The sequence below is a fragment of the Manihot esculenta genome, chromosome 12 (genome assembly GCF_001659605.2).
Source record: "Manihot esculenta cultivar AM560-2 chromosome 12, M.esculenta_v8, whole genome shotgun sequence".
NCBI classification, from domain to species: Eukaryota; Viridiplantae; Streptophyta; class Magnoliopsida; order Malpighiales; family Euphorbiaceae; genus Manihot; species Manihot esculenta.
Genome location: NC_035172.2, coordinates 21,320,140 through 21,464,318, shown reverse-complemented (window position 1 = coordinate 21,464,318; position 144,179 = coordinate 21,320,140). Strand labels below are relative to the sequence as shown.

Sequence of the window (144,179 nt, the reverse complement as noted above, 5' to 3'; positions counted from 1 at the left end):
CTAGACTTGACAGATTTTGATGTCATTCTAGGGATGGATTGGCTATCTGCATATAGTGCTACGTTGGACTGTCGAGAGAAGTTAGTGAGTCTCAGAGACCAGGATGGGTCAGAGTGTGTCTTCAGAGGAGACAGGAGAGGTACACCCAGAGGTATGATTTCAGCCCTTCAGGCTCGTCGTTTGCTTAGGAGGGGTTGTCAGGGGTTTCTAGCTCATGTGAGAGAGCTAGACAGTCAGGTGAGGGAACCAGCCACAGTACCAGTAGTCCGAGAGTTTCTCGATGTGTTCCCAGACGATTTGCCAGGACTACCACCTGATAGGGAGATAGGGTTTGAAATTGAATTATTGCCAGGTACCAGACCTATCTCTATACCTCCCTACAGGATGGCGCCAGCTGAGTTAATAGAGTTGAAAGCACAGTTACAGGACTTGGTAGATAAGGGTTTCATCCGCCCTAGTACCTCACCTTGGGGTGCTCCAGTACTCTTTGTTAGAAAGAAGGATGGATCCCTCAGACTTTGTATCGACTACAGACAGTTGAACAAGGTCACTATCAAGAATAGGTAGCCCTTACCACGGATTGATGATCTATTTGACCAGCTAGCTGGAGCAGGTTGTTTCTCGAAAATAGATCTGAGATCTGGGTATCATCAGTTGAGAGTCAGAGAGGCAGATGTGCCTAAGACAGCTTTTCGGACCAGATATGGGCATTATGAGTTCTTAGTGATGCCGTTCGGGTTGACTAACGCCCCTGCAGCATTTATGGATCTCATGAACAGGGTATTCAGTGAGTTTCTGGATCACTTTGTCATTGTGTTTATCGATGATATTTTAGTGTATTCCAGAGATGCAGAGGAGCATGCCCAGCATCTGAGGATCGTTTTGCAGACACTGAGAGAGCATGGTTTATATGCCAAGTTCTCGAAGTGTGAGTTTTGGTTACGGAGCATTGCCTTCTTGGGACATGTGGTATCAGCAGAGGGTATTGAGGTCGATCCCAAGAAGATAGAGGCTGTAGCTAACTGGCCCAGACCCACGACAGTGACTGAGATTAAAAGCTTTCTGGGACTGGCAGGTTACTACAGGAGGTTCGTTCAGAACTTCTCAAAGATAGCAGCTCCTATGACCAAATTGACTCAGAAGAACCAGAAATTTATCTGGTCAGACCAGTGTGAGGAGAGCTTTGAGGAGCTCAAGAGGAGATTGACAACAGCACCAGTGTTAGCTCTGCCTGTCAGTAATGAAACGTTACAGTGTTCTGTGATGCCTCTCGAGTGGGCTTGGGTTGTGTATTGATGCAGAGTGATAGAGTCATAGCTTATGCTTCTAGACAGTTGAAGAAGCACGAGTTGAATTACCCTACCCATGACCTAGAGATGGCAGCAGTTATCTTTGCACTTAAGATGTGGCGGCATTACCTCTACGGAGTTAAATGCGAGATCTTCACTGATCACAAGAGTTTACAGTACATCTTAAGTCAGAGAGAGCTGAATTTGAGGCAGAGAAGGTGGGTCGAATTGCTCAGTGATTATGATTGTAAAATCCAGTATCATCCGGGTAAGGCGAATGTTGTCGCAGACGCCTTAAGCCGGAAGTCACTAGGCAGTTTATCCCATATAGCAGCAGAGCGGAGACCGGTTGTGATGGAGCTTTATAAGCTCTTTGACGAGGGATTACAGTTAGAATTGTCTGGTACAGGTGCGTTGATAGCACAGATGAGAGTGACACCTGTGTTTCTGGAGCAGATAGCTCAGAGACAGCATGAGGACCCTGAGTTGATGAAAATTGCCAGGACTGTTCAGTCAGGCAATAGTGTAGAGTTCCGATTTGACAGCAAAGGGATCCTTCGCTATGGGAGTCGACTTTGTGTACCAGATAGGGGCAGTGTGAAGGAAGACATTATGAGGGAAGCTCATAATGCGAGGTATAGTGTTCACCCAGGAGCTACCAAGATGTATCAGGATCTGAAAAGGATCTATTGGTGGCCAGCCATGAAGAAAGAAGTGGCGCAGTTCGTGACAGCCTGTGAGGTTTGTCAGAGGGTGAAATTAGAGCATCAGAAACCAGCCGGAATGCTTAACCCATTACCGATTCCAGAATGGAAATGGGAGAACATAGCCATGGATTTTGTAGTGGGTTTACCAGTAGCGTCCAACAGAATAGACTCGATATGGGTGATTGTGGACAGACTCATGAAATCTGCTCATTTTCTTCCAGTACGGAATAACTATTCTGTGGATAAGTTGGCACAGGTCTATCTGGATGAGATAGTGAGATTACATGGAGTTCCAGTATCTATAGTTTCAGACAGAGGACCTCAGTTTACTTCCCGCTTTTGGCGGAGTCTGCAAAGTGCGATGGGCACGAGGTTAGATTTTAGTACTGCTTTCCACCCACAGTCTGATGGACAGTCAGAAAGGACCATCCAGACCATAGAGGATATGCTTCGCCTATGTGTGTTAGACTTTGGCGGTTCTTGGAGGCAGCATCTACCTTTAGTGGAATTTGCCTACAATAACAGTCATCATGCTAGCATTGGGATGGCTCCGTATGAAGCTTTGTATGGGAGGAAGTGCAGATCTCCTGTTTGCTGGGAAGAGGTAGGAGAGAAGGCTCTTGCAGGGCCAGAGTTAGTAGACATTACCAGTAGAATGGTGCCCATGATCAGAGAGAGAATCAGAACAGCTCAGAGTAGACAAAAAAGTTATGCAGACGTGCGCAGAAAGCAATTAGAGTTTCAAGAAGGTAATTGGGTATTGCTGAAAGTGTCTCCAATGAAAGGAGTGGTTCGTTTTGGGAAGAAAGGTAAATTAGCTCCACGGTACATTGGACCCTTTGAGGTGTTGCAGAGGATCGGAAATGTGTCGTATAAGCTGGATTTACCTGCTTCTATGGAGAGGATTCACCTGGTATTTCATGTTTCTATGCTACGACAGTTTGTGTCAGATCCGAATCAGGTTCTGAGTGAGCCTGAGGTGGAGATTCATACGGATCTCACCTATATAGAGCAGCCAGTGCGGATTCTGGACACGCAGATCAGACAGCTAAGGAACAAGGGGATTCCAATGGTGAAAGTCCTATGGAACCACCATAACCTAGAAGAGTGCACATGGGAGACGCGGGAGTCTATGCTCCAGCAGTATCCATATTTGTTTTGAGGTTAGTTTCCTCCTTGTGTTTTGTTTTTGTATGTTTTCGGAACATCCGAGGACGAATGTTCTTAAGGAGGGGAGAATGTAATACCCGGCTAGAATCCGGCACCGGAATTCCTGTTGTTTGGTGGACTCCGGGGTGTTGGGATTCTATATAAGGGTAGGAGTTATGGTTTCTATGTGTTAGGAGGTGTTTTATGGTTTTACAGTTCTTTAGTTTTGAGTTTTGAGTTGCAATGACCTAAGGCAGGTGAGCCAAGTTCGGCCGCCGAAAGTAAGTTCGGCCGCCGAAAGTGTTTGGCTTCCGAAGGGAAGTTCGGCCCCCGAACGTTGCATGGTCTCGCATGTGATTGGGCAGCCGACGATGAGTTGGCCAGCCAGCTGAGTCATGTTTGTTTTGACAAGTGTTGGCCTCAGATTCTTGCCATGGGATAACCACGTCTCTTATGACTCATCTGTACATATTTTTGGTTGTTCTCACAGCAGTTTGAGGTGCTTGCAAAGGAATTGAGAGTTGAGAGAAACAAAAGTGTGTTTGAGAGAGTTTGAGAGTGTGAGAAGAGGTGATCCGTTTTCCCTTGTTTAGCGTGTGTAGCTTCTTACTACAGGAGGTAAGTGATGTTCTTGAATATGTTTTCTGAAGGTTTTAGGGGGATTTGTGGAAGGAGATGCATGTTTAGGTTCTTAATGATAGTTTTGATGAGTTATGCATGTATACATGTGTATATGTTATGTTTGTTTTGTTGTTTGGAGTTATTAGCTCGTTTTGGACCCCTGTGATCATATACATGAGTATATGTATGTTGAGGAGGTGAAGTTGCATGGTTTGAGAAGTTGAAGGGAAGAAGGAGATGGTTTGCCGTTGAAGCTGAGTTCTGGATGAACTCAGGTTCGGCAGCCGAAAGTTCATTCGGCCGCCGAACCTCGTGCATGGTGGCTTAATTGCCACAGCTTGCCCCCGAGTGTTTTTGCATGTTCGGTTCTGTTTGGGGGATTCGGCCGCCGAAGGTGCCGCCGAACGTGCTTGAGTTTCGTCTCTGGAGAGGACATTCGACCGCCGAACCTGCCGCCGAAAGTTTCCTGTCCAGCTTTCTTTTCCATGCTTTGCATGGCTAGTTGAGTGAGTTTAAGGGGATTCTTGGGGAGTTTAATAGAGGTATTGATAAGTTAGTTTGGTCCCTCATTTGAGTCCATCTGTATAGGTACAGACCAGAGGAACCAGAGAGAGCAGCAGTGAGTACTGCTCCAGAGGTTCAGAGCCTGCAGAGTCAGTCAGTCCAGATAGCCAGAGGTGAGTGGAACTAAACTTATGACTTTTAATTGAATCACAAACTGCTTTTAGCATATCTCATGCATCATGTTTATGCCATAGGTTGATTGCATTAGTATTCACGAATATGTTGCATTGCATTCTTATTTGATGATGTGAGTAAATGCTGAATGATCCAATAGTCTCAGACAGGAAGACCAGGAGCCTTTGACTACGCCCTGGCAAGTATAGCAAAGACCAGGAGCCTTTGACTACGCCCTGGCAAGTATAGCAAAGACCAGGAGCCTTTGACTACGCCCTGGCAGGTATATAGCAAAGTCCAGGAGCCTTTGACTACGCCCTGGCAATGGTAAGTTCACAGGTGTTATATACACATATACATATATGACAGGAAGACCAGGTGCTCGATTCTACGCCCTGGCACAGAGTTACTGGGACTATGTGGTGACAGGTTTACTCTTGATGTGGCTTGTCTGTGATATGGTGCATTCCATGAGATCATATTTTACTGAGATGTTTTACTGTTCTACTCACTGGGCTATAGAGCTCATCCCACTCCCTTAACCCCAGTTTTGCAGGTTCAGTGTACAGTGTACAGGGACAGTCCAGCAGAGTACAGGAAGAGTAAAGAGATCTGTAATAGCTTAGAGTGGACATGTAATATTAAAAAGATGTAATAGTTGTTGCTTGACCTAGTGATGGATGTATTGTACATGATCTGTATATGTATATATGTTTTCCTGTATGTGAAAACCAGGCTTAACAGGTATGAACCCATCTAGAGCAAGCTCTAGTCAGGGATACAGAGTACAGAGTACATGAGTACAGAGTACAGAGATAGTGCATGCACAGGTTAAGCCTTGGTTCAGCAAAGAGTTTTATTTTCACAGAAAATGTATGATCATGTATGAGGTTTACAGGTACACAGAGAGTATAGCAGGCTTGCTACGGGTTCTGGCGGCCTTAAGCCGACCTGAATCCTAGCGCCGGTGACGGTCCATTTTGGGGTCGTTACAGAGGACCTCAGTTTACCTCCATATTTTGGCGAAGTCTGCAGAGTACGATGGGCACGAGGTTGGATTTTAGCACTGCTTTCCATCCACAGACTGATGGACAGTCAGAGAGGACCATCCAGACCATAGAGGATATGCTTCGATTATGTGTGTTAGACTTTGGCGGTTCTTGGCGGCAGCATCTACCTTTGGTGGAGTTTGCCTACAATAACAGCCATCATGCTAGCATAGGGATGGCTCCTTATGAAGCTTTGTATGGGAGGAAGTGCAGATCCCCTGTTTGCTGGGAAGAGATAGGAGAGAAAGCTCTTGCAGGGCCAGAGTTAGTAGAGATTACCAGTAGAGTGGTGCCCATGATCAGAGAGAGAATCAGAACAGCTCAGAGCAGATAGAAAAGTTATGCAGACGTTCGCAGAAAGCAGTTAGAGTTCCAGGAGGGTAATTGGGTATTGCTAAAAGTGTCTCCAATGAAAGGAGTGGTTCGGTTTGGAAAGAAGGGTAAGTTAGCTCCACGATACATTGGATCCTTTGAGATTTTGTAGAGGATTGGAAATGTGTCGTATAAGCTGGATTTACCTGCTTCTATGGAGAAAATTCACCCGGTCTTTCATGTTTCTATGCTACGGCAGTTTGTGTCAGATCCGAATCAGGTTCTGAGTGAGCCTGAAGTGGAGATTCATACAGATCTCACCTATATAGAGCAGCCAGTGCGGATTCTGGACACACAGATCAGACAGCTAAGGAACAAAGAGATCCCAATGGTGAAAGTTCTGTGGAACCACCATAATCTAGAAGAGTGCACCTGGGAGACGCGGGAGTCTATGCTCCAACAGTATCCCTATTTGTTTTGAGGTTAGTTTCCTCCTTTTTATGTGTTCATTGTTTGGTTTAGGAACATTCGAGGACGAATGTTCTTAAGGGGGGGAGAATGTAATACCCGGCTAGAGTCCGGCATCGGAATTATACTTTCCGATGGAGTTTCGGATGTCGGAAGGCTCTAGAAGGGTGAGAGTGATGTTTTTCGAACATGTTTTGGTATGTTTTATAGTTTTAACACATAAGGAAATGAGTTTTTTGAATGAAATGAACCAAGGCAGAAAAGCCAGGTTCGGCCGCCGAAGTTGAGGTTCGGCCGCCGAACATGCATGGCTTTCGGTTTCACGTGTGGCCGCCGAAGGTGGTCTGACCAGCCACCTATAAATGGCCCTCAGTCGGTTGAAGCGGTAAGAGCACCATTTCTTTTGTCTTCTGAGGTGAGACCCTGTCCTTAGTAGCGTTTTCTTCATGTTTTCATTAAATCATGCAAAGATTTGATTAGTTTTTATGGTATTGTGAAGGTTTTAAGCTAAAAACTCAAAGTTGTGAAGTTCGGAGAGTTTGAAGGAGAGTTGCTCCAAAACTCCACGTTAGGATCATTCATCTACTTGTTTTCAAACGGTAAGTGAAGATCCTGAACTTGTTTTTATGATTTTTGATGTTTTTATGGGGTTTATGGAGAGAGTTGCATGAATAGGTTAAAAAGAGAGTTTTTGATAATTTTGTGAGTAAAGCTTGTTTCTGTGTTGTTTTTGTTGTGTGTTTGGGGTTTTAAGGTAGTTTCTGACCCCTTTGAGCATGTACTTGGGTATATGCAAGGTGAGGAATTGAGGTGGTTGAGATTGAGAAGGTTTTGGTGCTTTTGGCGAGAGGCAGAGCAAGTTTCTACCTTGCGGATGAACTCAGGTTCGGCCGCCGAAGGTACATTCGGCCGCCGAACCCATGAGGAGGTGGCTTCGGCTGCCCAAGCTTGCCCCCGAGCTTTTGGACTTTCGGCTCTGGAGAGAAGTTCGGCAGCCGAAGGTGCCACCGAAGGTCAGAGACTTTCGTCTCTGGAATGCCTTTTGGCCTCTGAAACTTGCCCCCGAAAGGGTTCGGCTGCCGAAAGTAGAGATTCGGCCGCCGAAGGTGCTTGAGTTTCGTCTCTGGAGAGGACTTTCGGCCGCCGAACCTGCCGCCGAAAGTGTTCTGTCCAGCTTTCCTTTGCATGCTTTGCATGGATGTTAGAGTGAGTTTAAGGGGATTCTTGGGGAGTTTCATAGAGTTGTTCATAAGCTAGTTTGGTCCCTCATTTGAATCCATCTGTATAGGTACAGACCAGAGGAACCAGAGAGAGCAGCAGTGAGTTTTGCTCCAGAGTTTTCAGAGCCTGCAGAGTCAGTCCAGTTAGCCAGAGGTGAGTGGAACTAAACGTAAAGCTTTTAATTGAAATGAGAAATAAACAGCTTTGAGCATACTTCATGCATCATGAGTATACAGTAGGTTGTTTGCATTAGCAGTCACGAATATGTTGCATTGCATAGTTATTTGTTGTTGTGGGTGAATGCTGAATGATCCAATAGTCTCTGAGAGAAGTCCAGGAGCCTTTGACTACGCCCTGGCAGGTACAGAGAAGTCCAGGAGCCTTTGACTACGCCCTAGCAGGTATATAGTAAAGTCCAGGAGCCTTTGACTACGCCCTGGCAATGGTAAGTACAGAGGTGTTATATACACATATATATATATATGACAGGAAGACCAGGTGCTCGATTCTACGCCCTGGCACGGCAGAGTTACGGGGACTATGTGGTGACAGGTTGACCCTTGATGTGGATTGTCTGTGATATGGTGCATTCCATGAGATCATATTTTACTGAGATGTTTTACTGTTCTACTCACTGGGCTATAGAGCTCATCCCACTCCCTTAACCCCAGTTTTGCAGGTTCAGTGTACAGTATACAGAGGAGATCCACAGAGTACAGAAAGAGTAAAGAGATTTGTAATAGCTTAGAGTGGACATGTAATATTAAAGAGATGTAATAGTTGTGTATAAAGTTAGAAATGTGCATGACTTAGTGATGTTGTTCATAACATGATCTGTATATGTATATCTATTTTACTGTATGTGAAACACCAGGCTTAACAGGTATGAGTTAACCCATCTAGAGCAAGCTCTAGTCAGGGGTACAGAGTACAGAATACAAAGTACAGAGTACAGAGTACAAAGATAGTGCATGCACAGGTTAAGCCTTGGTTCAGAAAAGAGTTTTTATTTTCACAGAAAATGTATGATCATGTATGAGTTTTACAGGTACACAGAGAGTATAGCAGGCTTGCTACGGGTTCTGGAGGCCTTAAGCCGACCTGAATCCTAGCGCCGATGACGGTCCATTTTGGGGTCGTTACAGGGTAGCCGCAATTTGGTACTGAATTCGGGCAAAACAAATTCTAGCTTATCCGGTGGTTTGGGCAGGCATTGATCCGCATGCTCCTTTGGTTTGGGCGATTGGACTTTTACTTTCTCCTTTTTCGCATGGTCTGTCTGCTAACTAAGCTGAAGAGGTGCGGGTGGATCTTTGTCTTCCTGCGTTTGGTCGCAGTCCACCTGCTGAATGCTGCAGATTTTAGCTTTCAGTTTTGGCTCTTTTTGGCTTTCTTCATCTTTTTGGCTAGCCTCCTTGCAAAAATCATTGTTTAGCATATCATCTTGATTTATATAAAAAAAATCATGACTAAAAAATCAATGATATCTAAACTATCAACAGGTTCTGTTTGACCAGTTTGTTTTTACAAACAGTTTTCTGGCTGTTTTCTTCAACTACTTGTTCTTGTACTTGCGAACTTTCATCATCAGCCTCGACATCTTGAAGCTTTTCCTCTCTTCTTAATATGATTATGATTATTGAATCATATTGTAATACCCAGCTAGACCCCGACACCGAAATTCCTGCCTTCCAGTGGAATTACAGATCCGGAAACCGGACCGCTACCGGCGCTAAGATCCAGATCAACTTAAGGTCGACGAGACCCATCGCAAGCCTACTATACATCAGGTATGACAGGATGTATAGTAGGCTTGCTACGGGTCCCGGTGACCTTAAGTCGATCTGAATCCTAGCGCCGGTAGCGGTCCGGTTTTCGGGTCGTTACACATATCAACATATACATAATCATCTCATGATTATCAATCAATAATCATACTAGTTATATTTTATTATTATCAACATAATAATAAGTAACCAGGGATGATAATCATTATTATGTAACATGCAAACAAATAATGATAATAAAAACCTCTTTTATTAATAACCAAACGACATACAAAAAGGTCCAAGATAATGGCCTAGGGCAAATACACTAACAGTTGGGTAGTCATAATATCTTGCTAGAGGCCACTTATGACTTATGGGCCTTGTGGGACTGGGTCTATTGCCAATTAATGTGAGCCTATTGGGTCACACACAAAAGAACGTTGTTGATGTGCTATGTCATATTAATGGGCTAAAATAATAGGCTAAAAGCCCAAAGCCCATTAATATAATTAATAATAATAAAGTGTTATTATTATTAATATTAATCATTAATATAATTAATAATAATAAAGTGTTATTATTATTAATATTAATTATTAATATAATTAATAATAATGAAGTGTTATTATTATTAATCATTTATTATTATGAGATAATAATATTTAAAAGATCTGCAGTTTATCTGTAACCGTTACAGATAAAGGACTCTACCACATAAGATATTTGAGTATCTGTGAGATTGTAATAGTGGATTATGAACACAACTCCTTTTAGGAAAAGGAGTTGTAGGAAAAACACAACTCCTTTTAGCAAAAGGAGTTGTGGGAAAAACAAAAGACTGAAACATATAAATAGCCCTTTTACGAATTGTGGAAGGCACATTTTTTGAGAAAAATTCAGTCTAACTATTGCAGATTGTGGAGCACATAATCTATCCATCTTTGAGAGAGTTAGCACTCTAGAAGGATAGAAGGCGTTCGTGTGGATACCATAGAGGGTGTTCGTTTGAAAAAGCAGCACCATCAGTCCGCTACTGTATCTTTTGGACGAGATTAACAGGTTAGTCTCATATCTTTCTTGTGAATTAAATGAAGCACTCGGATTCTGGAAAAAGAAAATCAGAGAAATTTTATTTTTCCGCTGCACCTTTGGGTTGCAATTAATCTCGGGATTTTCCAACAAGTGACACCATCTCTTATTCTTCCTTTCTTTATTTTTGGTTTTTGTTTCAGCCATGAGTGGCTGAAACCTTTTATTCTAGTTGAAGATTGGTTGAAACTTAAGTTGTTTTATGGATTGTGAGATATGAACATAAACTGTTTGTCTTTGGTTTGTTCAATATTCATACAATTTCATGCTTGATTCTATTATTGCTTTGTTGTTTTCATCAAATTGGCCACTTGATTCTTGATTGCAAGGTAATATATTGTTAGTTTGGATAATTTTAAGTCTATAATTGCTTGGGTTGTTCAAACATAAGAACACTTGGTGTAAAAACTAAGGAAATTGTATGATCTAGCAACATCTCATGCGTTTGAGTAGCTAGGATTGGATCTCTCTATCTCTTCATGCAATTAATAATTGTTTGATGTCTAAGGTCCAAGAACGTTCCTTGGCAATTTGTTAATTAGTAATTAATTAGAGGACGTTCCCTAATTAGTTTAATCATAAGGAGAGACATGGTGGTGAGAAGCGTTTTCCATCTCCATAACTAATCTATTGAATCAATCAAAAGAACATAAGTTTCAATGATCAATCCAAACAACTGAAGTGGATCGAACTTTTCAACTAGACCTTTCTCATTATTGATTTCCCTTTTATTTTATTATTAGCTTATTTAATTACTTTCAGTAGTTGTTTAATTAAATCAATCTCAAACCCCCCCATTTTACTTTCAGTTTAGTTGGCTTCAGTTTTATCTCGTTTCAATTTATTTTGCTTTCAGTTTCCCTTTTGGCTAATTCTCTTGGTCTTGCTAAGAAAGATAGATAAGTTTTAAATTCTCTGTGGATTCGATTCTTTACCACTATCTGCAGTAGTAATATTGTTGATAACCGGAAAGGTTATTTTTGACCGGCTTAAACCACCGCGAGTCAATGTGATGACTCTTTAAACTTAAGTGAATCAATTGCAGTGAGTTGTATTCATTTTTGGGAATCTCCTTTTGAATTGAATCTTTAAGCTTGCCATGGTGAAAAATATATACTACTCATTAGAGAGAATGAATTGAAAGATGTGAGAATGAACTTCACATGACTTGTTTTAGCAATTGGTGATGGTTTGCCCAAATCCATTGAGATAGAAAATTGGGAAAAGGCAAAGACTTCATGAGCACAAATTGAAAATTGTTCCAATGGTCAAAAGACTATGAACAAAGCTAGTAGCCACTTGGACAGGTGACCAACTGAAAATACATACTTTCACATCAAAAGGTTGGTGACTTTTTCAAGTAAGATTAAATTGCAAAAGGCTGAATAAAGTACTTCAAGGTAAGGGCCAATCACTCTGAAACGTAGAAAGAGTCTTAATTGAACAAATAATATGTGCATGTGTAATCTCTCTCTTGAGGAAAACAAATACTAGCCATGGTAGGTGAAGGGAAACAAGGAAAGAAGGTGAGTAACCTTGATGCATACATTTTTCACTGCAATGCTTCAAAGTAGGTGTCTAGAGTAAAAACTTAAGTGGAAATAAAGGATCAAGTAGCAAAGAGAGCTTGTTTGAGTAAGTCTATCTGCTTGAGGACAAGCAAAAGGCTAGGTGTGGGGGGTATTTGATCAGTCCAAATTTAAACCACTTTATCTTGATGTTCTTGATGTTAATTTACACTTTTTCTGCCTAATTTTGTGATTTTGATCTTATTTTGCAGAAAATGGTGTAAAGAGGTAATTTGGAGAAAATGCCCTTAAAACTGCCTAAAATGGAACAAAGGAGAGGAAGCATGCAAAGTTGCAACTGAAGAGGATACAAATAAGGAAAGTAATTTGAAATTCAAATTTCAAATCTCCAAGAGTATTCAAAATCCAAGATTCAAAAGAGAGGCTCCACCTCATCAATGCAAGGATATGGGCGGCAAGGAGAGAGACTAGGGCAAGGCTTGGGCAGCAACTTGGGCAGCAACTAGGGCAACACTCAAAGGCTATATAAGCCTCTCTTCAAAGGCACCGGATAGGTAGCTCTTCCTCCTCTCTTCTCTCCATTCGGCCGGCGCACAAGCTCTCTCTCTAAGGGCTTCGGTTCCTTCTCTTCTTCTACCTTTCTCCTTTACTTTTGGTTTTGTTTCAGCCATGAGTGGCTGAAACCTTGTATTCTAGTTAAAGATTAGGTGAAACTTTGGTTGTTTTATGGATTGGGAGACTTGATCATACATTGTTCATCTTTTGGTTATTCAATATTTATGCAATTTCATGCTTGATTCCATTATTGCTTTGTTGTTTAGATCTATGTTGATTCTTGATTGCAAAGTAATAATATATTAGTTTGAGTAGTTTAAGTTCGTAATTGCTTGGATTATTCAAACATAAGAACACTTGGTGTAAAAACTAAGGAGATTGCATAATCTAGCAATATCACCATGCGTTTGGATAGCTAGAATTAGGTCTCTCTATCTCTTAATGTAATTGATAGTTGTTTTGATGCCAAAGGCCCAAGGACCTTTCTTGGCAACTTGTTGATTAGTGATTAATTAGAGGACATTTCCTAATTGATTTATGCCTAAGGAGAGATATGGTGGTGAGAAGCGTCTTCCATCTCCATAACTAATTTATTGAATCAAACAAAGGAACCTAAGTGTCAATGATCAATTCCAACAACTGAAGTGGATCCAATTCTTCAACTAGAGCTTTCTTATTATTGATTTCCCTTTACTTTTATTATTCGCTTACTTTATTGCTTTCTTTATTAGTTCAATTGAATCAATCTCAAAACCCCCTCTTTTACTTTTATTGTTAGTTTATTTCGTTTTCAGTTTATTTCTCTTTCAATCAATTCGCTTTCAGTTTGTTCTCCTGGTCTTGATAAGAAAGATAGGTAAGTATCAATTCCCTGTGGATTCGATCCTTTCACCACTATCTACAGTTGTAAGATTGTTGATAACCAGAAAGGTTATTTTTTATCGGCTTCGACAATCGCACAGTCACCCCACATTGCCTATCTTGCATGAAATAGCAAACATTCCTCTATCTTTGCATTTGGCTGGAAGTTTTCTTTATATGACAGCTGAGACACACTCCCACACACTTACTTTTTCATGTTCAGCAGGTTTCCTACGGTTGGTGCATAGCTCTTTGAGGAATTTGACATACCTCAGTATTTGTTTGACAGCATCAAGTAGAGGTATATTGATTTCTACCTTGTGAAATATCTCAAGTATTTCTCTTTCCTCTTTTTCTTTTTGAGATCTTGCAAATCTTTTGGGAAAGGGGGGAGGTACCTTAAATTTTTCTCCGGTTGCTAGTCTATCTTGGTCTATTTTGTTCTAGATTTTGCTTGGATTGTTGATTTGGGCAAATTGACTTCTGCCTTCTCTGGAGATTTGGGCAAATTGCCTCTGCTGGGCAGCTTAGTCTGTCTATCGATTGGGTCCTTGATTTGGGCAAATTGATGCCCTAGATCATCTTCTAGCAGTTTATCCTCAGCAACCTGTTTCTGTATTTCGGCAAATCCCTACTCAGACCTGCTGTCTTGAAGCTCTTTCCCACTTCTTAATATGATGGCACTAGTATTTTGCCTTCGATTAATCTCAGTTTGGGAAGGTAGCTTTCCTTTTGGTTCAAGCTTACTCACGAACGTGGCTATTTGATCCACTTGTTGTTCAAGGTTTTGCACCGTGTTTACTAAAGACTTCACGATCTCTTCAAGGGGCATATTAGATTTCAGAGGCGCTGCTTGAACTGGATTTCTTTGCTAATAGATTGGATATTGGTTAGCCTTTGCATAACTTGTTAGTGTATTTGTCCTAGGCCATTATCTTGGACCTTTTTGTATGTCATTTTGGTTATTAATAAAAGAGGTTTTATTATCATTATTATCTGTTTGCATGTTACATAATAATGATTAACATCCCTAGTTACTTATTATTATGTTGATAATACTAAAATATAACTAGTATGATTATTGATTGATAATCATGAGATGATTATGTATATGTTGATATAATTCAATAATCATAAATACTTGTTAGAGAACAAAGTATTGGATGGACCCGCATTGAGATCATTACATGGGTTATTGTCATAAGTGAATCTCAAAGTAGTTATGTCTTAATCCTTTGACTTGAGATTGTCATAGTTTTCAACATAAGGACTGTTATGTTTTGACATAACCAAACATTGTCTTTAATCAGATAATCATAAAGGTTATGATTGAGTATAATAGAAATTATGTAAAAGATATTGAACAATCAAGATAGAATTTGTCCCTCTCTTTGAGAGAGATATTTTTTGGGCCTCTTGATAAGTGAGACTGAGAAATGCATGGTCATGCTCAAATTAATTGATAGTGTGATCAATATCATTTGATTTTATCAGTCTACTTAGAGATCGAGAAATCATAAGTTTGAACATTATAAGTTTGACATTGACCATGACTTATGTTCAAACTAGATATCATGTGACAAAAAGATTAATACATGTTCTATTTACTAGGCTTTGTCGGACTATCGATCCTCATATTAGTTGGTTAGTCATAATATCTTGCTAGAGGTCGCTTATGATTTATGGGACTTGTGGGACTGGGCCTATTGCCAATTAATATTAGTCTATTGGGTCACACACAAAAGAACGTTGTTGATGTGATACGTCATATTAATGGACTAAAAACTCATTAGTATAATTAATAATAATAAAGATGTTATTATTATTAATATTAATTATTATTATAAGATAATAATATTTAAAAAGATCTGCAGTCTATCTGTAACTATTACAGATAAAAGATTCTTCAGTTTTCCTTATCAAAATAAACTATCACATAAGATATGAAAATAAACTATCACGTAAGATATTTGAATATCTACGAGATTGTGATAGTTGGTTATGAACACAACTCTTTTACGAAAAAAAGTGTGGGAAAACAAAAAGACTTAAAATGTATAAAAACCCCTTCTGTGAATTGTGGGAGTAACTTTTTTGGAGAAATCATTTTGAGATGCAGATTGGGGAGCACATAGTTTATCCATCTTGAGAGAGCTAGCACTCTAGAAGGATAAAAGATATTCATGTGGATACCATTGAGGGTGTTTGTTTCAAAAGCAGCACCATCAGTCCGGAATAGTATCTTCTCATCAAGTCTAACAGGTTAGTCTGTTATCCTTCCTTTCGAAATAAATGAAGCACTCGGATCCTGTGAAGGAAACTAGAGATTTTTTTTTTCGCTATGTGTTTTGGGTTGCAGTAATCTCTAGGTTTCCTAACAGTGGTATCAGAGCCATCCTGTGCTTTTCGTTTAAGTCGAATATGCCATGATTGATGTGCTATATGTGATATATGTCTATTCGAATGGCATGATAATTAAACTGTATAGTTCGTTTTACATATGATGTTAAAAATGATAGATTCATATATGATATAAATCCATGATATCTGTAGGTTTTATGTAAAAATCATTTTCACAAAGTATACACACACATATGCATTACTGTTGTTTGTTAATATGATTAATAAACGATGGTATCGTTTTCTGTATAGTCAATGATTGTTTGATATGATCAAACGATTACTAATAAGATCAGTAAAATCAATCTGACTGATATGCAAAATAAGAGAATTTAGGTAGATTACTATTAATGCGATTAATGGTTCTATTTAGCTTCAAAGGGCACTGCCCCTCAACCCCGTCCAGGGGCGTTGCTCCTTCGGAACCCCGCCAGCTGACCAGGCAACGGGACCCGCACCCGCCAACCAACTAGCTGGACCGCCATGTGCGTAGTGCCTTAGATATCGTCCTCGCAACAAATAAACTTTAAGGTAATAAGTTTATAACATGTTTGTATGAAATATGTTGTGATTATGTGATGTCTTGGCATGATGTATAGCATGGCCTTATTACCCTATGAGATTGGTTTTTATAGGATGTAACTTTTTTTAAATACAGCCTACATGTTGTTTATTTTAATATAATAGTATAGGCTTTCTGATGCTACTAATGCTGTTAAGAACAAGCATAAGAAGCATATGGATGATTCTAATGACGTTGGATGTCTTATGTTGGCAACTATGTGCCCAAAATTTCAGAAGGATCTGGAGCACCTTGAGGCTTATGAGATGAGTGTGCATCTCAAACAAACTTTCCAACAGCAAACCAGGCAAGATAGGTATGAAACCACCATTGCATTATATGATTGCAAAATGGATGAAGGTGAATCAGTTAGTGCTCATGTTTTGAGGATGAAAGGCTACATTGATCACCTTACTAGGCTTGGCTATCCTCTGAGTTTAGAACTCTCCACGGATTTGATCCTACATTTTTTACCTAGCAGTTTTTCTCAGTTTGTCATGAACTATAACATGAACAACATGGAGAAATCCATTCCTGAGCTGCATGGGATGCTAAAGACAGCTGAGGTGAATGTCAATAAAAGGCCTACCCAAATTTTGAATATCAATAAGGGTAAGCCCATGAAAAATAAAGGGAAGCCCAAGTCTAAAGGTGTAACAGCCCGGAAATCCGGACCGCTACCGGCGCTAGGATCCAGATCGGCATAAGGCCGCCGGGAACCGTAGCAAGCCTGACATAACCTGTAATCCTGTTTAATCCCATACATGATCAACAATACTCATAAACCTGTAAACATTCTCATATAACAACCAAGCCCAACCTGAACATAAACATAAACATAACATAAACCTCCACTGGAGCCCTCATCAAAATGCTCCAATGGGGTATCTCATCATACATAAGCTTGGCTGAAACATAACCTCATATCTCATATCATAAAGACCATGTACATACAAGTGGGATTAACAATCTGCATTGGTCAAGCACAACTCTATCCTCAATATTCAAATTACATAACATAACTAAAAAAACTTTTACATTATATCATAATACAATTGTCATGTCCACAGTCTAACTATTACATAAACATACTTCAAATCTCTGGCTAACCTCCTGAGCTACCCTGTACCTGCACATCTGGGGTTAGGGGAGAGGGGTGAGCTATAAAGCCCAGTGAGCAGAATAGAGAAAACATATATTAAAATATTTCATGCTTCCATGAAATGCAACACATCACAAACATATCACATAAGGATGGTATTGTCACCTATAGTCCTCATCATAGTCCAATCATGCCAGGGGCGTAGAATGGGCCTCACTGGTCTTTCTCTTACATACATAACATAACATAACATTCCAATATGCCAGGGGCATAGAATGGGCCTCACTGGTCTTTCTCTTAACATAGTCCAGGGGCGTAGAATGGGCCTCACTGGCAATCCATACCGTATCATCATCATATCATACCATAGGAGGACTAGAGGATCATCCAATAGCCAATCCGCATCCACATCATATTATGCAATGCAACATATTCGTGAATACTAATGCAAACAACCTAAAATATCACATGGCATATATGATGCATGAACATGCTCCAAAAAGTTATATTTCATTTATTTAAAAACTTAAGGTTCATTCCACTCACCTCTGGCTGAAGCTCTACAGACTCTGGAGCAGCTATCTCACTGCTGAGGTCCTCGGTTCCTCGGGTCTGAACCTACACAGGTGGACTCCAATGAGGGACCAATCACACATAAACATAACTCTAATAAACTCCCCAAAAACCCCCTAAAACATCAGGAAAACATCACATAGAAATATGCATGAAATGGCTGAACAGGGCACTTTCGGCGGCACCTTCGGCGGCCGAAAGTCCTGGACAGATCCGAAAGTCGGGCACTTTCGGCGGCACCTTCGGCGGCCGAAAGTCCCAGACAGAGACGAAAGTCTCTTTTCGGGGGCAACTTCGGCAGCCGAATGCTGCCTCCACAAAGGGGGTTCGGCGGCCGAAAGTCACTTCGACGGCCGAACCTGAGCTTCTCCCGAAGGGCAGAAACTCAGCTCCTCTATGCACATTTTGCCTCCCAAGATCAAATCATGCAAAAGCTAGTTCTAAAACATGCATACACATCATACATCACACCTAGGGGTCTCAAACTAGCATATACCCCAACTACAACACTTCAAACACACAAAAACCAACATACATTGTTCAAAATCATAACATAAACCCAAATATTCAAATAACCCGAACATGCATTTCTACCCCATAAATCTACTTAAAACTTGTTAGAAACATACATTGAGCTCAAGATCGGCTCTTACCTCTTGAAGATCGAGAGAGAGACGACCTAAACTCGGATCCAAGCAAATGGGCTCCTGAGTCTCCCAAGCTCCAAAACTTGTTTTAAAAGCTCAAAACCTTCAATGCAAGCTCAAAACTTAAGAAAAATGATGGGGATTTGGAGGAAGAACAAAAGATTTGAGAGAGGGAGGTTGGAAGCTAGCTGTGGCCGAAAATGGGAGAAAACTCCCCCATTTCGGCTAAGTCCCCTTTTTATAGGTGGCTGGCCAGGCCATGTTCGGGGGCCGAATGTGCCTCCGAATCCATGCAATGTTCGGCGGCCGAACTTGACTTTCGGCGGCCGAACCTGGACTTCCCTCACTCATGCTTTCGGGGGCCTAAAGCACTCCCGAAGCGCATGCAAGTTCGGCGGCCGAACCTGACTTTCGGCGGCCGAACCTGAGTTTTCCTCCAAAGACTTTTCATGCAAAACTCTTTTAAAATCATATTTAAAATCATCAAAACATGAAAACATTTCATGAAAACATGCTTTTACCCTTCTAGAGGTTTCCGACATCCGAGATTCCACCGGACGGTAGGAATTCCGATACCGGAGTCTAGCCGGGTATTACATTCTCCCCCCCTTAAGAACATTCGTCCCCGAATGTTCCTCAACTAACACATGCATAGCATACATCATAACATACATACAACACACAAGCACATAGAGATCTAACCTTAAAAGAGATGAGGGTACTGCTGGAGCATGGACTCCCGTGTCTCCTAAGTGCATTCTACCATATTGTGGTGGTTCCAAAGGACTTTCACCATTGGGATTTCCTTGTTTCTCAACTTTCTGATCTGGGTGTCTAGGATCCGTACTGGCTGTTCAACATAGGTGAGATCCTCTTGAATCTCAACATCAGGCTCACTAAGAACCTTGCTCGGATCTGACACGAACTTCCTCAACATGGAAACATGGAAAACCGGATGGATTCTTTCCATTGAAGCAGGCAAGTCCAGCTTGTACGACACATTCCCAATCCTTTGCAGGACTTCAAAGGGTCCGATGTACCGTGGAGCCAGCTTACCTTTCTTCCCGAACCGAACCACTCCTTTCATAGGAGACACCTTAAGCAATACCAGATCTCCCTCCTGAAACTCTACCTGTCTCCTGCGAATGTCTGCATAACTCTTCTGCCTACTCATAGCAGTCTTGATCCTTTCTCTGATAATGGGTACCACCCTGCTGGTGATCTCAACAAGCTCAGGCCCTGCTAAGGACCTCTCTCCAACTTCTTCCCAACAGACAGGTGATCTGCACTTCCTCCCATACAAAGCTTCATATGGAGCCATCCCTATGCTAGCATGATGACTGTTATTGTAGGCAAACTCCACTAAGGGTAAATGTTGCCTCCAAGAACCGCCAAAATCTAGCACACACATTCTGAGCATATCTTCTATAGTCTGGATGGTCCTTTCTGACTGTCCATCAGTCTGGGGATGGAAGGCAGTACTGAAATCTAACCTGGTACCCATAGCATTCTGCAGACTTCGCCAAAACCTGGAGGTGAACTGGGGCCCTCTATCAGACACTATTGAAACAGGAACCCCATGCAACCTGACCACTTCATCCACATAGATATGCGCTAACTTATCCACAGAGTAGTTGCTCCTAACAAGGATGAAGTGAGCAGATTTAGTGAGTCTGTCCACAATCACCCATATGGAGTCTAGTCTGTTGGACGTTGCCGGTAACCCCACTACAAAATCCATGGTGATATTCTCCCATTTCCACTCTGGAATCGGTAGTGGGTTAAGCATTCCAGCCGGCTTCTGATGTTCCAGCTTCACCCTTTGACATACTTCGCAGGCTGACACAAACTGTGCCACTTCTCTCTTCATAGCTGGCCACCAATACACTCTCTTCAGATCCTGATACATCTTGGTGGCTCCTGGGTGAATACTGTACCTTACACTATGAGCTTCTCTCATAATGTCTCCTTTCAATCCCACGTCATCTGGTACACATAGTCTGTTTCCATAGCGGAGGATCCCCTTATCATCAAACCTAAACTCTTCATTCTTGCCTGACTGAACAGTCCTGGCAATCTTCTCTAACTCTGGGTCCTCATGCTGTTTCTGAGCCACCTGCTCCAGAAACACAGGTGTCACTCTCATCTGGGCTATCAAAGCACCTGTACCAGACAACTCTAACTGTAGACCTTCATCAATGAGCTTGTAAAACTCCTTCACCACTGGTCTCCTCTCTGCCATGATGTGGGATAAACTGCCAAGTGATTTCCGGCTCAAGGCGTCCGCTACTACATTAGCCTTGCCCGGATGATACTGGATCTTGCAATCATAGTCACTGAGCAGTTCTACCCATCTTCTCTGTCTCAAATTCAAATCTCTCTGACTCAAAATGTGCTGCAGGCTCTTATGATCTGTGAAGATCTCACATTTTACCCCATAGAGGTAATGCCTCCACATCTTGAGTGCAAAGATGACTGCTGCCATTTCAAGATCGTGTGTGGGGTAATTCAACTCATGCCTCTTCAGTTGTCTAGAGGCATAAGCGATCACTCTGCCATTCTGCATCAACACACAACCCAAGCCTACTCTGGATGCATCACAAAAGACTGTGAAGTCCTCATTACTAGATGGCAGAGCTAACACTGGTGCTGAAGTCAACCTCTTCTTAAGCTCTTCAAAACTTTCTTCACACTGATCGGTCCATACGAACCTCTGGTTCTTTCTGGTCAATCTGGTTAGAGGAGCTGCAATCTTTGAGAAGTCCTGAACGAACCTCCTGTAATAACCAGCCAAACCCAAGAAACTTCTGATCTCTGTCACTGAGGTGGGTCTAGGCCAGTTAGTCACAGCCTCTATCTTCTTGGGGTCTACTTCAATTCCGTTCTCTGACACTACATGCCCCAAGAACGAGATGCTCCTCAACCAGAACTCACACTTGGAGAACTTGGCATACAAGCCATGTTCCCTCAAGGTCTGCAGAACTATCCTCAGATGATGGGCATGCTCCTCTGCATTCCTGGAATACACTAAGATATCATCTATAAAGACAATAACAAAGTGGTCCAGGTACTGTTTAAACACTCTGTTCATGAGGTCCATGAATGCTGCAGGGGCGTTGGTCAGCCCGAACGGCATCACAAGGAACTCATAGTGCCCATATCTGGTCCTGAAAGCTGTCTTTGGCACGTCTTCTTCTCTTATCCTCAGCTGATGGTACCCTGATCTCAGATCTATCTTGGAGAAACAACCCGCTCCTGCTAGCTGGTCGAATAGATCATCGATCCTTGGCAATGGGTACTTGTTCTTTATAGTGACTTTGTTCAACTGCCTGTAGTCGATACAAAGTCTAAGGGATCCATCCTTCTTTCTCACAAACAGTACTGGAGCACCCCAGGGTGAGGTACTCGGTCGGATGAAGCCCTTGTCTACCAACTCCTGCAACTGTTCTTTCAATTCTTTCAACTCAGCTGGTGCCATCCTGTAGGGAGGGATAGAGATCGGTCTAGTTCCAGGCATCAGTTCAATCTCGAACTCTATCTCCCTAACAGGTGGTAAACCTGGCAACTCGTCTGGGAACACATCTAAAAACTCATTGACCACTGGCACTGCGGCGGGCTCTCTAATCTGACTGTCTAGCTCTCTCACATGAGCCAAATACCCCTGACATCCCCTCCTAAGCAACCTACGAGCCTGAAGAGATGAGATCAAACCTCTAGGTGTACCCCTCCTGTCTCCTCTGAAGACGACCTCTGATCCATCCTGACCTCTGAACCTGACTACCTTGTCCCTGCAGTCCAAGGTAGCGCCATGGGTAGATAACCAGTCCATCCCTAGAATGACGTCAAAATCAGTCAACTCTAGAACCACAAGGTCGGCGGACATGCATCTCCCCTCAACAAAAACTGGACTACACTGACAGGCTGACTCTGCCACTGATGGATCACACTTGGGTCCACTGACCCAGAGAGGACACTCTAACCCAGAGACCATTAATCCCAACCTCTCTACGGCCCTCGGAGCAATAAAAGAATGAGATGCACCAGGGTCCATTAATGCATACACATTAGAACAGCCAATGACTAGATTACCTGCCACCACGGTGTTAGATGCATCTGCCTCCTACTGTGTCATGGTGAAGATCCTTGCTGGAGCTGACGGACCCTCACCTCTGAACCCTGCTGAAGAAGAGGCTGACCCTCTCCCTCTGCCTCTACCACTGGCCTGTGTCATGGCTGGAGCTACTGGCTGTGCCACACTACCAGAAGCTGTCTGCTGAGACTGTGTCACAAAAGCTGCTCTAGGACACTCTCGTGCCATGTGTCCGTCCTGCCCACATCTGAAGCAGGCTGACGTCCCAACCAGACATACTCCTCTGTGCGGTCTCCCACATTTCTTACATACTGCATTATCTGCACCTGAGCTCGAGCCACTTCCTAATCCCAGACCTGACTTGATCTTGTTCTAGAACTTGTTCTTCTTAAACTTCTTGGTGATACTGCCCCACCTCTTGCTACCTGAGCTTAAGGAAGAAGGATCCACTTTTCCCTTTCCTGGGGTTCTGAAACCAGAAGGCTGTGCTGCTGACTGTTTGACTTTTCCCTTGATGATAGCACTAGCCTCCATCCTCCTAGCCATATCCACTATGGCATGAAAACTCTCTCTATCTGCTGACTGTATCAAGGAGGAATACCTGGAATGGAGCTTCATGATATACCTCCTTGACTTCTTCTGATCTGTATCAAGGTTCTGCCCAGCAAATGGCAGCAACTCCATAAATCTGTCAGTATATTCATCTATACTCATGTCATCAGTTTGCCTCAACTGCTCGAATTCTATCATCTTCAATTCCCTTGAACTATCAGGGAAAGCCCACCCTGCGAATTCATTAGCAAACTCCTCCCATGATAGACTATCCACCCTCGGTTTCACATAGCTCTTGAACCACTCATGGGCCTTCTTGCATTTTAGAGTGAACCCAACCATCTGAATGGCTCTACTGTCATCCGCCCCTATCTCATTTGTTATCGCCTTGACCCTCTCAAGGTACACAAACGGGTCATCACCGGTTTCAAATTGGGGAGCACCCAACTTCATATAATCGGTCATTCTGACCTTGCTCCCTCCAGATGAGCTAGGTTGAGGTATTTGGGTTCCTGGGACAGTAGGTGCTGCTGGTGGTGGAGGAGGTGCAACATTTTCTGTAGTAGGGTTTGCTGGATTTGGATGGTAGGGTGGTGGTGGATACATAGGATACTGTGGGTATGGTGGGTAATATGGTGGGTATGGCATCTGTGTGGGGTAAGGGCTCAAACTAGGGTAATCCGATGTACCTCCCATCGAATACCCGGGATTCTATGAGAAAGGTGGGTAATGAGGTGGCTGAACAAAACCCGAGGCCTGAGTGCCTCCTTGGGACTCTCCCATACCTTCCTCTGACACACTCATCCCCAAACTGCCATCCCTCCTCTGGTCCACATCCATGTCATCTCCCACATCTTCTGACATACCACCTTGAACTGTTCCTCGTACTGATCTGCTTCTTCCCAGATCTAAAGACCTTCTAGGGTCTCTCGCTGCTCGGTCCCTGTTGGACCTACTTGACATTGCCCTAGGCAATGCTGGAGGACGGGCGCTCATGCCCTCATCCTCAGGTGGCATTCCAGTCAATCGCGCGGATCGACGGGTTCCTCTCATCCTGTTTTCTGAAAACAGCACATAACACATAGAACATCAGCATCATATGGTTCATGTGGGCACACATGAACCCTCATCACAAACGTCACATAGCATATCATTAATGCACATGCATAAAGTCATGGCATTTCACATTATCATGCAAGACAGAACTCCACATCCTATCCTAGTGGACATGACCTTCCTATTGTGCTTGACCTTCTATGACATCTATGAGCCCGACACTCTAGGTCCGACCATATGAACCTAGGGCTTTGATACCACTCTGTAACAGTCCGAAAATCTGGACCGCTACCGGCGCTAGGATCCAGATCGGCATAAGGCCGCCGGGAACCGTAGCAAGCCTGACATAACCTGTAATCCTGTTTAATCCCATACATGATCAACAATACTCATAAACCTGTAAACATTCTCATATAACAACCAAGCCCAACCTGAACATAAACATAAACATAACATAAACCTCCACTGGAGCCCTCATCAAAATGCTCCAATGGGGTATCTCATCATACATAAGCTTGGCTGAAACATAACCTCATATCTCATATCATAAAGACCATGTACATACAAGTGGGATTAACAATCTGCATTGGTCAAACACAACTCTATCCTCAATATTCAAATTACATAACATAACTAAAAAACACTTTTACATTATATCATAATACAATTGTCATGTCCACAGTCTAACTATTACATAAACATACTTCAAATCTCTGGCTAACCTCCTGAGCTACCCTGTACCTGCACATCTGGGGTTAGGGGAGAGGGGTGAGCTATAAAGCCCAGTGAGCAGAATAGAGAAAACATATATTAAAATATTTCATGCTTCCATGAAATGCAACACATCACAAACATATCACATAAGGATGGTATTGTCACCTATAGTCCTCATTATAGTCCAATCATGCCAGGGGCGTAGAATGGGCCTCACTGGTCTTTCTCTTACATACATAACATAACATAACATTCCAATATGCCAGGGGCGTAGAATGGGCCTCACTGGCAATCCATACCGTATCATCATCATATCATACCATAGGAGGACTAGAGGATCATCCAATAGCCAATCCGCATCCACATCATATTATGCAATGCAACATATTCGTGAATACTAATGCAAACAACCTAAAATATCACATGGCATATATGATGCATGAACATGCTCCAAAAAGTTATATTTCATTTATTTAAAAACTTAAGGTTCATTCCACTCACCTTTGGCTGAAGCTCTACAGACTCTGGAGCAGCTATCTCACTGCTGAGGTCCTCGGTTCCTCGGGTCCGAACCTACACAGGTGGACTCCAATGAGGGACCAATCACACATAAACATAACTCTAATAAACTCCCCAAAAACCCCCAAAAACATCAGGAAAACATCACATAGAAATATGCATGAAATGGATGAACAGGGCACTTTCGGCGGCACCTTCGGCGGCCGAAAGTCCTGGACAGATCCGAAAGTCGGGCATTTTCGGCGGCACCTTCGGCGCCCGAAAGTCCCAGACAGAGACGAAAGTCTCTTTTCGGGGGCAACTTCAGCAGCCGAATGCTGCCTCCACAAAGGGGGTTCGGCGGCCGAAAGTCACTTCTGCGGCCGAACCTGAGCTTCTCCCGAAGGGCGGAAACTCAGCTCCTTTATGCACATTTTGCCTCCCAAGCTCAAATCATGCAAAAGCTAGTTCTAAAACATGCATACACATCATACATCACACCTAGGGGTCTCAAACTAGCATATACCCCAACTACAACACTTCAAACACACAAAAACCAACATACATTGTTCAAAATCATAACATAAACCCAAATATTCAAATAACCCGAACATGCATTTCTACCCCATAAATCTACTTAAAACTTGTTAGAAACATACATTGAGCTCAAGATCGGCTCTTACCTCTTGAAGATCGAGAGAGAGACGACCTAAACTCGGAGATCCAAGCAAATGGGCTCCTGAGTCTCCCAAGCTCCAAAACTTGTTTTAAAAGCTCAAAACCTTCAATGCAAGCTCAAAACTTAAGAAAAATGATGGGGATTTGGAGGAAGAACAAAAGATTTGAGAGAGGGAGGTTGGAAGCTAGCTATGGCCGAAAATGGGAGAAAACTCCCCCATTTCAGCTAAGTCCCCTTTTTATAGGTGGCTGGCCAGGCCACGTTCGGGGGCCGAATGTGCCTCCGAATCCATGCAATGTTCGGCGGCCGAACTTGACTTTCGGCGGCCGAACCTGGACTTCCCTCACTCATGCTTTCGGGGGCCTAAAGCACTCCCGAAGCGCATGCAAGTTCGGCGGCCGAACCTGACTTTCGGCGGCCGAACCTGAGTTTTCCTCCAAAGACTTTTCATGCAAAACTCTTTTAAAATCATATTTAAAATCATCAAAACATGAAAACATTTCATGAAAACATGCTTTTACCCTTCTAGAGGTTTCCGACATCCGAGATTCCACCGGACGGTAGGAATTCCGATACCGGAGTCTAGCCGGGTATTACAAAAGGTGGTAATGGGCCTAAAGGACAAGGCAAGCCTAAACGGCAAGCCAAGAAAAAAGTTCCTAAGGAAATAGTTCGTAAGGAAGGAATATGCTTCCATTACAAGGAACCAAGGATTTGGAAGAGAAATTGCAAGCTCTATTTGGATGAGTGCAAGAAGAAGAAGAATAGTGAGACTATGACTTCAGGTATTTATGTTATAGATATTAATTTATCTATTTCTATTTCATGGGTATTAGATACCTGATGTGGTTCTCACATTTGTACAAATGTGTAGGGTCTCAAAAGGAGTAGAAAACTGAAAAAGGGTGATGTAGACCTACGTGTCCGTAATGGAGCAAAAGTTGCTGCCTTAGTTGTAGGGACTTATGAACTTGTTTTGCCCAATGGGCTTTTGTTAATTTTGAACAATTGCTTTTATGTTCCTACTTTGAGTAGGAATATTATTTCAGTTTCTGTTTTGGACGATGAAGGGTTTTCATTTCTCATTAAGAATAAGAAATGCTCCATTTATAATGAAGATTTGCTTTATTGTATTACAAATTCATATGATGGCCTTTATGTCCTTAATCTAGATGATTCTATAGACAATAATATTTATAACATAACTTCTAAGAAAACTAAGCCAAATGAGTTAAACCCAACATATTCATGGCATTGTCGTCTTAGCCATATAAATGAGAATCGCATATATAAGCTCCATAAGGATGGTTTATTAGATTCATTTGATTTTGAATCATTTGAAAATTGTGAATCTTGTTTGCTTGGTAAGATGACAAAGGACCCTTTTACTGGACAAGGTCAAAGGGCTTCAGACTTATTGGGCTTAGTATATACATATTTATGTGGCCCACTAAGCATTAGTGCCAAGGGAGGTTATCAGTACTTCATTACATTCACTGATGATTTCAGTAGGTATGACTATGTCTACCTTATGAAACATAAACATCAATCATTTGAAATGTTTAGAACTTTTCAAAATGAAGTACAAAATCAACTTGGTAGAACTATTAAAATGCTTTGATCTGATCGAGGTGGTGAATAGTTGAGCTAAGAGTTTGATGAACATCTTAGAAATTGTGGAATTGTTTCAGAATTAACTCCTCTAGGAACTCCACAATGAAATGGTGTTTTTGAAAGGAGAAATTAAACTTTATTAGATATGGTTTGATCTATAATGAGTCAAACAAATCTCCCTTTATAGTTTTGGGGTTATGCCTTGGAGACAGCTGCATTCATTTTAAACCGAGTAACATCGAAAGCGGTTGAAAAGACATCATATAAGTTATGGACTGGCAAAATGCCCAGTTTGTCTTTTCTTAAGATTTGGGATTGTGAGGCTTATGTGAAACGCCTAATTTCATATAAGCTATCTCCAAAATCTATCAAGTACAATTTTGTGGGGTATCCTAAGGAAACCAAAGGATATTATTTCTATATTCCCTCATAGAACAAAGTGTTTGTTGCTTGAAACGGTACCTTTTTAGAAAAAGAATTTATCTCTCAGAGATTCAATGGGAGTACAGTGTGATTTGAGGAAACTCAAGCACCACAAGGGAGCATTGAATCGCTGGTAGAACCACTTCTAGAACCACAAACAGTTGTGTAAATTGAAAGGGTGCCACAAGTCCCACACATATCTGATAGGACAAGTCATCAGCTTGAGAGATATGGACTTCTCTTGACTGATAGTCTTGAAGTTTTGCTCATTGATCAAGATGAGCCAATGATAGAGCATAATTTACACCATTTTATCATGATGATATTCATGGTAATTTACACTTTTTATGCCTAATTTGTGATTTTAATCTTATTCTGCAGAAAATAGTGTAAAGAGACAATTTGGTGAAAATGCCCCTAAAATTGCTTAAAATGGAGCAAAGGAGAGCAAGCATGCCAAGTGCACCTTGAAAGGAGCCAAATAAGGAAAGCAATTTGAAATTCAAATTTCAAATCCTTAAGAGAATTCAAAATCCAAAATCAAGATTCAGCTCATTAAGGAAAGTGCTAAATAAGAAAAGTTGCAAACAAGGAAAGTGCAGAGCAGTTTGAAATTTAAATCTTCAAGAATCCCTTTTCCTTATATAAGAAGCCAAATCTTCAGAAGATGCACATTCAAATTTGAAATTCAAATTCAGCTTGTCAAAGAAGCCAAAGAAGACACACATGCCACCTCAAGTCTTGCACATTCAAAATTCAAAATTCAAAAGGAGGCTTCACCTCATTAATGCAAGGATATGGGCGGCATGGGCAGCTCTTGGTGACTCGCGATTGTCGAAGCCGATCAAAAATAACCTTTTCGATTATCAACAATATTACTACTGCAGATAGTGGTAAAGGATCGAATCCATAGAGAATTGAAAACTAATCTATTTTTCTTAACAAGACCAAGAGAATTAACTGAACGAGAAACTGAAAGCAAGCAACTGAAAGCAGAATAAAAATTGCAGTAAAAGTAAAATGGGGGGTTTGAGATTGATTTGATTAACAAACTACTTAAAGCAATTAAATGAGCCAATAATTAAAATAAAAGAGAAATCAATATGAGAAAGGTCTAGTTGAAGAGATGGATCCACTTCGGTTGTTTGGATTGATCATTGAAACTTATGTTCTTTAGATTAACTTAACACATCAGTTATGGAGATGGAAAACACTTCTCACCACCATGTCTCTCCTTATGATTAAATCAATTAGGGAACATCCTCTAATTAATTACTAATTAACAAATTGCCAAGGAACGTCCTTGGGCCTTAGACATCAAAACAATTGTCAATTGCATGAAGAAAAAGAGAGATTCAATCCTAGCTACTCAAACGCATGAGATGTTGCTAGATCACACAATTTCTTAGTTGTTACACCAAATGTTCTTATGTCTGCACAATTCAAGCAATTACGGACTTAAAATTATCCAAACTAACAATTAATTACCTTGCAATCAAGAATCAAATGGCCAATTTGATCAAAACAACAAAGTAATAATAGATTCAAGCACCAAATTGTATGAATGTTAAACAAACTAAAGACAAACAGTTTATGTTCAGATCTCACAATCCATTAAAACAACCTTAGTTTCAACCAATCTTCAACTAGATAAAAGGTTTCAGCCACTCATGGCTGAAACAAAAAAAAAAGAAAATAAAAGAAAGGAAGAAGAAGAGATGGTGTCACTTGCAATCCCATAGGTGTGTCCAAGGCGGTCTTGAAAAAACATGAGGAGGCTTCTTATGTGTCTTTTTATAGTTGAAAGTGCTGCCTTAGAGGTACTTGCTGCCCAAATTGTGTCTGAAAAGGAAAGATTCGCGTTGCAAAATTATTTGGAAGGAAAGACGCGCGCTAAATGCACTGCAGAAGGAAGGTGGCGTGCGACAAGGCTTCAAAGGGCAAGAGTGTGCTGTCCAAGATTTTACTTGTTGTCCAAGTGTCTTCAAGATGCTGCCCAAAGTCTTAATTGCTGCCCAAGTTGTGACTGAAAAGGAAGGAATCGCGTTGCAAATTATTCAGAAGGAAAGAGGCACGCACGGATGCTCTGCAAAAGAGGAAAGATATATGTCAAGTCTTTCCTTTTTAGGTGGAGCCTTCGTTTGAATTTTGAATGTTGAATGCTGAAGAGGCAAGTGCGTCTTATTGAAATCTTACTGCCTAAATAGGAAGATATGACTGCTGCAGTGTGTGCACATCTTTGAACAAGGAAAGAAAGACCTGCAATTTGAATTTCAAATAATCTTCTGACTGAGCTTTCCTTATTTGCTTTTGCTTCTGCACTTTCCTTATTTGAAAACTTTCCTTTTCTAAAAACTTTCCTTATTTGAAAACTTTCCTTTTTTGGCACTTCCATATTTGACACTTTTTGGCATTTTTAAGAACATTTTCTCCAGATTGTCTCTTTACACCTAATATCTGCAAAACATGATTAAAACCACAAAATCAGGCAGAAAAGATGTAAATAAACATCAAGAACATAATGATAAAATGGACTAAAATATGCTCTATCAAATACCCCCACACCTAGCCTTTTGCTTTTCCTCAAGCAAATAAACATAGTCAAACAAGCTTTCTTTGCTACTTGATCCTTACTACCACTTAAGCTCTTACTCTAGACACCTATTTCGAATCATTGCAGTGAAGAATATATGCATCAATGTTACTCACCTTCTTTCCTTGTTTCCCTTTACTTACCATGGCTAGGATTTGTTTTCCTCAAAAGAGAGACTATACATGCACATGTCATTGTTCAGTTAAGACTTTTTTTAGCTCTCAGAGTGACTTGCCCTTACCTTGAAGTACTATATTCAGCCTTTTTGCACTTAAGTTTTGCTTGAAAAAGTCACCAACCTTTTGACGTGAAGGTACATATTGGTGATACCCACCCCTAGTTACTCAGTTGGTCACCTGTCCAAGTGGCTACTAACTCTGTTCATAGTCTTTCAACCATTGGAACAGTTTTCAATTTTTGCTCATGAAGTCTAAGCCTTTGCTGAATTTCTTTAATCATTGCATTGGACAAATCAACACCAATTGCTAAATCAAGTCAAGTTAAGTTCATTCACATAAATTTCAATTCATTCTCTCTAATCAGTGTCATCAATACATTTTTCACCATGGCAAGCTCAAAGATTCAATTCAAAAGGCAATTCTCAAACATGAATATAACTCACTGCAATTGAATCAACATAAGTTTAAAGAGTTATCACATTAATGGGGTCATGGAAAGAAAAGCTCATCCCACATAGTTCATAAGTTTGAGTAGAGCAAATCAAAAAGAAGAAGATTATGGTTGTGTGTGTTATTGAAAGCAAAAATTGAAAACAAACTAGAAGGAAACTGAAAGGGAGAAATCGCACAAACTGAAAGAAAAGGAAGAAAAATCGCAAATCTGAAAGGAAAAAGAAAAAAAATTTCGCAAATCTGAAAGAAAGAGAAGAAGAAGAAGAAAAAGAAGAAGAAGAAAGAAGAAGATTCAGAGATATGCACCCCCACACCTAATTCATGCATTGTCCTCAATGTATAAGAAACATAAAAGAGCAAAGGAAACTGAGTACTCCCCTGGGTGTGGTGTGCATGGTGCGATCCACTTGATCAAGGCTCAAGTAATTGGGGAAGGGAAAAGGGTCCCAACTGAATTGAGTAGAAAGTGTAGTATTCCTTTTGATTTGGTCATGAACCATCCTATTTTTTCCATGTACTCATGAAGTAACATGATTAGCTTCTCCTCTTTCAGATGAGGTGTGCCTCTGGCCCTTATGTTTGCATTTTTGAGATGATTGGACAACATTTTGAACTCCAATTCATGTTTCTCTATGGCTAGCTGCAATTTAGTACTGAATTCAGGCAAAACAAACTCTACCTTATCCGGAAGTTTGGGAAGGCATTGATCCGCATGCTCCTTTGGTTTGGGCTCTTGGAATACCATTTGTTCCTTGTGAGCATGGGTTGTTTGCGTTGGATCTATGGCTAAATTGGTTTCAGTTTCCTCCTTCTGCACAAGATCTGACTGAAAGGGGAGCTGAAGAGGACTGATCTACGATTGAAGCAGAAAGGACGCACCTGAAAGGCTTTCTGGTACTCCTTCTTGCGCAAGATTGGTCTACAATGGAAGACTGGAAGGAGTTTCATGTGATGGAAGCTGAAGAGATGCGACTGGAAGTGTTGCAGGACTATCCTGCGCCAGGCCTTTCTGCGAACTCATCTAAAGAGGTGCGATTGAGCTTTCTTCATTCTGCGCATGGTTGTAGTCCACCTGTTGGATGCAACAGTCGGTTTCTTTTAGTTCTGACTCTTTCTGGCTCTCTTCCCTGCATAAATCATTGTTTAGAATATCATCTTGATTTATATCAAAAACATCTTTGCTCAAACAATCAATGATATCTAAACCATCAACAAGTTCTGTTTGATCAGTTTGTTTGGACAAACAGTATTCTGGTTGTGTCTCTTCAGCAGCTTATTCTTGTACTTGCCAACTTTCATCATCTGTCTCATCATCTTGAAACTCTTCCTCTCTTCTTAATATGTTTGCATTCATTGAGCTGGTCATTTGTCTTATCTGCTATTGGATGCTTTGTATAGAACTTGCCAATGTCTCCATCAACTTTTCAAGGTGCTGGTTGGGCTTGATATCCTTGATAATTTTGGTAATTGTTAGCTCCAGCATAGCCGTAGTTTGAATGGTCCCCCCAACCTGGATTGTATGTATTATAGTATGGATCATGTCTTGGCTGTTCATAGAATCCTCCAAGTGTATGCCTAGGCTGACTATCGAATCCTCCAAATGCATGTACTATTTGGTTATACTCATAGAGTGTAGGACATTGATCAGTTAGGTGTCCCACATATGCACAGATCCTACATGGCCTTGGTGGCTGAAATTGTTGAGCTCGACCTGTGAAGAAATTTGTCGTGGCAGAGGTTAGTTCAGAGAGTTGAGAATAGAGAGTATATGTACTTACCTCATCCATGATCAATTCTACAATGGCAGGCTTTTTGACTGTGCGCTTCAAATTTTTTTTTTTCTTTTTGAATGACCAAAAGACAAACCACTACAAAAAAACAGTGATTTAGCGACCAAAATTTTGGTCGCTAAAAGGAAGAATTTGGTCGCTATTATGAAATAGCGACCATTTAGCTACCAAAATGAAATGGTCGGTGTTTAGCCAGTCGCTAAATTTTTGGCGACAATTTGGAAATTGGTCGCTAAAATAGCGACCAATCAGCGACCATTTTTTGGTCGCTAATTTGGTGTCATGGCAAATTAGGTATTAGAAATATTAGTCGCTGTGTGGAAGTAAAGTGGTCGTTAAATTTTGGTCGCTAAATGGTCGCTGTTTTGGTCGCTATTTCATTGTTATTTAATCGCCTCAGGGGAGAGCATTTAGTCGCTATGTGGAAGTAAATTGGTTGTTAAATTTTGGTCGCGAAATGATCGTTGTTTTGGTCGCTATTTCGTTGTTATTTGGTCGCCTCAGGAAAGAGCATTTAGTCGCTATTTCGTCGCAAATTAATAGTAAAATAAAAAAATATTTATTATTTAATTTGCTTTTGTGGCTGATTAGTCACTAATAAATGCATTTAAATCTGATTCATATAATTTTTTCAATAAATTCATAAACCTGCTATAATATCAATATGTACACACATTCCAATACATAAAACATCAAAGACAATATATACACATCAACTTCATTTCATAATTCTGCAATCTAATAGTTCAAAACATTATTATAGTTCAACACTAAGAAACTTAAAATATCTCAAAATACATAATGGATCCAAATAGTACCAAATTCATATCATAAAATATACCTTTATGCTTCCCTTATTCTGTATTATATAGAGTTATATTTTTTAATGCGGTCTAACCAGTTCCTAATTAGTACACAACAAAGCGTTCCAAGTGCCAGAGGCACACTACATCTATTGTAAAAGAACGAGTCCAGCAAGCAACGAACAAGCATCTCTTCAAGTACATAAATTTTTGCCATCTGGAAGTTACTTTAATATACAGAGTCATTCGGCCAGAATATCACTGCATCACTCCCAATCAGCATCAAAGAAACCAGCATCTTTCATTTCTGAATAATATACATTCTCCAGATGCAAATCACCTGTCACAAATAAATAAAATATAATATCAGCTAACATTTTCGACACCTCAACTTGGGTATACCAGTTTCTACTATATGCTACTACGATTCTAATATGGCAGCATAAGGGCACAAACCATATCACATCAGTTGAGAAGTCCTGAAACTTGTTACATGCCACCCATGATTGCAAATGGCATAAGGTTCTACCCAAAATATTAAAATATATTTGAATACAAAAGAAGATAATGAAAAATTAATAATACTACTACTAATAATAATAATAGTATCGTAAAACAAGAATCAAAATGCAATATGGTAAGACACCTCAAACTCTTTAATATATATTTTTAATAAAAATGATTAAAATACTCTTTAATATATATTTTTAATTTAAAATAATATAATTTTTAAAGTTTAATTAATATACAATAAAATTCTTATAATAATATGGTAGAAATATATTGGTATTAATATTAAAAATTAAATAAAAATAAAAAATTACTTAAAAATTAAATTATAAATTCAATAATTTATTAATTAAAAAATTGGTCTTAAAAAAGAAAAATCTATAAATAATTTAAAATTGCAAATTCGCCGCTTTAAAAAAAATAAAATTACAAAAAGTAAAGGTGAGTTTTTATTATTTTATAAAATTTTTTATAAAGGAATTATTTTTTAATGAAGTAACACTTGGTTAAAAAAAAGTTTATCTTACAATTTTACTTATTATTTTATAATATTTTATTTTACGTTATGTAATAATAAAATTTTAATTAAATAAATTTTAAATATAAATAATAGTAAGAGTTTATATTTATAAAAACTCTAAAATTATACTAATTTTAAATAAATTTAAATGAAAATTTAATATAATTAATCAATCAAATTAAAGATTTTCAAATAATAATTAATTTATATTTTTTTAACAATCAAAATAAAAGAAAATTCGTAATTTCTAATTTAATAATTGGTAATTTCTAATTTAATAAGAAATAAGTTATTGTGTACAAAATTGCATGACTCGGAAAGACTTATGACACTCTAAGCAAGACGTTGGCTAAATATGCACCTTCCGGGTAGGATGGATCAATAGGATGGTCAGAAGCTGCACTACTCTGCCTCACAACTGTGATTTTTCTTCCTGCCATTGATGCTGTGCCCTGATTATCATAAAAGAGAAAAAGAAATGAAATTAAATCTAAACCTAAAAAAAATATTTTCGTAGAAAATAATTTTGTTTAGAAAATATTCTCTAATAAAATAATTTAGTTTCCATTGTTTAATTTAATAATCATCATATCATTTGCAGAGACAGTAAGATAAGACTCTTCCAATAAAAAAATTTATAAAAAAAAAAAAAGAACCCTACTTGCCTGGAGAATGCGCAAGAATACACCACTTTGGGTCACAGTTCCTGAACAAGAACAAGTCATGAGAAAACCACCTTTCTTTGTCAATCCCAATGCTAATGAATTCAGATTTCTGTTGTAACGACCCGAAAATAGGACCGCTACCGGCGCTAGGATCCAGCTCGGCTTAAGGCCACCGGGACCCGTAGCAAGCCTGACATACAACCTGTAAACCTGTTTAATCCCATACATGATCAAGAATATACATAAAAATTTTAAAACTTTTCTTTCATACATTCTCTCATACACCAAACTCAACCTGTGCATGCACTGAACATAGTCATAATCATAAACATTGACCCCTCTGTGGGATCTCATCAATGCCCCAATGGGCGATGTAACATACGTTGAGTTGGTTTACATAAACATCACAAACATCTAAGATCATGTATTAAAAGGGATACCTTACACATAGGGTCAAGCACAATCTCTAATCCTCAATATCATTACATACATTACTATTCATAACTTTACATCATTTTACAATTTATCATGTCCACACTCTATCTATATCATACACATGACTTCACTACTCTTGCGGACCTCCTGGTCTACCCTGTACCTGCAAACCTGGGGAATTAGGGAGAGGGGTGAGCTACTAGAGCCTAGTGAGCAGAATAATAAAACATTTAAAACATATGATAACATGGAATGCATCACATCACAGCTAATCACATCAAGGATGAAGTTGTCACCAATAGTCCTCTACATGGTCCAACTGTGCCAGAACGTAGAATGGGTCCTGGTCTTTCTCTTACATAGCATAACATAACATTCCAACTGTGCCAGAACGTAGAATGGGTCCTGGTCTTTCTCTTACATAGTGCCAGCGAACGTAGAATGGGTCCCACTGGTCTTACATTCCGTACCGTACATATCACATCGTCACATCATAGATCGAGGGCTATGGATCATCCAACATTCATCCACAACAACAACAGTAGAGCATGCAATGCAACATATTCGTGAATTATAATGCAAACAACCTAGTATATCTCATGGCATTAATGATTCGTGAATCATGCTAAAATGTCCATTATTTGCTTTAAAAACGTAATGAGTTATTCCACTCACCTCTGGATAGCTCTGACCAGACACTGGGGCAACTGACTCACTGCTGGGGTCATCGGTTCCTCGGGTCCGAACCTACACAGGTGGACTCAAATGAGGGACCAAACATACATGAACATAACACTAAACCACTCCCCAAAAACCCCCTAGAACACCATAAAGCAACCATAGAAAAAATGCAATGGAGGGCTGGACAGGGCACTTTCGGCGGCCGAAAGTCCCTCCAGAGTCGAAAGTCCCTCCAGAGTCGAAAGTCAGGCAGGTTCGGCAGCACCTTCGGCGGCCGAAACTCCTAGACAGAGATGAAACTCATGCATGTTCGGCGGCACTTTTGGCGGCCAAAACTGCCCTCCAGAGACGAAAGTCCTCTTTCGGGGGCAGGCTTCGGCAGCCGAAAGGCTTGCCTCCCAGGCAGGTTTGGCGGCCGAAAGTCCTTCGGCTGCCGAACCTGGTTTCTGCCAAAGGGTAGAAACTTGGTTCCTCATGCACATTTGCCTCCCAACCTTTTAGATCAAGCATACAACTCACTCAAAACATACACAATCAAGCATACAAGCTCCTAGGGGTCTCAAACTAGCCTAAACCCCAACTACAACACATCAACATACCAACATTGCTCAAGAACACACATTATACCCATAAACCTAACCATAAGCTAAACATGCATTCTACCCCATAAATCTACTTAAAACTTACTTAAAACATGCCATAAGCTCAAGATCGGCCCTTACCTCTTGAAGATCGAGAGGTGAACGACCCTAGCTCGGAAAATGGGAGAGAGAGAGAGTTTCTTGAACCTCCAGGCTCCAAAACTTGCTCAAATGCTCAAAATCTTCAAAACAAGGGTGAAAACTCATAAAAATCATGAAGAGCGGAAGGAAAGAACTCAAGATCGGTGAGGGGCGGCGGAGAGCTCACCTTGGCCGAAAATGGGGAGAAAAGCTCGCCCGTTTTCGGCTAAGGGACCCCTTTATAGTTGGCTGGCCAGGCCACTTTCGGGAGCCGAAAGTGCCTCCGCATGCATGCCATGTTCGGCGGCCGAACATAAGGTTCGGCGGCCGAACATAAGGTTCGGCGGCCGAACCTAGACTTCCCTCACTTATGCTTTCGGGGGCCTAAAAGCGCTCCCGAAGGCATGCATGTTCGGCGGCCGAACCTGAGTTTTCCTCCAAGGTTTTTTTCATGCAAAAACTCATTTCCTTTTTACTTAAAACCATGAAATACATCAAAACATTTATGAAAACATGTTTCTACCCTACTAGAGGCTTCCGACATCCGAGATTCCACCGGACGGTTGGAATTCCGATACCGGAGTATTACATTCTCTCCCCCTTAAGAACATTCGTCCCCGAATGTTCCTCAACTAGCACAAGCATAGCAATCAATATAACATACATACATAGCACATAAACACATAGAGATCTAACCTTAAAAGAGATTAGGGTACTGCTGGAGCATAGACTCCCGTGTCTCCCAAGTGCATTCTTCCAAATTGTGGTGGTTCCACAGGACTTTCACCATCGGGATTTCCTTTTTCCTTAGCTTTCTGATTTGGGTGTCTATGATCCGTACCGGCTGTTTAACATAGGTGAGATCCTCTTGGACCTCCACATCAGGCTCACTAAGAACCTTGCCCGGATCTGACACAAACTTCCTCAACATTGAAACATGGAAAACCAGATGGATTCTTCCCATTGAAGCAGGTAAATTCAGCTTGTACGACACATGCCCAATCTTTTGCAAGATTTCAAAGGGTCCGATGTATCGTGGGGCTAGTTTACCTTTCTTCCCAAAGTCTATTGTCTGCATAACTCTTCTATCTGCTTGCAGCCGTCTTGATCCTTTCTCTGATGATGGGTACCACCCTACTGGTGATCTCTACTAGCTCAAGCCCTGCCAAGGCCTTTTCTCCAACTTCTTCCCAGCAAACAGGTGATCTGCACTTCCTCCCATACAAAGCTTCATATGGAGCCATCCCGATGCTAGCATGATGGCTGTTATTGTAGGCAAACTCCACCAAGGGTAGATGCTGCCTCCAAGAACCGCCAAAATCCAGCACACACATTCTAAGCATATCCTCTATCGTCTGGATGGTCCTTTCTGATTGTTCGTCCGTCTGTGGATGGAAAGCAGTGCTAAAATCCAACCTGGTACCCATAGCATTATGCAGACTCCGCCAAAATCTGGAGGTGAACTGGGGCCCTCGATCAGACACTATTGAAATAGGAACCCCATGCAGCTTGACAACCTCATCAACATACACCTGCGCCAACTTGTCCACAGAATAGCCACTCCTGACAGGGATGAAGTGAGCAGATTTGGTGAGTCTGTCCACAATCACCCATATGGAGTCCAATCTGTTGGACATCGCCGGTAACCCCACTACGAAGTCCATAGCTATATTCTCCCATTTCCACTCTGGAATAGGTAGCGGGTTAAGCATTCCAGCCGGCTTCTAATGTTCTAGCTTCACCCTCTGACACACTTCGCAGGCTGACACGAACTGTGCCACTTCTCTCTTCATAGCTGGCCACCAATAAACTTCCTTCAGATCTTGGTACATCTTGGTGGCTCCGAGATGAACGCTGTATCTTGCATTATGAGCCTCTCTCATAATGTCTCCCTTTAGCCCTATGTCATCTGGTACACACAATCGACTCCCATAGCGGAGGATCCCCTTGTTGTCGAATCTGAACTCACAATCTTTGCCTGACTGAACAGTCCTGGCAATCTTCACCAACTTTGGGTCCTCATACTGTTTCTGAGCCACCTGCTCCAGAAACACGGGTGCCACTCTCATCTGGGCTACCAAAGCACCTGTACCAGACAACTCCAACTGTAGACCTTCATTCATGAGCTCGAAGAACTCCCTTACTACTGGCCTCCTCTCTGCCGAAATATGGGACAAACTGCCAAGTGATTTCCGGCTTAAAGCGTCCGCCACAAATTCGCCTTACCCGGATGGTACTGTATTTTGCAATCATAGTCACTAAGCAGTTCTACCCACTTTCTCTGCCTCAGATTCAGATCCCTCTGACTCAAGATGTACTGCAGGCTCTTATGATCTGTCAAGATCTCACATTTAACCCCGTAATGGTAGTGCCTCCACATCTTGAGTGCAAAGATTACTGCTGCCATCTCCAGGTCATGTGTGCGGTAATTCAACTCATGCTTCTTCAACTGTCTAGAAGCATAAGCAATCACCCTTTCATTCTGCATTAACACACAACCCAGTCCCACACGGGACGCATCACAGAAAACTGTGAAATCCTCATTGCTATTGGCAAAGCTAACACTGGTGCTGACATTAACCCTTCTTAAGCTCTTCAAAACTCTCTTCGCACTGGTCAGTCCACACAAACTTCTGATTCTTCCTGGTCAATCTGGTCAGAGGAGCTGCAATCTTAGAGAAGTCCTGAACGAACCTCCTGTAGTAACCTGCCAAACCCAAGAAACTTCTAATCTCTGTCACTGAAGTGGGTCTAAGCCAGTTAGCCACAGCTTCTACCTTTTTGGGGTCCACCTCTATTCCATTTTCTGACACTACATGCCCCAAGAATGAAATGCTCCTCAGCCAGAACTCACACTTAGAGAACTTGGCATATAAGCCATGTTCCCTCAAGGTCTGCAGAACTAACCTCAGATGATGGGCATGCTCCTCTGCATTCCTGGAATACACTAAGATATCATCTATGAAGACAATAACAAAGTGATCCAGGTATTGGCTAAACACTCTGTTCATGAGATCCATGAATGCTGCAGGGGCGTTGGTTAACCCGAACGGCATCACAAGGAACTCATAATGCCCATATCTGGTCCTGAAAGCTGTCTTTGGCACATCTTCCTCTCTTATCCTCAGCTGATGGTACCCAGATCTCAAATCTATTTTGGAGAAACAACCCGCTCCTGCTAGCTGGTCGAATAGATCGTCGATCCTTGGCAGAGGGTACCTATTCTTGGTAGTGACTTTGTTCAACTGCCTGTAGTCGATACAAAGTCTAAGGGATCCATCCTTCTTTCTCAAAAATAAGACTGGAGCACCCCAAGGTGAGGTACTCGGTCGGATGAAGCCCTTTTCTACCAGCTCTTGCAACTGTTCTTTCAACTCCTTCAACTCGGCTGGGGCCATCCTGTAGGGAGGGATAGAGATCGGTCTAGTTCCAGGCATCAATTCTATCTCGAACTCTATCTCCCTAGCAGGTGGTAAACCTGGAAGCTCGTCTGGAAAAACATCCTGAAATTCTCTGACAACTGGCACTGAGGCTGGCTCCCTGACCTGACCATCTAGCTCTCTCACATGAGCCAAAAACCCCTGACATCCCTTCCTAAGCAACCTATGAGCCTGAAGAGCTGATATCAGACCTCTAGGTGTATCCCTCTTGTCTCCTCTGAAGATGACCTCTGATCCGTTCTGATCTCTGAATCTGACTACCTTGTCTCTGGAGTCCAAGGTAGCATCATGGGTAGATAGCCAATCCATCCCTAGAATGACGTCAAAATCTGTCAAATCTAGAACCACAAGGTCGGCGGAGAGGCATCTTCCCTCAACAAAAACTGGACTGTACTGGCAGACTGACTCTGCCACTGACGGGTCACTCTTGGGTCCACTGACCCATAGGGGACACTCTAACCTAGAGACTATCAGACCCAACCTCTCAACGGCTCTCGGAGCAATAAAAGAATGAGATGCACCCGGGTCCATTAATGCATACACATCAGAACACCCAATGATGAGATTACCTGACACCACGGTGTTGGATGTGTTAGCCTCCTGCTGTGTCATGGTGAAGATCCTGGCTGGAGCTGATGGACCTTCACCTCGGGAACCAGAAGAAGAGGCTGCCCCTCTCCCTCTACCTCTGCCACTGCCCTGAGTTGTGGTTGGAGCTGCTGGCTGTGCCACACTGCCAGAAGCTGTCTGCTGGGGCTGGCCCATAAAAGGTGCTCTAGGACACTCCCGAGCCATGTGTCCCTCCTGTCCACATCTGAAACATGCATTAGTCCCAACCCGACACACTCCCTTGTGTGGCCTTCCACACCTTAGGCATTCTGTACCATCTGAGCCTGAGCTCGAGCCACCGCCTAATCCCAGACCGGATTTCAACTTACTCCAAAACTTGTTCTTCTTCGGCTTCTTGGTGGTGTTATTCCACCTCTTGCTACCTGAGCTCTGAGAAGAGAGACCTGGCCCTCCTCTGCCTGGGGTCTTAACCCCTGAAGACTGGGTCACTGACTGCTTCACTGACCCCTCAACTATAGCACTAGCCTCCATCCTTCGCGTCATATCCACCATAGTGTGGAAACTTTCCCTCTCAACTGACTGAATCAAAGAGGAGTACCTAGAATGCAGCTTCATAACATATCTCTTGGCTTTCTTCGAATCTGTATCTAGAGCTTGCCCTGAAAAAGGCAATAGCTCCAAGAATTTATCCGTGTACTCCTCTATACTCATGTGCTCTGTCTGCCTCAGCTGCTCAAACTCAATCATCTTCAGTTCTCTGGAACTGTCTGGAAAAGCCCATCCAGCGAACTCATTTGCAAATTCCTCCCATGTCATGCCGTCTAGTCTCGGGTCCACATAACACTTGAACTATTCCCGTGCCTTTTTGCACTTTAAAGTGAACCCTGCCATCTGAATGGCCCTGCTATCATCCGCCCCTAGCTCATCAGTTATCGTCTTCACTACTCTCAGGTACTCAAAGGGGTCATCCCCTGACTTGTATTTGGGAGCATCCAGCTTAAGGTAATCTGTCATCTTCACTTTGCTCCCACCGGCGGAGCTAGGTCTAGAAGGTTGAGTAACTGGGGCTTCTGGTTCTGTAGGTGGTGGAGGTGGGGGTGCAGCATTCCCCGAGGTGGGGTTTGCCAGGTTAGGATAGAAGGGTGAGGGTGGATAAGCTGGGTATTGTGTGTAAGGTGGATAAGGCATGTAGGTAGGGTAGGGGTTAAAGCTGGAGTAATCCGATGTGCCTCCCATCGGATACCCTGAACCCTGTGGGAAGGGTGGATAATGGGGTGGAAAACCATACCCCGAGGCCTAAGCGCCTCCCTGTGACTCCCCTGTCCCTTCTTCTGCCATGCTGACATCCAGATTTCCATCCCTTCTCTGTTCCTCTTCCATAACCTCCCTCACATCTGAGGAACTTCCTCCTCTATCTGTCCCCCTTCTGCTAGCATCAAAAGACCTTCTAGGGTCCCTTGACACTCTGTCTCTGTTTGATCTACATGACATTGCCCTAGGCAATGCAGGAGGACGGGCGCTCATGCCCTCATCCTCTGGTGGTACTCCAGTCAATCTTGCAGATCGACGGGTTCCTCTCATCCTGTTTTCTGAAAAAAAAAACAGTACACATCACACAAACATTAGCATCAAATGGTTCATGTGGAAACATATGAACCCGCATCACATACATATCATATCATATCCTAGCACCAATGCACATGTATATAATCATGGCATTTCACATCACCATACAAGACAGGACTCAACATCCTATCCTAGTGGACATGATCTTCCTATTGTGCTTGACCTTCTAGAACATCTATGAGCCCAACACTCTAGGTTCGATCCTATGAACCTAGGGCTCTGATACCATTCTGTAACGACCCAAAAATCGGACCGCTACCGGCACTAGGATCCAGGTCGGCTTAAGGCCGCCGGGACCCGTAGCAAGCCTGACATACAACCTGTAAACCTGTTTAATCCCATACATGATCAAGAATATACATAAAAATTTTAAAACTTTTCTTTCATACATTCTCTCATACACCAAACTCAACCTGTGCACGCACTGAACATAGTCATAATCATAAACATTTACCCCTCTATGGTATCTCATCAATGCCCCAATGGGCGATGTAACATACGTTGAGTTGGTTTACATAAACATCACAAACATCTAAGATCATGTATTAAAAGGGATACTTTACACATAGGGTCAAGCACAATCTCTAATCCTCAATATCATTACATACATTACTATTCATAACTTTACATCATTTTACAATTTATCATGTCCACACTCTATCTATATCATACACATGACTTCACTACTCTTGCGGACCTCCTGGTCTACCCTGTACCTGCAAACCTGGGGAATTAGGGAGAGGGGTGAGCTACTAGAGCCCAGTGAGCAGAATAATAAAACATTTAAAACATATGATAACATGGAATGCATCTCATCACAGCTAATCACATCAAGGATGAAGTTGTCACCAATAGTCCTCTATATGGTCCAACTGTGCCAGAACGTAGAATGGGTCCTGGTCTTTCTCTTACATAGCATAACATAACATTCCAACTGTGCCAGAACATAGAATGGGTCCTGGTCTTTCTCTTACATAGTGCCAGCGAACGTAGAATGGGTCCCACTGGTCTTACATTCCGTACCGTACATATCACATCGTCACATCATAGATCGAGGGCTATGGATCATCCAACATTCATCCACAACAACAACAGTAGAGCATGCAATGCAACATATTTGTGAATTCTAATGCAAACAACCTAGTATATCTCATGGCATTAATGATGCGTGAATCATGCTAAAATGTCCATTATTTGCTTTAAAAACGTAATGAGTTATTCCACTCACCTCTAGATAGCTCTGACCAGACACTGGGACAATTGACTCACTGCTGGGGTCCTCGGTTCCTCGGGTCCAAACCTACACAGGTGGACTCAAATGAAGGACCAAACATATATGAACATAACTCTAAACTACTCCCCAAAAACCCCCTAGAACATCATGAAGCAACCATAGAAAAACATGCAATGGAGGGCTGGACAGGGCACTTTCGGCGGCAGGTTCGGCGGTCGAAAGTCCCTACAGAGCCGAAAGTCAGGCAGGTTCGGCGGCACCTTCAGCGGCCGAAACTCCCAGACAGAGACGAAACTCATGCATGTTCGGCGGCACTTTCGGCGGCTGTAACTGCCCTCCAGAGACAAAAGTCCTTTTTCGGGGGCAGGCTTCGGCAGCCGAAAGGCTTGCCTCCCAGGCAGGTTCGGCGGCCGAAAGTCCTTCGGCTGCCGAACCTGGTTTCTGCCAAAGGGCAGAAACTTGGTTCCTCATGCACATTTGCCTCCCAACCTTTTAGATCAAGCATACAACTCACTCAAAACATACACAATCAAGCATACAAGCTCCTAGGGGTCTCAAACTAGCCTAAACCCCAACTACAACACATCAACATACCAACATTGCTCAAGAACACACATTATACCCATAAACCTAACCATAAGCTAAACATGCATTCTACCCCATAGATCTACTTAAAACTTACTTAAAACATGCCATAAGCTCAAGATCGGCCCTTACCTCTTGAAGATCGAGATGTGAATGACCTTAGCTCGGAAAATGGGAGAGAGAGAGAGTTCCTTGAACCTCCAAGCTCCAAAACTTGCTCAAATGCTCAAAATCTTCAAAACAAGGGTGAAAACTCATAAAAATCATGAAGAGCGGAAGGAAAGAACTCAAGATCGGTGAGGGGCGGCGGAGAGCTCACCTTGGTTGAAAATGGGGAGAAAAGCTCGTCCGTTTTCGGCTAAGGGACCCCTTTATAGGTGGCTGGCCAGGCCACATTCAGGAGCCGAAAGTGCCTCCGCATGCATGCCATGTTTGGCGGCCGAACATAAGGTTCGGCGGCCGAACCTGGACTTCCCTCACTTATGCTTTCGGGGGCCTAAAAGCGCTCCCGAAGGCATGCATATTCGGCGGCCGAACTTGAGGTTCGGCGGCCGAACTTGAGTTTTCCTCCAAGGTTGTTTTCATGTAAAAACTCATTTCCTTTTTACTTAAAACCATGAAATACATCAAAACATTTATGAAAACATGTTTCTACCCTACTAGAGGCTTCCGACATCCGAGATTCCACCGGACGGTAGGAATTTCGATACCGGAGTCTAGCCGGATATTACATCTGTACATGCCTGATGCACTTTGTAAAACCTGATTTTAAAAAAAACTCCAAAAAATTAATAACTGCTGACAAAATGTGTGGGATAAGCGAAGAAAGCTGGCTAGTATATCAAGAGAAAATTAACAGCTACTTCAGGCAATCAGAACAACGTAATACTCATTGTAAAGAGAACTGAATTGCAGGAGAAACCAAATAATTAGTGATACCAGAATTATCTCTAAAGCTGCCAGGCTTCAATTTTGGACCCAATTGGAGAAATATATATATATATATATATATATATATATATATATAATAAAAAGAATCAAATCATGTTCAAAACATAATCAAGATGACATTATTTCAAAACCAACAAATTTGCAATAAAATTTATGATAATTGCACAAGCAACAAATAATCTTACATGAATTTCAACTATTCTGCAGAACTTTTATTCTGCACAACCAAAGGGTTTTAATCAAGACCTACAGAATAAAAACATAATCAAGACCTGCATATCCAACAATACATGAGTTTTCAAAACCTGCAGAATAAAAATTATAAGAGATATGATAATACTAATATAATGAAGTATGATATCAATTAAGTAGAATAAGCAAAATTACACTATTGATTTTTGCATAATTGCATGGAAAGGACTGTAATACCCGGCTAGACTCCGGTATCAGAATTCCTACCGTCCGATGGAATCTCGGATGTCGGAGACCTCTAGAAGGGTAAAACCATGTTTTCATAAAATGTTTTAATGTATTTGATGCTTTTAAGTAAAAAGGAAAATGAGTTTTTGCATGAAAACAACCTTGGAGGAAAACCCAGGTTCGGCCGCCGAACATGCAAGCATTTCGGGTGTGCCTTAGGCCCCCGAAGGCATAAGTGAGGGAAGTCCAGGTTCGGCCGCCGAACATGGCATGCATGCGGAGGCACGTTCGGCCCCCGAACGTGGCCTGGCCAGCCACTATAAAAGGGTCCCTTAGCCGAAAACGGGCGAGCTTTTTCCCCATTTTCGGCCAAGGTGAGCTCTCCGCCGTCCCTCACCAATCTTTGAGTTCTTCCTTCAAATCTTTCATGATTTTCACAAGTTTTTGCTTTGTTTTGAAGATTTTCAAGTTTTGAGCAAGTTTTGAGCTTGGAGCAAGAAAGTTATAAATCTCCAATCTCCAAGATTAGGTCGTCTCTCTCTCGATCTTCACGAGGTAAGAGCCGATCTTAAGCTCAATGCATGTTTTAAGTAAGTTTTATGAAGATCTATGGGGTAGAATGCATGTTTAGCTTATAGTTAGGTTTTTGAGTTAATGTTGTGTTTTTGAACAATGTGGCTTGCAAATGCATGTTTGATGTGTTGTAGATGGGGTTTTAGTTAGTTTGAAGCCCCTAGGAGCTTGTATGCTTGTGTATGTGTGTTGTAGAATAGGTTTATGCATGTTGGATGGTTTGGGAGGCATATATGCATAGAAGAGCTGAGTTTCTGCCACTAAGGAAGAAACCAGGTTCAGCAGCCGAAGGAACTTTCGGCCGCCGAACATGCTTGTGGAAGCAGCCTTCGGCTGCCGAAGCTTGCCCCCGAAAGGAGACTTTTTTCTCTGTCTGGGAGTTTCGGCCGCCGAAAGTGCCGCCGAACATGCATGAGTTTCGCCTCTGTCTGGGAGTTTCGGCCGCCGAATGTAATACCCGGCTAGACTCCGGTATCGGAATTCCTACCGTCCGGTGGAATCTCGGATGTCGGAAGCCTCTAGTAGGGTAGGAACATGTTTTCATAAAATGTTTTAAAGTATTTCATGGTTTTAAGTATGAAAATTAAATGAGTTTTTGCATGAAAAGTCTTTGGAGGAAAACCCAGGTTCGGCCGCCGAAAGTCAAGTTCGGCCGCCGAACATGCATGCGTTTTGGAGGCACGTTAGGCCCCCGAAAGCATGAGTGAGGGAAGTTCAGGTTCGGCCGCCGAAACCCAAGTTCGGCCGCCGAACATGGCATGCATGCGGAAGCACTTTCAGCCCCCGAACGTGGCCTGGCCAGCCACTATAAAAGGGTCACTTAGCCGAAATGAGCGAGCTTTCTCCCATTTTCGGCCATAGCTAGCTTCCGACCTCCCTCTCCCCAGATCTCGTGTTCTTTCTTCAAATCTCCTCCATTTTTCTTGAGTTTTAACCTCACATTGCAAGTTTTGAGCTTTTAAACAAAGTTTTGGAGCTTGGGGACTCAGGAGCTCTTTTGCTTGGATCTCCGAGTTTAGGTCGTCTCTCTCTCGATCTTCAAGAGGTAAGAGCCGATCTTAAGCCCCATGTATGTTTTAAATAATTTTTATGAAGTTTTATGGGGTAGAAATGCATGTTTAAGTTAGTTGAGCTATGTTAGGTTTTATGTGATTTTTGAACAATGTGGCATGTTTGAGTATGTTTGAAATGTTGTAGTTGGGGTATATGTTTGTTTGAGGCCCCTAGGAGCTTGTATGCATGTATTGGTTGAGTGGTATGCATGAATTGAGCTTGGGAGGCGAAATGTGCTTAGGGGAGCTGAGTTTCTGCCATTCAGTATAAGCTCAGGTTCGGCCGCCGAACCCCCTTGTGGAGGCAGGCCTTTCGGCTGCCGAAGTTGCCCCCGAAAGGAGACTTTCGTCTCTGTCTGGGACTTTCGGCCGCCGAAGGTGCCGCCGAACATGCTTGAGTTTCGTCTCTGTCTGGGAGTTTCGGCCGCCGAAGGTGCCACCGAACCTGCCTGACTTTCGGCTCTGGAGGGACTTTCGGCCGCCGAACCTGCCGCCGAAAGTGCCCTGTCCAGCCATTTCTTACATGTTTTTATGTAATTGTTTCATGATGTTTTAGGGGGTTTTTGGGGAGTATATTAGAGTTATGTTTATGTATGTTTGGTCCCTCATTGGAGTCCACCTGTGTAGGTTCGGACTCGAGGAACCAAGGACCCCAGCAGTGAGCCAGCTGCTACAGAGTTGTCAGAGCTAGCCAGAGGTGAGTGGAATAAACCTTAAGTTTTAAAATAAATGAAATATGAATTTTGAGCATGATCCATGCATCATGAATGCCATGAGATATAGTAGGTTGCTTGCATTAGTATTCACGAATATGTTGCATTGCATTTATGATGTTGATGTGGATTGGTTATTGGATGATCCTTTAGTCCTCATATGATATGATGATGTTATGGCATGATATGGTATGGAAGTCCAGGTTGTACCCATTCTACGTCCCTGGCACGATGTAAGAGGAAGTCCAGGTTGTACCCATTCTACGTCCCTGGCACAGTTGGACTGTATGATATGTTATGTTTAGAGAAAGACCGGTTGTACCCATTCTACGTCCCGGCACAGTTGGACTATGTAGAGGACTATTTGTAATGACCCGGAAACCGGTACCCCTCAGTAACGGTCCGAACCATCACTGGCACTAGGATCCAGATCGGCTTAAGGCCGCCGGGACCCGTAGTCAGCCAACTATACTCTCTGTGTACCTGATAAATCCCATGCATAATACAAAACAATACTCACAATCCTGTAAAACTCTGTAGGCTTAACCACTGCTACTCAGATATGTCAATCTGAAATGGCCCTCAGGGCCTGTACCAGGGACTACTAGCTGCTGTGGTCCAGGGATTAACACAATCTGTAACACATCCCACTGGTATCTCATTGAAGCCATACATTAAGCCTAACGTACACATTTCTCATCAAGAAACGTAAAACAGGATTCATGTACCAAAGGGATTACGCATACATCACACGACAGCAAAGACACTAGGGAAAGCACAGTATATGCCAATACATATCTATAGAGTACATCACACCTATTCTTTGAATTACAGCATGTCCACTATGCTATTACAACATACATTCATGCATAACTTTCCTCTGTACTCTTGCTGACTTTAACTTCCCATAGCTATCTCAGAACCTGCAAAACTGGGGTCAAGGGAGTGGGATGAGCTCTAGAGCCCAGTGAGGAGGAACAATAAAAACAGTTCATTAATTACATGCTCTCATGAAATGCATCACATCACAAACATATCATCTCAAGGATGAATGTGTCACCAATAGCCCTTTCCTGTATACATATAGTAATATGTCCAACTTGCCAGGGGCGATTAGGCCTCACCTGGACTTCTCTTACCTGACTCCATCACAAGACCAACTGTGCCAGGGGCGATTAGGCCTCACCTGGACTTCTCTATCTGAGTCAGGTCAAACTGTCTAACTCATAGTACCAGGAGCGACCTGGACTACCCAGGGGCGACCTGGTATGGCTATCTCATGCCATAACTCTGTATCTGTGCTCTATCAAGGGCTAAGGATCATCCAACAGTCATCCACACAAATATCAGCTTATGCAATGCAGCATATTCGTGGAATCTAATGCAATATAACCTAATACATAACATGGCATTTTATGATGCATGGATCATGCTAGATTCGTGTCATTTCTCAAAATAAAATATTCAGTTTAGTTCCACTCACCTCTGCTCTTCTGGCAGATACTGTAGTGACTCTGAGATCTCTAACTCTGATGACCTCCTCGAACTCTCGGGTCCAATCCTACACAAATGGACTCGAATGAGGTGTCACACATACTTTGAATAACTCTTAAACAAATCCCCATAATCCATTCTGAACCTCTAAAAACAATCACACAAAGCATGCAAAAGAAGGCTAGACAGAACACATTCGGCTGCAGGTTCGGCGGCCGAATGTCCTGAACAGAGCCGAAACTCAAGTACCTTCGGCGGCCGAATATCCTCTTTCGGCGGCCGATCCCTTTCGGGGGCTACTTTCGGAGGCCGAATCCCCTAAACAGAGCCGAACCTCAAGGCACTCAGGGGTAAGCTGTGGCAGTCTAAGCCACCATGCAAGGGGTTCGGCGGCCGAATCCTTCTTCGGCTGCCGAACCTGAGTTCTTTAAGAACTCAGCGTCTTCCGCAACCTAGCTCCTCCATCTTTTCCTCCTCTCTAACCATGCATAACTCCAAACCTCAACTTACATATACCCAAGTATATGCTCCAAGGGGTCCAAACCTACCTATCAACCCCAACAATCAACACACATAACACATAATCATGCATAAACCATTAAAACATCACAACTAAACCTATAACCATAACTCTACCCTTAACCTCTTAAAAAGCTATTAGAAATCATTAAAACAAGTATAAAGACTTCCCTTACCTCCTGAAATCAGAAGCTGGACACCCTGAACACCAAGCTATGCACCAACACCTCTTTTCCTTCACCAAAACACCAAAACTCTCTTCTTTTGGTTCAAAACGTTCTAAAAACTTTACCACCCTCAAACCTGTGCATGAGTGATTAAAAGCTTATAGATGAGTCATGGGAGACGTGGCATAACCTCTGGGAAGATTTGGAGGTGAACACCTGGCCAAACCACGGACTGAGGAGTGTGCACAACTAACCGACCACCTCAGCTTCGGCTGCCGAAACTGCATGCAAAACCATGCAACTTTCGGGGGCCGAACATAACCTTCGGGGGCCGAACATTGGGCACTTTCGGCGGCCGAACTTACCTTCGGCAGCCGAACCTATCCTTTGTCCCCAATGCCTTTTCTCTTCACAACTCACTCATGTTTCAGTCTAAACCTTTAAAATACTTACAAAGAATGGAGAAAACCTTCTCTTACCCGTCTAGAAACCTCTGACATCCTCGAATTCCACCGGACGGTAGAAATTCTGATGTCTGAATCTGCCGGGTATTACACTATTGGTGACAATACCATCCGAGATGTGATTTGTTGTGATGTGTTGCATTCCATGAAAGCATGAAATTTTAATATATTGTTTTCTACTATTCTGCTCACTGGGCTTCGTAGCTCACCCCTCTCCCCTAACCCCAGATGTGCAGGTACAGGGTAGACCAGGAGGTTAGCCAGAGTTTTGAAGTATGTTATGTAATAGTTAGATTGTGGACATGACAATTGTACTATGATGTAATGTAAGAGATTTCAGTATGTTATGTAATGAGGTATATTGAGGTTATAGTTGTGCTTGACCCTATGAGTATTGTAATCCCTTGTTGATACATGATCTTGATGTCTATTGATGTTTATGTTTAAGCCAACTCATCTCATGTTGTATCGCCCGTTGGGGCATTGATGAGATCCCACAGAGGGATCATGATTATGATCATGACTATGTACATGTATGTTTAGGTTGAGTTGGATGTTTAAAAGAAAAGTTTAAATTTTTATGCATGTTGTTGATCATGTATGGGATTATACAGGTTTACAGGATGTATGTTTGGCTTGCTACGGGTCCCGGCGGCCTTAAGTCGACCCGGATCCTAGCGCTGATAGCGGTATGATTTTCGGGTCGTTACAGAATGGTATCAGAGCCCTAGGTTCATAGGATCGGACCTAGAGTGTCGGGCTCATAGATGTTATAGAAGGTCAAGCACAATAGGAAGATCATGTCCACTAGGATAGGATGTGGAGTCCTGTCTTGTATGATGATGTGAAATGCCATGACTTTGTGCATGTGCATTAATGATATGCTATGCTATATGATGTATATGTGATGAGGGTTCATGTGTGCCCACATGAACCATATGATGCTAATGCTTGCTTGATGTGTACTGTTTTTCAGAAAACAGGATGAGAGGAACTCGTCGATCTGCACGATTGACTGGAGTGCCACCTGAGGATGAGGGCACGAGCGCCCGTCCTCCTACATTGCCTAGGGCAATGTCTTGTAGAGCCAACAGAGAAAGAGTGTCAAGGGACCCTAGAAGGTCTTTTGATGCTAGCAGAAGGGGGACAGATAGGGGAGGAAGTTCTTCAGGTGTGAGGGAGGTTATGGAAGAGGATCAGAGGGGGGATGGGAACCTGGATGTGAGCATGGAGGAAGAAGGGACAGGGGAGTCTCAGGGAGGCGTTCAGGCCTCGGGGTATGGTTTTCCACCCCATTATCCACCCTTCCCACAGGGTTCAGGGTATCCGATGGGAGGTACATCGGATTACTCCAGCTTTAACCCCTACCCTACCTACATGCCTTATCCACCTTTCTATCCACCTTACACACAGTACCCAGCTTATCCACCCTCACCCTTCTATCCAAACCCGGCAAACCCCACCTCGGGGAATGCTGCACCCCCACCTCCACCATCTACAGAACCAGCAGCCCCAGTTACTCAACCTCCTAGACCTAGCTCAGCTGATGGGAGCAAAGTAAAGATGACAAATTACCTTAAGCTGGATGCTCCCAAATACAAGTCAGGGGATGACCCCTTTGAGTATCTGAGAGTGGTGAAGACAATAACTGATGAGCTAGGGGCAAGTGACAGCAGGGCCATTCAGATGGCGGGGTTCACTTTAAAGTGCAAGAAGGCACGGGAATGGTTCAAGTGTTATGTGGACCCCAAGAAGACAGAAAATGTGGCTAACTGGCCTAGACCCACTTCAGTGACAGAGATTAGAAGTTTCTTGGGTTTGGCAGGTTACTACAGGAGATTCGTTCAGGACTTCTCAAAGATAGCAGCTCCTCTGACCAGACTAACCAGGAAGAATCAGAAGTTTCTGTGGACCGATGTAACGACCCGAAAATCCGGACCGCTACCGGCGCTAGGATCCAGATCGACTTAAGGTCGCCGGGACTCGTAGCAAGCCTAACATACATCCTGTATAGCTGGTATAATCCCATACATGATCAAACATAAGCATAAACTTTAAAACATAAAACTGTAAACTTTTTCTTTAACCCGTTTGACCTGTGTATGCACTATGCCTGAACTCATAGAACCCCTAGGGTCAGCATACCCTATGTCAAACTCGGTCCATCACATAAAAAAAAAAACATAAAATAAAACTCATGTACAAAGGGATTATCCAATTCGGGCCAAGCACAATACTATAACTCTGATCATATAACATAAGGTCATATTACAATACGACTCTTAAACATTCTTACATAAACTTACATTACATCATGTCCACTACTATTCTATTACATAACACAACCATAGCCATATCCTGTTGACTTCCTGGACTACCACGGACCCTGCAAAACTGGGGTTAGGGGAGAGGGGTGAGCTATAAAGCCCAGTGAGCAGAAACCATAAAGAAAACAGTTCATTTTAACATATGCCATCATGGAATGCATCACTTCACAAACATATCACATCAAGGATGAATTTGTCACCCATAGCCCTCTACGTGTCGTAATACGTCCAACTATACCAGGGGCGATGAGGCCACACCTAGTATTCGCTTACTTAACTCATATCATAACATGTCCAACTACACCAGGGGCGATTAGGCCTCACCTAGTGTTCGCTTACATAACATAGTGCCAGGGGCGACCTGGTCTTTCTATCTCATATCATACCATGGCATATCATATCATATCATATCGTATTGAGGGCTAAAGGATCATTCAAGATTCATCCACATCAACAACATATTATGCAATGCATCATATTCGTGAATACTAATGCAATACAACCTACTACATATCATGGCATTTTATGATGCATGAACATGCTTAACATTTGATTTATTTTAAAACATAAGGTTCAGTTCCACTCACCTGAGACTAGCTCTGGGCCGACTCTGAAACGGCTGACACTACTAAACACCTCGGTTCCTCGGGTCCGATCCTACACAGGTGGACTCCAGTGAGGTGCCAAACATACTCTAAACAACTCATAAAAGACTACCCAAAAACCCCCTAAAACATCATAGAAGCATGCATAGAAAACACCCAAGAAAAGGCTGGGCAGGGCACTTTCGGCGGCACCTTCGGCGGCCGAAAGTCCCAGACAGAGACGAAAGTCAGGCAAGTTCGGCGGCACCTTCGGCGGCCGAACCTTCTTTCCAGAGACGAAAGTCAGGCACTTTCGGCGGCCGAACATTACCTTCGGCGGCCGAAAGTCTGCTTTCAAGCCAAAACTCAACTTTCGGGGGCAAGGTTAGGCGGCCATTCCATTCATTCAAAGGCAGGTTCGGCGGCCGAAACCACCTTCGGCGGCCGAATCTGAGTTCTTCCCAGAAGGGCAGAACTCAGCTTCTCATGCATTGAAGCCTCCCAAACCTTCCAAACACCCCTAAAACATGCATCAACTATTCTACAACATGCAACCAAGCACATAGGGGTCTCAAACTATCCTAAACCCCAACAACCTTACATACATCATACAAAAAAACACACATTTACATAAAGGGGTAACATAAACCGAAAATAACCAAAATCCTCATATACTCTCTCCCATATGCTCAAGGGGCTTGAAAACTAACTTAAACCCCAACACAAACATCACAAGAACAAACATTATCATACATTGGGCATAAAACCCACATAAACCCTAACATGCATATCTACCCATTAAAACCATCTTAAAACTTCATGAAACGTAAAGAAAAGCATAGATCCACACTTACCTCTTGAAGATCGAGGGTTGGTGCGACCCAAAACTTGAGATGTTGAGAACCCAAACTCTTAAAGTCTCCAAGCTCTCCAAACCTTGATCCAAGCTTTAAAACTCTTCAAAACAACCATATAGCTTATAAAACGTGAAGGATTTGAAGAAAAAGCAAGAAAATGACTTGAGGAGGACATGAACACACCTGAGCTCGAGAATGGGGAGAAATCTCGCCCATTTCCGGTCTGAGGGGCTTTTATAGGTGGCCAGCCAAACCTCCTTCGGCGGCCTAACGTGCATGCAAAACACCCCCATGTTCGGCGGCCGAACCTGGTTTGTTCAAACATAGCTTTCGGAGGCCAAAAGCGCTCCCAAAACCAACTCATGTTCGGCGGCCGAACTTCACTTTCGGCGGCCGAACCTGGCAAAAACCTCCTTAGTCTTTTCTTTTCAAAACTCCCTTCTTTTTCATTTAAAACCATGAAATCAGTAAAATCATTTTAGAAAATCACATTTTACCCCTCTAGAAGACTCTGGCATCATCAAAATTCCATATTCCAACGGAGATTCCGCCGGAAGGTAGGGATTCCGATGCCGGAATCTAGCCGGGTATTACATTCTTCCCCCCTTAAGAACATTCGTCCCCGAATGTTCCTCAACTAGGACATGCATAACATAAAACGTAACATACAATCATAACAACACATAAGTTCTAATCTAAAAAGAAACACGGTGTCACTGGAGTATGAACTCTCGGTCTCCCTGGCGTACTTATCATCTAAGGTGATTCTAAGGGACTTTCACTATCGGAATTTCCTTGTTTCCACACTTTCTAACTTGCGTGTCTGCGGTCTGTACTAGCTGCTCAACATAGGTGAGATCCTCTGCGATCTCCACCTCTGGTTCCTTCAAGAACCTCACTCGGACCCGACACAAACTCATATACCGTGGAAACATGGAAAAACGGATGGACTCTTCCATTGAAGTAGGTAAATCTAACTCGTGGGGTACATTCCCAATCCTCTGCAGGATTTCAAGGGTCCAATGTATTAAAGAGTTAATTTACCTTTTTGCCCGTAACGAATCACCCTCTCTTTAGGAGACACCTCCAGCAACCTCATCTTCCTCGAGAACCTCAACATGCTTCCGCTGCACACTCTGACAAAACTCTTCTCTCTTCTGGTACTCTACATGCCTCTTGCGGACAACTTCATGATTCTCCTGCTGACTCACAGCAGTTCTAATTCTTCTCATCTTCTGACTATTGGCTTTCTTCTTACTGTACTAAGGAATGGGGTAAGCTGCCAAGTGGGTTCCGGTTGAGGGCATCTATCGAAATATCTGCCTCAGCCGAAAGATACTGAACTTTGTATTCATGAACACCACGCAGTTTTTGACCCATCTCCTATACCTCAAGTTCTTCCCCCTTGACTCAAGATGTATTGCAGCTCTATCGATCCGTAAGGATCTGTCCACATACCTTATACAGGTATCGCCTCCACATCTTGAGTGCAAGTATTACCATTGCCACCTCTGGATCGTGTGTAAGATGATTCAACTCATGCTTCTTCAGCTACCTAGAAGCATAAGCGATCATTCTACCACTTTACATGACACACAACCTAGTCCCACACGGGACGCATCACAGGACACTGTGAAATCTTCATCACTGGCGGACAGAGCCACCACTGGTGCTGACACCAACATTTCCTTCTGCTCTTCCAAAGCCCTCTTCACTCTGAGTAGACCACACACCTTCTGGTTCTTCTTGATCCATCTGGCCATAGGAGCGGCAACTCTAGAGAAGTTCTAGATGAACCTCCGTTAGGTTACCTGTCCAACCCAAAAAGCTCTTGATCTTAAGTCACTACAAGGGGCCTGGGCTAGTTAGCTACAACTTCAACTTTCTCAGGTCTACTTCACTTTTCTTTTCTCCGGCACACATGACCCAAGAAGGATATACTCCTCGACCAGAACTCACATTGGAGAACTAGGCATCCAAGCCATGTTCTCTCAGATCTGCAATCCTGATTTCAGATGATGGGCATACTCTTCTGCATTTCTGGAACTCGCCGAGATACCGTCAATGAAGACAATAACGGAGTGATCCAGAAACCGATTAAAACTCTGCTTATGAGATCCAAGAATGCTGTAGGGGCGTTCATTGACCCGAACGACACTCCTAGAAACTCATAGTGCCCATATCTGGTTCTAAACACGGTTCTCTGCACATCTTCTTCCTTGATCTTAACTGATGGTACCTAGACTTCAGATCTATCTTGGAAAGGCAACTAGCTCCTGCTAGCCGGCTTAAAATAGACCGTCGATCCAAAGTAACAAACACTTGTTCTGGGTAGTGACTTTGTTCAACGACTAGTAGTCGATACAAAGTCCTTGGGATCCATCTTTCAACCTCGCAACAACACTGGAACACCCCTAGGCGAAGTGCTCAGTCAGATGGGAACCCTTAACTACCAACTCTTACAACTGATCCTTATAACTCTTCTAACTCTGTTGATACCATCCTGCGGGGAGGGATAGAGATTGATCCAATTCCATGCATTACTTCTATTTAAAAATCTATCTCCCTGACAGGTGGTAGTCCTGGGAACTCGTCTGGGGAAACATCTAAACTCTCTAACAATGGGCACTGAGGCGGGCTCCCTGACCTGGCTGCTAAACTCTCTCTGAAGAGCTAGAACCCCTGACAACTTTTCCTGAACAACCTACGAGCCTATAGGGTTGATACTGAACCTCTAGGTATCCCTATTCTGTCCCCTCAAAGGACTACCTCTGATCCACCCTGACCTCTGAACCTGACTACCTTGTCTCTGCAGACTAGGTAGTACCACTAGTAGAAGAACCAATCCAACCCTAGAATGACATCAAACAGTCAAATCTAGAACCACTAGGCCAGCTGGAAGGCATCTACTCACCACATATACTCTGAACTATACCGGTAGACTGACTCTGCCACAGATGGATCACACTTGGGTGCACTGACCCCAAGGGGATACTCTAACCCATAAGCTATCAACCCAACCTCACAAGGGCTCACAAGTAAACAAAGAAAAGAGAAACATCAGGGTTCATAAAACAGACACATCAGAACATACCAGAGTGAGATTACCTGATCCCATCGGGTTCGATGTGTTAGCCTCCTGCTGAGTCATGGCGAAGATCCGCGCTGGAGCTGATGGACCTTCCCCATGGGAACCTGCTGAAGAAGGGGCTGTCCCTCTGTCTCCGCCTCTACCACTGCCCTGAAACATGGACGGAGCTACTGGGTGAGCTACACTGCCCGAAACTATCTGCTGGGACTGTGCCACCAAGGTCGCGGTGGGACACTCACGTGCCATGTGCCCCTCCTGTCCGCACCTGAAGCATGCTGTTGTCCCAATCAAACAGACTCCCTTGTGCTGCCTACCGCACCGTGTACATCTGGAGTTACCTGAACCAGAGCTCGAACCATCACCTAAACCCAGACCAGACTTTATCTGTTCCCAAAACTTGCTCTTCTTCGATCTTCTGAGGCCTCTGCCTCCCTTCTTACTCTTTGTGACAGCCTCGCTTAGAGGGGAGAGATCAACATCACTTGTCCCCGGGATTTTGGAACCCGAAGACTGTTCCACGTACTGTTTAACTGTCCCTTGGACAATGGCACTAGCCTCCATTCTCCGTGCCATATCCACTATAGCATGGAAGCTCTCCCTTTCTGCTGATTGAACCAACGAGGAATACCTGGAGTGAAGCTTCATAACATATCTCCTAGACTTCTTCAGGTCTGTGTCAAGACCTTGTTCTGCAAACGGCAACAGCTCCAGGAACCTGTCCGTAAACTCCTCTACGCTCATCTCTTCCGTCTGCCTTAGCTGCTCAAACTCAATCATCTTCAGTTCTCTGGAACTATCTGGAAAAGCCCATCCTGCAAACTCATTGGCAAACTGCTCCCAGGATAAGCTCTCCAACCTTGGGTCCACATAGTTTTTGAACCACTCCCTTGCCTTCTTGCATTTCAATGTGAACCCTGCCATCTGAATGGTTCTACTGTCGCTTGCTCCCAACTCATCTGTTATCATCTTTACCGTTCTGAGGTACTCAAAAGGGTCATCACCTGATTCAAACTTGGGGGCATCCAACTTTAGGTAATCTGTCATCTTTACTCTACCCCCAACTGATGAACCAGGTTTGGGTATCTGGACATCAGGGACAATTGGTTCTGCTGGTGGAGGAGGAGGTGCAGCGTTCCCTGGGTTAGGGTTTGCTGGAACTGAGAAAAAGGGTGAGGATGGAAACATGGGGTACTGTGGGAAAAAGGGAGGATAGGACATAAAGGTGGGATATGGGTTATAGCTGAAGAAATCCGACGTACCTCCCATCGGATACCCTGGCCCTTGCGGGTAGGGTGGATACGGCGGTGGAACAAAGCCCGAGGCCTGGGTGCCTCCTTGGGACTCTCCCATATCCTCTACTGACACACTCATGCCCAAACTACTATCTCTTCTCTGGTTATCCTCCTCTGTTTCCATCACATCCGCTGACATACCTTCATGAACTGATCTCCTCCGACCTGCATCAAAAGACCTTCTAAGGTCCCTTGATGTACTCTCCCTGATCGTCCTACAAGATCTTGCCCTCTGCAGAGCAGGGGGATGGGTATCCATGCCCTCATTCTCTGGCGGAGCTCCAGTCAATCTCGCAGATCGACGAGTTCCTCTCATCTTGACTTCTGAAAGCATAACATAGCACATAAACATTAGCATCTTATGGTTCATGTGGAAACACATGAACCTACCTCACATACATCACATGCATAGCATCACATTAATGCACATGCCTATCATCATGGCATTCCACATCATCATACAAGACAAGACTCCATACCCTATCCTAGTGGACATGATCTTCCTATTGTGCTTGCCCTACCATAACCTCTATGAGCCCGACACACTATAGGTCCGACCATGTGAACCTAGGGCTCTGATACCATTCTGTAACGACCGAAAATCCGGACCGCTACCGGCGCTAGGATCCAGATCGACTTAAGGTCGCCGGGACCCGTAGCAAGCCTAACATACATCCTGTATAGCTGGTATAATCCCATACATGATCAAACATAAGCATAAACTTTAAAACATAAAACTGTAAACTTTTTCTTTAACCCGTTTGACCTGTGTATGCACTATGCCTGAACTCATAGAACCCCTAGGGTCAGCATACCCTATGTCAAACTCGGTCCATCACATAAAAAAAAAACATAAAATAAAACTCATGTACAAAGGGATTATCCAATTCGGGCCAAGCACAATACTATAACTCTGATCATATAACATAAGGTCATATTACAATACGACTCTTAAACATTCTTACATAAACTTACATTACATCATGTCCACTACTATTCTATTACATAACACAACCATAGCCATATCCTGTTGACTTCCTGGACTACCACGGACCCTGCAAAACTGGGGTTAGGGGAGAGGGGTGAGCTATAAAGCCCAGTGAGCAGAAACCATAAAGAAAACAGTTCATTTTAACATATGCCATCATGGAATGCATCACTTCACAAACATATCACATCAAGGATGAATTTGTCACCCATAGCCCTCTACGTGTCGTAATACGTCCAACTATACCAGGGGCGATGAGGCCACACCTAGTATTCGCTTACTTAACTCATATCATAACATGTCCAACTACACCAGGGGCGATTAGGCCTCACCTAGTGTTCGCTTACATAACATAGTGCCAGGGGCGACCTGGTCTTTCTATCTCATATCATACCATGGCATATCATATCATATCATATCGTATTGAGGGCTAAAGGATCATTCAAGATTCATCCACATCAACAACATATTATGCAATGCATCATATTCGTGAATACTAATGCAATACAACCTACTACATATCATGGCATTTTATGATGCATGAACATGCTTAACATTTGATTTATTTTAAAACATAAGGTTCAGTTCCACTCACCTGAGACTAGCTCTGGGCCGACTTTGAAACGGCTGACACTACTAAACACCTCGGTTCCTCGGGTCCGATCCTACACAGGTGGACTCCAGTGAGGTGCCAAACATACTCTAAACAACTCATAAAAGACTACCCAAAAACCCCCTAAAACATCATAGAAGCATGCATAGAAAACACCCAAGAAAAGGCTGGGCAGGGCACTTTCGGCGGCACCTTCGGCGGCCGAAAGTCCCAGACAGAGACGAAAGTCAGGCAAGTTCGGCGGCACCTTCGGCGGCCGAACCTTCTTTCCAGAGACGAAAGTCAGGCACTTTCGGCGGCCGAACATTACCTTCGGCGGCCGAAAGTCTGCTTTCAAGCCAAAACTCAACTTTCGGGGGCAAGGTTAGGCGGCCATTCCATTCATTCAAAGGCAGGTTCGGCGGCCGAAACCACCTTCGGCGGCCGAATCTGAGTTCTTCCCAGAAGGGCAGAACTCAGCTTCTCATGCATTGAAGCCTCCCAAACCTTCCAAACACCCCTAAAACATGCATCAACTATTCTACAACATGCAACCAAGCACATAGGGGTCTCAAACTATCCTAAACCCCAACAACCTTACATACATCATACAAAAAAACACACATTTACATAAAGGGGTAACATAAATCGAAAATAACCAAAATCCTCATATACTCTCTCCCATCATGCATACTCTCTCCCATATGCTCAAGGGGCTTGAAAACTAACTTAAACCCCAACACAAACATCACAAGAACAAACATTATCATACATTGGGCATAAAACCCACATAAACCCTAACATGCATATCTACCCATTAAAACCATCTTAAAACTTCATGAAACGTAAAGAAAAGCATAGATCCACACTTACCTCTTGAAGATCGAGGGTTGGTGCGACCCAAAACTTGAGATGTTGAGAACCCAAACTCTTAAAGTCTCCAAGCTCTCCAAACCTTGATCCAAGCTTTAAAACTCTTCAAAACAACCATATAGCTTATAAAACGTGAAGGATTTGAAGAAAAAGCAAGAAAATGACTTGAGGAGGACATGAACACACCTGAGCTCGAGAATGGGGAGAAATCTCGCCCATTTCCGGTCTGAGGGGCTTTTATAGGTGGCCAGCCAAACCTCCTTCGGCGGCCTAACGTGCATGCAAAACACCCCCATGTTCGGCGGCCGAACCTGGTTTGTTCAAACATAGCTTTCGGAGGCCAAAAGCGCTCCCAAAACCAACTCATGTTCGGCGGCCGAACTTCACTTTCGGCGGCCGAACCTGGCAAAAACCTCCTTAGTCTTTTCTTTTCAAAACTCCCTTCTTTTTCATTTAAAACCATGAAATCAGTAAAATCATTTTAGAAAATCACATTTTACCCCTCTAGAAGACTCTGGCATCATCAAAATTCCATATTCCAATGGAGATTCCGCCGGAAGGTAGGGATTCCGATGCCGGAATCTAGCCGGGTATTACAACCGACCAGTGCGAAGAGAGTTTTGAAGAGCTTAAGAAGAGGTTGACTTCAGCACCAGTTTTAGCTCTGCCATCTAGTGATGAGGACTTTACGGTCTTTTGTGATGCATCCCGTGTGGGACTGGGTTGTGTACTAATGCAGAATGAGAGGGTGATCGCTTATGCTTCTAGGCAGCTGAAGAAGCATGAGTTGAATTACCCCACACATGACCTGGAGATGGCAGCAGTAATCTTTGCACTCAAGATGTGGAGGCACTACCTCTATGGGGTTAAATGTGAGATCTTTACAGATCATAAGAGCCTACAGTACATCCTGAGTCAAAGAGATTTGAACTTGAGACAGAGAAGATGGGTGGAGCTGCTGAGTGACTATGATTGCAAGATTCAGTATCATTCGGGTAAGGCGAATGTCGTGGCAGACGCCCTAAGCCGGAAGTCACTAGGCAGTCTATCTCACATATCGGCAGAGAGGAGGCCAGTGGTGAAGGAGTTCTACAAGCTTATTGAGGAAGGTCTACAGATGGAGTTGTCTGGTACAGGTGCCTTGGTGGCCCAGATGAGAGTAGCACCCGTGTTTCTGGAGCAGGTGGCTCAGAAACAGCATGAGGACCCGGAGTTAGTGAAGATTGCCAGGACTGTTCAGTCAGGCAATGCTAGTGAGTTCAGATTCGACAGTAAGGGGATCCTCCGCTATGGGAGCAGACTATGTGTACCAGATGACATAGGGCTAAAAGGAGACATTATGAGAGAAGCTCATAATGCAAGATACAGCATTCACCCCGAAGCCACCAAGATGTATCAAGATCTAAAGAAGGTTTATTGGTGGCCAGCTATGAAGAAAGAAGTGGCACAGTTCGTGTCAGCCTGCGAAGTGTGTCAGAGGGTGAAGCTGGAACATCAGAAGCCGACTGGAATGCTTAACCCGCTACCCATTCCAGAGTGGAAATGGGAAAATATAGCTATGGACTTCGTAGTGGGGTTACCGGCGGCGTCCAACAGAGTGGACTCCATATGGGTGATGGTGGACAGACTCACCAAATCTGCTCACTTCATTCCTGTCAGGAGTGGCTACTCTGTGGACAAGTTGGCGCAGGTATATGTCGATGAGATCGTCAGGCTGCATGGGGTTCCTGTTTCGATAGTATCAGATAGAGGGCCCCAGTTCACCTCCAGGTTTTGGCGGAGTCTGCAGAATGCCATGGGTACTAGGTTGGATTTCAGTACTGCCTTCCACCCCCAGACTGATGGACAGTCAGAAAGGACCATCCAGAACATAGAGGATATGCTCAGAATGTGTGTGCTGGACTTTGGCGGTTCTTGGAGGCAGCATCTACCTTTGGTGGAGTTTGCCTACAACAACAGCCATCATGCTAGCATCGGGATGGCTCCATATGAAGCTTTGTACGGAAGGAAGTGCAGATCACCCGTTTGCTGGGAGGAAGTGGGAGAAAAGGCCTTGGCAGGGCCTGAGCTAGTAGAGATCACCAGCAGGGTGGTACCCATAATCAGAGAGAGAATCAAGACTGCTGCTAGAAGACAGAAGAGCTATGCAGACGTCCGCAGGAGACAGTTAGAGTTTCAGGAGGGGGATCTAGTATTGCTCAAGGTGTCTCCAATGAAAGGAGTGGTTCGCTTCGGGAAGAAAGGTAAACTAGCCCCACGATATATCGGACCCTTTGAAATCTTGCAAAAGATTGGGAATGTGTCGTACAAGCTGGATTTACCTGCTTCAATGGAAAGAATCCATCCGGTTTTCCATGTTTCAATGTTGAGGAAGTTTGTGTCAGATCCGAGCAAGGTTCTTAGTGAGCCTGATGTGGAGGTCCAAGAGGATCTCACCTATGTTGAACAGCCAGTACGGATCATAGACACTCATATCAGAAAGTTAAGAAACAAGGAAATCCCGATGGTGAAAGTCCTGTGGAACCACCACAATTTAGAAGAATGCACTTGGGAGACACGGGAGTCTATGCTCCAGCAGTACCCTCATCTCTTTTAAGGTTAGATCTCTTTGTGTTTATGTGCTATGTATGTATGTTGTGTTTTATGCCATGCTATGTGTGCTAGTTGAGGTACATTCGGGGACGAATGTTCTTAAGGGGGGAGAATGTAATACCCGGCTAGACTCCGGTATCGGAATTCCTACCGTCCGGTGGAATCTCGGATGTCGGAAGCCTCTAGTAGGGTAGGAACATGTTTTCATAAAATGTTTTAAAGTATTTCATGGTTTTAAGTATGAAAATTAAATGAGTTTTTGCATGAAAAGTCTTTGGAGGAAAACCCAGGTTCGGCCGCCGAAAGTCAAGTTCAGCCGCCGAACATGCATGCATTTTGGAGGCACGTTAGGCCCCCGAAAGCATGAGTGAGGGAAGTTCAGGTTCGGCCGCCGAAACCCAAGTTCGGCCGCCGAACATGGCATGCATGCGGAAGCACTTTCGGCCCCCGAACGTGGCCTGGCCAGCCACTATAAAAGGGTCACTTAGCCGAAATGGGCGAGCTTTCTCCCATTTTCGGCCATAGCTAGCTTCCGACCTCCCTCTCCCCAGATCTCGTGTTCTTTCTTCAAATCTCCTCCATTTTTCTTGAGTTTTAACCTCACATTGCAAGTTTTGAGCTTTTAAACAAAGTTTTGGAGCTTAGGGTGTAACGACCCCAAAATGGACCGTCACCGGCGCTAGGATTCAGGTCGGCTTAAGGCCGCCAGAACCCGTAGCAAGCCTGCTATACTCTCTGTGTACCTGTAAACCTCATACATGATCATACATTTTCTGTGAAAATAAAACTCTTTGCTGAACCAAGGCTTAACCTGTGCATGCACTATCTCTGTACTCTGTACTCATGTACTCTGTACTCTGTATCCCTGACTAGAGCTTGCTCTAGATGGGTTAACTCATACCTGTTAAGCCTGGTTTTCACATACAGAAAAAACATATATACATATACAGATCATGTACAAAACATACATCACTAGGTCAAGCAACAACTATTACATCTCTTTAATATTACATGTCCACTCTAAGCTATTACAGATCTCTTTACTTTTCCTGTACTTGCCTGACTGAATAGTCCTGGCACTTTTCATCAACTCAGGGTCCTCATGCTGTCTCTGAGCTATCTGCTCTAGAAACACAGGTGTTACTCTCATCTGTGCTATCAACGCACCTGTACCAGACAATTCTAACTGTAATCCCTCGTCAAAGAGCTTATAAAGCTCCATCACAACCGGTCTCCGCTCTGCTGCTATATGGGATAAACTGCCTAGTGACTTCCGGCTTAGGGCGTCTGCGACAACATTCGCCTTACCCGGATGATACTGGATTTTACAATCATAATCACTGAGCAATTCGACCCACCTTCTCTGCCGCAAATTTAGCTCTCTCGGACTTAAGATGTACTGTAAACTCTTGTGATCAGTGAAGATCTCGCATTTAACTCCGTAGAGGTAATGCCGCCACATCTTAAGTGCAAAGATAACTGCTGCCATCTCTAGGTCATGGGTAGGGTAATTTAACTCGTGCTTCTTCAACTGTCTAGAAGCATAAGCGATTACTCTATCACTCTGCATCAAGACACAACCCAAGCCCACTCGAGATGCATCACAGAACACTGTGAACGTTTCATTACTGACAGGCAGAGCTAACACTGGTACTGTTGTCAATCTCCTCTTGAGCTCCTCAAAGCTCTCCTCACACTGGTCTGACCAGATAAATTTCTGGTTCTTCTGAGTCAATTTGGTCATAGGAGCTGCTATCTTTGAGAAGTTCTGAACGAACCTCCTGTAGTAACCTGCCAGTCCCAGAAAGCTTTTAATCTCAGTCACTGTCGTGGGTCTGGGCCAGTTAGCTACAGCCTCTATCTTCTTGGGATCGACCTCAATACCCTCTGCTGATACCACATGTCCCAAGAAGGCAATGCTTCGTAACCAAAACTCACACTTCGAGAACTTCGCATATAAACCATGCTCTCTCAGTGTCTGCAAAATGATCCTCAGATGCTGGGCATGCTCCTCTGCATCTCTGGAATACACTAAAATATCATCGATAAACACAATGACAAAGTGATCCAGACACTCACTGAATACTCTGTTCATGAGATCCATAAATGCTGCAGGGGCGTTAGTCAACCCGAACGGCATCACTAAGAACTCATAATGCCCATATCTGGTCCGGAAAGCTGTCTTAGGCACATCTGCCTCTCTGACTCTCAACTGATGATACCCAGATCTCAGATCTATTTTCGAGAAACAACCTGCTCCAGCTAGCTGGTCAAATAGATCATCAATCCGAGGTAAGGGATACCTATTCTTGATAGTGACCTTGTTCAACTGTCTGTAGTCGATACAAAGTCTGAGGGATCCATCCTTCTTTCTAACAAAGAGCACTGGAGCACCCCAAGGTGAGGTACTAGGGCGGATGAAACCCTTATCTACCAAGTCCTGCAACTGTTCTTTCAACTCTGTTAACTCAGCTGGCGCCATCCTGTAGGGAGGAATAGAGATAGGTCTGGTACCTGGCAGTAATTCAATTTCAAACCCTATCTCCCTATCAGGTGGTAGTCCTGGCAAATCGTCTGGGAACACATCGAGAAACTCTCGGACTACTGGTACTGTGGCTAGTTCCCTCACCTGACTGTCTAGCTCTCTCACATGAGCTAGAAACCCCTGACAACCCCTCCTAAGCAAACGACGAGCCTGAAGGGCTGAAATCATACCTCTGGGTGTACCTCTCCTATCTCCTCTGAAGACACACTCTGACCCATCCTGGTCTCTGAGACTCACTAGCTTCTCTCGACAGTCCAACGTAGCACTATATGCAGATAGCCAATCCATCCCTAGACTGACATCAAAATCTGTCAAGTCTAGAACCACAAGGTCAGCTGGAAGGCATCTACCCTCTATGAATACTGGACTGAAACGACAGACTGACACTGCCATTGATGGGTCACATCTAGGTCCACTGACCCAGAGAGGATACTCTAACTCAGAACTGATCAAACCCAACCTCTCTATGGCTCTCGAAGCAATAAAGGAATGAGAAGCACCGGGGTCCATCAAAGCATACACATCTGAACACCCAATGATGAGATTACCTGACACCACTGTGTTCGACGTGTTAGCCTCCTCCTGTGTCACTGTGAAAATCCGTGCTGGGGCTACCGGATTTCCACCTCGGGAACCTGCTGCTGAAGTAGAGGCTACCCCTCTCCCTCTACCTCTGCCACTAGTCTGAGGCATGACTGGAGCTACTGGCCGTACAACTGGCTGTACCACACTGCCTGAACTCATCTGCTGGGATGGTGCAAAAGTCATCTGCGGACAATCCCGAGCAATATGCCCTTCCTGTCCACATCGAAAACAAGCTGTAGATCCCAACCGACAAACTCCTCCATGTGGCTTTCCGCATCGTCTGCAGACTGGAGCTGTGCCAGAGCTTGAGCCACTACCTATTCCCAGACCTGACTTGACTTTACTCCAGAACCCTTTCCTTGTTCCTCTCGCTCTATCCCATCTCTTACTGCCTGTAGAACCTGAACTGGGGGCCTTAGAACCCGAAGCCTGTGCCTTTGACTGTTTCTGAATATTGGCACTAGCTTCCATTTTCCTAGCTGCATCTACTATCGTATGGAAATTCTCCTTCTCAGCTGGAAGAATCAAGGAAGCATACCTGGGATGCAGTCTCATGGTATATCTCCTTGCTTTCTTCTGATCAGTATCATAGGCTTGACCCACGTACTGAAGCAGATCCAAACACTTATCTGTGAATTCATCAACACTCATCTCATCTGTCTGTCTCAACTGTTCGAATTCAATTACTTTCATCTCCCTCGAACTGTCAGGAAAAGCCCACCCTGCAAACTCATTGGCGAACTCTCCCCATGACATGCTGTCCATTTTAGGCTCCACATAATGCTTAAACCATTCTCTGGCTTTCTTACATTTTATTGTGAAACCTGCCATCTCAATGGCTCTCCTATCATCTGCTCCCAATTCACTAGTGATCATCCTAACTGCTCTGAGGTAATCAAATGGATCATCTCCCGTATTGTATTTAGGAGCATCCAATTTCAAGTACTCTGTCATTTGAACTTTACCTCCAGATGAGCTAGGTTCATGTCTGTCAACAACAGGGGCTACTGGTTCTGGTGGTACTACTGGTTCATTTGGCTCATTTGGCTCATTTGGCTCTAGGTGTGCTGCACTTGGATGTATAGGGGAAGATGGATACATAGGATATGGTGGATATGATGGGTAATAGTGAGGATATGGCATATATGGCATGTATGTAGGATATGGGTCAAATCGAGAGTACTCCGACATCCCCTCCATCGGATACTCTGGCTCCTGAAACAAGGATGGATAGTCAAAACCTGAGGCCTGAGCACCACCCTGTGATTCTCCCATACCCTCCTCAAAACTGCCTATACCCATGCTGTCATCTCTAGACTGATCACTCTCCATAGCTTCCCTCCTTTCCTCTGATCCTCCCCTAGCTGTTCCTCTTCTGCTCTCGTCGACAGACCTTCTAGGGTCTATGGACGTACCTTCCCTGCTAGATCTCTGAGACCTTGCCCTAGGCAATGCAGGAGGACGAGCAGCTGGTCTCTCATTCTCTGGTGGGACTCCAGTCAATCGAGCTGATCGACGAGTTCCTCGCATCTTACTCTGGAAACACAACATATAACATACCACTTTAGCACATAAACATCACATAGCAATCATACACATGCAACACTCATGGCATATCATAGCAGATAGGACTCAAGACCCTATCCTAGTGGACATGATTTCCTATTGTGCTTGACCACTTCTACCCTGTCTGAGCCCAACACTGTCTCTATAGGTCCGATCATGTGAACCTAGGGCTCTGATACCAATCTGTAACGACCCCAAAATGGACCGTCACCGGCGCTAGGATTCAGGTCGGCTTAAGGCCGCCAGAACCCGTAGCAAGCCTGCTATACTCTCTGTGTACCTGTAAACCTCATACATGATCATACATTTTCTGTGAAAATAAAACTCTTTGCTGAACCAAGGCTTAACCTGTGCATGCACTATCTCTGTACTCTGTACTCATGTACTTTGTACTCTGTATCCCTGACTAGAGCTTGCTCTAGATGGGTTAACTCATACCTGTTAAGCCTGGTTTTCACATACAGGAAAAACATATATACATATACAGATCATGTACAAAACATACATCACTAGGTCAAGCAACAACTATTACATCTCTTTAATATTACATGTCCACTCTAAGCTATTATAGATCTCTTTACTCTTCCTGTACTCTGCTGGACTGTCCCTGTACACTGTACACTGAACCTGCAAAACTGGGGTTAAGGGAGTGGGATGAGCTCTATAGCCCAGTGAGTAGAACAGTAAAACATCTCAGTAAAATATGATCTCATGGAATGCACCATATCACAGACAAGCCACATCAAGAGTAAACCTGTCACCACATAGTCCCAGTAACTCTGTGCCAGGGCGTAGAATCGAGCACCTGGTCTTCCTGTCATATATGTATATGTGTATATAACACCTGTAAACTTACCATTGCCAGGGCGTAGTCAAAGGCTCCTGGACTTTACTATATACCTGCCAGGGCGTAGTCAAAGGCTCCTGGTCTTTGCTATACATGCCAGGGCGTAGTCAAAGGCTCCTGGACTTCCTGTCTGCGACTATTGGATCATTCAGCATTTACTCACATCACCAAATAAGAATGCAATGCAACATATTCGTGACTACTAATGCAATCAACCTATGGCATAATCATGATGCATGAGATATGCTAAAACATTCCATTGTGCAAGTCAAAGAATTAAGGTTAGTTCCACTCACCTCTGGCTATCTGGACTGACTGACTTTGCAGGCTCTGAACCTCTGGAGCAGTACTCACTGCTGCTCTCTCTGGTTCCTCTGGTCTGTACCTATACAGATGGACTCAAATGAGGGACCAAACTAACTTATCAATACCTCTATTAAACTCCCCAAGAATCCCCTTAAACTCACTCAACTATCCATGCAAAGCATGTAAAAGAAAGCTGGACAGGACACTTTCGGCGGCAGGTTCGGCGGCCGAATGTCCTCTCCAGAGACGAAACTCAAGCACGTTCGGCGGCACCTTCGGCGGCCGAATCCCCCAAACAGAACCGAACATGCAAAAACACTCGGGGGCAAGCTGTGGCAACTAAGCCACCATGCAGGAGGTTCGGCGGCCGAATGAACTTTCGGCTGCCGAACCTGAGTTCATCCCGAACTCAGTTTCAACGGCAAACCATCTCCTTCTTTCCTTCAACTTCTCAAACCATGCAACTTCACCTCCTCAACATACATATACTCATGTATATGATCACAGGGGTCCAAAACTAGCTAATAACCCCAAACAACAAAACAAACATAACATATACACATGTATACATGCATAACTCATCAAAACTATCATTAAGAACCTAAACATGCATCTCCTTCCACAAATCCCCCTAAAACCTTCAGAAAACATATGCAAGAACATCACTTACCTCCTGTAGTAAGAAGCTACACACGCTAAACAAGGGAAAACGGATCACCTCTTCTCACACTCTCAAACTCTCTCAAACTCACTTTTGTTTCTCTCAACTCTCAATTCCTTTGCAAGCACCTCAAACTGCTGTGAGAACAACCAAAAACATGTACAGATGAGTCATAAGAGACGTGGTCATTCCATGGCAAGAATCTGAGGCCAACACTTGTCAAAACAAACATGACTCAGCTGGCTGGCCAACTCATCGTCGGCTGCCCAATCACATGCGAGACCATGCAACGTTCGGGGGCCGAACTTCCCTTCGGAAGCCAAACACCTCCTAATACATAGAAACCATAACTCCTACCCTTATATCGAATCCCAACACCCCGGAGTCCACCAAACAACAGGAATTCCGGTGCCGGATTCTAGCCGGGTATTACATAGGGACTCAGGAGCTCTTTTGCTTGGATCTCCGAGTTTAGGTCGTCTCTCTCTCGATCTTCAAGAGGTAAGAGCCGATCTTAAGCCCCATGTATGTTTTAAATAAGTTTTATGAAGTTTTATGGGGTAGAAATGCATGTTTAAGTTAGTTGAGCTATGTTAGGTTTTATGTGATTTTTGAACAATGTGGCATGTTTGAGTATGTTTGAAATGTTGTAGTTGGGGTATATGTTTGTTTGAGGCCCCTAGGAGCTTGTATGCATGTCTTGGTTGAGTGGTATGCATGAATTGAGCTTGGGAGGCGAAATGTGCTTAGGGGAGCTGAGTTTCTGCCATTCGGGAGAAGCTCAGGTTCGGCCGCCGAAGGGACTTTCGGCCGCCAAACCCCCTTGTGGAGGCAGGCCTTTCGGCTGCCGAAGTTGCCCCCGAAAGGAGACTTTCGTCTCTGTCTGGGACTTTCGGCCGCCGAAGGTGCCGCCGAACATGCTTGAGTTTCGTCTTTGTCTGGGAGTTTCGGCCGCCGAAGGTGCCGCCGAACCTGCCTGACTTTTGGCTCTGGAGGGACTTTCGGCCGCCGAACCTGCCGCCGAAAGTGCCCTGTCCAGCCATTTCTTACATGTTTCTATGTAATTGTTTCATGATGTTTTAGGGGGTTTTTGGGGAGTATATTAGAGTTATGTTTATGTATGTTTGGTCCCTCATTGGAGTCCACCTGTGTAGGTTCGGACCCGAGGAACCAAGGACCCCAGCAGTGAGCCAGCTGCTACAGAGTTGTCAGAGCTAGCCAGAGGTGAGTGGAATAAACCTTAAGTTTTAAAATAAATGAAATATGAATTTTGAGCATGATCCATGCATCATGAATGCCATGAGATATAGTAGGTTGCTTGCATTAGTATTCACGAATATGTTGCATTGCATTTATGATGTTGATGTGGATTGGTTATTGGATGATCCTTTAGTCCTCATATGATATGATGATGTTATGGCATGATATGGTATGGAAGTCCAGGTTGTACCCATTCTACGTCCCTGGCACGATGTAAGAGGAAGTCCAGGTTGTACCCATTCTACGTCCCTGGCACAGTTGGACTGTATGATATGTTATGTTAAGAGAAAGACCGGTTGTACCCATTCTACGTCCCGGCACAGTTGGACTATGTAGAGGACTATTGGTGACAATACCATCCGAGATGTGATTTGTTGTGATGTGTTGCATTCCATGAAAGCATGAAATTTTAATATATTGTTTTCTACTATTCTGCTCACTGGGCTTCGTAGCTCACCCCTCTCCCCTAACCCCAGATGTGCAGGTACAGGGTAGACCAGGAGGTTAGCCAGAGTTTTGAAGTATGTTATGTAATAGTTAGATTGTGGACATGACAATTGTACTATGATGTAATGTAAGAGATTTCAGTATGTTATGTAATGAGGTATATTGAGGTTATAGTTGTGCTTGACCCTATGAGTATTGTAATCCCTTGTTGATACATGATCTTGATGTCTATTGATGTTTATGTTTAAGCCAACTCATCTCATGTTGTATCGCCCGTTGGGGCATTGATGAGATCCCACAGAGGGATCATGATTATGATCATGACTATGTACATGTATGTTCAGGTTGAGTTGGATGTTTAAAAGAAAAGTTTAAATTTTTATGCATGTTGTTGATCATGTATGGGATTATACAGGTTTACAGGATGTATGTTTGGCTTGCTACGGGTCCCGGCGGCCTTAAGTCGACCCGGATCCTAGCGCCGGTAGCGGTCTGATTTTCGGGTCGTTACACCGAAGGTGCCGCCGAACCTGCCTGACTTTCGGCTCTGGAGGGACTTTCGGCCGCCGAACCTGCCGCCGAAAGTACCCTGTCCAGCCTTCCTTTGCATGTTTTGCATGGATATTTTGAGGTGTTTTAGAGGGTTTTTGGGGGATGTTTTTAGAGTCATGTTATAGTATGTTGGTCCCTCATTTGAGTCCACCTGTGTAGGTTCGGACCCAAGGAACCGAGGACCCCAGCAGTGAGTCAGCTGCTCCAGTGTCTAGTCAGAGCTACCCAGAGGTGAGTGGAATAACTCTTATGCTTTTAAATAAATAAACCAGTTTTGGCATGATTCACGCATCATGAATGCCATGATATATAATAGGGTGCTTGCATTAGAACTCACGAATATGTTGCATTGCATAATATGTTGATGGTGCGGATGAATGTTGAATGATCCTTTAGTCCTCATACGTTATGATACCATCGAGGCCCATTCTACGCCCCTGGCATCATGTTATCATATGTTCCAAATGTTTTATTATTCTGCTCACTGGGCTCTCGTAGCTCACCCCTCTCCCTTAACCCCCAGGCTTGCAGGTACAGGGTAGACCAGGAGGTCAGCAAGAGTACTGAAGTCTTATGTATGTAATAGCTAGATTCTGGACATGACAAATTGTATAATGATGTAGAGTTGTGAATAGTTATTTAATGTAATGACATTGAGAATTAGAGATTGTGCTTGACCCTATGTGTATGGTATCCCTTTTAATACAAGATCTTAGAGGTTTTGTAATGCTTATGTAAACCAACTCAACACATGTTATGCCACCCATTGGGGGCATTGATGAGGTCCCACAGAGGGGCCAATGTTTATGATTATGTTCAGTGCATGCACAGGTTGAGTTGGTGTATGAGAGAATGAATGAAAGAAAAGTTTTAATTTTTATGTATGTTGTTGATCATGTATGGGATTAATCAGGTTCACAGGATGCATGTTAGGCTTGCTATGGGTCCCGGCGGCCTTAAGTCGACCCGGATCCTAGCTCCGGTAGCGGTCTGATTTTCGGGTCGTTACACCGAAGGTGCCGCCGAACCTGCCTGACTTTCGGCTCTGGAGGGACTTTCGGCCGCCGAACCTGCCGCCGAAAGTACCCTGTCCAGCCTTCCTTTGCATGTTTTGCATGGATGTTTTGAGGTGTTTTAAAGGGTTTTTGGGGGATGTTTTTAGAGTGATGTTATAGTATGTTGGTCCCTCATTTGAGTCCACCTGTGTAGGTTCGGACCCAAGGAACCGAGGACCCCAGCAGTGAGTCAGCTGCTCCAGTGTCTAGTCAGAGCTACCCAGAGGTGAGTGGAATAACTCTTATGCTTTTAAATAAATAAACCAGTTTTGGCATGATTCACGCATCATGAATGCCATGATATATAATAGGGTGCTTGCATTAGAACTCACGAATATGTTGCATTGCATAATATGTTGATGGTGCGGATGAATGTTGAATGATCCTTTAGTCCTCATACGTTATGATATGATGATGATACGGTACGGAAGACCATCGAGGCCCATTCTACGCCCCTGGCATCATGTTATCATATGTTCCAAATGTTTTATTATTCTGCTCACTGGGCTCTCGTAGCTCACCCCTCTCCCTTAACCCCCAGGCTTGCAGGTACAGGGTAGACCAGGAGGTCAGCAAGAGTAATGAAGTCTTATGTATGTAATAGCTAGATTCTGGACATGACAAATTGTATAATGATGTAGAGTTGTGAATAGTTATTTAATGTAATGACATTGAGAATTAGAGATTGTGCTTGACCCTATGTGTATGGTATCCCTTTTAATACATGATCTTAGAGGTTTTGTAATGCTTATGTAAACCAACTCAACACATGTTATGCCACCCATTGGGGGCATTGATGAGGTCCCACAGAGGGGCCAATGTTTATGATTATGTTCAGTGCATGCACAGGTTGAGTTGGTGTATGAGAGAATGAATGAAAGAAAAGTTTTAATTTTTATGTATGTTGTTGATCATGTATGGGATTAATCAGGTTCACAGGATGCATGTTAGGCTTGCTACGGGTCCCGGCGGCCTTAAGCCGACCTAGATCCTAGCGCCGGTAGCGGTCCGATTTTCGGGTCGTTACAGAATGGTATCAGAGCCCTAGGTTCATATGGTCGGACCTAGAGTGTCGGGCTCATAGATGTTATAGAAGGTCAAGCACAATAGGAAGATCATGTCCACTAGGATAGGATGTGGAGTCCTGTCTTGTAGGATGATGTGAAATGCCATGATTATATAATGTGCATTAATGCTATGATATGAATGATATGTATGTGATGAGTGTTCATGTGTGCCCACATGAACCATATGATGCTAATGTTTGCTTGTTATGTGCTGCCTTTCAGAAAACAGGATGAGAGGAACTCGTCGATCTGCACGATTGACTAGAGTGCCACCTGAGGATGAGGGCACGAGCGCCCGTCCTCCTACATTGCCTAGGGCAATGTCTAGTAGGTCTAACAGAGAAAGAGAAGTAAGAGACCCTAGAAGGTCTCTGGATCTGGGTAGGAGCAGATCAGTGAGGGGAACAGTTCAGGGAGGAATGTCAGAAGACATGGGGGATGATATGGATGTAGAGCAGAGGAGGGATGGCAGTCTGGGAGTTAGCATGTCAGAAGAGGGAATGGGAGAGTCCCAAGGAGGCACTCAGGCCTCGGGATTTGTTCAGCCACCCCACTACCCACACTTCTCACAAAATCCTGGGTATTCGATGGGAGGTACATCGGATTACCCTAGCTTCACCCCTTATCCCACACAGATGCCATACCCACCCTACTACCCACCATATTCACAATACCCAATGTATCCACCCCCACCTTACTATCCAAATCCAGCAAACCCTACCTCAGAAAATATGGCACAACCTCCACCACCTACAGAACCAGCAGCCCCAGTTACTCAACCTTCTAGACCTAGCTCAGCCAGTGGAAGCAAGGTCAAGATAACCGACTATATGAAACTGGGTGCTCCTCAGTATGAAAAAGGGGATGACCCATTTGTGTATCTTGAAAGGGTTAAGGTGATCACAGATGAGATTGGAGCTGATGACAGTAGAGCCATTCAGATGGCCGGGTTCACGCTTAAGTGCAAGAAGGCACGAGAGTGGTTCAAGAATTATGTGAACCCGAGGGTGGATAGCATGTCTTGGGAAGAGTTTGCAAACGAGTTTGCAGGATGGGCTTTCCCAGATAGTTCAAGGGAGCTGAAGATGATAGAGTTTGAGCAGCTGAGGCAGACCGATGAGATGAGTGTAGAGGAGTTCACAAACAGATTCTTGGAGCTGTTGCCATTTGCAGGGCAAAATCTTGACTCGGACCAGAAAAGGTCAAGGAGGTATATCATGAAACTCCACTCCAGATATTCCTCCTTGATCCAGTCAGCTGATAGGGAGAGCTTCCATGCCATAGTGGATATGGCCCAGAAAATGGAGGCCAGTGTCATCGTTCAAGGGACAGTTAAGCAGTCAGTGGCACAACCTTCTGGTTCTAAGACCCCAGGCTCTTCTTCTTTCAGTGCAGCAGCTTCAGGCAGCAAGAGGTGGAGCAGTACCACCAAGAAGTCGAAGAAGAACAAGTTTTGGAACAAGGTCAAGTCCAGTCTGGGATTAGGAAGTGGCTCAAGCTCTGGTGCGAATAATGCAGTTTGTGCAAAGTGTAGCAGGCCACACAGGGGAGTTTGCCGGGCTGGGATAGCAGCCTGCTTCAGATGCGGACAAGAGGAACACATGGCTCGGGAGTGTCCTAGGGCAGCTTATGGGGCACAGTCTCAGCAGACAGCTTCTGGCAGTGTGGCTCAGCCAGCAGCTCCAGCCACGACTCAGGCCAGTGGTAGAGGTAGAGGGAGAGGAGCAGCCTCTTCTTCAGCGGGTTTCAGGGGTGAAGGTCCATCAGCTCCAGCACGGATCTTCATGATGACTCAACAGGAGGCAGATGCATCTAACACCGTGGTGGCAGGTAATTTAGTCATTGGTTGTTCAGATGTGTATGCCTTGATGGACCCTGGTGCATCTCATTCTTTTATTGCTTCGAGAGCCGTTCAGAGGTTAGGGTTGATGATCTCTGAGTTAGAGTGTCCTCTCTGAGTCAGTGGACCCAAGTGTGATCCATCAGTGGCAGAGTCAGTCTGCCAGTGCAGTCCAGTCTTTGTTGAGGGAAGATGCCTTTCTGCCGACCTTGTGGTTCTAGACTTGACAGATTTTGACGTCATTCTAGGGATGGACTGGTTATCTACCCATGGTGCTACCTTGGACTGCAGGGACAAGGTAGTCAGGTTCAGAGGTCAGGATGGGTCAGAGGTTGTCTTCAGGGGAGACAGGAGGGGTACACCTAGAGGTCTGATATCAGCTCTTCAGGCTCGTAGGTTGCTTAGGAAGGGATGTCAAGGGTATTTGGCTCATGTGAGAGAGCTTAGCAGTCAGGTTAGAGAGCCCGCCTCGGTGCCAGTGGTTAGAGAGTTTATAGACGTCTTCCCAGACGAGCTGCCAGGTTTACCACCTGCTAGAGAGATAGAGTTCGAGATAGAACTGATGCCTGGAACCCGACCGATCTCTATCCCTCCCTACAGGATGGCTCCAGCCGAGTTGAATGAATTGAAGGAACAGTTGCAAGAGCTGGTAGAAAAGGGCTTCATCCGACCGAGCACCTCACCTTGGGGTGCACCAGTTTTGTTTGTGAGAAAGAAGGATGGATCCCTTAGGCTTTGTATCGACTACAGGCAGTTGAACAAAGTCACTACCAAGAATAAGTACCCGTTGCCTAGGATCGACGATCTATTTGACCAGCTAGCCGGAGCAGGTTGTTTCTCCAAAATAGACCTGAGATCGGGGTACCATCAGCTAAGGATAAGGGAGGAGGATGTGCCGAAGACAGCCTTCAGGACCAGATATGGGCATTTTGAGTTCCTTGTAATGCCGTTCGGGTTAACCAACGCCCCTGCAGCATTCATGGATCTCATGAACAGAGTGTTTAGCCAATACCTGGATCACTTTGTTATTGTCTTCATAGATGATATCTTAGTGTATTCCAGGAATGCAGAGGAGCATGCCCATCATCTGCGGTTGGTTTTGCAGACCTTGAGGGAACATGGCTTGTATGCCAAGTTCTCTAAGTGTGAGTTCTGGCTGAGGAGCATCTCTTTCTTGGGGCATGTGGTGTCAGAAAATGGGATCGAGGTAGACCCCAAGAAAGTGGAAGCTGTAGCTAACTGGCTTAGACCTGCTACAGTGACAGAGATCAGGAGTTTTTTGGGTTTAGCAGGTTACTACAGGAGGTTCGTTCAGGACTTCTCAAAAATTGCAGCTCCTCTGACCAGGTTAACCAGGAAGAATCAAAAGTTTGTGTGGACTGACCAGTGCGAAGAGAGTTTTGAAGAGCTTAAGAAGAGGTTGACTTCAGCACCAGTGTTAGCTCTGCCATCTAGTGATGAAGACTTTACAGTCTTTTGCGATGCGTCCCGTGTGGGACTGGGTTGTGTACTAATGCAGAATGAAAGGGTAATTGCTTATGCTTCTAGACAGCTGAAGAAGCATGAATTGAATTACCCCACGCATGACATAGAGATGGCAGCAGTAATCTTTGCGCTCAAGATGTGGAGGTACTACCTCTATGGGGTAAAATGTGAGATCTTTACAGATCATAAGAGCCTGCAGTACATCCTGAGTCAAAGAGATTTGAACTTGAGACAGAGAAGGTGGGTAGAGCTGCTGAGTGACTATGATTGCAAGATTCAGTATCATCCGGGTAAGGCGAATGTTGTGGCAGACGCCCTAAGCCGGAAGTCACTAGGCAGTCTATCCCACATCACGGCAGAGAGGAGACCAGTGGTGAAGGAGTTTTACAAGCTCATTGATGAAGGTCTACAGTTGGAGTTGTCTGGTACAGGTGCTTTAGTGGCCCAGATGAGAGTGACACCTGTGTTTCTAGAGCAAGTGGCTCAGAAACAGCATGAGGACCCAGAGTTAGTGAAGATTGCCAGGACTGTTCAGTCAGGCAAACACAGTGAGTTCAGATTTGACAGTAAGGGGATCCTCCGCTATGGGAGTCGATTGTGTGTACCAGATGACATCAGGCTAAAAGGAGACATTATGAGGGAGGCTCATAATGCAAGATACAGCGTTCACCCTGGAGCCACCAAGATGTATCAAGATCTGAGGAAAGTTTATTGGTGGCCAGCGATGAAGAAAGAAGTGGCACAGTTTGTGTCAGCCTGCGAAGTGTGTCAGAGGGTGAAGCTGGAACATCAGAAGCCGGCTGGAATGCTTAACCCGCTACCTATTCCAGAGTGGAAATGGGAGAATATAGCTATGGCCTTCGTAGTGGGGTTACCGGCGACGTCCAACAGATTGGACTCCATATGGGTGATTGTGGACAGACTCACCAAATCTGCTCACTTCATCCCTGTTGTAACGACCCGAAAATCGGACCGCTACCGGCGCTAGGATCCAGGTCTGCTTAAGGCCGCCGGGACCCATAGCAAGCCTAACATGCCTCCTGTTAACCTGTTTAATCCCATACATGATCAACAAAATACATAAGAATTAAAACTTTTCTTTCATTCATTATCTCATACACCAAACTCAACCTGTGCATGCACTGAACATAAACATAATCATAAACTTGACCCCTCTGTGGGATCTCATCAATGCCCCCAATGGGTGGCATAACATGTGTTGAGTTGGCTAAACATCTCTATTCATAAAACATCTAAGATCATGCATCAAAAGGGATTACAATAAACTATGGTCAAGCACACTTCTAAACCTCAGTATCATTATACATAACATAACTATCCAACTTTACATCATTTTACAATTGATCATGTCCACTTTCTATCTATTACAAAGATAAGACTTTACTCTTCTGGACTTCTCTGTCTAGCCCGTACTTGCAAACCTGGGGAATTTGGGAAAGGGGTGAGCTACAAGAGCCCAGTGAGCAGAATCATAAAGCATTTAAAACACATGCTATCATGAAATGCATCACATCACAACTAATCATATCAAGGATGAACTTGTCACCATTTAGCCCTCTACATAATCCAATCATGCCAGGGGCGTAGTGCAGGCCACACCTGGTCTTTCTCTTATGCATAACATAACATACATAATCCATGGTGCCGGGGGCGTAGTGCAGGCCACGTCCGGTCTTTCTCTTACATAGTGCCAGGGGCGTAGTGCAGGCCACACCTGGACTTCCATATCATATCATCATGTCATAACATATGAGGGCTAATGGATCATTCAACATTCATCCACATCAACAACATATTATGCAATGCAACATATTCGTGATTTCTAATGCAAACAACCGAAGATATCACATGGCATCCGTGATGCATGAACATGCTCAAAACTGATTTATTTACTTGAAAGCATAAGAGTTATTCCACTCACCTCTGGCTAGCTCTGACACTGACTGAAGCAGCTAACTCACTGCTGAGGTCCTCGGTTCCTCGGGTCCGAACCTACACAGGTGGACTCAAATGAGGGACCGAACAACTAGAACATAACTCTAAAAACATCCCCCAAAAACCCCCTAAAACATCTCAAAACATCCATGCAAGAACATGCAAAGGAAGGCTGGACAGGGCACTTTCGGTGGCAGGTTCGGCGGCCGAAAGTCCCTCCAGAGCCGAAAGTCAGGCAGGTTCGGCGGCACCTTCGGCGGCCGAAACTCCCAGACAGAGGCGAAACTCATGCATGTTCGACGGCACTTTCAGCGGCCGAAACTCCCAGACAGAGATGAAAGTCTCCTTTTGTAATATCCGGCTAGAATCCGGCACCGGAATTCCTGTTGTCTGGTGGAATCCGGGGTGTTGGGATTCTATATACGGGTAGTCATTTGTGTCAGATCCGAATCAGGTTCTGAGTGAGCCTGAGGTGGAGATTCATACGGATCTCACCTATATAGAGCAGCCAGTGCGGATTCTAGACACGCAGATCAGACAGCTACGGAACAAGGAGATTCCGATGGTGAAAGTGCTATGGAACCACCATAATCTAGAAGAGTGCACCTGGGAGACGCGAGAGTCTATGCTCCAGCAGTATCCATATCTCTTTTGAGGTTTGTTTCCTCCTTTTGTTGTGATTGTTATTTGTTTTAGGAACATCCGAGGACGAATGTTCTTAAGGGGGGGAGAATGTAATATCCGGCTAGAATCCGGCACCGGAATTCCTATTGTCTGGTGGAATCCGGGGTGTTGGGATTCTATATACGGGTAGGAGTTATGTTTGCTACGTGTTATGATGTGTTTTATGGTTTTCCATTGAGTTGAAATGAACCAAGGCAGAGGAGCCAAGTTCGGCCGCCGAAGATAAGTTCGGCCGCCGCAAGTGCCCAATATTCGGCTTCCGAAGTTCAGGTTCGGCCCCCGAATGTTGCATGGTTTTGCATGCGATTCGGCAGCCGAAGCTGAGTTGCTTAGCCAGCAGGTTTGTATCCCTGAGTCAGCCTTTTGGACAGGTGTGATCACCATAGCATGTCCAGAAGTTGGCCACGTCTCCTATGCTGTATTTGCTGAGTTTAAGCAGCTCATGCAGAGTGTTTTGAGCATTCACAAGGGGTTTGACTGTTTTGAAGCAAAAAGTGAGTTTGAGAGAGTTTGAGAGTAGTTGATCCGTTTTCCTTTGTTTAGATCACTCATCTTCTTGTTCCAGGAGGTAAGTGATGCTCTTGAACATGTGTAGATGTTTCTGCAGGTTTTATGGGAGTTGGGGAGAGAGAGGCGCATGTTGAGGTTTTAAATGGGAGTTTTGATGATTTATGCATGTATATATGATTATGTGTTATGTTTGATTCGTTATTTGGGGTTATTAGATAGTTTTGGACCCCTGTGATCATATACGTGAGTATATGTGAGTTGAGGAGATGAGGTATGCATGTTTTGAGAGCTTGAAGGGAAGGAGGAGATGGTTTGCCGTTGAAGCTGAGTTCTGGATGAACTCAGGTTCGGCAGCCGAAGGTTCATTCGGCCGCCGAACCTCCTGCATGGTGGCTTGGTTGCCACAGCTTGCCCCCGAGTGTTTTTGCATGTTCGGCTCTGTTTGGGGGATTCGGCCGCCGAAGGTGCCGCCGAAGGTGCTTGAGTTTCGTCTCTGGAGAGGACATTCGGCCGCCGAACCTGCCGCCGAAAGTGTTCTGTCCAGCTTTTCTTTTGCATGCTTTGCATGGCTAGTTAAGTGAGTTTTAGGGGATTCTTGGGGACGTTTAAGAAGTTAGTTCTACGCTTGTTTGGTCCCTCATTTGAGTCCATCTGTATAGGTACAGACCAGAGGAACCAGAGAGAGCAGCAGTGAGTACTGCTCCAGAGGTTCAGAGCCTGCAGAGTCAGTCAGTTCAGATAGCTAGAGGTGAGTGGAACTAAACTTATGACTTTTAATTGACCCACAAACTGATTTTAGCATATCTCATGCATCATGTTTATGCCATAGGTTGATTGCATTAGTATTCTCGAATATGTTGCATTGCATCGTTATTTGGTGATGTGAGTAAATGCTGAATGATCCAATAGTCTCAGACAGGAAGTCCAGGAGCCTTTGACTACGCCCTGGCACGTATAGCAAAGTCCAGGAGCCTTTGACTACGCCCTGGCAGGTATATAGCAAAGTCCAGGAGCCTTTGACTACGCCCTGGCAATGGTAAGTACACAGGTGTTATATACACATATACATATATGACAGGAAGACCAGGTGCTCGATTCTACGCCCTGGCACAGAGTTACTGGGACTATGTGGTGACAGGTTTACTCTTGATGTGGCTTGTCTGTGATATGATGCATTCCATGAGATCATATGTTACTGAGATGTTTTACTGTTCTACTCACTGGGCTATAGAGCTCATCCCACTCCCTTAACCCCAGTTTTGCAGGTTCAGTGTACAGTGTACAGGGACAGTCCAGCAGAGTACAGGAAAAGTAAAGAGATCTGTAATAGCTTTAGGTGGACATGTAATATTAAAGATGTAATGTAATAGTTGTTGCTTGACCTAGTGATGTATGTTTTGTACATGATCTGTATATGTATATATGTTTTCCTGTATGTGAAAACCAGGCTTAACAGGTATGAGTTAACCCATCTAGAGCACGCTCTAGTCAGGAATACAGAGTACAGAGTACAGAGTACATGAGTACAGAGTACAGAGATAGTGCATGCACAGGTTAAGCCTTGGTTCAGAAAAGAGTTTTATTTTCACAGAAAATGTATGATCATGTATGAGGTTTACAGGTACACAGAGAGTATAGCAGGCTTGCTACGGGTTTTGGCGGCCTTAAGCCGACCTGAATCCTAGCGCCGGTGACGGTCCATTTTGGGGTCGTTACACCTTTCGGGGGCTAGCTTCGGCAGCCGAAGGCTGCCTCCACAAGAGGGTTCGGCGGCCGAAAGTCCCTTCGGCTGCCGAACCTGGTTTCTCCCAAAGGGCAGAAATTTGGTTCAAACATGCACAAATGCCTCCAATCTCATACCATTATGCATTTAGCTCAACCAAAACATGCATACAAGCTCCTAGGGGTCTCAAACTACCTTAAACCCCAACTACAACACATCAAACACACATTTACAAGCCATATTGCTCAAAAATTCTTCAAAAACCCATAAACTCAACATAAGCTTACTCATGCATTTTCTACCCCATGAACTTGCATAAAACTTGTTTAAAACATAATGTAAGCTAGAGATCGACTCTTACCTCTTGAAGATCGAGAGTAGAGGCGATCTAAACTTGGAGTTGGGAGAGATTTAGCTCCTTGGGTCTCCAAGTTCAAAACTTGCTCAAAACTTGAAATTCTTCAAAAGAAAGCAAAAACTTGTGAAAATCTTGAAAGATCTAAAGGAAAAGACTCAAGATTGGTGAGGAACAGCGGAGAGCTTACCTTGGCCGACAATGGGGAGAAAAACTCGCCCGTTTTCGGCTAAGGGACCCTTTTATAGTGGCTGGCCAGGCCACGTTCGGGGGCCGAACGTGCCTCCGCATGCATGCCATGTTCGGCAGCCGAACTTGAGGTTCGGCGGCCGAACCTGGACTTCCCTCACTCATGCCTTCGGGGGCCTAAGGCACACCTGAAATGCATACATGTTCGGCGGCCAAAATTGAGATTCGGCGGCCGAACCTGGGTTTTCCTCCAAGGTTGTTTTCATGCAAAAACTCATTTCCTTTTTACTTAAAACCATGAAAAACATTAAAACATTTTATGAAAACATGTTTCTACCCTACTAGAGGCTTCCGACATCCAAGATTCCATCGGACGGTAGGAATTCCGATACCGGAGTCTAGCCGGGTATTACACCTGTCAGGAGTCGCTATTCTGTGGACAAGTTGGCGCAGGTGTATGTAGATGAGATCGTCAGGCTGTATGGGTTCCTGTTTCAATAGTGTTTGATAGAGGGCCCCAGTTCACCTCCAGGTTTTGGCGGAATCTGCAGAACGCCATGGGTACCAGGTTGGATTTCAGTACTGCCTTCCACCCCCAGACTTATGGACAGTCAGAAAGGACCATCCAGACTATCGAGGATATGCTCAGAATGTGTGTGCTGGACTTTGGTGGTTCTTGGAGGCAGCATCTACCTTTGGTGGAGTTTGCCTACAATAACAGCCATCATGCTAGCATCGGGATGGCTCCATATGAAGCTTTGTACAGAAGAAAGTGCAGGTCACCTGTTTGCTGGGAGGAAGTTGGAGAGAAGGCCTTGGCAGGGCCTGAGCTAGTAGAGATTACCAGCAGGGTGGTACCCATAATCAGAGAAAGGATCAAGACTGCTGCAAGCAGACAGAAGAGTTATGCAGACATCTGCAGACGGCAAGTAGAGTTTCAAGAGGGGGATCTGGTATTGCTCAAGGTGTCTCCAATGAAAGGAGTGGTTCGCTTTGGGAAGAAAGGTAAACTAGCCCCACGATACTTCGGACCCTTTGAAGTCTTGCAAAAGATTGGGAATGTGTCGTACAAGCTGGATTTACCTGCTTCAATGGAAAGAATCCATCCGGTTTTCCATGTTTCCATGTTGAGGAAGTTCGTGTCAGATCCGAGTAAGGTTCTTAGGTGAGATCTTCTTGGATCTCCACATCAGGCTCACTAAGAACCTTGCTCGGATCTGACACGAACTTCCTCAACATCGAAACATGGAAAACCAGATGGATTCTTTCCATTAAAGTAGGTAAATCCAGCTTGTACGACACATTCCCAATCTTTTGCAAGACTTCAAAGGGTCCGATGTATCGTGGAGCTAGTTTACCTTTCTTCCCAAAGCGAACCACTCCTTTCATTGGAGACACCTTGAGCAATACCAGATCCCCCTCCTGAAACTCTACCTGCCTTCTGCGGATGTCTGCATAACTCTTCTGTCTGCTCGCAGCAGTCTTGATTCTCTCTCTGATTATGGGTACTACCCTGCTGGTAATCTCTACTAGCTCAGGCCCTGCCAAGGCCTTTTCTCCAACTTCTTCCCAGCAAACAGGCAATCTGCACTTCCTCCCATACAAAGCTTCATATGGAGCCATCCCGATGCTAGCATGATGGCTGTTATTGTAGGCAAACTCCATCAATGGTAGATGCTGCCTCCAAGAATTGCCAAAGTCCAGCACGCACATTCTAAGCATATCCTCTATCGTCTGGATGGTCCTTTCTGATTGTCCGTCCGTTTGTGGATGGAAAGCAGTGCTAAAATCCAACCTGGTACCCATGGCATTCTGCAGACTCCGCTAAAATCTAGAGGTGAACTGGGGCCCTCTATCCGACACTATTGAAACAGGAACCCCATGCAGCCTGACGATCTCATCGACATACACCTGCGCCAACTTGTCCACAGAATAGCCACTCCTGACAGGGATGAAGTGAGCAGATTTGGTGAGTCTGTCCACAATCACCCATATGGAGTCCAATCTGTTGGACGCCGCCGGTAACCCCACTACGAAGTCCATAGCTATATTCTCCCATTTCCACTCAGGAATAGGTAGTGAGTTAAGCATTCCAGCCGGCTTCTGATGTTCCAGCTTCACCCTCTGACACACTTCGCAGGCTGACACAAACTGTGCCACTTCTTTCTTCATACCTGGCTACCAATAAACCTTCTTCAGATCTTGATACATCTTGGTGGCTCCGGGGTGAACGCTGTATCTTGCATTATGAGCCTCTCTCATAATGTCTCCTTTTAGCCCTACGTCATCTGGTACACACAATCGACTCCCATAGTGGAGGATCCCCTTGCTGTCAAATCTGAACTCACTGTCCTTGCCTGACTGAACAGTCCTGGCAATCTTCACTAACTTTGGGTACTCATGCTGTTTGTAACGACCCCAAAATGGACCGTCACCGGTGCTAGGATTCAGGTCGGCTTAAGGCCGCCGGAACCCGTAGCAAGCCTGCTATACTCTCTGTGTACCTGTAAAACTCATACATGATCATACATTTTCTGTGAAAATAAAAACTCTTTCCTGAACCAAGGCTTAACCTGTGCATGCACTATCTCTGTACTCTGTACTCTGTACTCTGTACTCTGTACCCCTGAATAGAGCTTGCTCTAGATGGGTTATCTCATACCTGTTAAGCCTGGTTTTTCACATACAGCAAAACATATATACATATACAGATCATGTATAAAACATACATCACTAGATCAAGCACATTTCTAACTTGATACACAACTATTACATCTCTTTAATATTACATGTCCACTCTAAGCTATTACATTACAAATCTCTTTATTCTTTCTCTACTCTGCTGGACTGTCCCTGTACACTGTACACTGAACCTGCAAAACTGGGGTTAAGGGAGTGGGATGAGCTCTATAGCCCAGTGAGTAGAACAGTAAAACATCTCAATAAAATATGATCTCATGGAATGCACCATAGCACAGACAAGCCACATCAAGAGTAAACCTGTCACCACATAGTCCCAGTAACTCTGTGCCAGGGCGTAGAATCGAGCACCTGGTCTTCCTGTCATATATGTATATGTGTATACAACACCTCTGTACTTACCATTGCCAGGGCGTAGTCAAAGGCTCCTGGTCTTTACTATACCTGCCAGGGCGTAGTCAAAGGCTCCAGGACTTCTCTATACCTGCCAGGGCGTAGTCAAAGGCTCCTGGACTTCCTGTCTGAGACTATTGGATCATTCAGCATTCACTCACATCACCAAATAATGATGCAATGCAACATATTCGTGGATACTAATGCAATCAACCTATGGCATAATCATGATGCATGAGATATGCTAAAACAGTCCATTGTGCAAGTAAAAAGTTAAGTTTAGTTCCACTCACCTCTGGCTAACTGGACTGACTCTGCAGGCTCTGAAAACTCTGGAGCAGAACTCACTGCTGCTCTCTTTGGTTCCTCTGGTCTGTACCTATACAAATAGACTCCAATGAGGGACCAAACTAGCTTATGACCAACTCTATGAAACTCCCCAAGAATCCCCTAAACTCACTCTACCAGCCATGCAAAGCATGCAAAGGAAAGCTGGACAGAACAATTTCGGTGGCAGGTTCGGCGGCCGAAAGTCTTCTCCAGAGACGAAACTCAAGCACCTTCGGCGGCCGAACTTCCACTTTCGGCTGCTGAACCCTTTCGGGGGCACGTTTCGGAGGCCAAAAGGCACTCCAGAGACGAAAGTCTCTAACCTTCGGCGGCACCTTCGGCGGCCGAACTTCCCTCCAGAGCCGAAAGTCCAAAAGCTCGGGGGCAAGCTTGGGCAGCCGAAGCCACCTCCTCACACCTCATCAGGGGTTCGGCGGCCGAATGTACCTTCGGCTGCCGAACCTGAGTTCATCAGCAGGGCAGAAACTTGCCCTGCCTCTCGCCAAATGCACCAAACCCTCACAAGCTCAACCACCTCACTACTTCCACTTGCATACACTCATGTATATGCTCAAAGGGGTCAGAAACTACCTAAAAACCCCAAACATACAACACAAACAACACAGAAACAAGCTCTTTGCACAAAATCATCAAAACCTCACACATAACCCTATTCATGCATCTCTCTCTATAAACCCCATAAAACCTTCATAAAACATAAAAACAAGCTCAGGATCTTCACTTACCTTTTGAAACCAAGTAGATGAATGATCCTAACGTGGAGTTTTGAAGCACCTCTTCTTCAAACTCTCCAAATGCACAACTTTGAGTTTTTAGCTTAAAACCTTCAAAAGATCATAAAAACTAATCAAATCTTTGCTTGATTTAATGAAAACATGAAAGAATACTCACAAAGGACAGAGTTTCACCTCAGAAGACAAAAGAAACGGTGCTCTTACCGCTTCAACCGACTGAGGGCCATTTATAGGTGGCTGGCCAGACCACCTTCAGCGGCCTATCGTGAAACCGAAAGCCATGCATGTTCGACGGCCGAACCTCAACTTCGGCGGCCGAACCTGGCTTTTCTGCCTTGGCTCATTTCACTCAAAAGCTCATTTCCTTATGCTTTAAACCTATGAAACATACCAAAACATTTAAGAAAAACATAACTCTCACCCTTCTAGAGACTTCCGACATCTGAAACTCCATCGGAAAGTAGAATTTCGATGCCGGACTCTAGCCGGGTATTACATTCTCCCCCCCTTAAAAACATTCGTCCTCGAATGATCCTCAAACAAACAACAACACATAAAAAGGAGGAAACTAACCTCAAAACAAATATGGATATTGCTGGAGCATAGACTCCCGCATCTCCTAGGTGCACTCTTCTAGATTATGGTGGTTCCATAGAACTTTCACCATCAGAATCTCCTTGTTCCTTAGCTGTCTGATCTGTGTGTCCAGAATCCATACTGGTTGCTCTATATAGGTGAGATCTGTAAGAATCTCCACCTCAGGCTCACTCAGAACCTAATTCGGATCTGACACAAACTGCCGTAGCATAGAAACATGAAATACCGGGTGAATTCTCTCCATAGACGCAGGTAAATCCAGCTTATACGACACATTTTCGATCCTCTGCAACACCTCAAAGGGTCCAATGTATCGTGGAGCTAACTTACCCTTCTTCCCAAAACGAACCACTCCCTTCATTGGAGACACTTTCAGCAATACCCAATTACCCTCCTGGAACTCTAACTGCTTTCTGCGAATGTCTGCATAACTTTTCTGTCTACTCTGCGCTGTTCTGATTCTCTCTCTAATCATGGGCACTACTCTACTGGTAATCTCTATTAACTCTGGCCCTGCAAGAGCCTTCTCTCCTATCTCTTCCCAGCAAACAGGGGATCTGCACTTCCTCCCATATAAAGCTTCATAAGGAGCCATCCCTATGCTAGCATGATGGCTGTTATTGTAGGCAAACTCCACCAAAGGTAGATGCTGCCGCCAAGAACCGCCAAAGTCTAACACACACAGTCGAAGCATATCCTCTATGGTCTGGATGGTCCTTTCTGACTGTCCATCAGTATGTGGATGGAAAGCAGTGCTAAAATCCAACCTCGTGCCCATCGCACTCTGCAGACTCTGCCAAAAGCGGGAGGTAAACTGAGGTCCTTTGTCTGAAACTATAGATACTGGAACTCCATGTAATCTCACTATCTCATTCAGATATACCTGTGCCAACTTATCCACAGAATAGTTACTCCGTACTGGAAGAAAATGAGCAGATTTCGTGAGTCTGTCCACAATCACCCAAATAGAGTCTATCCTGTTGGACGTTGCTGGTAAACCCACTACAAAATCCATAGCTATGTTCTCCCATTTCCACTCTGGAATCGGCAATGGGCTAAGCATTCCTGTTGGTTTCTGATGCTCTAGTTTCACCCTCTGGCAAACCTCACAGGCTGTCACAAACTGCGCCACTTCTTTCTTCATGGCTGGCCACCAATAGACCCTTTTCAGATCCTGGTACATCTTGGTGGCTCCTGGGTGAACACTATACCTTGCATTATGACCTTCCCTCATAATGTCTTCCTTCACACTGCTCTTATCTGGTACACAAAGTCGACTTCCATAACGGAGGATCCCTTTGTTGTCAAATCTGAACTCTCTACTATTGCCTGACTGAACAGTCCTGGCAATTTTCATCAACTCAGGGTCCTCATGCTGTCTCTGAGCGATCTGCTCCAGAAACACAGGTGTCACTCTCATCTGTGCGATCAATGCACCTGTACCAGACAACTCTAGCTGTAACCCCTCTTCTAAGAGCTTATAAAGCTCCATCACGACTGGTCTCCGCTCTGCTGCTATATGGGATAAACTGCCTAGTGACTTCCGGCTTAGGGCGTCTGCCACAACATTCGCCTTACCCGGATGATACTGGATCTTACAATCAAAATCACTGAGCAATTCTACCCATCTTCTCTGCCTCAAATTCAACTCTCTCTGACTCAAGATGTACTGTAAACTCTTGTGATCGATGAAGATCTCGCATTTAACCCCGTAGAGGTAATGCCGCCACATCTTAAGTGCAAAGATAACGGCTGCCATCTCTAGGTCATGGGTGGGGTAATTCAACTCGTGCTTCTTCAACTGTCTAGAAGCATAAGCTATCACCCTATCACTCTGCATCAAAACACAACCCAATCCCACTCGAGATGCATCACAGAACACTGTGAAATCCTCATTACTCACAGGCAGAGCTAGCACTGGTGCTGTGGTCAATCTCCTTTTGAGCTCCTCAAAGCTCTCTTCACACTGGTCTGACCAGACAAATTTCTGGTTCTTCTGAGTCAATGTGGTCATAGGAGCCGCTATCTTTGAGAAGTTCTGAACGAACCTCCTGTAGTAACCTGCCAGTCCCAAAAAGCTTTTAATCTCAGTCACTGTAATGGGTTTGGGCCAGTTAGCTACAGCTTCTATCTTCTTGGGATCTACCTCAATACCCTCTACTGATACTACATGTCCCAAGAAGGAAATGCTCCCCAACCAAAACTCACACTTCGAGAACTTGGCATACAAACCATGCTCTCTCAATGTCTGCAGAACTATTCTCAGATGCTGGGCATGCTCCTCTGCATCTCTGGAATACACTAAGATATCATCGATGAACACAATGACAAAGTGATCCAGAAACTCACTGAATACCCTGTTCATGAGATCCATGAATGCTGCAGGGGCGTTAGTCAACCCGAACGACATCACTAAGAACTCATAATGCCCATATCTAGTTTTGAAAGCTGTCTTTGGCACATCTGCCTCTCTAACTCTCAACTGATGATATCCGGATCTCAGATCTATTTTAGAGAAACAACCTGCTCTAGCTAGCTGGTCAAATAGATCATCAATCCGAGGTAGAGGATACCTATTCTTGCTAGTGACCTTGTTCAACTGTCTGTAGTCGATACAAAGTCTGAGGGATCCATCCTTCTTTCTGACAAAGAGCACTGGAGCACCCCAAGGTGAGGTACTAGGGCGGATGAAACCCTTATCTACCAAGTCCTGCAACTGTTCTTTCAACTCTTTTAACTCTGCTGGCGCCATCCTGTAGGGAGGAATAGAGATCGGTCTGGTACCTGGCAGCAATTCGATTTCAAACCCTATCTCCCTATCAGGTGGGAGTCCTGGTAAATCGTCTGAGAACACATCGAGAAACTCTCGGACTACTGGTACTGTGGCTGGTTCCCTCACCTGACTGTCTAGCTCTCTCACATGAGCTAGAAACCCCTGACAACCCCTCTTAAGCAAACGACGAGCCTGAAGGGCTGAAATCATACCTCTGGGTGTACCTCTCCTGTCTCCTCTGAAGACACACTCTGACCCATCCTGGTCTCTGAGACTCACTATCTTCTCTCTACAGTCCAAAGTAGCACTATATGCAGATAGCCAATCCATCCCTAGAATGACATCAAAATCAGTCAAGTCTAGAACCACAAGGTCAGCTGGAAGGCATCTACCCTCTATAAACACTGGACTGAAATGACAGACTGACACTGCCACTGATGGGTCACATTTAGGTCCACTGACCCAGAGAGGATACTCTAACTCAGAACTGATCAAACCCAATCTCTCTATGGCTCTCGAAGCAATAAAGGAATGAGAAGCACCGGGGTTCATCAAAGCATACACATCTGAACACCCAATGATGAGATTACCTGACACCACTGTGTTCGACGTGTTAGCCTCCTCCTGTGTCACAGTGAAAATCCGTGCTGGGGCTACCGGATTTCCACCTCGGGAACCTGCTGCTGAAGTAGAAGCTGCCCCTCTCCCTCTACCTCTGCCACTACTCTGAGGCATGACTGGAGCTACTGGCTGTACAACTGGCTGTACCACACTGCCTGAACTCATCTGCTGGGATGGTGCAAAAGTCATCTGCGGACAATCCCGAGAAATATGCCCTTCCTGTCCACATCGAAAACAAGCTGTAGATCCCAACCGACAAACTCCTCCATGTGGTTTTCCGCATCTTCTGCAGACTGGAGCTGTGCCAGAGCTTGCGCCACTACCTATTCCCAGACCTGACTTGACTCTACTCCAGAACTTACTCTTTGTTCCTTTTGCTCTGTCCCATCTCTTGCTGCCTGCAGTGCCTGCACTGGGGGCCTTAGACCCCGAAGCCTGTGCCTTTGACTGTTTCTGAATATTGGCACTAGCTTCCATTTTCCTGGCTGCGTCTACTATAGTGTGGAAACTCTCCTTTTATGCTGGAAGAATCAAGGAAGAATACCTGGGATGCAATCTCATAGTATATCTCCCTGCCTTCTTCTGATCAGTATCATAGGCTTGACCCACATACTGAAGCAAATCCAGGAACTTATCTGTGAATTCATCAACACTCATCTCATCTGTCTGTCGCAACTGTTCGAACTCTATGACTTTCATCTCCCGAGAACTGTCAGGAAAAGCCCACCCTGCAAATTCATTGGCGAACTCTCTCCATGACATGCTGTACATTCTGGGTTCCACATAGTTCTTGAACCATTCTCTGGCCTTCTTACATTTAAGTGTAAACCCTGCCATCTCAATGGCTCTCCTATCATCTGCTCCCAATTCACTGGTTATCATCCTAACTGCTCTGAGGTAGTCAAATGGATCATCTCCCGTGTTGTATTTCGGAGCATCCAATTTCAAGTACTCCGTCATTTGTACTTTACCTCCAGATGAGCTAGGTTGATGTCTATCTACAACAGGGGCTACTGGTTCTCGTGGTGGTACTGGGTCATTTGGCTCTGGGTGTGCTGCACTTGGATGGGTAGGGGATGGTGGATACATAGGATGGTGGATAGTAAGGAGGATAAGGCATATATGGCATGTAAGGGGAATATGGGACAAAACTAGAGTACTCCGACATACCTCCCATCGGATACTCTGGATAGCCAAAACCTGAGGTCTGTGCGCCTCCCTGCGACTCTCCCATACCTTCCTCAAATCTGCCTATACCCATGCTATCATCTCTAGACTGATCAATCTCCATAGCCTCCCTCCTTTCCTCTGATCTTCCTCCCCTAGCTGTACCTCTTCTGCTCTCGTCTACAGACCTTCTAGGGTCTATTGACTTACCTTCCCTACTAGATCTCTGAGACCTTGCCCTCGGCAATGCAGGAGGACGAGCAGCTGGTCTCTCACTCTCTGGTGGGACTCCAGTCAATCGAGCTGATCGACGAGTTCCTCTCATCTTTACTCTCTGGAAAACAACACATAACATAGCACTTTAGCACATAAACAACACATAGCAATAAGGCACATGCATAACTCATGGCATTACACAGATAGGACTCAATACCCTATCCTAGTAGACATGATTTCCTATTGTGCTTGACCACTTCTAACCTTTATGAGCCCACCACTATCTCTATAGGTCCGATCATGTGAACCTAGGGCTCTGATACCAATCTGTAACTACCCCAAAATGGACCGTCACCGGCGCTAGGATTCAGGTCGGCTTAAGGCCGCTGGAACCCGTAGCAAGCCTGCTATACTCTCTGTGTACCTGTAAAACTCATACATGATCATACATTTTCTATGAAAATAAAAACTCTTTTCTGAACCAAGGCTTAACCTGTGCATGCACTATCTCTGTACTCTGTACTCTGTACTCTGTACCCCTGACTAGAGCTTGCTCTAGATGAGTTATCTCATACCTGTTAAGCCTAGTTTTTCACATACAGCAAAACATATATACATATACAGATCATGTATAAAACATACATCACTAGATCAAGCACATTTCTAACTTGATACACAACTATTACATCTCTTTAATATTACATGTCCACTCTAAGCTATTACATTACAAATCTCTTTATTCTTTCTCTACTCTGCTGGACTGTCCCTGTACACTGTACACTGAACCTGCAAAACTGGGGTTAAGGGAGTGGGATGAGCTCTATAGCCCAGTGAGTAGAACAGTAAAACATCTCAGTAAAATATGATCTCATGGGGCATAGTGCAGACCACGTCCGGTCTTTCTCTTACATAGTGCCAGGGGCGTAGTGCAGGCCACACCTGGACTTCCATATCATATCATCATGTCATAACATATGAGGGCTAATGGATCATTCAACATTCATCCACATCAACAACATATTATGCAATGCAACATATTCGTGATTTCTAATGCAAACAACCTAAGATATCACATGGCATCCGTGATGCATGAACATGCTCAAAACTAATTTATTTACTTGAAAGCATAAGAGTTATTCCACTCACCTCTGGCTAGCTCTGACACTGACTGAAGCAGCTGACTCACTGCTGAGGTCCTCGGGTCCTCGGGTCCGAACCTACACAGGTGGACTAAAATGAGGGACCGAACAACTAGAACATAACTCTAAAAACATCCCCCAAAAACCCCCTAAAACATCTCAAAACATCCATGTAAGAACATGCAAAGGAAGGCTGGACAGGGCACTTTCGGCGGTAGGTTCGGCGGCCGAAAGTCCCTCCAGAGCCGAAAGTCAGGCAGGTTCGGCGGCCGAAACTCCCAGACAGAGGCAAAACTCATGCATGTTCGACGGCACTTTCGGCAGCCGAAACTCCCAGACAGAGACGAAAGTCCCCTTTCGGGGGCAAGCTTCGGCAGCCGAAGGCTGCCTCCACAAGAGGGTTCGGCGGCCGAAAGTCCCTTCGGCTGCCGAACCTGGTTTCTCCCAAAGGGCAAAAACTTGGTTCAAACATGCACAAATGCCTCCAAACTCATACCATTATGCATTTAGCTCAACCAAAACATGCATACAAGCTCCTAGGGGTCTCAAACTACCTTAAACCCCAACTACAACACATCAAACACACATTTACAAGCCACATTGCTCAAAAATTCTTCAAAAACCCATAAACTCAACATAAGCTTACTCATGCATTTTCTACCCCATGAACTTGCATAAAACTTGTTTAAAACATAATGTAAGCTAGAGATCGACTCTTACCTCTTAAAGATCGAGAGTAGAGGCGATCTAAACTTGGAGTTGGGAGAGATTTAGCTCCTTGGGTCTCCAAGTTCAAAACTTGCTCAAAACTTGAAATTCTTCAAAAGAAAGCAAAAACTTGTGAAAATCTTAAAAGATCTGAAGGAAAAGACTCAAGATTGGTGAGGAACGGCGGAGAGCTCACCTTGGCCGACAATGGGGAGAAAAACTCGCCCGTTTTCGGCTAAGGGACCCTTTTATAGTGGCTGGCCAGGCCACGTTCGGGGGCCGAACGTGCCTCGGCATGCATGCCATGTTCGGCGGCCGAACCTGGACTTCCCTCACTCATGCCTTCGGGGGCCTAAGGCACACCCGAAATGCATACATGTTCGGCGGCCGAACCTGGGTTTTCCTCCAAGGTTGTTTTCATGCAAAAACTCATTTCCTTTTTACTTAAAACCATGAAATACATTAAAACATTTTATGAAAACATGTTTCTACCCTACTAGAGGCTTCCGACATCCAAGATTCCACCGGACGGTAGGAATTCCGATACCGGAGTCTAGTCGGGTATTACACCTGTCAGGAGTGGCTATTCTATGGACAAGTTGGCACAGGTGTATGTAGATGAGATCGTCAGGCTGTATGGGGTTCCTGTTTCAATAGTGTCTGATAGAGGGCCCCAGTTCACCTCCAGGTTTTGGCGGAGTCTGCAGAACGCCATGGGTACCAGGTTGGATTTCAGTACTGTCTTCCACCCCCAGACTGATGGACAGTCAGAAAGGACCATCCAGACTATCGAGGATATGCTCAGAATGTGTGTGTTGTACTTTGGCGATTCTTGGATGCAGCATCTACCTTTGGTGGAGTTTGCCTACAATAACAGCCATCATGCTAGCATCGGGATGGCTCCATATGAAGCTTTGTATGGAAGAAAGTGCAGGTCACCTGTTTGCTGGGAGGAAGTTGGAGAGAAGGCCTTGGCAGGGCCTGAGCTAGTAGAGATTACCAGCAGGGTGGTACCCATAATCAGAGAAAGGATCAAGACTGCTGCAAGCAGACAGAAGAGTTATGCAGACATCCGCAGACGGCAAGTAGAGTTTCAGGAGGGGGATCTGGTATTGCTCAAGGTGTCTCCAATGAAAGGAGTGGTTCACTTTGGGAAGAAAGGTAAACTAGCCCCACGATACATCGGACCCTTTGAAGTCTTGCAAAAGATTGGGAATGTGTCATACAAGCTGGATTTACCTGCTTCAATGGAAAGAATCCATTCGGTTTTCCATGTTTCCATGTTGAGGAAGTTCGTGTCAGATTCGAGTAAGGTTCTTAGTGAGCCTGATGTGGAGATCCAAGAAGATCTCACCTATGTTGAACAGCCAGTACGGATCCTAGACACCCAGATCAGGAAGCTGAGAAACAAGGAAATCCTGATGGTGAAGGTCCTTTGGAACCACCACAATATGGAGGAGTGCACCTGGGAGACACGGGAGTCCGTGCTCCAGCAGTACCCTTATCTTTTCTGAGGTTAGTTCCTTGTGAGTTTTATGTGCTTTGTATGTATGATATGTTTATGCCATGCTATGTGTTAGTTGGTGAACATTCGGGGACGAATGTTCTTAAGGGGGGAGAATGTAATATTCGGCTAGACTCCGGTATCGGAATTCCTACCGTCCGGTGGAATCTCGGATGTCGGAGACCTCTAGAAGGGTAAAACCATGTTTTCATAAAATGATTTAATGTATTTGATGCTTTTAAGTAAAAAGGAAAATGAGTTTTTGCATGAAAACAACCTTGGAGGAAAACCCAGGTTCGGCCGCCGAACCTCAAGTTCGGCCGCCGAACATGCAAGCATTTTGGGTGTGCCTTAGGCCCCCGAAGGCATAAGTGAGGGAAGTCCAGGTTCGGCCGCCGAACCTCAAGTTCGGCCGTCGAACATGGCATGCATGCGAAGGCACGTTTGGCCCCCGAACATGGCCTGGCCAGCCACTATAAAAGGGTCCCTTAACCGAAAACGGGCGAGCTTTTTCCCCATTTTTGGCCAAGGTGAGCTCTCCGCCGTCCCTTACCAATCTTTGAGTTCTTCCTTCAAATCTTTCATGATTTTCACAAGTTTTTACTTTGTTTTGAAGATTTTCAAGTTTTGAGCAAGTTTTGAGCTTGGAGACCTAAGGAAGTTGTAAATCTCCCATCTCCAAGATTAGGTCGTCTCTCTCTCGATCTTCACGAGGTAAGAGCCGATCTTAAGCTCAATGCATGTTTTAAGTAAGTTTTATGAAGATCTATGGGGTAGAATGCATGTTTAGCTTATAGTTAGGTTTTTGAGTTAATGTTGTGTTTTTGAACAATGTGGCTTGCAAATGCATGTTTGATGTGTTGTAGATGGGGTTTTAGTTAGTTTGAAGCCCCTAGTATGCTTGTGTATGTGTTGTAGAATAGGTTTATGCATGTTGGATGGTTTGGGAGGCATATATGCATAGAAGAGCTGAGTTTCTGCCACTAAAGGAGAAACCAGGTTCGGCAGCCGAAGGAACTTTCGGCCGCCGAACATGCTTGTAGAAGCAGCCTTCGGCTGCCGAAGCTTGCCCCCGAAAGGAGACTTTCGTCTTTGTCTGGGAGTTTCGGCCGCCGAAAGTGCCGCCGAACATGCATGAGTTTCGCCTCTGACTGGGAGTTTCGGCCGCCGTAGGTGCCGCCGAACCTGCCTGACTTTCGGCTCTGGAGGGACTTTCGGCCGCCGAACCTGCCGCCGAAAGTGCCCTGTCCAGCCTTCCTTTGCATGTTTTGCATGGATGTTTTGAGGTGTTTTAGAGGATTTTTGGGGGATGTTTTTAGAGTCATGTTATAGTATGTTGGTCCCTCATTTGAGTCCACCTGTGTAGGTTCGGACCCGAGGAACCGATGACCCCAGCAGTGAGTCAACTGCTCCAGTGTCTAGTCAGAGCTACCCAGAGGTGAGTGGAATAACTCTTATGCTTTTAAATAAATAAACCAGTTTTAGCATGATTCACGCATCATGAATGCCATGATATATAATAGGGTGCTTGCATTAGAACTCACGAATATGTTGCATTGCATAATATGTTGATGGTGCGGATGAATGTTTAATGATCCTTTAGTCCTCATACGTTATGATATGATGATGATACGGTACGGAAGACCAGCGAGGCCCATTCTACGCCCCTGGCACCATGTAAGAGAAAGACCAGTGAGGCCCATTCTACGCCCCTGGCACAGTTGGAATGTTATGTTATGCTATGTTATGATTATGTAAGAGAAAGACCAGTGAGGCCCATTCTACGCCCCTGGCACAGTTGGACCATGTAGAGGACTATTGGTGACAAATTCATCCTTGATGTGATTAGCTGTGATGTGATGCATTTCATGTTATCATATGTTCCAAATGTTTTATTATTCTGCTCACTGGACTCTCGTAGCTCACCCCTCTCCCTTAACCCCCAGGCTTGCAGGTACAGGGTAGACCAGGAGGTCAGCAAGAGTAATGAAGTCTTATGTATGTAATAGCTAGAATGTGGACATGACAAATTGTATAATGATGTAGAGTTGTGAATAGTTATGTAATGTAATGACATTGAGGATTAGAGATTGTGCTTGACCCTATGTGTATGGTATCCCTTTTAATACATGATCTTAGAGGTTTTGTAATGCTTATGTAAACCAACTCAACACATGTTATGCCACCCATTGGGGGCATTGATGAGGTCCCACAGAGGGGCCAATGTTTATGATTATGTTTAGTGCATGCACAGGTTGAGTTGGTGTATGAGAGAATGAATGAAAGAAAAGTTTTAATTTTTATGTATGTTGTTGATCATGTATGGGATTAATCAGGTTCACAGGATGCATGTTAGGCTTGCTACGGGTCCCGGCGGCCTTAAGCCGACCTGGATCCTAGCGCCGGTAGCGGTCCGATTTTCGGGTCGTTACAAGGACAAACTTGATTCAACATGAAGGCTGCAGAACCAGAAATGCAGCTAGCTTATGATCAAACTTCCAAATGTAAAATAAAAATTAAAAATAACAGCAAAAAAAAGATATTTAGTATTATCATGAATTTTTCCAAATTACGAGATATATATTTTCCTATACATGCTAAAAAGCTGCATAAATAACACTATAGTAAATTTCAAAAAAAAAAGAGAAATTAAATGCACCTTAAATGCTAACACAAGGGAGCAAGGTAATCAAATGCAGCAGATGACAAACAGTGACTTCTTCAGTTTCACATCAAAGCTTCTGCAGAAGTCGTTCATAATCAGGTAAGCCAAAAGTGATGTATCTAAGACTCTTAGTACAATAGCTGGACTCACCATATTGGCTTCTCAAAATTCCTAATTTCACATAATTCTTGGAATCACACTCTTTCAACACATTTATATAAAAAAATCAAATATAACTTCTAAATTTAAGAAATAGAAAAAAAAAATCAAAGGAATCAAAGTGATAAAGTAAATATTCAAATTTACAAAGTAAGGATTCACTTACAGAGTTAAGGAGAGAGAAGCAATAGAAATCCAAGAGAGAAAGCGAAGGAACGAGCGAGAGAGAGCGAGCGAGAGAGACCGAGAGAGACTGAGCGAGAGAGACTGAGCGAGAGCGAGCGAGAGAGACCGAGCGAGAGAGACCGAGCGAGACCGAGCGAGAGAGACCGTGCGAGAGCGAGCGAGAGAGACCGTGCGAGAGCGAGCGAGAGAGACCGTGCGAGAGCGAGCGAGAGAGAGCGAGCGAGAGAGAGAGCAGGGAGGAGAGGAGAAGGGGGAGAGAGAGCACAAGTGAGTTAGAGTAAGGAAGAGGGATGTCGGTAGTGAGTAAGGGAAGAATGTGAGTGAGGAAAGTGGCTGTCGGCAGTAAGGAGAGTGAGTGAGGGATGCAATGTGATTTTAGAATTAGGGTTTCAATATAAAATTGTATTTTTTAAAATTAATAATTTAAATTGAGTGAAATTAATAATAATAACTTAATTAGATATACATATACACTGATAAAGATATATAATAATAAAAAAATAGTTTACAACTTAACTAAAAAATATATTTAAAAAAACTATTAGGACTTTTTATTTTAGAAATGTATTAGTTTTCAATTAAAAATTAAGTAATTTTTTAAGTTATTAATTTTTTAAGTTAATTTTTCAATTAAAAATTAATTACTTAATTTTTTAACTTAAAATAAATAAATTAATTTTTTAAGTTAAAATTAATTAATTAATTTTTTTAGTTAAAATAATTAAAGATTTAGTCGTGTTTTGTTCCTCTTTAACCATAATATTTAGATCTCACAAACCTCAGAAAGCACACATCTGAAATCACAATTTCAAAATATCCATCCAAACCTGCAGTGACAGAGGACGCGGCGAGAAGCAGCACCAGACGGCAAGACTGGAGCAGAGGAAGCGGCGGAGAAGAGCAAAGAAGCAAGCAGACTAGCGGACGCAGGAACCGGACGCAGAACGACGTTGACAGCGTGGAGCAGAGGAACGATCGGCAGGAGGCGCACGGCTGTACCAGAGGAGTGACGGAGAGGCCGAATGGGGGAGGGGAGGACGGCAGTAGACTTAAGAGTTGAGAGAGATTTAGGGTTGGAATTTAAGGGTTATTTTGATAGCAGATTTGTTTATTTAGGTTTATTTTTTATCTTTCAATTAAGATTTTATTTTTATAGTTTATATTATTTAAAATGTTTTATACTATATGTTTATTAATTTTGTCTTTAATAGTATAAATTTTTTAAAGATAAATAATATAGTTTTATTGTATTAAAATATTATACTGTATTAATTTACAATAACAATATTTTAAATTATTTTTTAAAATAAATTGTACTAAAAATAAGAATATACGTAAAATTATAAAAAAATATTTTAACAGTATATTTAATCTTAATTTTAAATAAAATAAAATTTAATTAAAAATTAAATTAAAATTTTAAAAATAAAATAGTCGCTGATTAATTGCTGATTGGTCGTTGTTTAGCGACTAAACTAATTAGTCGCTAAATATAGTCGCAAATTATAACATTATATTCCCACTCAAAAAATAATCGCAATTTCATCGCAAATATGGTGGCAAATATTTCGCGCCACTAATTCCCGATAAATTTAGCGACGATTTAATATTTGGTCGCTAAATAGCGACCAAATAACGACCAATTTTTGGTCGTTGAGCTTTTTATTAAATAAAAATATTATCTTATTCATGTAGTAGCATAATGGTCGCTGATTGGTTGCTATATAGCAACTAAAAATTTTGGTCGCTAATTTTGGTCGCAATTTCACAGTTTTTTTGTAGTGAACAATGTATTACTACTGCAATTTTTGACTCGCGGTTGTTGAAACCGGTCAAAAATAACCTTTCCGGTTATCAACAATATTACTACTGCAGATAGTGGTAAAGGATCGAATCCACAGAGAATTGAAAACTAATCTATTTTTCTTAACAAGACTAAGAGAATTAACTGAATGAAAAACTGAAAGCAAGCAACTGAAAGCAGAATAAAAATAAATTGCAGTAAAAGTAAAATGGGGAGTTTGAGATTGATTTGATTAACAAACTACTGAAAGCAATTAAATGAGCGAATAATTAAAATAAAAGAGAAATCAATATGAGAAAGGTCTAGTTGAAGAGATGGATCCACTTTGGTTGTTTGGACTGATCATTGAAACTTATGTTCTTTAGATTAACTTAACAGATCAGTTATGGAGATGGAAAACGCTTCTCACCACCATGTCTCTCCTTATGATTAAATCAATTAGGGAACATCCTCTAATTAATTACTAATTAACAAATTGCCAAGCAACGTCCTTGGGCCTTAGGCATCAAAACAATTGCCAATTGCATTAAGAAAAAGAGAGATCCAATCCTAGCTACTCAAACACATGAGATGTTGCTAGATCACACAATTTCTTAGTTGTTACACCAAGTGTTCTTATGTTTGAACAATTCAAGCAATTACGGACTTAAAATTATCCAAACTAACAATTAATTACCTTGCAATTAAGAATCAAGTGGCCAATTTGATCAAAACAACAAAGTAATAATAGATTCAAGCACCAAATTGTATGAATATTAAACAAACTAAAGACAAACAGTTTATGTTCAGATCTCAAAATCCATTAAAACAACCTTAGTTTCTGTTGGAAAATCCTGAGATTATTGCAACCCAGTTGCGCAGCGGAAAAATAAAATCTCTGTTGATTTCCTTTCCCAGAATCCGAGTGCTTCGTTTAATTCAAAAGATGGATATGAGACTAACCTGTTAATCTCGTTAAGAAGATACAATACCGGACTGATGGTGCTGCCTTTTCAAACGAACACCCTCTATGGTATCCACACGAACGTCTTCTATCCTTCTAGAGTGCTAGCCTCTCAAAGATAGATAGATTATGTGCTCCACAATCTGCAATCTTTTAGACTGAGTTTTCTCAAAACGTCGTCCACCCCCACAATTCGTATTAGGAGTATTTATATATTTCAGTCTTTTGTTTTCCACCAACTCTTTTCCTGAAAGAGTTGTACTCAGAACCCACTATCACAATCTCGTAGATACTCAAATATCTTATGTGATAGAGTCCTTTATCTGTAACACTTACAGATAGAATGCAGATCTTTTAAATATTATTATCTCATAATAATAAATAATTAATAATAATAACACTTTATTATTATTATTAATTATATTAATGATTAATAATAATAACACTTTATTATTATTAATTATATTAATGGTCTTTGGGCTTTTAGCCCATTAATATGACATAGCACATCAACAACGTTCTTTTGTGTGTGACCCAATAGGCTCACATTAATTGGCAATAGGTCCAGTCCCACAAGGCCCATAAGTCATAAGTGGTCTCTAGCAAGACATTATGACTACCTAACTAATATGAGGATCAATAGTCCAATAAAGCCTAATAAATAGAACATGAATTAATCCCTTTGTCACACGATATCTAGTTTGAACATAAGTCATGGTCAATGTCAAACTTATAATGTTCAAACTTATGATTTCTCGATCTCTAAGTAGACTGATAAATTCAAATGATATTGATCACACTATCAATTCATTTGAGCACGGCCATGCATTTCTCAGTCTCACTTATCGAGAGGCCCAGAAGATATCTCTCTCATAGAGAGGGACAAATCCTATCTTGATTGTTCATTATCCTCTACATAATTTCTATTATGCTCAATCATAACCTTTATGATTGTCCGATTAAAGACAATGTTTGGTTATGTCAAAACAAAATAGTCCTTATGTTGGAAATTATGACAATCTCAAGTCAAAGGATTAAGACATAACTACTTTGAGATTCACTTATGACAATGACCATGTAGTGATCTCAATGCGGGTCCATCCAATACTTTGTTCTCTAACAAGTATTTATGATTATTGAATTATATCAACATATACATAATCATCTCATGATTATCAATCAATAATCATACCAATTATATTTTATTATTATTGTAGAAAGATAATATTTTGTTGTTGTATTTCATGATAAAGATTACAACCTATTTATATATAAAATACGGTATCTAAACATGAAGGAAAATCAAGTCTATGATTCTACAATCCCTAAGATTAAGCAACTAACCCATCTATCAATATTTACTTCCTATATTAATATATTTACTTATAATCTATAACACTCCGTCTCAAGTTGGAGCATAAATGTTAATCATGCCCAACTTGTTACATATATAATCAACTCGTCCCATACAACTTAGCAGACACCGAATTTGTGAACCCAACTTCTTCCAATAATTGACGTACCCACAAAACTTCACAAATGGTTTTTGCCATGACTCGACATTCAGGTTCAACACTATAACGGGAGACCATCTCAGCTTGGTAAAATGCTTTACACACATCATAAATACGAGAAATATTCTCTTTGCCAGAATATAGAAATTCCAAATACTCCATTAATTCTTTAACAAATTCAGAATGATTAATAGGACTAATCACCTTACTGTGAATAGAATTTCGAATCTGTAAACAGTACTCGATGAACAGTACTCATGACTCGTGAACAGTACCCGATGAATAATTCCCATAAACAATACCTGATGAACAGAGTCCTAAATTTCCAAATGTTACCCTTTATGGATAACCAAATGAACAGAGTCCTAAATCTCTAAATGTTACCCTTTATGAGTAACCCAAATAAACAGAGCCATAAGTCTCCAAATGTTACCCTTTATGAGTAATCCAAATGAACAGAGCCCTAAGTCTCCAAATTTTACCCTTTATGAGTAACCCAAATGAACAGAACTCTAAGTCTCCAAATGTTATCCTTTTATGGGTAACCCAAACAAACAGTCTCCTAAATCTTCAAAAGTTACTCTTTATGGGTAACCCAAATGAATAGTATCAAAAAAAGCCTCCACCCAACCCCAAACGGCAAACAAACCACAAATCTGACAAGAGAGCTGCAAGGCGACTTTGGCATCCTCTTTAGATGAACAGTGAGAGACAAATATTATCCTAGATGGATAACACAAATGAACAGAAGTCCTGAGTCTCCAAATATTTAAGACTTGACGAGAGAGAAAAAAATAAATCTCTACGAACCTGGTTCTGATACCATGTATAAAGATAATATTTTGTTGTTGTATTTCATGATAAAGATTACAACCTATTTATATATAAAAGACGGTATCTAAACATGAAGGAAAATCAAGTCTATGATTATACAATCCCTAAGATTAAGCAACTAACCCATCTATCAATATTTACTTCCTATATTAATATATTTACTTCCTATAATCTATAACAATTATCAACATAATAATAAGTAACCAGGGATGATAATCATTATTATGTAACATGCAAACAAATAATAATGATGAAAACTTCTTTTATTAATAACCAAAACGACACTAACAATCTCCCACTTGTACTAGGCCTAATCATATAAGTATCTAATACCCATAGACCTAGTGTGCTGATCATGCTTGACCTGTGAAAGAGGCTTGGTCAATGGATTTGCAATGCTCTCATTTGTGTCTACTTTGCATATTTTGATATCTCCTCTATCAATGATCTCTCGAATAAGGTGATATCGCCTGAGTATATGTTTAGATCTCTGGTGAGATCTGGGCTCCTTTGCATGTGCTATGGCACCGTTATTACCATAATAAAGGTCTATAGGATTTGCAATGCTGGGAACCACTTCCAACTCTGTGATGAACTTCTTCATCCAGACTGCCTCTTTAGTTGCATCTGATGCTGCTATATACTCAGCTTCTGTTGTAGAATCTGCTACAGTGCTCTACTTGGAACTTTTTCAACTAACAGCTCCACCATTTAATATGAATATGAATCCTGACTGCGATCTGAAGTCATCTATGTCGGTTTGAAAACTAGTGTAACGACCCGAAAATCGGACCGCTACCGGCGCTAGGATCCAGGTCGGCTTAAGGCCGCCGGGACCCGTAGCAAGCCTGACATATAACCTGTAAACCTGTATAATCCCATACATGATCAACAATCATACATAAAAATTAAAACTTTTCTTTCATTCATTATCTCATACACCAAACTCAACCTGTGCATGCACTGAACATAAACATAATCATAAACTTGACCCCTTTGTGGGATCTCATCAATGCCCCCAATGGGTGGCATAACATATGGTGAGTTGGTTAAACATCAACATCAATAAACATTAAGATCATGTGTCAAAAAGGGATTACAATAAACTATGGTCAAGCACACTTCTAAACCTCAATATCATTACATTACGTATCTATACATCCTTATACAATTTGTCATGTCCACATTCTAGCTATTACATGCACAAGACTTCATTACTCTTGCCGACCTCCTGGTCTACCCTGTACCTGCAAGCCTGGGGGTTAAGGGAGAGGGGTGAGCTACTAGAGCCCAGTGAGCAGAATAATAAAACATTTAAAACATATGATAACATGAAATGCATCACATAATAACTAATCATATCAAGGATGAACTTGTCACCATTTAGCCCTCTACATAATCCAATCATGCCAGGGGCGTAGTGCAGGCCACACCTGATCTTTCCATTATACATAACATAACATACATAATCCATGGTGCCGGGGGCGTAGTGCAGGCCACGTACGGTCTTTCTCTTACATAGTGCCAGGGGCGTAGTGCAGGCCACATCTGGACTTCCATATCATATCATCATGTCATAACATATGAGGGCTAATCGATCATTCAACATTCATCCACATCAACAACATATTATGCAATGCAACATATTCGTGATTTTTAATGCAAACAACCTAAAATATCACATGGCATCCGTGATGCATGAACATGCTCAAAACTGATTTATTTATTTAAAAGCATAAGAGTTATTCCACTCACCTCTGGCTAGCTCTGACACTGACTGAAGCAGCTGACTCACTGCTAAGGTCCTCGGTTCCTCGGGTCCGAACCTACACAGGTGGACTCAAATGAGGGACCAACATACTATAACATGACTCTGAAAACATCCCCCAAAAACCCTCTAAAACACCTCAAAACATCCATGCAAAAACATGCAAAGAAAGGCTGGACAGGGCACTTTCGGCGGCAGGTTCGGCGGCCGAAAGTCCCTCCAGAGCCGAAAGTCAGGCAGGTTCGGCGGCACCTTCGGCGGCCGAAACTCCCAGACAGAGGCGAAACTCATGCATGTTCGGTGGCACTTTCGGCGGCCGAAACTCCCAGACAGAGACGAAAGTCTCCTTTCGGGGGCAAGCTTCGGCAACCGAAGGCTGCCTCCACAAGAGGGTTCGGCGGCCGAAAGTCCCTTCGGCTGCCGAACCTGGTTTCTCCCAAAGGGTAGAAACTTGGTTCAAACATGCACAAATGCCTCCAAACTCATACCATCATGCATTTAGCTCAACCAAATCATGCATACAAGCTCCTAGGGGTCTCAAACTACCTTAAACCCCAACTACAACACATCAAACACACATGTACAAGCCACATTGCTCAAAAACTCATCAAAAACCCATAAACTCAACATAAGCTTACTCATGCATTTTCTACCCCATGAACTTGCATAAAACTTGTTTAAAACATAATGTAAGCTAGAGATCGACTCTTACCTCTTGAAGATCGAGAGTAGAGACGATCTAATTTGGAGTTGGGAGAGATTTAGCTCCTTGGGTCTCCAAGCTCAAAACTTGCTCAAAACTTGAAAATCTTCAAAAGTAAGCAAAAACTTGTGAAAATCTTGAAAGATCTGAAGGAAAAGACTGAAGATTGGTGAGGAACGGCGGAGAGCTCACCTTGGCCGACAATGGGGAGAAAAACTCGCCCGTTTTCGGCTAAGGGACCCTTTTATAGTGGTTGGCCAGGCCACGTTTGGGGGCCGAACGTGCCTTTGCATGCATGCCATGTTCGGCAGCCGAACCTGGACTTCCCTCACTCATGCCTTCGGGGGCCTAAGGCACACCCGAAATGCATACATGTTCGGCGGCCGAACTTGAGATTCGGCGGCCGAACCTGGGTTTTCCTCCAAGGTTGTTTTCATTCAAAAAAACTCATTTCCTCTTTACTTAAAGTCATAAAAAACATTAAAACAATTCATGAAAATACGGTTTTACCCTTCTAGAGGTCTCCGACATCCGAGATTCCACCGGATGGTAGGAATTCTGATACCGGAGTCTAGCCGGGTATTACATTCTCCCCCTCTTAGGAATTCCGATACCGGAGTCTAGTCGGGTATTCCTCAACTAACACATAGCATGGCATACACATATCCAACATGCAAAGCACATAAAACTCACAGGGAACTAACCTCAGAAAAGATAAGGGTATTGCTGGAGCATGGACTCCCGTGTCTCCCAAGTGCACTCTTCCATATTGTGGTTGTTCCATAGGACTTTCACCATTGGGATTTCCTTGTTTCTCAGCTTTCTGATCTGGGTGTCTATGATCCGCACTGGCTGCTCAACATAGGTAAGATCCTCTTGGATCTCCACATCAGGCTCACTAAGAACCTTGCCTGGATCTGACACAAATTTCCTCAACATTGAAACATGGAAAACCGGATGGATTCTTGCCATTAAAGCAGGCAAATCTAGCTTGTACGACACATTCCCAATCTTCTGCAAGATTTCAAAGGGTCCGATGTATCGTGGGGCTAGTTTACCTTTCTTCCCAAAGCGAACCACTCCTTTCATTGGAGACACCTTGAGCAATACCAGATCCCCCTCCTGAAACTCTACCTGCCTTCTGCGGATATCTGCATAACTCTTCTGTCTGCTCGCAGCAGTCTTGATTCTCTCTCTGATTATGGGTACTACCCTGCTGGTAATCTCTACTAGCTCAGGCCCTGCCAATGCCTTTTCTCCAACTTCTTCCCAGCAAACAGGTGATCTGCACTTCCTTCCATACAAAGCTTCATATGGAGCCATCCCGATGCTAGCATGATGGCTGTTATTGTAGGCAAACTCCACCAAGGGTAGATGCTGCCTCCAAAAACCGCCAAAGTCCAGCACGCACATTCTAAGCATATCCTCTATCGTCTGGATGGTCCTTTCTGATTGTCCGTCTGTCTGTGGATGGAAGGCAGTGCTAAAATCCAACCTGGTACCCATGACATTCTGCAGACTCCGCCAAAATCTGGAGGTGAACTGGGGCCCTCTATTAGACACTATTGAAATAGGAACCCCATGCAGCCTGACGATCTCATCGACATACACCTGCACCAACTTGTCCACATAATAGCCACTCCTGACAGGGATGAAGTGAGCAGATTTGGTGAGTCTGTCCACAATCACCCATATGGAGTCCAATCTGTTGGACGCTGCCGGTAACCCCACTACGAAGTCCATAGCTATATTCTCCCATTTCCACTCAGGAATAGGTAGCGGGTTAAGCAATCCAGCCGGCTTCTGATGTTCCAGCTTCACCCTCTGACACACTTCGCAGGCTGACACAAACTGTGCCACTTCTTTCTTCATAGCTGGCCACCAATAAACTTTCTTCAAATCTTGATACATCTTGGTGGCTCCGGGGTGAACGCTGTATCTTGCATTACGAGCCTCCCTCATAATGTCTCCTTTTTGCCCTATGTCATCTGGTACACACAATCGACTCCCATAGCGGAGGATCCCCTTACTGTCAAATCTGAACTCACTGTCTTTGCCTGACTGAACAGTCCTGGCAATCTTCACTAACTCTGGATCCTCATGCTGTTTCTGAGCCACTTGCTCCAGAAACACAGGTGTCACTCTTATCTGGGCCACTAAAGCACCGGTACCAGACAACTCCAACTGTAGACCTTCATCAATGAGCTTGTAAAACTCCTTCACCACTGGTCTCCTCTCTGCCGTGATGTGGGATAGACTGCTTAGTGACTTTCGGCTTAGGGCGTCTGCCACGACATTCGCCTTACCCGGATGATACTAAATCTTGCAATCATAGTCACTCAGCAACTCTACCCATCTCCTCTGTCTCAAGTTCAAATCTCTTTGACTCAGGATGTACTGCAGGCTCTTATGATCTGTAAAGATCTCACATTTTACCCCATAGAGGTAGTGCCTCCACATCTTGAGTGCAAAGATTACTGCTGCCATCTCAAGGTCATGTGTGGGGTAATTCAACTCATGCTTCTTTAGCTGCCTAGAGGCATAAGCAATGTAATACCCGGCTAGTTCAGGCATCAGAATTCTTACCATCCGGTAAGAATTCCGGAATGTCAGAGATGCTAAACGGGTAAGAGTGAAGGTTTTCTAAAAGGTTTTTAAGTGTTTCAAAGGTGTGAGTCAGAAAAGAGTTATGTTGTGAGGAGAATTGGCCTAAGGAGTTTCTGCCAGGTTCGGCCCCCGAATGTAAGCTCGGCCGCCGAAAGTGCCCAATGTTCGGCCCCTGAAGGTTATGTTCGGCCCCCGAACGTTGCATGGTTTTGCATGCAGTTTCGGCAGCCGAAGCTGAGGAGGTCGGTTAGTTGTGGACACTCCTCAGTCCGTGGTTTGGCCAGGTGTTCACCTCCAGATCATGACCAGAGGTTAGGCCACGTCTCCTTTGACTCATCTGCAAGCTTTAATCAGCTCATGCAAAGGGTTTGGTCATTTGCAAAGGGGTTGAACGTTTTGGAGAAAAAAAGAGAGAAAAGTGAGGTTTTGGTACTAGTTGACGAGGAGTTGCTGAGTTGGCTGTTCCTCTTCTGTTTTCAAGAGGTAAGGGAAGTCTTTAAACTTGTTTTAATGATTTATAACAGCTTTTAAAGAGGTTAAGGGTAGAGTTATGTATATAGGTTTCGTTTTGCTGTTTTAATGGTGTAAGTATGTATATGTGTTATAGTTGCTGTTTTGTTGGGGTTGATAGGTAGTTTTGGACCCCTTGGTGCATATACTTGAGTATATGCGAGGTGAGGATTGGAGTTATGCATGGTTAGAGAGGTGAAAAGGATGGAGGAGCTAGGTTGCGGGTGAAGCTGAGTTCGTGAAGAACTCAGGTTCGGCAGCCGAAGGAGCATTCGGCCGCCGAACCTCTTGCATGGTGGCTTAGGCTGCCACAGCTTGCCCCCGAGTGTGTTAAGGTTCGGCTCTGTTTAGGGGATTCGGCCGCCGAAGGTGCCGCCGAAGGTTAGAGACTTTCGTCTCTGGAGTGTGTTGTGACCCCCGAACCTTGCCCCCGAAAGGGTTCGGCCGCCGAAAGGAGAGCTTCGGCTGCCGAAAGTATGTGAGTTTCGGCTCTGGACAGGACATTCGGCCGCCGAAGCTGCCGCCGAATGTGTTCTGTCTAGCTGTTCTTTTGCATGCTTTATGTGTTTGTTCTATGAGCTTTTAGAGGGGTTTTGGGAAGTTGTTTAAGAGTTACTAATAGTATGTTTGACGCCTCATTCGAGTCCATTTGTGTAGGATTGGACCCGAGAGATCGAGGAGGTCACCAGTAGGCGTGGTTACAGCGTCAGTTCAGTGTTCTGCTTGAGGAGCAGAGGTGAGTAGAACTAAACTTAATCCTTTTCTTAAAGAAACAGAATGCTTGTAGCATAGTTCATGCATCATGGATGCCATGATATGTATTAGGATGATTGCATTAGAATCACGAAGTTGTTGCATTGCCTTCTTCAGTGATAGTGGGAATTGGACCAAGGCGACATTAATAGCCCTTAGAGGGAGTTTTGAGGTCATGTCTAATTCCAGATGATTGGACCCAGGCGACATCAATAGCCCGTCGAGGGAGTTTTGCTGTCATGTCCAATCAATGATGTGAAATGTATGAGTTGTGTTGCATTTTCATAAACGATGTGTATGAATGAACTATTTTCAGTGTTTCTACTCACTGGGCTTTAGAAGCTCATCCCTTTCCCTTAATCCCAGTTTTGCAGGTACAGGGTTAGCTGAGAAGTCGAAAGCATCAGAGTGTTGGCTTCAGTATGTGTGTACTAGACTAGTATGGACATGATGTAAATTAAAACAATATATGTAAAGGCATGTAATAGCTAGTAAGTCAGTATGAGATGATGTAGAATGTGCTTTGCCTAGTGTTTGTTTATCCCTTGTTGTTTATGCATGTATCCAGTTTTACTTCTTGATGAGAAATGAGTCAGACCAGATTTAATATATGTTGTGTTTCAAAAACCCAGTGAATTATAACTGTGAGGGAAGACAGGGATTAATTCCTTTGACCCAAGACCAGTGCAAAGGAAAGACCAGGTTTGATTCCTGTGATCCACAGAGTAGACCATTAGAGAAGACCAGGTTTGATTCCTGTGACTCTATGGTAGCCAAGTTAACTTATGATATGCTGACCCTTACAGAGTGGGTTCTATGCTGCAGAGCGCATAGGGTATGGAGGTTACTTGGTAAAGCATCACTGGTGTATGATAGTTAGCCGAGGGCTAGTTCAGATTAGTATATCTGAGCATTTTGGTTCTTATGATTGGACCTACAGAGAGTGTTTTAAAGGTTAAGTCTGGTTGTTTTAAAGAAAGTTTTAACAGTTAATAGTCCAGTCGGATCATGTATGGGATTTTAACAGGTACACAGAGTTCATAGCAGGCTTACTACGGGTCTAGGCGGCCTTAAGCCGATCTAGATCCTAGTGCCGAGCAGTTTGGGCCGTTACAAAGAGGGTACCGGTTTCCGGGCTGTTACACAATCACCCTCTCATTCTGCATTAGTACACAACCCAGTCCCACACGGGACGCATCACAAAAGACTGTAAAGTCTTCCTCACTAGATGGCAGAGCTAACACTGGTGCTGAAGTCAACCTCTTCTTAAGCTCTTCAAAACTCTCTTCGCACTGGTCGGTCCACACAAACTTCTGATTCTTCCTGGTTAACCTGGTCAGAGGAGCTGCAATCTTTGAGAAGTCCTGAACGAATCTCCTGTAGTAACCCGCCAAACCCAAGAAACTTCTAATCTCTGTCACTGAAGTGGGTCTAGGCCAGTTAGCCATAGTTTCTGTCTTCTTGGGGTCCACCTCTATTCCATTTTCTGACACTACATGCCCCAAGAATGAAATGCTCCTCAGCCAGAACTCACACTTAGAGAACTTGGCATACAAGCCATGTTCCCTCAAGGTCTGCAAAACCAACCGCAGATGATGGGCATGCTCCTCTGCATTCCTGGAATACACCAAGATATCATCTATGAAGACAATAACAAAGTGATCCAGGTACTGACTAAACACTCTGTTCATGAGATCCATGAATGCTGCAGGGGCGTTAGTTAACCCGAACGGCATTACAAGGAACTCAAAATGCCCATATCTGGTCCTGAAAGCTGTCTTTGGCACATCCTCTTCTCTGATCCTCAACTGATGGTACCCCGATCTCAGATCTATTTTGGAGAAACAACCTGCTCCGGCTAGCTGGTCAAATAGATCGTCGATCCTAGGCAACGGGTACTTATTCTTGGTAGTGACTTTGTTCAACTGCCTGTAGTCGATACAAAGTCTAAGGGATCCATCCTTCTTTCTCACAAACAACACTGGTGCACCCCAAGGTGAGGTGCTCGGTCGGATGAAGCCCTTTTCTACCAGCTCTTGCAACTGTTCCTTTAGTTCTTTCAACTCGGCTGGAGCCATCCTGTAGGAAGGAATAGAGATCAGTCGAGTTCCAGGCATCAATTCTATCTCGAACTCTATCTCCCTAGCAGGTGGTAAACCTGGCAACTCGTCCGGGAAGACGTCTAAAAACTCTCTAACCACTGGCACCGAGGCGGGCTCTCTAACCTGACTGCTAAGCTCTCTCACATGAGCCAAATACCCCTGACATCCCTTCCTAAGCAACCTACGAGCCTGAAGAGCTGATATCAGACCTCTAGGTGTACCCTTCCTGTCTCCCCTAAAGACAACCTCTGACCCATCCTCACCTCTGATGTGTAATGACCCCAAAATGGACCGTCACCGGCGCTAGGATTCAGGTCGGCTTAAGGCCGCCGGAACCCGTAGCAAGCCTGCTATACTCTCTGTGTACCTGGAAAACTCATACATGATCATACATTTTCTGTGAAAATAAAAACTCTTTTCTGAACCAAGGCTTAACCTGTGCATGCACTATCTCTGTACTCTGTACTCTATACTCTGTACTCTGTACTCTGTACTTTGTACCCCTGACTAGAGCTTGCTCTAGATGGGTTATCTCATACCTGTTAAGCCTGGTTTTTCACATACAGCAAAACGTATATACATATACAGATCATGTATAAAACATACATCACTAGGTCAAGCACATTTCTAACTTTATACACAACTCTTACATCTCTTTAATATTACATGTCCACTCTAAGCTATTACATTACAAATCTCTTTACTCTTTCTCTGTACTCTGCTGGACTGTCCCTGTACACTGTACACTGAACCTGCAAAACTGGGGTTAAGGGAGTGGGATGAGCTCTATAGCCCAGTGAGTAGAACAGTAAAACATCTCAATAAAATATGATCTCATGGAACGCACCATATCACAGATAAGCCACATCAAGAGTAAACCTGTCACCACATAGTCCCAGTAACTCTGTGCCAGGGCATAGAATCGAGCACCTGGTCTTCCTGTCATATATGTATATGTGTATGTAACACCTCTGTACTTAACATTGCCAGGGCGTAGACAAAGGCTCCTGGTCTTTACTATACCTGCCAGGGCGTAGTCAAAGGCTCCTGGACTTTACTATACCTGCCAGGGCATAGTCAAAGGCTCTTGGACTTCCTGTTTGAGACTATTGGATCATTCAGCATTCACTCACATCACCAAATAACGATGCAATGCAACATATTCGTGGATACTAATGCAATCAACCTATGGCATAATCATGATGGATGAGATATGCTAAAACAGTCCATTGTGCAAGTAAAAACAGTTAAGTTTAGTTCCACTCACCTCTGGCTAACTGGACTGACTCTGTAGGCTCTGAAAACTCTGGAGCAGAACTCACTGCTGCTCTCTCTGGTTCCTCTGGTCTGTACCTATACAAATAGACTCCAATAAGGGACCAAACTAGCTTATGACCAACTCTATGAAACTCCCCAAGAAACCCCTTTAACTCACTCCAACATCCATGCAAAGCATGCAAAGGAAAGCTGGACAGAACACTTTCGGCGGCAGGTTCGGCGGCCGAAAGTCCTCTCCAGAGACAAAACTCAAGCACCTTCGGCGGCCGAATCTCTACTTTCGGCAGCCGAACCCTTTCGAGGGCAAGTTTCGGGGGCCAAAAGGCACTCCAGAGACGAAAGTCTCTAACCTTCGGCGGCACCTTCGGCGGCCGAACTTCCCTCCAGAGCCGAAAGTCCAAAAGTTCGGGGGCAAGCTTGGGCAGCCGAAGCCACCTCCTCACACCTCATCAGGGGTTCGGCGGCCGAATGTACCTTCGGCAGCCGAACCTGAGTTCATCAGCAGGGCAGAAACTTGCCCTGCCTCTCGCCAAATGCACCAAACTACTCTCCATAACCCTATTCATGCATCTTTCTCTATAAACCCCATAAAACCTTCAGAAAACATAAAAACAAGCTCAGGACCTTCACTTACCTTTTGAAAACAAGTAGATGAATGATCCTAAAGTGGAGTTTTGAAGCAACTCTTCTTCAAACTCTCCAAATGCACAACTTGACCACTTCTACCCTTATGAACCCAACACTATCTCTATAGGTCCGATCATGTGAACCTAGGGCTCTGATACCAATCTGTAACGACCCCAAAATGGACCGTCACCGGCGCTAGGATTCAGGTCGGCTTAAGGCCGCCGGAACCCGTAGCAAGCCTGCTATACTCTCTGTGTAACAGCCCGGAAACCGGTACCCTCTTTGTAACGGTCCGACCCGTTCGGCACTAGGATCCAGATTGGCTTAAGGCCGCCTAGACCCGTAGTAAGCCTATCCTGAACTCTGTGAAGCTGTTAAAATCCCATACATGATCCGACTGGACTATTAACTGTTAAAACTTTACTTTTAAACCACCAGACTTAACCTTTCAAAACACTCTCTATAGGTCCAATCATATGAACCAAAATGCTCAGATATACTATCTGAACTAGCCCTCTGGCTATCTATAATACACCAGTGATGCTCTACCAAGTAACCTCCATACCCTATGCGCTCTGCAGCATAGAACCCACTCTGTAGGGTCAGCATATCATCAGTTAACTTGGCTACCATAGAGTCACAGGAATCAAACCTGGTTTTCTCTAGTGGTCTCCTCTGTGGATCACAGGAATCAAACCTGGTCTTTCCTATTGCACTGGTCTTGGGTCAAAGGAATTAAACCCTGTCTTCCCTCACAGTTATAATTCACTGGGTTTTCAAAGCACAACATATATTAAGTCTGGTCTGACTCATTTCTCATCAAGAAACTGTAAAACAGGATACATGCAGACACTAGGGATTAACATACACTAGACAATAGGCAAAAGCACATTCTAATACATTTATACATTAACTGACTAACTATTACATCACTTTTACATATATCCCTTTAATTACATCATGTCCACACTATACAAGTACATATGCAATCCTTTAGCAACTCTGATGCTTCTACCCTTCCCAGCTACTCTGAACCTGCAAAACTGGGATTAAGGGAAAGGGATGAGCTTCTAAAGCCCAGTGAGTAGAAACACTGAAAATAGTTCATTCATACGCACTATAAATGACAATGCATCACAACACAAACATCTCAATATATCTTGGAGTAGACATGACCCCAAAACTCCCTCGACGGGCTATTGAAGTCGCCTTGGTCCAATCTCCACTAAGGTAGACATGACCCCAAAAATACCCTCTGTCAAACACTGGCCCCCCCAAAGGAGCTACACAGGGCATTCCAACATGTACTTGCCCAACTGACCTGACACAATGACAGGAGCCGAAGCTTAGGCTATTGGAGTCGCCTGGGTCCACCTAATCTCTGATCACATCATATGCAATGTTTCACATTCGTGATTCTAATGCAATCATCCTAATATATATCATAGCATTCATGATGCATGAACTATGCTAAAGCATTATGTTTCTTTAATAAAAGATTAAGGTTAGTTCTACTCACCTCTGCTCCGCAAGCAGAAACCTGACTGACGCTGCAACTGCTAATCCTGACGACCTCCCTGAACTGTCGGGTCCAATCCTACACAAATGGACTCGAATGAGGTGTCAAACATACTCTTATCAACTCTTAAACAATCCCCTATAATCCCCTCTGAACCTCTGAAAACAATCACATAAACATGCAAAAGAAGGCTGGACAGAGCACCTTCGGCGGCACCTTCGGCGGCCGAATGTGCATGACAGAGCCGAAAGTCCATTCTTTCGGAAGCAGCCTTAGGCAGCCGAAACCTGCCTCCACAAGGGGTTCGGCGGCCGAATCCTCCCTTCGGCGGCCGAACCTGAGTTCATCCAGAACTCAGATTCGTGCATGAACAAGCCTGCCAAGCACCAACCCCACTCCATACATGCATACCTCCTCCTTCACTCACATATACTCAGGTATATGAACCAAGGGGTCCAAAACTACCTATTAACCCCAACAAAACAGCAACTATAACACATATACATACTTACACCATTAAAACATCAAAACTAACCCTATATACATAACTCTCCCCTTAACCTCTTTGAAAGCTAGTATCAATCATGAAAACAAGTTGAAAGACTTCCCTTACCTCTAGAAAACGGAAGAGGAACAACCTGAACACTGAACTCAGCCACTCCTCTTCAAATATTACCAAAACCTCCCTTTTCTCTCTTTTTCTCCACAACGTTCAATCCTTTGCAAATGACCAAACCCTCTGCATGAGCTGTTTAAAGCTTGCAGATGAGTCAAGGGAGACGTGGCCTAATCCTATAGCCATGATCTGGAGGTGAACACCTGGCCAAATCACGGACTGAGGAGCATGCACAGTTTAGCCGACCATCCCAGCTTCGCCTGCCGAACCTGCATGCAAAACCATGCAACGTTCGGGGGCCGAACATAAACTTCGGGGGCCGAACATTGGGCACTTTCGGCGGCCGAACTTCACATTCGGGGGCCGAACATGACAGAAACTCCTTAGGCCACTTCTCCTCCACACTTAACTCTTTTCTGATCACACCTTATAAACACTTAAAAACCTTTTAGAAAACCTTCACTCTTACCCTTCTAGAACCTCTGACATTCTGGAATTCCACCGGATGGTAAGAATTCTGATGCCTGAATTAGCCGGGTATTACAATCTTTCCCCCTTATAAAACATTCGTCCTCGAATGTTAACAACAAACAGATAAGCAAGTAAGGCCTATCACTTCTCTCTAAAGAGAGAATCTATACCTCGACCTTTTTCTGAACTTCACAGCTTTCGCTGCGCTACTCTGATCCTTACTCTTCTCTTTCTCTTTTCATCTTAATTACACTTATCTCTTTAATCCGTAATCGGCAATATACTCCTCTGTAGGTTCGATACCAAACTGTACTCCTCATCCTTGCCTGCCTTTCCTCTTCGTTATGAAACTAACTTGATTTCTAACTCTTAACAGGTAGTACTCCAATCTGTACTCTGATCATACCAAGCTGTAATCCACTCTTCTTTGATTAGACCAGGTAGTAGATCAATCAATCCTAACTAGGAACACCTGTAACTGCTTAGTAGTGACCTTGTTAACTGTAACCAGTCATAACAAAATTTCAAGAGTCTATCCGTCGTTTTCCACAACAATACTGGAGCATCCCAGAGTGAGGTACTAAGTCGGATAAAATCTTTATCTACTAAGCTTCTACTCTACTCTTTCCACTCTCTTTCTTTCTCTATCTCTTTCTCTCTGCAGGTGCCATCCTGTAGGGTAGAAGGAAAGAAATGGTTCCGCGTCCAGATACCATTCTCATTCCAATCCTACCTCCCTGACAGATGGTAAACCTGACAGCCTACCTGGGAAACATCTAGTACTCACTAGAAAAGGGCACTGAGGCTGATTCCCTGTCCTGACAAACTTGCTCACAAGAGCTAAGAGAACCCGCTGACAACCTTTCCTGTATAACAATGAGCCTGTAGGACTGATATCAAACTTCTAGGCATCTATACTCTGTCCCCCTAAAGGACTGCCTGACCCATCCAATTTCCCTACCTTGTCTCTATGGACACAGGTAGTACTATGAGTAATGTATCAATCCGCCCTAGAAGGACATCATACAGTCACTTCTAGAACCATAAGGTCAGCTGGATTGCATCTACTCACCACAAACTCTGAACTGAACTGACTGACTCTACCTCAGATGGATCACACTCAGGTCCATTGACCCAAGAAAAACACTCTAAGCCCAGAAGTCACCAAACCCATGCTATCATCGGCTCACAAGCAACAAGAAAAGCGAAGACACTGGGGTTCAAAACAACTAGCGTACACATCTCACTACTTTCATGTGAACGCACCTGACGTCACCGTGTTTGATGTAGTAGCCTCTTACTGAGTCAGGGTGAAGATCCAAGCTAAAGCAAATGGAACTTCTCTTGGGAATCCACTGAAGAAAAGACTGACCTTTTCCTCTGCCTCAACTACCACCTATTCCCAGACTATCTCGAAACTTTTTTTCTGATCTATCCCACTTTTCTTTCTGCTTTTATCTTCCTTACCTTTACTTCTTATTTGAGAGAACCATTCTCACTATGCCTGGGATTAGAGAAACCTGAAACGTAGCATCGTATACCCATTCTCTCTCTTTCACTCTTTTTTTCTGAGACGCTATTTCTTTAACTCTTTTCTCTAACTCTTCATCTCTTTAACTTTTACTCTGACCATGTAATTCTATTCCATTCTATTACTTTCCATTCTACGTAGGATCCACAAAAACAAACATATACATCAAAACTCACAAGCATACCTGGCACCACTGGACCTGAGGGTGCTATTCCCTGCTGTATAGCTCTATCAGAAAATGTTCGCTGGGACTGAATCAACTGGGGCGCAAAAGGACACTCACGCATCATATGTCCCTCCTGTCCACACCTATAACATCCTGGCGTGCCAACAAGACAAACTCCCTTATGCGACCTTCCACACCTCAAACATTTTGGTCTCGACCTCGGACCCACATCACTATCCAAACTAGGATTTATCCTATTCCAGAACTCCTTTTTCTTTGACCCTTTAAGGCCCCTAACCTTTTTCTTTGTCACTTTCCCCCACTTTGCTCCTTTCCAGGTAGCTGTACTCCAGGTGGAGGGTTCATTCTCTCCTATCCTAGAATCCTTGGTCTGAGTATCCTCTAAAGTCTCTTCGTCTATATTCACATTCACCTGTACACCTACATCCCTTCTTTGCACATCCACTTCTAGCTCTCTCCTGTTTTCTGATTCTAGATTCATTCCTTCTCTACTCTCATCAAAGGACCCTTCAGACGGATCTGAATCACTCTGAGGACTAATTCCACTCATCTTAGCTCTGAAAAACACAAACACAAATAAGCAAACATTAGCACACATATAGTTCATATGAAAGACACATGAACATAGAACATATACATGCATAGCATTCAGCATGGCATTTCACATCAGCATGCAAAACAAACTGCCTATCTTAGTGGACATGATTTAACTTATTGTGCTTTGCCTTTCTATGACTTCTACCACAACCTCTTTCCGATGTGGGATCTCTCTAATCCTTGAACAACGATGCTCAACACACCGTACTTATGAGGCCCTATGCTCTGATACCAACTGTAACAGCCCGGAAACCGGTACCCTCTTTGTAACGGTCCGACCCGTTCGGCACTAGGATCCAGATCGGCTTAAGGCCGCCTAGACCCGTAGTAAGCCTATCCTGAACTCTGTGAAGCTGTTAAAATCCCATACATGATCCGACTGGACTATTAACTGTTAAAACTTTACTTTTAAACCACCAGACTTAACCTTTCAAAACACTCTCTATAGGTCCAATCATATGAACCAAAATGCTCAGATATACTATCTGAACTAGCCCTCTGGCTATCTATAATACACCAGTGATGCTCTACCAAGTAACCTCCATACCCTATGCGCTCTGCAGCATAGAACCCACTCTGTAGGGTCAGCATATCATCAGTTAACTTGGCTACCATAGAGTCACAGGAATCAAACCTGGTTTTCTCTAGTGGTCTCCTCTGTGGATCACAGGAATCAAACCTGGTCTTTCCTATTGCACTGGTCTTGGGTCAAAGGAATTAAACCCTGTCTTCCCTCACAGTTATAATTCACTGGGTTTTCAAAGCACAACATATATTAAGTCTGGTCTGACTCATTTCTCATCAAGAAACTGTAAAACAGGATACATGCAGACACTAGGGATTAACATACACTAGACAATAGGCAAAAGCACATTCTAATACATTTATACATTAACTGACTAACTATTACATCACTTTTACATATATCCCTTTAATTACATCATGTCCACACTATACAAGTACATATGCAATCCTTTAGCAACTCTGATGCTTCTACCCTTCCCAGCTACTCTGAACCTGCAAAACTGGGATTAAGGGAAAGGGATGAGCTTCTAAAGCCCAGTGAGTAGAAACACTGAAAATAGTTCATTCATACGCACTATAAATGACAATGCATCACAACACAAACATCTCAATATATCTTGGAGTAGACATGACCCCAAAACTCCCTCGACGGGCTATTGAAGTCGCCTTGGTCCAATCTCCACTAAGGTAGACATGACCCCAAAAATACCCTCTGTCAAACACTGGCCCCCCCAAAGGAGCTACACAGGGCATTCCAACATGTACTTGCCCAACTGACCTGACACAATGACAGGAGCCGAAGCTTAGGCTATTGGAGTCGCCTGGGTCCACCTAATCTCTGATCACATCATATGCAATGTTTCACATTCGTGATTCTAATGCAATCATCCTAATATATATCATAGCATTCATGATGCATGAACTATGCTAAAGCATTATGTTTCTTTAATAAAAGATTAAGGTTAGTTCTACTCACCTCTGCTCCGCAAGCAGAAACCTGACTGACGCTGCAACTGCTAATCCTGACGACCTCCCTGAACTGTCGGGTCCAATCCTACACAAATGGACTCGAATGAGGTGTCAAACATACTCTTATCAACTCTTAAACAATCCCCTATAATCCCCTCTGAACCTCTGAAAACAATCACATAAACATGCAAAAGAAGGCTGGACAGAGCACCTTCGGCGGCACCTTCGGCGGCCGAATGTGCATGACAGAGCCGAAAGTCCATTCTTTCGGAAGCAGCCTTAGGCAGCCGAAACCTGCCTCCACAAGGGGTTCGGCGGCCGAATCCTCCCTTCGGCGGCCGAACCTGAGTTCATCCAGAACTCAGATTCGTGCATGAACAAGCCTGCCAAGCACCAACCCCACTCCATACATGCATACCTCCTCCTTCACTCACATATACTCAGGTATATGAACCAAGGGGTCCAAAACTACCTATTAACCCCAACAAAACAGCAACTATAACACATATACATACTTACACCATTAAAACATCAAAACTAACCCTATATACATAACTCTCCCCTTAACCTCTTTGAAAGCTAGTATCAATCATGAAAACAAGTTGAAAGACTTCCCTTACCTCTAGAAAACGGAAGAGGAACAACCTGAACACTGAACTCAGCCACTCCTCTTCAAATATTACCAAAACCTCCCTTTTCTCTCTTTTTCTCCACAACGTTCAATCCTTTGCAAATGACCAAACCCTCTGCATGAGCTGTTTAAAGCTTGCAGATGAGTCAAGGGAGACGTGGCCTAATCCTATAGCCATGATCTGGAGGTGAACACCTGGCCAAATCACGGACTGAGGAGCATGCACAGTTTAGCCGACCATCCCAGCTTCGCCTGCCGAACCTGCATGCAAAACCATGCAACGTTCGGGGGCCGAACATAAACTTCGGGGGCCGAACATTGGGCACTTTCGGCGGCCGAACTTCACATTCGGGGGCCGAACATGACAGAAACTCCTTAGGCCACTTCTCCTCCACACTTAACTCTTTTCTGATCACACCTTATAAACACTTAAAAACCTTTTAGAAAACCTTCACTCTTACCCTTCTAGAACCTCTGACATTCTGGAATTCCACCGGATGGTAAGAATTCTGATGCCTGAATTAGCCGGGTATTACAATCTTTCCCCCTTATAAAACATTCGTCCTCGAATGTTAACAACAAACAGATAAGCAAGTAAGGCCTATCACTTCTCTCTAAAGAGAGAATCTATACCTCGACCTTTTTCTGAACTTCACAGCTTTCGCTGCGCTACTCTGATCCTTACTCTTCTCTTTCTCTTTTCATCTTAATTACACTTATCTCTTTAATCCGTAATCGGCAATATACTCCTCTGTAGGTTCGATACCAAACTGTACTCCTCATCCTTGCCTGCCTTTCCTCTTCGTTATGAAACTAACTTGATTTCTAACTCTTAACAGGTAGTACTCCAATCTGTACTCTGATCATACCAAGCTGTAATCCACTCTTCTTTGATTAGACCAGGTAGTAGATCAATCAATCCTAACTAGGAACACCTGTAACTGCTTAGTAGTGACCTTGTTAACTGTAACCAGTCATAACAAAATTTCAAGAGTCTATCCGTCGTTTTCCACAACAATACTGGAGCATCCCAGAGTGAGGTACTAAGTCGGATAAAATCTTTATCTACTAAGCTTCTACTCTACTCTTTCCACTCTCTTTCTTTCTCTATCTCTTTCTCTCTGCAGGTGCCATCCTGTAGGGTAGAAGGAAAGAAATGGTTCCGCGTCCAGATACCATTCTCATTCCAATCCTACCTCCCTGACAGATGGTAAACCTGACAGCCTACCTGGGAAACATCTAGTACTCACTAGAAAAGGGCACTGAGGCTGATTCCCTGTCCTGACAAACTTGCTCACAAGAGCTAAGAGAACCCGCTGACAACCTTTCCTGTATAACAATGAGCCTGTAGGACTGATATCAAACTTCTAGGCATCTATACTCTGTCCCCCTAAAGGACTGCCTGACCCATCCAATTTCCCTACCTTGTCTCTATGGACACAGGTAGTACTATGAGTAATGCATCAATCCGCCCTAGAAGGACATCATACAGTCACTTCTAGAACCATAAGGTCAGCTGGATTGCATCTACTCACCACAAACTCTGAACTGAACTGACTGACTCTACCTCAGATGGATCACACTCAGGTCCATTGACCCAAGAAAAACACTCTAAGCCCAGAAGTCACCAAACCCATGCTATCATCGGCTCACAAGCAACAAGAAAAGCGAAGACACTGGGGTTCAAAACAACTAGCGTACACATCTCACTACTTTCATGTGAACGCACCTGACGTCACCGTGTTTGATGTAGTAGCCTCTTACTGAGTCAGGGTGAAGATCCAAGCTAAAGCAAATGGAACTTCTCTTGGGAATCCACTGAAGAAAAGACTGACCTTTTCCTCTGCCTCAACTACCACCTATTCCCAGACTATCTCGAAACTTTTTTTCTGATCTATCCCACTTTTCTTTCTGCTTTTATCTTCCTTACCTTTACTTCTTATTTGAGAGAACCATTCTCACTATGCCTGGGATTAGAGAAACCTGAAACGTAGCATCGTATACCCATTCTCTCTCTTTCACTCTTTTTTTCTGAGACGCTATTTCTTTAACTCTTTTCTCTAACTCTTCATCTCTTTAACTTTTACTCTGACCATGTAATTCTATTCCATTCTATTACTTTCCATTCTACGTAGGATCCACAAAAACAAACATATACATCAAAACTCACAAGCATACCTGGCACCACTGGACCTGAGGGTGCTATTCCCTGCTGTATAGCTCTATTAGAAAATGTTCGCTGGGACTGAATCAACTGGGGCGCAAAAGGACACTCACGCATCATATGTCCCTCCTGTCCACACCTATAACATCCTGGCGTGCCAACAAGACAAACTCCCTTATGCGACCTTCCACACCTCAAACATTTTGGTCTCGACCTCGGACCCACATCACTATCCAAACTAGGATTTATCCTATTCCAGAACTCCTTTTTCTTTGACCCTTTAAGGCCCCTAACCTTTTTCTTTGTCACTTTCCCCCACTTTGCTCCTTTCCAGGTAGCTGTACTCCAGGTGGAGGGTTCATTCTCTCCTATCCTAGAATCCTTGGTCTGAGTATCCTCTAAAGTCTCTTCGTCTATATTCACATTCACCTGTACACCTACATCCCTTCTTTGCACATCCACTTCTAGCTCTCTCCTGTTTTCTGATTCTAGATTCATTCCTTCTCTACTCTCATCAAAGGACCCTTCAGACGGATCTGAATCACTCTGAGGACTAATTCCACTCATCTTAGCTCTGAAAAACACAAACACAAATAAGCAAACATTAGCACACATATAGTTCATATGAAAGACACATGAACATAGAACATATACATGCATAGCATTCAGCATGGCATTTCACATCAGCATGCAAAACAAACTGCCTATCTTAGTGGACATGATTTAACTTATTGTGCTTTGCCTTTCTATGACTTCTACCACAACCTCTTTCCGATGTGGGATCTCTCTAATCCTTGAACAACGATGCTCAACACACCGTACTTATGAGGCCCTATGCTCTGATACCAACTGTAACAGCCCGGAAACCGGTACCCTCTTTGTAACGGTCCGACCCGTTCGGCACTAGGATCCAGATCGGCTTAAGGCCGCCTAGACCCGTAGTAAGCCTATCCTGAACTCTGTGAAGCTGTTAAAATCCCATACATGATCCGACTGGACTATTAACTGTTAAAACTTTACTTTTAAACCACCAGACTTAACCTTTCAAAACACTCTCTATAGGTCCAATCATATGAACCAAAATGCTCAGATATACTATCTGAACTAGCCCTCTGGCTATCTATAATACACCAGTGATGCTCTACCAAGTAACCTCCATACCCTATGCGCTCTGCAGCATAGAACCCACTCTGTAGGGTCAGCATATCATCAGTTAACTTGGCTACCATAGAGTCACAGGAATCAAACCTGGTTTTCTCTAGTGGTCTCCTCTGTGGATCACAGGAATCAAACCTGGTCTTTCCTATTGCACTGGTCTTGGGTCAAAGGAATTAAACCCTGTCTTCCCTCACAGTTATAATTCACTGGGTTTTCAAAGCACAACATATATTAAGTCTGGTCTGACTCATTTCTCATCAAGAAACTGTAAAACAGGATATATGCAGACACTAGGGATTAACATACACTAGACAATAGGCAAAAGCACATTCTAATACATTTATACATTAACTGACTAACTATTACATCACTTTTACATATATCCCTTTAATTACATCATGTCCACACTATACAAGTACATATGCAATCCTTTAGCAACTCTGATGCTTCTACCCTTCCCAGCTACTCTGAACCTGCAAAACTGGGATTAAGGGAAAGGGATGAGCTTCTAAAGCCCAGTGAGTAGAAACACTGAAAATAGTTCATTCATACGCACTATAAATGACAATGCATCACAACACAAACATCTCAATATATCTTGGAGTAGACATGACCCCAAAACTCCCTCGACGGGCTATTGAAGTCGCCTTGGTCCAATCTCCACTAAGGTAGACATGACCCCAAAAATACCCTCTGTCAAACACTGGCCCCCCCAAAGGAGCTACACAGGGCATTCCAACATGTACTTGCCCAACTGACCTGACACAATGACAGGAGCCGAAGCTTAGGCTATTGGAGTCGCCTGGGTCCACCTAATCTCTGATCACATCATATGCAATGTTTCACATTCGTGATTCTAATGCAATCATCCTAATATATATCATAGCATTCATGATGCATGAACTATGCTAAAGCATTATGTTTCTTTAATAAAAGATTAAGGTTAGTTCTACTCACCTCTGCTCCGCAAGCAGAAACCTGACTGACGCTGCAACTGCTAATCCTGACGACCTCCCTGAACTGTCGGGTCCAATCCTACACAAATGGACTCGAATGAGGTGTCAAACATACTCTTATCAACTCTTAAACAATCCCCTATAATCCCCTCTGAACCTCTGAAAACAATCACATAAACATGCAAAAGAAGGCTGGACAGAGCACCTTCGGCGGCACCTTCGGCGGCCGAATGTGCATGACAGAGCCGAAAGTCCATTCTTTCGGAAGCAGCCTTAGGCAGCCGAAACCTGCCTCCACAAGGGGTTCGGCGGCCGAATCCTCCCTTCGGCGGCCGAACCTGAGTTCATCCAGAACTCAGATTCGTGCATGAACAAGCCTGCCAAGCACCAACCCCACTCCATACATGCATACCTCCTCCTTCACTCACATATACTCAGGTATATGAACCAAGGGGTCCAAAACTACCTATTAACCCCAACAAAACAGCAACTATAACACATATACATACTTACACCATTAAAACATCAAAACTAACCCTATATACATAACTCTCCCCTTAACCTCTTTGAAAGCTAGTATCAATCATGAAAACAAGTTGAAAGACTTCCCTTACCTCTAGAAAACGGAAGAGGAACAACCTGAACACTGAACTCAGCCACTCCTCTTCAAATATTACCAAAACCTCCCTTTTCTCTCTTTTTCTCCACAACGTTCAATCCTTTGCAAATGACCAAACCCTCTGCATGAGCTGTTTAAAGCTTGCAGATGAGTCAAGGGAGACGTGGCCTAATCCTATAGCCATGATCTGGAGGTGAACACCTGGCCAAATCACGGACTGAGGAGCATGCACAGTTTAGCCGACCATCCCAGCTTCGCCTGCCGAACCTGCATGCAAAACCATGCAACGTTCGGGGGCCGAACATAAACTTCGGGGGCCGAACATTGGGCACTTTCGGCGGCCGAACTTCACATTCGGGGGCCGAACATGACAGAAACTCCTTAGGCCACTTCTCCTCCACACTTAACTCTTTTCTGATCACACCTTATAAACACTTAAAAACCTTTTAGAAAACCTTCACTCTTACCCTTCTAGAACCTCTGACATTCTGGAATTCCACCGGATGGTAAGAATTCTGATGCCTGAATTAGCCGGGTATTACACTCTGTGTACCTGGAAAACTCATACATGATCATACATTTTCTGTGAAAATAAAAACTCTTTTCTGAACCAAGGCTTAACCTGTGCATGCACTATCTCTGTACTCTGTACTCTGTACTCTGTACTCTGTACCCCTGACTAGAGCTTGCTCTAGATGGGTTATCTCATACCTGTTAAGCCTGGTTTTTCACATACAGCAAAACATATATACATATACAGATCATGTATAAAACATACATCACTAGGTCAGGCACATTTCTAACTTTATACACAACTCTTACATCTGTTTAATATTACATGTCCACTCTAAGCTATTACATTACAAATCTCTTTACTCTTTCTCTGTACTTTGCTGGACTGTCCCTGTACATTGTACACTGAACCTGCAAAACTGGGGTTAAGGGAGTGGGATGAGCTCTATAGCCCAGTGAGTAGAACAGTAAAACATCTCAATAAAATATGATCTCATGGAACGCACCATATCACAGACAAGCCACATCAAGAGTAAACCTGTCACCACATAGTCCCAGTAACTCTGTGCCAGGGCATAGAATCGAGCACCTGGTCTTCCTGTCATATATGTATATGACAGGAAGACACCTCTGTACTTACCATTGCCAGGACGTAGTCAAAGGCTCCTGGTCTTTACTATACCTGCCAGGGCGTAGTCAAAGGCTCCTGGACTTTACTATACCTGCCAGGGCGTAGTCAAAGGCTCCTGGACTTCCTGTCTGAGACTATTGGATCATTCAGCATTCACTCACATCACCAAATAACGATGCAATGCAACATATTCGTGGATACTAATGCAATCAACCTATGGCATAATCATTATGCATGAGATATGCTAAAACAGTCCATTGTGCAAGTAAAAACAGTTAAGTTTAGTTCCACTCACCTCTGGCTTACTGGACTGACTCTGCAGGCTCTGAAAACTCTGGAGCAGAACTCACTGCTGCTCTCTCTGGTTCCTCTGGTCTGTACCTATACAAATAGACTCCAATGAGGGATCAAACTAGCTTATGACCAACTCTATGAAACTCCCCAAGAATCCCATTTAACTCACTCTAACATCCATGCAAAGCATGCAAAGGAAAGCTGGACAGAACACTTTCGGCGGCAGGTTCGGCGGCCGAAAGTCCTCTCCAGAGACAAAACTCAAGCACCTTCGGCGGCCGAATCTCTACTTTCGGCAGCCGAACCCTTTCGAGGGCAAGTTTCGGGGGCCAAAAGGCACTCCAGAGACGAAAGTCTCTAACCTTCGGCGGCACCTTCGGCGGCACCTTCGGCGGCCGAACTTCCCTCCAGAGCCGAAAGTCCAAAAGCTCGGGGGCAAGCTTGGGCAGCCGAAGCCACCTCCTCACACCTCATCAGGGGTTCGGCGGCCGAATGTACCTTCGGCAGCCGAACCTGAGTTCATCAGCAGGGCAGAAACTTGCCCTGCCTCTCGCCAAATGCACCAAACTCCTCTCCATAACCCTATTCATGCATCTCTCTCTATAAACCCCATAAAACCTTCAGAAAACATAAAAACAAGCTCAGGATCTTCACTTACCTTTTGAAAACAAGTAGATGAATGATCCTAACGTGGAGTTTTGAAGCAACTCTTCTTCAAACTCTCCAAATGCACAACTTCGAGTTTTTAGCTTAAAACCTTCAAAAGATCATAAAAACTAATCAAATCTTTGCTTGATTTAATGAAAACATGAAAGAATACTCACAAAGGACAGAGTTTCACCTCAGAAGATAAAAGAAACGGTGCTCTTACCGCTTCAACCGACTGAGGGCCATTTATAGGTGGCTGGCCAGACCACCTTCGGCGGCCACACGTGAAATCGAAAGCCATGCATGTTGGGCGGCCGAACCTCAACTTCGGCGGCCGAACCTGGCTTTTCTGCCTTGGTTCATTTCACTCAAAAACTCATTTCATTATGCTTAAACCTTCATGAACATAGCAAAACATTTAAGAAAAACATAAATCTCACCCTTCTAGAGACTTCCGACATCCGAAACTCCATCGAAAAGTAGAATTCCGATGCCGGACTCTAGCCGGGTATTACATCTGAACCTGACTACCTTGTCCCTGCAGTCCAAGGTAGCACCATGGGTAGATAACCAGTCCATCCCTAGAATGACGTCAAAATCTGTCAAGTCTAGAACCACAAGGTCGGCGGACAAGCATCTTCCCTCAACAAACACAGGACTACACTGGCAGACTGACTCTGCCACTGATAGATCACACTTGGGTCCACTAACCCAGAGAGGACACTCTAACTCAGAGATCATCAACCCCAACCTCTGGACGGCTCTCGAAGCAATAAAAGAATGAGATGCACCAGGGTCCATCAAGGCATACACATCTGAACAACCAATGACTAAGTTACCTGCCACCACGGTGTTAGATGCGTCTGCCTCCTGCTGAGTCATTGTGAAGATCCGTGCTGGAGCTGATGGACCTTCACCTCTGAAACCCACGGTGTTACTGTCCCCTGAACGATGGCACTGGCCTCCATTTTCCGGGCCATATCCACTATCGCATGGAAGCTCTCCCTATCTGCTGACTGGATCAAGGAGGAATATCTGGAGTGGAGTTTCATGATATACCTCCTTGACCTTTTCTGGTCTGTGTCAAGATTTTGCCCTGCAAATGGCAACAACTCCAAGAATCTGTCTGTGAACTCCTCTACACCCATCTCATCAGTCTGCCTCAACTGCTCAAACTCTATCATCTTCAGCTCCCTTGAACTATCTGGGAAAGCCCATCCTACAAACTCGTTTGCGAACTCCTCCCAAGACATGTTATCCACTTTCGGGTTCACATAATTCTTGAACCACTCTCGTGCCTTCTTGCACTTAAGTGTGAACCCAGCCATCTGAATGGCTCTACTATCGTCAGCCCCAATCTCATATGTGATCACTTTGACCCTTTCAAGATACACAAATGGGTCATCCCCTTTTTCATACTGGGAAGCACCCAACTTCATATAGTCGGTCATCTTGACCTTGCTCCCACTGGCTGAGCTAGGTCTAGAAGGTTGAGCAACTAGGGCTGCTGGTTCTGTAGGTGGTAGAGGTGGTGCAACATTTTCTGAGGTAGGGTTTGCTGGATTCGGATAGTAAGGTGGGGGTGGATACATTAGATACTGTGGGTATGGTGGATAATAAGGTGGGTATGGCATCTGTGTGGGATAAGGGCTAAAGCTATGGTAATCCGATGTGCCTCCCATCGAATACCCAGGGTTTTGTGTGAAGGGTGGGTAGTAAGGTGGCTGAACAAATCCCGAGGCCTGAGTGCCTCCTTGGGATTCTCCCATTCCTTCTTCTGACATGCAAACTCCCAGACTGCCATCCCTCCTCTGCTCTACATCCATATCATCCCCCATGTCCTCTGACGCTCCTCCCTGAACTGTTCCTCTGACTGATCTGCTTCTACCCAGATCCAAAGACCTTCTAGGGTCTCTTACTGCTCTTTCTCTGCTAGACCTACTAGACATTGCCCTAGGCAATGCTGGAGGACGGGCGCTCGTGCCCTCATCCTCAGGTGGTATTCCAGTCAATCTTGCTGATCGACGAGTTCCTCTCATTCTGTTTTCTGAGAAACAGTACACATCACATAAACATTAGCATCTTATGGCTCATGTGGGCACACATGAACCCGCATCACATACATATCATTCATATCATAGCATTAATGCACATGAGTATAATCATGGCATTTCACATCATCATACAAGACAGGACTCCACATCCTATCCTAGTGGACATGACCTTTCCTATTGTGCTTGACCTTCTATAACATCTATGAGCCCGACACTCTAGGTCCGACCATATGAACCTAGGGCTCTGATACCATTCTGTAACGACCCGAAAATCAGACCGCTACTGGTGCTAGGATCCAGGTCGGCTTAAGGCCGCCGGGACCCGTAGCAAGCCTGACATATAACCTGTAAACCTGTATAATCCCATACATGATCAACAATCATACATAAAAATTAAAACTTTTCTTTCATTCATTATCTCATACACCAAACTCAACCTGTGCATGCACTGAACATAAACATAATCATAAACTTGACCCCTCTGTGGGATCTCATCAATGCCCCCAATGGGTGGCATAACATATGGTGAGTTGGTTAAACATCAACATCAATAAACATTAAGATCATGTGTCAAAAAGGGATTACAATAAACTATGGTCAAGCACACTTCTAAACCTCAATATCATTACATTACGTATCTATACATCCTTATACAATTTGTCATGTCCACATTCTAGCTATTACATGCACAAGACTTCATTACTCTTGCCGACCTCCTAGTCTACCCTGTACCTGCAAGCCTGGGGGTTAAGGGAGAGGGGTGAGCTACTAGAGCCCAGTGAGCAGAATAATAAAACATTTAAAACATATGATAACATGAAATGCATCACATAACAACTAATCATATCAAGGATGAACTTGTCACCATTTAGCCCTCTACATAATCCAATCATGCCAGGGGCGTAGTGCAGGCCACACCTGGTCTTTCCCTTATACATAACATAACATACATAATCCATGTGCCGGGGGCGAAGTGCAGGCCACGTCCGGTCTTTCTCTTACATAGTGCCAGGGGCGTAGTGCAGGCCACATCTGGACTTCCATATCATATCATCATGTCATAACATATGAGGGCTAATCGATCATTCAACATTCATCCACATCAACAACATATTATGCAATGCAACATATTCGTGATTTCTAATGCAAACAACCTAAAATATCACATGGCATCCGTGATGCATGAACATGCTCAAAACTGATTTATTTATTTAAAAGCATAAGAGTTATTCCACTCACCTCTGGCTAGCTCTGACACTGACTGAAGCAGCTGACTCACTGCTGAGGTCCTCGGTTACTCGGGTCCGAACCTACACAGGTGGACTCAAATGAGGGACCAACATACTATAACATGACTCTGAAAACATCCCCCAAAAACCCTCTAAAACACCTCAAAACATCCATGCAAAAACATGCAAAGAAAGGCCGGACAGAGCACTTTCGGCGGCAGGTTCGGCGGCCGAAAGTCCCTCCAGAGCCAAAAGTCAGGCAGGTTCGGCGGTACCTTCGGCGGCCGAAACTCCCAGACAGAGGCGAAACTCATGCATGTTCGGCGGCACTTTCGGCGGCCGAAACTCCCAGACAGAGACGAAAGTCTCCTTTCGGGGGCAAGCTTCGGCAGCCGAAGGCTGCCTCCACAAGAGGGTTCGGCGGCCGAAAGTCCCTTCGGCTGCCGAACCTGGTTTCTCCCAAAGGGCAGAAACTTGGTTCAAACATGCACAAATGCCTCCAAACTCATACCATCATGCATTTAGCTCAATCAAATCATGCATACAAGCTCCTAGGGGTCTCAAACTACCTTAAACCCCAACTACAACACATCAAACACACATGTACAAGCCACATTGCTCAAAAACTCATCAAAAACCATAAACTCAACATAAGCTTACTCATGCATTTTCTACCCCATGAACTTGCATAAAACTTGTTTAAAACATAATGTAAGCTAGAGATCGACTCTTACCTCTTGAAGATCGAGAGTAGAGGCGATCTAACTTGGAGTTGGGAGAGATTTAGCTCCTTGGGTCTCCAAGCTCAAAACTTGCTCAAAACTTGAAAATCTTCAAAAGAAAGCAAAAACTTGTGAAAATCTTGAAAGATCTGAAGGAAAAGACTCAAGATTGGTGAGGAACGGCGGAGAGCTCACCTTGGCCGACAATGGGGAGAAAAACTCGCCCGTTTTCGGCTAAGGGACCCTTTTATAGTGGCTGGCCAGGCCACGTTCGGGGGCCAAACGTGCCTCCGCATGCATGCCATGTTCGGCAGCCGAACTTGAGGTTCGGCGGCCGAACCTGGACTTCCCTCACTCATGCCTTCGGGGGCCTAAGGCACACCCGAAATGCATACATGTTCGGCGGCCGAACTTGAGATTCGGCAGCTGAACCTGGGTTTTCCTCCAAGGTTGTTTTCATTCAAAAAAACTCATTTCCTCTTTACTTAAAGTCATTAAAACATTTCATGAAAATATGGTTTTACCCTTCTAGAGGTCTCCGACATCCGAGATTCCACCGGACAGTAGGAATTCTAATACCGGAGTCTAGCCGGGTATTACAACTAGTATCTGTGTAACCACTTACAACTAGCTCGTCTTCCAATCCTCCATAAACTAGGAATGCATCCTTAGTCCTTCTAAGGTACTTTAGGATATTCTTAACAGCTGTCAAGTGACTTTCACCGGGATCTGCCTGATATCTGCTTGTTGTGCTCAAGGCATATGAGACGTCTGGTCTAGTACATAACATGGCGTACATGATAGATCCAATAGCAGAAGCATAAGGGATCTTATTCATCTGTTCTCGCTCATCAGATGTCATAGGACATTGATTCTTGCTAAGATGAATACCATGAGACATGGGCAAGAATCCTCTTTTGGAATCTTGCATGCTGAACCTTTTCAGCACTTTGTCAATATAAGTACTTTGACTCAAACCAATTATCCTCTTAGATCTATTCCTATAGATCTTAATACCAAGGATATATGCAGCCTCACCTAAGTCCTTCATTGAAAAAGAATTTCCTAACCAAGTCTTAACCTTTAGCAAGGTAGGGATATCATTTCCAATGAGTAATATGTCATCTACATATAGGACTAGAAACACAACTGCACTCCCACTAACCATCTTGTAAATACAAGGTTCATCTTCATTTTTTATGAATCCAAAGTCCCTGACTATTTTATCAAAACGAAGATTCTAGCTCCGAGAAGTTTGCTTCAATTCATAAATGGATCTCGGAAGCTTGCAAATCTTTCTAGAATTCTCAGGGATTACAAAACCCTTAGGTTGTGTCATGTACACATCCTTGAGCAAAAGTTCACGACTGTCAGTCATGAGAAATCCATATCTCTCAGGCTGATGACGTGTCCTATCAGATCTGCGTGGGACTTGTGTCACCCTTTCAGTTTCCACAACTGTTTGTGGTTTTGGAAGTGGTTCTACCAGCGGTTCAATGCTCTCTTGTGATACTTGAGTTTCCTCAAATCGCACTGTACTCCCACTGAATCTCTGAGAGATAAATTTCTTTTCCAAAAAGGTACCATTTCGAGCAACAAACACTTTGTTCTCTGAGGGAATATAGAAATAGTATCCTTTGGTTTCCTTAGGATACCCCACAAAATTGCACTTGATAGATTTTGGAGCTAGCTTATCTGAAATTGGGCGTTTCACATAAGCCTCACAACCCCAAATCTTAAGAAAAGACAAACTGGGCATTTTCCCAGTCCATAACTCATATGGTGTCTTTTCAACTGCTTTTGATGGTACTCGATTTAGAATGAATGCAGCTGTTTCTAAGGCATAACCCCAAAACAATAAAGGGAGATTCGTTTGACTCATCATAGATCAAACCATATCTAATAAAGTTTGATTTCTCCTTTCAGAAACACCATTCCATTGTGGAGTTCCTGGAGGAGTCAATTTTGAAACAATTCCACAGTTTCTAAGATCAAACTCTTGGCTCAAATATTCACCACCTCGATCAGATCGAAGCATCTTAATAGTTCTACCAAGTTGATTCTGTACTTCATTTTGAAAAGTTCTAAACATTTAAAAAATTCATGCTTATGCTTCATTAGGTAGACATAGTCATACCTACTGAAATTATCAGTGAATGTAATGAAGTACTGATAACCTCCTCTGGCACTAATGCTTAGTGGGCCACATACATCTGTATGTATTAAGCCCAATAAGTCTGAAGCCCTTTGACCTTGTCCAGTAAAAGGGTCCTTTGTCATCTTACCAAGCAAACAAGATTCACAATTTTCAAATGATTCAAAATCAAATGAATCTAATAAACCATCCTTATGGAGCTTAGATATGCGATTTTCATTTATATGGCTAAGACAACAGTGCCATAAATATGTTGGGTTTAACTCATTTGGCTTAGTTTTCTTAGAAGTTATGTTATAGATATTGTTGTCTCTAGAATCATCTAGATCAAGGACATAAAGGCATCATATGAATTTGCAATACAATAAAGCAAATCATCTTTATTAATGGAGCATTTCTTATTCTTAATAAGAAATGAAAAACCTTCATCGTCCAAAATAGAAACTGAAATAATATTCCTACTCAAAGTAGGAACATAAAAGCAATTGTTCAGAACTAGCAAAAGCCCATTGTGCAACACAAGTTCATATGTCCCTACAGCTATGGCAGCAACTCTTGCTCTATTGCCTACACGTAGGTCAACATCGCTCTTTTTCAGTTTTCTACTCCTTTTGAGACCCTTCACATTTGTACAAATGTGAGAGCCACATCCGGAATCTAATACCCATGAAGTAGAAATAGATAAATTAATATCTATAACATAAATACCTAAAGTCGTAGTCTCACTACTCTTTTTCTTCTTGCACTCATCCAAATAGAGTTTGCAATTTCTCTTCCAATGTCCTGGTTCCTTACAATGGAAGCAAATTCCTTCCTTATAAACTATTTCCTTAGGAACTTTTGCCTTTAATTGCCATTTAGGCTTGCCTCGTCCCTTAGGCCCATTACCATCTTTAGACTTGGGCTTCCCCTTATTTTCATGGGCTTACCCTTATTGACATTCAAAATTTGGGTAGGCCTTTTCTTGACATTTACCTCAGCTGTCATTAGCATCCCATGTAGCTCAGGAATGGATTTCTCCATATTGTTCATGTTATAGTTCATGACAAATTGAGAAAAACTACTGGGTAAAGAATGTAGGATCAGATCCGTAGAGAGTTCTAAACTCGGAGGGTAGCCAAGTCTAGCAAGGTGATCAATGTAGCCTTTCATCTTTAAAACATGAGCACTAACTGAATCACCTTCAGCCATTTTGCAATCATGCAATGCGATGGTGGTTTCATACCTGTCCTGCCTAGCTTGTTGTTGGAAAGCCTGTTTGAGATGGACACTCATCTCATAGGCCTCAAGGTGCTCCAAATCCTTCTAAAGTTCTGGGCACATAGTTGCCAACATAAGACATCCAATGTCATTAGAATCATCCATATGCTTCTTATGCTTGTTCTTAACAGCATTAGTAGCATCAGCAGGAGGTGGTTCTGGGATAGCTTCATTAAGCACATAGGACTTTTTCTCTTGCTTGAGAACAATTCTCAAGTTTCTAAACCAGTCAATAAAATTAGTCTCATTTTCTTTTAGTTTATCCTTCTCAAGGATAGATCGCAGTGATAAGGTGGAATTGTTATTAGCAGCCATAATTATCTACAAAAATATACAAACATAATTAATTTAGTAAATTAATATTGAGGTGATAATAATCTCCCACTAAAATACAACCCTCAAAATAATAATAATATTTTAGTGGGCTAAGATCCATATTTCACCTAATTCTAAGTCAGCTTTGGCATGACGCTTAGAATTAAGTTATTTAGGTAGGTAACCCCTTACCAATTACATCTAATGTAACTCTTAGATTATGAGGTGTTGACATCATATGTCAAATGCATGTTATACCCCATCTAATGCCTTAGGCCCAAAACCGTTTTGATAGCCTAATTAAGCTCAACCAAAATTAAATAAATCAGTAACCATTACTCATCCTATCTTACTAGGATAACCTAATGCAATTTGCTTTGGCAAAACCTGCATTTTGGTGATCTTAGTCTTGATAGGTGTTTAATATATGGCTGGCATTAAAACTTAAAATTTTAGAGTGAGGGTTCAATTTTAATTTTAATTATTTTGTCTTGCATATATATATATATTATAGCATCCAATATACATACATACATATATAGACTATCATGCATAGTATCTCATACTAATGTATAACAAAATAATAAAAATTAAAATAAAATTATTTTACATAGTCATTTAAATCTGATTTAAAGACTAAAATAAAATAATTTATTTTCTTATAATTATTTTGTCTTGCGTATATATATTATAGCATTTTATATGCATATATATATATATATATATATATATATATATATATATATATATAAACAATAATGCATAGTATCTCATACTAATATATGACAAAATAATAAAATATAGTCATTTAAATATGATTTAAAGAATAAAAGAAAATAATAAAATATAGTCATTTAAATATGATTTAAAGACTAAAAGAAAATAATAAAATATAGTCATTTAAATCTTATTTAAAGACTAAAAGAAAATAATTTATTTTCTCAAATTTATTATTTTTATTTATTTTTTTTATTCCAGAGGTAGAATAGTAATTAGGGCATCTTCTTCCTAATGAGAAACCTAGCCGCCGCACACCTCTGCCTGCACAGTCGAATATACAATCGTCGACCAGTCCAGCCATCACCGCCACTAGCACGAGACGCCGATTGCACAACTCTTGTGCTTCCACCGGCCAGCCTATAACGACGAGATCATCGGCGTTGAGGTGCCCTCTCTCGTGACAGATTCATGAGAAGAAGAAAAATGAGACACCACCAACACGCGATGGCCCTGTGCATGGCGGCCACGCCATTTGTAGCTTCGCAGTCCGCCATCGCTCAGCACGTGGTGGTCCCACCGCTGTTGCATGCTCTGTTGGCTGGCTACCGAAGCAATGGTGGCATTTGGGTGGAGCTGTTGTGTTCTTCATGACCACAACTTTAATTTCCTTTTTTTTTAATTAATTTAATTTTTCTAACAAAAATTAAAATTAACTAAATGATCTAATCATTCATCCATAATTATCATGCCTTTCTAATAAACATATATCGCATATATAATATTAATCATGGCATAATTAATTTAAATGAAAAGCATAGGTTGGCTCTGATACCACTGTTGGGAAATCCTGATATTATTGCAACCCAGTTGCACAGCGAAAAAATAAAATCTCTATTGATTTCCTTTTCCAGAATCCGAGTGCTTCGTTTAATTCAAAAGATGGATATGAGACTAGCCTGTTAATCTCGTCAAGAAGATACAATACCGGACTGATGGAACTGCCTTTTCAAATGAACACCCTATATGGTATCCACACGAACGTCTTATATCCTTTTAGAGTGCTAGCTCTCTCAAAGATGGATAGATTATGTGCTCCACAATCTGCAATCTTTTAGGCTGAGTTTTCTCAAAATGTCGTCCACCCCCACAATTCGTAGTAGGAGTATTTATATATTTCAGTCTTTTGTTTTCCACCAACTCTTTTCCTAAAAGAGTTGTGCTCAGAACCCACTATCATAATCTCGCAGATACTCAAATATCTTATGTGATAGAGTCCTTTATCTGTAACACTTACAGATAGAATGTAGATCTTTTAAAAATTATTATCTCATAATAATAAATAATTAATAATAATAACACTTTATTATTATTAACTATATTAATAATTAATATCAGTAATAATAAAAACACTTTATTATTATTATTAATTATATTAATGATTAATAATAATAACACTTTATTATTATTAATTATATTAATCGGTTGGGCTTTTAGCCTATTAATATGACATAACACATCAACAATGTTCTTTTGTGTGTGACCCAATAGGCTCACATTAATTGGCAATAGGCCCAGTCCCACAAGGCCCATAAGTCATAAGTGGCCTCTAGCAAGATATTATGACTACCCAACTAATATGAGGATCACTAGTCCAATAAAGCCTAATAAATAGAACATGAATTAATTCCTTTGTCACACGATATCTAGTTTGAATATAAGTCATGGTCAATGTCAAACTTATAATGTTCAAACTTATGATTTCTCGATCTCTAAGTAGACTGATAAATTCAAATGATATTGATCACACTATCAATTCATTTGAGCACAGCAATGCATTTCTCAGTCTCACTTATCGAGGGGTCCAGAAGATATCTCTCTCATAGAGAGGGACAAATCCTATCTTGATTGTTCATTATCCTCTACATAATTTCTATTATGCTCAATCATAACCTTTATGATTGTCCGATTAAAGACAACGTTTGGTTATGTCAAAACATAATATTCCTTATGTTGGAAACTATGAAAATCTCAAGTCAAAGGATTAAGACATAACTACTTTGAGATTCACTTATGACAATGACCCATGTAGTGATCTCAATGCGGGTCCATCCAATACTTTGTTCTCTAACAAGTATTTATGATTATTGAATTATATCAACATATACATAATCATCTCATGATTATCAATCAATAATCATACCAGTTATATTTTATTATTATCAACATAATAATAAGTAACCAAGGATGATAATCATTATTATGTAATATGCAAACAAATAATAATGATAAAAACCTCTTTTATGTAACATACAAAAAGGTCCAAGATAATGGCCTAGGGCATATACACTAACAGTTTCAACCAATCTTCAACTAGATAAAAGGTTTCAGCCACTCATGGCTGAAACAAAAAAAAAAATAAAAGAAAAGAAAGGAAGAAGAAGAGATGGTGTCACTTGCAATCCCGTAGGTGTGTCCAAGGCGGTATTGAAAAAATATAGGGAGGCTCCTTATGTGTCTTTTTATAGTTGAAAGTGCTGCCCTAGAGGTACTTGCTACCCAAGTTGTGCCTGAAAAGGAAAGATTCGCATTACAAAATTATTTGGAAGGAAAGAAGCGCACTAAATGCACTGCAGAAGGAAGGTGGCGCACAGCAAGGCTTCAAAGGGCAAGAGTGTGTTGTCCAAGATTTTACTTGCTGCCCAAGTGTCTTCAAGATGCTGCCCAAAGTCTTACTTGTTGCCCAAGTTGTGACTGAAAAGGAAGGAATCGCGTTGCAAATTATTCAGAAGGATAGAGATGCGCGCGGATGCTCTGCAGAAGAGGAAAGATATTTGTCCAGTCTTTCCTTTTTAGGTGGAGACTTCGTTTGAATTTTGAATGCTGAATGCTGAATGCTGAAGAGGCAAGTGCGTCTTCTTGAAATCTTACTGCCTAAATAGGAAGATATGACTGCTGCAGTGTGTGCACATCTTTGAACAAGGAAAGAAAGACCTGCAATTTGAATTTCAAATAATCTTCTGACTGAGCTTTCCTTATTTGCTTTTGCTTCTGCACTTTCCTTATTTGAAAACTTTTCTTATTTGAAAACTTTTCTTTTTTGGCACTTTCCATATTTGACACTTTCTGGCAGTTTTAAGAACATTTTCTTCAGATTGTCTCTTTACACCTAATATCTACAAAATATGATTAAAACTACAAAATTAGGCAGAAAATATGTAAAAAAACATCAAGAACATAATGATAAAATGAACTAAAATATTCTCTATCACTTGGGCAGCAAGTAAGGACCTAGGGCAACACTTTTAACTATAAAAAGACACATAAGGAGCCTCCCCATGCTTTTTCTACTCTCCCTTGGACACACATACGGGATTGCAAGTGGTACCGTCTCTTCTTCTTCCTTTCTTTATTTTCTTGTTTTGTTTCAGCCATGAGTGGCTGAAACCTTTTATTCTAGTTGAAGATTAGGTGATACTATGGTTGTTTTATGGATTGTGAGATCTGAACATAAGTTGTTTATCTTTTGGTTATTCAATATTTGTGCAATTTCATGCTTGATTCCATTATTGCTTTGTTATTATGATCAATGTGGCCACTTGATTCTTTATTGCAAGGTAATATATTGTTAGTTTGAATAATTTTAAGTCTGTAATTGCTTGGATTGTTCAAACATAAGAACACTTGGTGTAAAAACTAAGGTAGTTGCATAATCTAGCAATATCACCATGCGTTTGGGTAGTTAGGATTAAATCTCTCTATTTCTTAATGCAATTGACAGTTGTTTTGATGCCTAAGGCCTAAGGACGTTCCTTGGCAACTTATTGATTAGTAATTGGTTAGAGGATGTTCCCTAATTAATTTAGGCTTAAGGAGAGACATGGTGGTGAGAAGCGTCTTCCATCTCCATAACTAATCTATTGAATCTATCAAGGGAAACTAAGTGTCAATGATCAATCCCAACAACTGAAGTGGATCCAATTCTTCAACTAGATCTTTCTTATTATTTAAATCTCTTTATTGTATTATTCGCTTTCTTTTATTGCTTTCAGCATTAGATCAATTCAATCAATCTCAAAACCCCCCCTTTTTTACTTTATTGCACTTTATTTTTATTTTGCTTTCAGTTACTTTGCTTTCAGTTTACTTTCAGTGTGTTCTCTTGGTCTTGATAAGGAAGATAGGTAAGTTCTCAATTCCCTGTGGATTTGATCCTTTCACCACTATCTACAATTGTAAAATTGTTGATAACTAAAAAGGTTATTTTTGACCGGCTTCGACAACCGCAAGGCAAAAATTGGCGCCGTTGTCGGGAATTGATTTAACTTGTTTATTTTTCTTTCATGACCAGATCTGGACTCAAGAACACTCTGCCTTACGATCCATAAATTGAGCGCACAATCAGGAGACTAAGTAAACAAGTCACCACCGAATTTGCATCTGAAGAACCTGCCATCGCAGAACTGATTCATGGCTAAGTACATCTACTCTCTCTTTGCAAATCTCTGAACTAACCTCTTTTGTGAGAAGTTATGTCATAGATCAAGCTCAATGAGCTCAACAACTTCAATAATCTTGGCTATGTGGGATTCACGCACATATAGGACACTCAACTGATCAATGTCCTACACTTTATGAGGATGACCAACAAGTACATACATTTGGAGGATTCTATAGCCAGCCAAGACATGATCCCTACTTTAACACTTACAATCCAGGTTGGGGAGACCATCTGAACTACGGCTATGCTAGGGCTAGCAACTACCAGAACTATCAAAGAAACCAAGCCCAAGCAACACCTCCAAGTTCCAACATGCACCTTGAGAAGATAATAGAGACATTGGCAAATTTTGTGCAAAGTCTCCAACAGCAGGTGGATCAAATGGCCACCTCAATGAATACAATCATGTTAAGAAGTGAGGAAGAGCTTCAAGTTGTCAAGCCTGATGATGAAAGTCCACAAGTACAAGAACAAGCTGCTGAAGAAAAACAGCCAGAAAACTGTTTATCCAAACAAACTGGTCAAACAGAACCTGTTGATAGTTTAGATATCATTGATTGTTTGAACCAAGAAGTTTGTTATATAAATCAAAATGATATGCTAAACAATGATTTTTGCAAGGAGACTAGCCAAGAAGACGAAGAAAACCAAAAAGAGCCAGAATTGAAAGAAAAAATCTGCAGTACTCAGCAGTTGGAATGCAACCAAACATAGAAAGACAAAGATCCACCCGCATCTCTTCAGCTTGGATCGTAGATTAGTCCTGCAATTCATCCAATGCAGACAAGCCTTGCGCAAGAAGAGCAAACTGAATCCAGTTCAGCAATTCATCCAACGCAGACAGGCCATGTGCACAAGGAACGAGTGGAATTCCAAGCGTCCAAAGCAAAGGAGCATACGGATTAATGCCTGCCCAAACCTCCGGATAAGGTAGAATTTGTTTTGTACGAATTTAGTACCAAATTGCAGCTACCCATGGAGAAACATGAATTGGAGTTCAAAGTGCTGCCTAATCATCTCAAAAATGCTAACATAAGGGTTAGAGGCACGCCTCACCTAAAAGAGGAGAAGCTAATCATGTTACTTCATGAGTACATAAAAGAAATAGGATGGGTGATGACCAAAACAAAAGGCATGCTACACTTTTTACTTAATGCAGTTGGGACCCTTTTTCCTCCCCGAATTACTTGAGCCTTGATCAAGTGGAGAAGGTCCAGCCCGTGACCTTAAACAAGGGTGCACCACACAAACCACACCAGGGGAGTACTCAGTTTCCTTTGAACTTTAATTTTTCCATACATTGAAGACAATGCATGAATTAGGTGTGGGGGTGCATATCTCTGAACTTTCATTTTTAGTCATTTTTGCTTTCAGTTTTAGTTTGAATAGCCACAGTTTGAATTTTTTTTTATTTTTGTTATTTTTGCTTTCAATAACACATAATGTAGCCACAGTTTTTCTATTTTATTTGCTTTACTCAAACTCATAGACTATGTTTGATGAGCTTTCTTTCCATGACCCCATTGATGTGATGACTCTTTAAACTTAAGTTGAATCAATTGCAGTGAATTGTATTCATGTTTGGAAATTTCCTTTTGAATTGAATATTTGAGGTTGCCATGGTGAAAAATATATATTACTCATTA

General features: G+C 43.1%; 1 protein-coding gene across 1 annotated transcript; it reads right to left on the bottom strand.

The window, feature by feature from the left end:
- Window positions 1–33,928: 33,928 nt before the first annotated feature.
- LOC110627985 (ribosomal RNA large subunit methyltransferase I-like) lies at window positions 33,929–100,198 on the bottom strand. The gene is made up of 5 exons (XM_021774409.2): window positions 100,089–100,198; window positions 45,747–45,775; window positions 35,721–35,829; window positions 35,417–35,507; window positions 33,929–34,365 (listed from the first exon to the last, which is right to left on the bottom strand). Exons 2-5 carry the CDS (start codon window positions 45,752–45,754, stop codon window positions 34,292–34,294), a joined length of 282 nt encoding a protein of 93 aa, XP_021630101.1. The 5' UTR covers window positions 45,755–45,775; window positions 100,089–100,198; the 3' UTR covers window positions 33,929–34,291.
- Between the last annotated feature and the right edge of the window lie 43,981 nt (window positions 100,199–144,179).

Bases quoted from the DNA above. Each gene is read 5' to 3' on its own strand.
- LOC110627985 (XM_021774409.2), bottom strand. The intron at 35,508-35,720 runs GCAAGTAGGGTT...TATGATAATCAG, and splicing joins TATTCTTGCGCATTCTCCAG to GGCACAGCATCAATGGCAGG. The intron at 34,366-35,416 runs GTGCATATTTAG...TATTTGTGACAG, and splicing joins TGATCCATCCTACCCGGAAG to GTGATTTGCATCTGGAGAAT.